Here is a 118,825-nt window from a genome sequence, read left to right on the forward strand (position 1 = left end):
CCCGCCCCGCAGGGCCAATCGGCCGGCCGGAGCTCCGGGCCGCGGCCCCGCCCCGTCGCCCGGACTCCTCCCGGATTGGGGCCGGGGCGGCGGGGGGCGGGGCGGGACTCACGCGCGCCGGCTGGCTCGCGGCGCGTGACGTCAGCGCGGCGCCGTCTCTGCGACGCGGCGCCGCGCGGCTCCCCGCCCCCGGCGGAGCCACGGCGGCCGAGGCCGCTGCCCCGGGCCCGGGCGGCTGTCCGCCGGTGCCGCCGCCGCCGCCTGGGAGGGAGCCGGGGAGCGGCCGCGGGGGCCGCGGGAGACCCGGGCGGGACGGCCAGGCCCGGCCCCGCGGTGCAGGCTGCTTGGACGAGCGCACGGCCGCTCCTGCTTTTTGGCGCGGGCTGGCCCCGGGCGAGCGACGGCGGCAGGGGTGAGTGAGAAGGGGCGGCGCCGCGCGCCCGGGGCCGTTGGCAGGTGGGCGGCGCGGGGCCAGGGCCGGGGCCGCCGTTGGGAGGGTGGCCGTTAGTGTTGGGAAGCGGGGACGGAGCCGTTGGTGCCCGCTGCGCCCGCGCTCGCCGCTCTCTGGCGTTTTTCCCACCCTGCGTCCACTCGGGTGGCCGCTCCACTTGGCGTCCCCCGGGCTTTGCGTTTGTCTCTCTGAAAACCCCATTGTTAGCTGCCGCTTCCTGCATTATACTTGCAAAAGAGCCCGGGTGGTTCTGTTTGTTTTTGCTTCTGCGACAAGGCCCATCCTTGTGAATCGGTCTTGTGAATGGTCTGTGTTGCAGACAGTGGTCTTGCGCTCCCCAGGCCTTCGGCAGGTGGTCTAAAAGAATAACAAAATAAAGCGTTTTCTGGCAAGTTCTGTGTCCGTGTGCTTGTCTGGCGCGTCTGGCCCCCGCGCGGGTTTGCTGAGCTTGAGCACTCGGCGTTTCCTGGTGCTGAGGTTATGTTGGACGGCAAGGCAGGCCTTATACGGGGAAGGTGTGTTGGAAAGGGCGCTGGGGGGGATTATTGAGAATGTAAGTGGAAGGGATAAAAAGCTGCAGCATTTTCTCTTTGAGGTTCAGAACCAGAGGTAAATCCGCTTTCAGTGCTACACCCACGCAGTTAAGTCACTTCTTTCTGGCTTGCCACTTTACAAAACTGCCTAAATAGCTCAGCAATGAAAACCAGCTGCTTTTAATTCCACTTTCCCCAGTCTAGTAATTAATGGGGGGAGGGGAGGATGGCTTAGGGGAAGTATGCCCCGGGGGTGCACTTTGGGCAGCCCAGTTGCAAAGGGTAGGGATGCCCATGGGTTGAGGGGTCCCAGCCCTGAGCAGGTGGCCCCGTGGGGCTAGGCGTTAGGTTTCCTGGGGAGATTCCTGACAGTTTCTGGCGTTGGTGTGTGGCTCTGGTACCGTTGGCTCTGGTACCTGCAGGGCCACAGGTTTCACTCTGTTTGATGCAGAGCCACATGGTGTTTGTCTTGCTGTTTTGATCCATGCAGCAAAATGAAGTTTTGCACCCTGACAAGAGCTGTGTGGGATGGTGCCTGGCCGCGTCTTACTTTCTCGTGTGTGTTTGAAGAACTCAGCTTCCTCCCAGTTGTACCTAGCTTTCTTCTAGAAATCACAGTAGGGTGATGTCTGGGGAGGAGGGGTGCCAGACACCTAGATGGAGACCGCAGCTGGACAGAGGTGTGGGCCATCGCTGAAAACTCCCCGGGTATCCTTTCCCAGCCGCTTTGGACCATCTGTTAACTTAAAAGAGCAGGAGCGGGCCCCTGCTTGCTGTGGTGAGAGGGTGGGCTTCTCTGGAGCCTGCTCCTGCTGTTCAAGAGAAATTCACACGGAGTGGTTGCTTGGACTGCAATTGGCTTGGAGCAGGAAGCTGGGGTTCTGGTTGAGACCTGACACCTGCAGAGCATCCACCCCGTGGCCTCGTGTGGTACAGGTGCCGGATGCCATGTGGTGGTGGAGGCAGCGAGGGGGCGGAAGTGGGAGCCAGACCTCCCTGCCTTTGGTTTGGGGGCGGGGGAGTGGAACCTTGTTCCAGTTGAGCCCTTAGGAAAATCAAGGTGGGAATGACATATGTGTCCATGTAAATGAGTTACCCCTAGTTTAGATGCATACAAGTTGCATGGGCCACCGTAGCGTGTGCTTTCCCAGGTGCGAAGCTTTCAGTACTGCAGGAGCCAAGGAGGTTGATGAGCTTCTGCTGCCTCCCCAGACCCGTCAGCAGCACGCTGCATGGAGGCGGAGCGGCTGGGAGTCCAGCTGGCCGCAACGAGCAAACAGCAACTCAACTGTAGGTACTGGTTGCGGGTTCTTTTCGTCGTGGGCCGTTAAAGGGATACAAGGGATGAGTTTCGGTGCAGTGAAATGATGGGTGTATGATAGTAGTTTAGATCACAGAATACATCTAAAAGCTGACAGTGTCTGGAATGACATTCCGTATCCTGTGATAGGGCTGTCTGAGACTAGGTGATGTATCACAATGAACGAATCTGTTGCTCACACATACAGGAATCCTGAAATCTCAGAAACAAATTAGCCTTTGTTTTTCTCTACCCTGCCTGCGGAAGCTGCACGTGTCTCGGGAGGAGGGCGCGAAGCAACAGAGTGAAGAGCAGATCCCACTGCAGTGCGAGCCACGCTTCTCCACACCGGTGCAGCCGACTCAGGTGTGTGCATGTGAGGTGGGTTAGTGGACGTGAGTTAAGGCTTCCCCTCTGAGGGGAGGGGAGGGGGACAAGCAGCTCCACAGAGGGCCTGGGAGAGTCGCCCAGCACCTGCAGTGCGAGGCCCATGGGGAAGAGGGCACTGTGAACATGGTGAGGCCTGGCTTCACAAGCCTGCAGGCCATGGGGAGCTGGGTCGGGTGCAAATGGCTGGCAGGAATAGCCAAATTCTGGCTGTGGGGGTCCTAGGAGGAGGGGAGAGCTTGGAGGCAGAGGGTCTGTCCCAGTGGAGCCAGGAACATGAATGAGGAATAGGATGTGAGGTGCTCCACAACAGAGGACAGAACAAATCAACTACCCCAGCCATGTGTTGGCAGCGAAAAACTGGGCAAACGGAGACTGAGGTGGACTATGTCAGTCAGTGGATTCTGCAGCGACTTCATCGTGCTTGGGGTGGTGAGATTGGCAGCAATTCATAACTGTTGAACTATCAAAACCACCTGAGCAAGACCCTTGGAGCATGTCCCACATCGGGGACCTGGGGTGGGTGGAGGCTGGGTGGGGCTTCTCCTTTTATCTCCCCCTTTACCATAGATACAGAAAAAAAGAGAATGTGGAAATAATAGTCTTAAATATAAACAAGTAAATAGTGCGAGGTGCCCCGCTCAGGCCAGCTTTGTAAGGGCTGACTTCCACAGGAAAGCAGGTTAGGTGCTAGGTTTGTAAATACCTGAGCCAGCACTCAATAACGGGGCTGCTGTTAACCCTGGGAAAGGCTGCAGATGAACAGATTAGCCCACTGAATCCAGCCAAGCTTTCATCAGCGCCCAGTACTCACTGCAAGTTCCACTTTTTTTTTTTTTAGATTTATTATTTTTATTGGAAAGGCAGATAGATATAGAGGAGGAGAGACAGAGAGGAAGATCATCCATCCGATGATTCACTCCCCAAGTGAGCTGCAACGGCCGGTGCTGCGCCTATCCGAAGCCTGGAACCTCCTCCAGGTCTCCCGCAAGGGCGCAGGAACCCAAAGCTTTGGGCCATCCTCGACTGCCTTCCCAGGCCACAAGCAGGGAGCTGGATGAGAAGTGGAGCTGCCGGGATTAGAACTGGATTAAAACCTTATAAAACACTGGAAGCAGCTTCCGCCAGGACACCTGACACTCTGACCCTTGGGACTTTAAAGAAGAGCAGACGGGCAGCTTCGTGGCCACCTTCCTTGTAAGGCAGGAAGATGAGTTCAGCCGCTTCCCTTCCCGCAGGTTGCAGTCCTGGTGTCGGGAGAAGGCCAGAGGGAACTCTGGCCATGTGCACTTGGCCATGATCCCGCTAACCCTACTTCTGATAAACAGCTCAGCTTAGCGACCCAGAACTTAGCCTGACTGACGTCAAGTTGAGTTTTAGCTCGGTTTGTGCAGGAGATGAGTCTAAAAGTGAATTCCTGCAGTTAAAAAATTGTTTTGGGGGTACTGGTGTTGGGGTGCTGCAGCTGAGCTGCCTCTTGGGAGGCCCATGTGCCAAGCAACTTTGTGCAAACGCAGTGGGAGTGTCCACATTTCTGGCGCTCAGCCTAGCCCTGTTCAACCCCCACAGGCATCTAAGGAGTGAACCTGCAGAGGAAGATCGTCTCACTCTGCCTTTCAAATAAGTAAAAGTAAGCTTTTTAAAAAGAAAAAGTCCAGGAGGGAATGGAGAGGATCAGAGAGGTGAAGTCACACAGGACCCAGAGGTAGGTGGGCCTGGGCGCCCTCTGGAGATGTAACCACTCTGCAGCTACTCCGCCCCTCACCTGATTGGTGCTGCGGGTGGGAAGCCAGGAGGCTCCGCTGAGTCCAGCGCTTCGGAGAGCAAGGCCATGTCACCTGTCTCCTTGTAGCCCGGGGTTGGGGGAGCGGCTCAGGGCCAGCAGGTCAGCGGACTGCTCCCTAAGGGGGCTGCCTGCAGGATCCTCCCTCAGTCCCGCCTTGACAGCCCACGGGGTGGGGGTGCCTGGACAGAGGAAGAAGTATGCCGAGATGCATTAGAGGGGTGGGGGTAGGAAGTGGGACGGGGCCGGGGTTAGCAGGGCTTTGGTGTCGCAGCAGCCGGGGAGGGTTGTGGCTGTCACAGGCGCAGGCCCCTCGCCTTGCCCCGGCCATTTCACCCAGGAACTTGGATTGTCCAGGCTAGATGCTTCCTCCTAGGCCCCAGGAAAAAGGAGTGCCTGCCCCAGGGCTGGCCTGGTCAGCCAGGGCTCTGAGGGGCCAAGACCCCAAAGGATGGCAGTGAGGTCTGCGGTGTGCCGGGGCAGCAGGTGGCGCGGGGAGCGGAGGACCTGCCGGTAGGGAGAGCGGCTGCACACGGCCGCTCCGGGGTGCAGGCCTCGGCCCACTGCGCCGCCGACGCAGGACGCACGCACGAAGGCCCCGCCCGCCCGCCGCTGGGTCTCCGAGCCGGGGTCACGTGACGGCGAGGCGCTCTGGGGCACCGCGAGGGGGCGGCCGAGGACCGCTCTCCCGGAGGGAGGCGCCTGGAGTAGGTCCCCTGTGTCTACCGGCGGGGCAGCCTTCTGCGTGCTACGGGCCAGGGCCCCGACTTGCTGGGGGCTAGGAGGCAGGGTGTGGGAAAGACCACCTTTGGTCAGGTGCAGGTCCTGAGCGTGGACTCTGTCCCTGCATGGCACAGCTGCCTAGTAGGAGACGCACAGCGGGGAGGATCCTAGCAGGGCTGGTGGTCCCCAGGCACGGAAGGTGTGCCCCGGGCGGGGAGCGTCATTGTGTCCATTGCCCAAGGGCAGGACATGCGGCTTAGAACGGAGAAGGGGGAGCCATGTCTAGCGATGCCGCAGATCCCAGGGCAGGCCCTCATCCCTGTGGAAGCAAGGACTTTGTGAGACGTGGGCACGAACTGTCCCTCGCAGCCACCACTGTCCCTCTGGCGTGGCCGCTCAGAGGCACCAAGTTCCCTCTCTCCGTTTGAGTGCTTTTTATTCCTGTTTCCACGCATCCATCAACTACTGTTTTATCTGTTACTTTTACTTTAAATCAGTTACTTATACTCTTTGCCTCTTTTTCAAAGTCAAGATTGATTGATTTATTTTAAAGAGCTGGGTCCGGCAGGATAGCTCAGTGGCTGATGGCCTTTTAAGTGCTGAGGTCCTATGTTGGTGCCGGTTCTAATCCCTGCTGCTCCACTTCCCATCCAGTTCCCTGCCTGTGGCCTGGGAAAGCAGTTGAGGTCGGTTCAAAGCCGGAAGAAGCGCCTGACTCCTGACTTTGGATCGGCTCACTCTGGCATTACGGATGGAAGTGCTTTCTCTGTGTCTCTCCTCTCTGTAAATCTGATCTGCCTTTCCAATAAAAATGAACGAGTGAATAAATGAATGATAAGTTACAGAGGGATGGACAGCGAGGGAGAGAGGTCTTCATCCTCTGGTCCAAGTGTCCCCAAAGGCTAGGCTGGGCCAGGCTGAGCCAGGAGCCTGGACCTCCTTTCGGGTCACCCCATGCTGGGGGACTTGGGCCATCTTCTGCTTTCTGGTTAGGAAGTGGAACAGCCAGGCATTGGAGTGTGATGCTTTTAGGAAAGTGGTGCAGCAACAGGCACCAAATCTTGAGAAAGAGGCAGGGAACCAGAAGAAATGGAGAACAGACTCGCAGCTGAGTTGAGTTCATTAGAGATCAAATCCGAGGGGTGGCCGTCTGTCCAGACCACAGGTGGTATGGCCACATGGCAGAGGGCCACACCCTCAGTAGGCTGAAAAAAATAAATTTTTTTGAAGATGTATTTTTTTTTTTCAAGATTTATTTATTTTTATTGGAAAGTCAGATATACAGAGAGGAAGAGAGACAGAGAGGAAGATCTTCTGTCCGATGATTCACTCCCCAAGTGAGCCACAACGTCCGGTGCTGCGCCGATCCGAAGCCAGGAACCAGGAACCACTTCTGGTTCTCCCACATGGGTGCAGGGTCCCAAAGCATTGGGCCGTCCTCCACTGCTTTCCCAGGCCACAAATGGAGCTGGATGGGAAGTGGAGCTGCCGGGATTAGAACCGGCGTCCATATGGGATCCCAGGGTGTTCAAGGCGAGGACTTTAGCTGCTAGGCCACGCCGCCGGGCCCTGAAGATGTATTTTCATTGAAAAGACAGAGTTACAGAGAGAAAAGATAGAAAGATCGTCCATGGGCCCGGCAGCATGGAGGCCCAGGATTTGGTCCCCAGCTGAGGGGTTCTGTTTGCACTGTGGGGCACTGTCACTGTTGATATGAAGTGACCTCTGGCCTTTGATCTCTGACCTCTGCTTTCTCTGGGTTCCTTCCTGCTGACCCTCCCTCGTTTCCATTCCTTTCTGCTCAGGCTCTTTCCTGGTTGTGTCTGTTGCCTTGAGCTGAAGTGAACCAGCCAGCAGGCATTTCCCTTGAGGCGAGAGCAGCTGATTTGCATACATCTATGACATCTATGACAAATCTGTCTTCCTCTTTGTGACTTCACCCACTTTTATGCCTTCTAATTTTGTAGTTTATGAAAATATTTGCTTAATTTAGACGCATGGGTTCCTTCTGATATTTTGGAAATTTTGTAGTTTTGCATTCCTGGTTACCTTTATAATTTTATTTATCTCAAGAGTGTCCACTGAGTCCCAGCTATGAGCAATCGAGGCAACATTGTATTCTGTCTCCCACCTTCCCTCCCACCCTTCCTTAGTCTTATAATTTTAAATGCACTGATCGGGATATAGCATGCTAATTTTATATCCTATATTTAATATCTTTGCATATAAACCTCTGCATATGGCCTTGTCTCCAAGAGGCTAGTTCAAAATGCTCTGTTGATATAGTAACAACTCCTTTTTTCTTTCTTTTTTCCTAAGATTGATTTATTTGGAAATCACAGTTAGAGAGATCTTTCATTTGATGGTTCATTCCCCTGCTGAAGCCACAGGCCAGAACTCCATCTGTGTCTCCCAGTGGTTGGCAGGAGATGTCTGCGGCTTTCCCAGACACATTAACAGGGCACCGACTTGAAGTGGAGCAGCCAGACAGCACTCGCTCCTGTGGGATGCTGGCATCGCAGCTGAAGGCTTCACCCACGTGCCACCTTGCCGGCCGCCCAGCAGCAGTCATTCCTTCCTCCTCTTAGGAAGCTTGGAGGAAAGGCCCTGGGGTCCTCTTCCTCCCCCACCCCACTGTGTGAGTCCCAGCAAGGAGCCACCTGAGAGGCGAGGCCACAGCGGCATCGCCCTGGCTTCCAGGCAGCATGGGGCTTGGCTCGGTGGGGATGACATCAGCTGTGTCCTGCTGGATTCTTCCCGGTGTGAATCCAGGCATAGTTGATGCCAGGTCACAAGTAAGTCATGTCTGATAACATCTCAGTTGAAATGTTCTGGAAGTTTCCCAGAATCCCAGCAGAGCCCAGCATTGCCCAATGTCCACCTGTGGCTGCGCCTAGTCTCCTGGGAGTCCCAGCCCCTGCCTGCGCAACCAGAGGCATCCTTGCTGCACCCCACCTTGAACCTTGCCGCCTGTAAGCCTCTGCTCCAGCTGTGTGTATGCACAGCCCTCGAGGCTGCCAACCCCAGTCTCCCCTCCAGTCTAGGCAGCCCACTCCGTCCACCCTTGGGGACACAGCTACCTTCTGGGCAGCATCCCTCCCTGGATGGGGGACCCTGCTGGAGGCCCAGCAGCACCCCCAACCCCCCCCCCCCCGCCAACCCCCAACTTTAGCTCTGTTCCCTCTTCCAGAGTCTCACAGGTCTCTGGGAAGTTCTGCCGCCCCCTGACGTCTGCTTCCGGGGCTGCTGCGTGTTTCCCAGCTGTGAAGCCTTGCAGAGCCCTGGGAAGAAACTTGGTCGCCTGTGCAGCAAGGGGCTACAGCCTGGGCAACTATTTTTAGTACTGGTGATACATTATTATCATCCTCTTATCAGTTTATTGGTGTTTATTTACCGAAACGTGCAAAGGCTTAAGCTGGAGGTCACCTGATTGCCATGGAGACTTTGCCCTCCCAGGTTAGTCCCTCCTCTCTGGGGCAGCTGTATCAGTGGAGTCACCCGCCACACCTGCGCTTTGCGGCCCGCTGCCTACAGTCCACTGTATGGTACGTGACTGGTTTTTGTGTCCCTCTGCGGATCTGCACCACCCCTCACCTGCCCGGCCCTTGCACATTTTCTCAGACTGAGACCTGAATTTCACATGTTGGAAGGCACCCTGGGAAGCGGGAAGAGTGCCCAGTGCTCACTTGCCTGGCACTGGGCCCTGGCCGTGCCTGAGTGCCCCTTGAGTCCGGTCTTGTCCTGAGGCTGCCAGGAGGCACTGTCCAAGCTGAGAGCTGTGTCTTCACACGGGGGTTCCTGGGGGCCAGTGACTGGGCCGAATGGGATGCGCAGGCTCTGAGTCGGGGAAGAAAGCTCTGGGCTGGCACTACCCTTGTCCTGTGTTGGCCATGAGGACCCAGAGAGGAACAGGCTCGGCAGGCTTGGGCAGGTGCAGCTGTCCCACAGAGCTAGGTGAGGACTCATGGTAGGCGCTCTGATTCCCACCATGCAGGAGCCAGGCTCCCTGTGGTGCAGGGGAAGACACCCCCCCCCCCCCGCCCTTCCCCTGCCGGAGAAGGTCATCCTCCCTGGCCTTGGCCCTCCGGGAGGAGCCTGTGTGAATGGAGGCAAGCATGCAATGAGTCAGGGAACGGGGCTGCTGAAGTTTTATTGTCATTTGATGTGAGAGAGAGGCCAGAAGCTGTGCTGGAGGAGCTGTGTCCTAAATCCCCTGGGTGATGAAGTCACACGGAGGATTAACTACAGATGCCAATCACTGCTCAGACCCCACCCCACCGCCAGGGGTCCCACCTAGGAGGGGCCTGGAAAAAGCTTCACCACCTCCCTTGGCCCAACCGGTGACACACTTGTTAGAGTGCCCAGCTTGCCTCTGTTCTGCCAGAGGCCTGCCAGCCCTAGCTCTGGCCCTGCCCCTGGGCTGCTGCAGTCCCGCCTCTGCCGGGCTCAGCTGAGGTCAGGGCCGGGTCGGGGACTCTCTCTGGGATTTTTCTTCCCTCTCCCCCTGTCGCATCCCCCCTTTCTATCTGAATCCCCCAAGGCCCAGTGCCCTGCTAAGCAGGCCAGGGGGCAGGGACCTGCGCAGCATCCCAGCTTCTCCCAAGACCCCTAGCCCCACCCCCTCCCGGCAGGGGCGTGGCCTGCGCACGGAACGCAACCGGTGTCTCGTTCCGGCCCACTTTTGACTCTTCACCTCTTCTCACTCCCCTTTCTCACTCTCCAATCCCAAACCGCCAGGAAAGGGTTAAAGTAAGAATTTCTTCCCTGAATTTCCACCGCCCCGCCTTGGATCTGCAATTGCCTGGTTGTCTGGGGCCTTGTTATCTTGGGCGGGCGCTGTGGCACGAAGGCGGGGCTCTGCTGAGTTACGGTGATTCACCCTCCGGATTAAGCCCTCCCACTGTCCTGCCTCTGGACACTCAGTGGCAGGGGACCTCCCCGCACGCACAAGGTGGCACACAGCTGCCGGACACACCCAGGTGTGCGCGGGCGGGGAACCCTCAGCCTGGGTACACACCCTGCCAGGGGCTGGCCCTGGCCGACCTGGCTGTGCGGTGGCTGCTAAGGGCCCAGCAGCGGCTCAATCTTGCAGGCTGGTGACCTTGCCCGGGCTGTTGCGGGGTGGAGGTGGCCTGGGACAGTGAGGTCCAGGAACACATCCGAATGTGAGGGCGAAGCCAGAAAAGGAGGATTAAAAAAAAAAAAAAAAAAACGATTAGTAGAAAGGTAGATTTACAGAGAGGAAAGACAGAGGATCTTCCATTTGCTGGTTCCCTCCCCAGTCGGGAGCTGAGCTGCTCTGAAGACAAGAGCCAGGAGCCCTCTCCAGGTGTCCCATGCAGGTACAGGGTCCAAAGACTTTTGGTCCATCCTCTGCTGCTTTTCCAGGCCACAAGCTGGGAAAGAGACTTTTTACAAATGTGCTTAGGCCCAGAGCTGCGGCCTGAGCTAACCCTCTGTCACGATCTTCCCATGCAAGCGCAAGGTTCAGATCCCAGCTGTTCTACTTCCGGTCCTGCGGACTGGCCAGTGTAAGACCTCTGATTTCTGTCTGTCCTTCTCTGTACATTGAAGGGCAGATTTAGGGAGGAGAGGCAGAAAGAAGATCTTCAGTCTGCTGTTCATTCCCCAAGTAGCTACAATGGCTAGAGGTGAGCTGATCCGAAGCCCAGAGCTTCTTTGGGGTCTCTCACATGGGTACAGGGTCCCAAGGCTTTGGGCCATTCTCTATTGCTTTCCCAGGCCACAGGCACGGACCTGGAAGGGAAGTGGAACAGACGGGACATGAACGGGCACCCACATGGGATCTCAGCACGCACAAGGTGAGGATTTAACCTCTAGGCTATGGCGCTGGGTCCCTAATCCTCTACTTCTGATCCTATATGGGTGCTAGTTCATCTCCTAGCTGTACCTCTTCCCATCCAGCTCCCAACTTGTGGCCTGAGAAAGCAGCAGAGGATGGCACAGAGCCCTGGGAGCCTCCACCCATGTGGGAGACCCGGAAGAGCTCCTGGCTTCAGACTGGCTCAGCTCTGGCTATTGTTACTTTTGTTGGAAAGGCAGATTTGGGCCCAGCATGATAGCACAGCTGCTAAAGTCCTTGCCTTGAATGTTCCAGGATTCAATATGAGTGCCAGTTCTAATCCCGGCGGCTCTGCTTCCCATACAACTCCCTGCTTGTGGCCTGGGAAAGCAGTTGAGGACGGCCCAAAGTCTTGGGACCCTGCACCTGCATGGGAGAGCTGGAGGAGGTTCCTGGCTCCTGGCTTCAGATTGGCGCGGCATCGGCCCTTGCAGTCATTTGGGGAGTGAACCATCGGATGGAAGATCTTCCTCTCTGTCTCTCCTCCTCTTTGTATATCTGCCTTTCCAATAAAAATAAATAGATGTATCTTTAAAAAGAAAAAAGAGGCAAATTTACAGAGAGGAGAGGCAGAAAAATCTTCCATCCGAAATGGCTGCAATGGCCGGAGCTGAGCCAATCTGAAACCCGGAGTCAGGAACTGCCAGGTCTCCCACACAGGTGCAGGGTTCCAGGGTGCAGGGTCCAGACGCAGGGAGCTGACTGGGAAGTGGTGAAGCCAGGACAGGAATCAGCACCAAATGGGATCCCAGCACTTGCAAGGTGAGGATTGAGCCACTGAGCCGTTGCGCTGGGCCCTCGTATGTGAATTTTAAAGGGAAGGCTGTAGAGACTGAGAAGATGATGTGATCTTCCTCCCGCTGGTTCACTCTCCAATGTCCATAGCAGCCAGGGCTCCATCAGGGTCTCCTACGTGGGAAGCGGGGCGTCCCTGGCTGCCTCCTAAGATGTGAGTTAGCAGGGAGTTGTGGTCAGGCACGAATCAGGAAGCAGCTCTGGTGCGGGATGTGGGTGTCACAAGCCATGTCTTAGTCATGTCAAACACCTAGCCCTGTCACCCTCTGTCTTTGGGCAGATATAGACCCAGTGGGCACTAGAGACCTGTCCTGGGGAGGTGTCCCACTGTGGGGTGTCCTGGGCTCACCCCTCCGGGCACTGGCGCAGCCTGCAGCATGGTGAGCCTGGGTACTAGACAGACACCCACCTGGGCAGCACCTTGCCCTGCTCAGTGACGGGCTGGACACGTACAGCAGTCCCATCCCTCAGCAGGGCAGGCCAGTGACCTCCGTATCATCCATGCATCCTGCCCTCTGCTGGGACCATGCCATTCAAGCCGCCAGCGGCTTTCAATTAAGCGCAGGCACATTCCTGTGGCTTGGGGTTCAACAGGGCTGCCCTAATGGGCAGTTTGTCACTGACATTCCTGAGAGAAGGGGGCAGGTGACCCTGGGCCCACCAAGGGCCAGCACCCAGGTGGATGAAGGGACTGGGTGAGTGGGAGAAGGAGGTGTCTTCGCTGGGGCTCCGTGTGGAGAGGAGCAGGTAGCAGGGGGAGCCGGGCTGGATGAGCCCCCATGGGCCATTACACGGCTGTCTGGGTCTGACCTTGCCAGCTCAGGGCTCAGGATTAATGGCCTGAGTGGGGAAGGCCGAGGATGTGGACTCTGGGGTGGGGAGTTTGCATATGGCAAGGAGAGGCCAGGTTCTGTGCACTGCCCTGGCGTGCGGTGAGGAGGCCGCCTGCGCTGCTGGCCATCCGCGACCCTGTCCCATGCCAGACACTGGGGTTCCCTACAGGGCTTGGCTCTCCCCAGGAGGCTGTGAGGACTGCTCTTTTTCTTTGTTCTTGAAGATGTATTTATTTTTACTTGAAAGACAGGAGAGGCAAGACAGAGATCTTCCATTGGCTGGAACCAGGAGTACTGGGAGCCCCACTTGGGTGCAGGGTCCCAAGGACTTGAGACATTCTCCGTTACTTTCCAAGGCCATACACAGGGAGCTGGATCGCAGGTGGAGTACCAGGGCATGACCTGGTGACCATATAGGACGTGGGTGCCGCAGGCGGAGGATTAGTGTACTTCACCACCGTGCAGGCCTGAGGGCTGTGCTTGCACTCAGGTCTTGGTGACTGTGCTTGGTTATTTCTCTGTTTGACAGGCCCAGACGTGAACTTCCTGGGTCTAATTAAGACAGATATATGAATGTGTAGCTGTAGTGGATGTTGTGGAAGAGGTACCCAAAGCAAATGGACCAAAGTATATTTTAAAAGAAATTATTGATCCTGGTGTGGTGGCCCAGTGGCTAAATCCTTACCTTACATGCTCTGAGATCCTATATAGGGGTTAGCGGTTCATGTCTTGGCAGCTCCAGTTTCTATCCAACTCCCTGCTTGCAGCCTGGAAAAGCAATAAAGGACAGCCCAAAGCCGCGGGACCCTGCATTCCTATGGGAGACCTGAAAGAAGCTCCTGGCCCCTGGCATCTTATCAGCTCAGCTCCAGCTGTTGCAGTCACTTGGGGGAGTGAACCAGCCGATGAAAGATCTCTTTCTCTGTCTCTCCTTCTCTCTGTATATCTGTCTTTCCAAAAGAAAAATTTAGAAAAATATAAATTATGTACCTTGTTATTTACCCAAAGGCAGAGAGTGTTGGGGTGGGGCTAGTCCATCTGCTCGTTTCCTCCCCAAGTGTATAACAGGCTAGGGAATGGTGAGGCCAGGAGCAGAAGTGGAGTACCCGGGATTCAAACCCATGCTCCCTGACGGGTTGCTGTTATTACCAGCGGCGGCTTAGCCCCCTGTGCCACAACAGCAGCCCCTCTTCATTCCTTGTTAACCAGGAGTCATTCCTCCTTGTATTATCAGGAGCACCTCTCTTGTTGGGAACGGCCCTGGGCGTGCCAGGGGCACGGGTGGCAACAAGGACATCCCAGAGGAGGGACACACAGCAAGTTCAATAGCGATCCATGCAATGACAGGCTGAAACATTTCTTCTGCCTGTGGTGCCGTGGCCAGGGTGCCCCAGGGCTGGTGGCAGCGCTGGCATGGACATGCCCAGGTGCTGCGTCATAGGAAGGCACACACCATCACATCCCTGCACACATTTGGTCATGCCAGTAAAGGGCCACGTTACTGGCTTGTGTATTTACTTCTTGTCGTTATTTCAGAGCACACACCTTCTACTTATTAAAGAAAAAACAAATTGTAAACTGCTCTGTGATGACAGCAGCAGGGTCATCCAACATGGTGATGATACCAAGAGGCCACGGGGCAGGGAGAGGTGTGGCATTGCGGCCAGCAGGTGAAGGGGACACTTCCAACAGCAGATCATCCTGCAAATGGGTGCCAGACCAAGTCTCGGCTCTCCAGTTCTGATCCAGCCCCCTGCTAATGTGCCTGGGAAAGGCAGCAGAAGTGTTTGGTCCCCTGCCACCTAGATGGGAGACCTTGCTGGAGCATCTGGCCCCTGCTTTTGGCCTGCCCCAGACCTGGCTGTTGAAGTCCTTGGGGATTGCATGAAAGATGAAAGATCTCCCTCTCACTCTGCCTTGCAAATCCATAAACACAGAAACAAAATAAATAAAGCATAAAGCTATAGAGCAGCCTCTGGGAAGTGACCGACCTCCACGGTCCATGCTGGTGTGAGCATGGCTTCATTGTTTGTATGATGACAAAGTTGCCTAACAGCTGGTTTCTTAGATGGCATCCCCATAGTTAAGCTGCTTGTAACTGTAAACACGTACTGGCCATAGTAATTTGGTAAGCTATAACCACAATATATTCAAATTACAAGCTTGGTGAGAGGGCTTTGACAGAATCAACAGGGCAGGCTAGGACCCATGTCACCTTTCCTCCTTTCTTTCTCCCCTACATGGTCCTTCGGGATGGATGCTGTGGTTTTTGAACTGGCTGTTTATTTGACAACCCATCTGTGGAACTTGCTTCATGGCACAGTGAGTTGGGCCACTGCTTGCAATGCCAGCATCCTTAATGGATGCTTGTTCCAGTCCTGGCTGCTCCACTTCCCATCCAGCTCCCTGCTTGTGGCCTGGGGAAGCAGTTGAGGACAGCCCAAAGCCTTGGGACCCTGCACCCGTGTGGGAGACCCAGAAGAAGCTCCTGGTTTCAGATTGGCTCAGCTCCAGCCGTTGCGACCGCTTGTGGAGTGAACCATTGGAAGATCTTCCTCTCTGTCTCTCCTCTCCGTATATCCACCTTTCTAGTAAAAATAAATCTTTAAAAAATTTTTTTCTTATATATTTGAGAATCAGAGTTACAGAGAAAGGGAGAGAGACAGACAAAGGGAGAGAGAGGTTTCCCATGCACTGGTTGTCTCTCCAGCTGGTCACAAAGGCCAGAGCTGGCCAGAGGGAAGCCCGGAACTCCATCTGGATCTCCCACGTGGGTGCAGGAACGCAGGAACGCAGGGACGCGGACCATCTTGTGCTAGCAGGATCAGGACTGGAGCAGCCCTATGGGACGCTGCTAAGGGGGCAAGCGCACAACTCCTGTAACCATCCTGGAATGTTCTGGGAGCATTAGAACTCCCAGACACTAAACAGGACCAGTGCCTCCAGAAACTTGGATCCCACGTTTTGAAAGAAAAGCTACCCTTTCTCTGCACACCCACCCTCTACGTTACCCTCCAACTGCCAGGGAGCAAGGCCTAGCAAGAATGAAATGCCTGCCAAAAGCCACAGCAGACCCCGCGCAGCTCCCGCTTCCTCCACTCCCCACCCTCTGAAAGCTCAGAGACCCTCAAACAATAAAAGGCCTAACCTGCTGAGAGCCTGACCCCTGCTCAATGGTCACCCCCTTACACACGGGTACATGGGCACCCCCTCTGGATTAATTTCTAATAAATACAGTTGGCTATGCATCTGCTTCCCACTTGCCTTTCTGTGCCTCTTTCCCAATATTTGGTGCTCTACACCTGTTCCTAACAGCTGTCACTGCAGGAAATGGCTTAATCTGCTATGCCACAGTGCCAGCTCCCAATTTTTTAAAAAATGTGTTTGAAAGAGAGAGAGAGGAAGAGAGGGGGGTGCAATATCTCCTATCCGCTGATTCACTCCTTAAATGCTCACAAGCCAGGGCTGGGCCAGGTTGGAGTCAGGAGTCTGGAACTCACTCCAGGTCTACCCAGTACATGAGGCAGCCACCGCCACCTCCCAGAGGCCACATGAGCAGGAAGCTGAAATCGGGGCAGAGCTGGGGCTCGAACCCAGGCCCTCCGATAAGGAATGCTAACATCCTGAGCACAAGCTTAGTCGTCTCACCAAATCGATCTTTTCATTGTGCCTTTTCACAGACTTCTTCACATGGCCTTGTGCATGTGGTGTGGCCTACTGCTCCCAGGACTGGTGAGTAAGCCAGTCTGAGATGAAGCCCAAGAGAAGATGGCTCCACTGAGCAGGGTAACCGCGAGACTCAGAATAAGCCAGTGACGGTTGGACAGTGTGCTGCTGCTTTATATGTAGAAGGAGCCCTCCTAAAATAACTAAAAAGCAAGGAAACCAGGGCTCGGCAATGTGGCCTAGTGGCTAAGGTCCTCGCCTTGATCCCATATGGCCGCTGGTTCTAATCCTGACAGCTCCACTTCCTCTCTATCTCTCCTCCTCTCAGTATATCTGACTTTGTAATAAAAATAAAATAAATCTTTAAAAAAAAAAAAAAAGCAAGGAAACCTGTGCATCAACACAGTCACTTGTTATGACCAAGCCTGTGCCAGGGCTGGGCAGTGGTGTGTTTGTGGCAGATGGCTTCGTTGTACATGTGAGGACTCTATTGTTCTTTGGTGTTTTGTTTTTGCTTTTTTTAAAGATTTTTATTTTCATTACAAAGTCAGATATACAGAGAGGAGGAAAGACAGGAAGATCTTCTGTCTGCTGATTCACTCCCCAAGTAAGTGCAATGGCCGGTGCTATGCCAATCTGAAGCCAGGAGCCAGGTCTCATGTGGGTGCAAGGTCCCAAGGCTTTGGGCCATCCTCGACTGCCTTCCCAGGCCACAAGCAGGGAGCTGGATGGGAAGTGGAGCTGCCGGGATTAGAACTGGCGTTCACATGGGACTCCGGCTGCTAGGCCACGGTGCCTGGCCCAGGTGGTATTTTGTTTTTGTTTTTAAAGATTTGTTTTTTGGTCCGGTGCCATAGCATAGTGGTTAAAGTCCTCACCTTGCATGCGCCAGGATCCCATATGGGATTTGTTTTTATTGGAAGGCAGACATACAGAGAGGAGGAGAGACAGAGAGAAAGATCTTCCATCCAATGGTTCACTCCACAAGTGGTCGCAACAGCTGGAGCTGAGCCAATCCAAAGCCAGGAGCCAGGAGCTTCTTCTGGGTCTCCCACACGTGTGCAGGGTCCCAAAGCTTCGGGCTGTCCTCAACTGCTTTCCCAGGCTACAAGCAGGGAGCTGGATGGGAAGCAGGGCCACTGGGATTAGAACCAGCGCCCATATGGAATCCTGGTGCTCAAGGTGAGGACTTTAACCGTTATGCTATGGTGCTGGGCCCTGTCCTTTGATGTTCTAGCAGCCTCTGTGTTACCAAGGGAGAGGGATTTTCCAGCTGCAGTACTGCCTTCTAAGACAATCATACACGAGGTGTGTCATTGAAATGCCGATTCAGCATGTTTGTGTGTGTGTGTGTGTGTGTGTGTGTGTGTGTACATTTGAAACACTTATTTTTTTTAAGCTGGTGTCTGCATCTCATATGCATGCCAGTCCATTTCCTGGCTGCTCCACTTCCCATCCTTGCTCGTGGCCTGAGCAGGGAAGATGGCCCAAAGCCTTGGGGGCCTGCACCTGTGTGGGAGACCCGGAGGAGAGTCCTAGCCTGTAGCTTCCAGTTGGTTTAGCTCTGGCTATGGTGGCCTTTTGGGGGGTGAACCAGCGAGTGGCAGATCTGTTTCTTCTTCTCTCTGTAATTCGACCTCTCAAATTTAAAAAAAAAAAAAAAACTTAAAGAAAAAAATTAGAAGGAAAGGGTAGGGCCAGTGTGGTTGTTCCAGGCTAATCTTGTGCCTGCACACCAGCATTCTGTACTGGTTCCTGTCCCAGCTTCTCTCCTGATCCAGCTCCCTGCCTGTTACCTGGGAAAGTAGTGGAGGATGGAGGCCATGGGCCCCTGCATCCAGGGGGAGACCTGGAGGAAGCTTCTGGCTCCTGGCTCTGGACTGGCTCAGCTGCGACCATTGCAACCATTTGGAAAGTGAACAGTGGATGGAAGAGCTCTTTCCTTTACTTTGTAAATCTGCTTTTCCAACAAAAGCAAATACATCTCTTTATAAAGGGTTATCTTGCGCTTCGTACAGTAGCCTAGTGGCGAAAGTCCTTGCCTTGCATTTGCCAGAATCCCATATGGTGCCAATTCGTGTCCTGAAGCTCCACTTCCCTTCCAGTTCCATGCTTGTGGCCCGGGAAAGTAGTTGAGGAATTTATTTTCATTGTAAAGTCAGATCCACAGAGTGAAGGAGAGACAGAAAGATTTCCATCAGCTGGTTCACTCCCTAAGTAGCCATGGCCGGAGCTGAGCCGATCCAACGCAAGGAGCCAGGAGACTCCTGTGGGTTTCCCATGCAGGTGCAGGGTCCTGAGGCTTTGGACCATCCTTGACTTTTCCCAGGCCACAGGCAGGGAGCTGGGTGGGAAGAGGAGCAGCCGGGACTGGAACCGGTGCCCGTATGGGATCTGAACATACAAGGTGAGGACTTTGGGCACTAGGCTACTGCGCAGGGCCCAAAATAAATAAATCTTTTAAAAAAGAAAAATGTTATCTTTTCAATGAATTGTTTTTATGAACAATTTTAGATTTTTAAAAACCTTTTCATATCAGAATAGTTTTATGTTCACCAAATGACAAATATGAAGCAGTACAAAAAGTTCCTATACACCCACACCCCACTTCCTCATTGTTAAATAGCAACATTTATTAGTAAGCTATATTTGTCACAATCTATAAACCACACCTAACTTCCTCGATTAGTACATCTTGTATTAGTCGCGACTAATGAGCCACACCCCGTTTCCTCACTTGATTCACCCCCACTCTCCATCCTTCCTAACCGTCTCAGCCACCACTTGTCACCATTCAGCTTTCAGACTCAGCAGCTCTTCCACGTGTCAGGGAGAATGCGAGTATTTGTCTTTCTGTGTCCCATCCATTTTGTTGCAGACGACAGAGTTTCATTCTGTCTTATGACAGAGTAGTATTCCAACACGTGTCTCTACCCCTGGGTCTCAGGAGGACAGCTTGGCTGGCTCCATGTCGTGACCCCCGTACTCCAGCATCCGTGCAGGGCCTTAGCGCCCTGGTCTCAGCCGGCCTCGGCAGTCCCTGGATTAGGAGCTGTGTGTGAGCGCTTGTGTTCCCATGAAGCACTCCTGGGTGCTTCAGTTGTTCCGGGTCGGCCCCAGTGCCTCATAGGTAAAATGAGGGCATGGGGCAAGCTCTGCACGGCCGGCATCCTGGGGGCAAGCTGGGTAAGGCTTCAAATGCCATCAGGAAAGTCTCCCACGGCGGGGGGGGTGTCGCGAGGGTGGGTCCCCAAGCCGAAGGCCCTGGTCTCAGATGTGCCTCAACTCAGGGGCTGCAGTCCCATCCCAGTCTTCCCTCCACTCCCATCTGTGAGCCCCGTTTCCACCTCTGTGAAGATGTGGCTGGTGGAAAGACTTCCAAAGGCCCTTTCAGCTGGGCACAGAAATGGCAGTCTGTCTAGGGGGGTGCGAGCTTCCTGTCTTCAGGTCAGTGCCAACCAGGGTGGGTGCCCCTGCAGGGCTCTGCAGCAGGAACCAGCGACAATGCTGGGCTCTGAGTGTCTCATCCTGAGGTGGGCAGTCTCTGTGCCCTCCAACTCTCTCACTGCAAACACAGGGGCTGGCACCTGCCGCCATAAAATGCCTCTGTCCTCCTTCCCAGCTCATACCAGGATTGTCTTTGGCTGCAGGCTCAGGGAGGCCTGCCAAGTTTGCCACACCCTTGGGCTATGGCCTTGGCAGCAGCAGGAGCCAGCCTGGGTTTGCCCCAGGTCTGAGGCGGCTGCCAGCAGGAATCAGGTCTTCTGGAACCCCCAGGACTGAGTCGGAAAAATCCAGAGGAGCAGGAGGAGAAAGGGGGGGTGGCTCTGTGCTGGGCACAGCCGGCCCTCCCCTGCCTTGGCTTTGCTCTCTGCTACCACAGCTCCTCCTCTATTCGCTCAGTGGTCAAGGCCAAAGCACCAAAGTCCCCTGTGTGGCCCCCAACCGGCAGGGCCAGCTACGGCAGCTTCCACTCTGAATCACGCCCCTACCTGCCTCCCCGCCAGACCTCTAGTTCCTGGAGATAGGGGGCGGGTGTGACTCACCTGGCGAGGGGTGTAACAGAAAGTCTCAGCTCAGTGAGCCCGGGAGGGTGGAAAAAAGCAGCCGCAGCGGGAGCCTGGCGCCCCCATTTAACTCCTGGGCGCCCAGCTCCGTCCTGCCCGCCAGTCGCACGCGCGACCATCCCTGCTCCAAAGTGGGAAGGAGGGAAAAGGGTCTCTGGTCGGGCGCAGTGCCGGCCGCAGTGGATCACGTACGGGGAGCAAGTCCCAGTTTTGCGTCTAGGCAGCCAGAGCCACCGCGACTGGATCCGGGCCGGACGCGAGCCAGGCTCCCGCGGCCTCCACCGCAGGGCACTACGGCCCCGCCCCCGCTGGTAGCCTTACCCCGCCCCGGGCACCTGAACTGGTCCCGGGCTGCCAGGGCGCCGAGACAGGTGAAGTAGAGCGGGGCCGAGCACCGCGCCCCGTGCTGCGCTCCGAGCCGCGCTCCCCCGCGCCACCATGGGCAACAGCGTGAGCCGCACCGACTTCGAGTGGGTCTACACCGACCAGCCACACACGCAGCGGCGCAAGGAGATGTTGGGTGAGCACAGGAAACGGGTGCCCACCGGGGGTGGGGCACCCCAGGGCCGAGATACCAGCCGGCGCCAGCGTTCTCGCGCCGGGAGGGTGGAAACGCCGCCGTGCCGCCAGTCCACCCCAGGTCCCCAACTGGGCTCCGAGTTTCCCCGCTGACGCCTCTGCGTTGGTCTTGGAAACCCCAGGACCCCGAGGACCCTAGCCGGGGTGCCCCACCAGACCGAGGTCTCCGCGGCTCCGGACCGGAGGGGACACAATGGCCCAGGTTGGCCCTAGGGGATCCTGTTGTGGTTACCGCTGACCGGCTGCAAGCCATCTGCGGGTCACCTTCAGTGCGCCCTGGACCCCTCGGCCCGCCTCAGGTGTCGCCAAACCCGCCGCGAATGACTGCGCTCAGGGCAGACCAGCGCTGGAGGGGCGGCGGGTGAGGACCCATACTATCTTTGAAGAAAAGTAGAGATTGCACCCAAACTGCTGCACGCGGGACTGCTCCCAGGGAACCATGTTCTCTGGGTGACAGCCCACGCCTACACAGGGAGCCATCCTCCCTGAGCGACTTCTGTCAAGGGGCTGGTAGGACTGTTGTCTCCTGCCATCCTCCCCCAACAGGCTATTTATCCACAATTTTCCCTACACCGGGGCTGGGCACTTTTTAATCTTTCTTATGTTCTCCCAATCGGATGGGTACAATAGTAATTCGTGGTGGCATAAGGTGCATTTATCTGGGGCTTGGTTTCAAAAATGGACCATTTCAGTTTCTTTTCTCTCAGAATTGGGCTTTTGCTTGAAGTGTGAGGACACTGCACGGGTTATTAACCCTCCATGTGTCCTACTGGTGCCGACATTGTAAATGTTTGTAGGTTGTCTTGCTTTGGCAAAAGTGTTTGACATGGATTTCTTTTTGATTTATTAGAGAGAGAGAGAGAGAGGCCAGGGGCAGCCCAGCTGAAGCCAGGAGCAGGGAACTCCCTCAGGTCTCAGGGCCTGAGCCCGTCACCACCGCCTCCCAGGGTGTGGGTCAGCAAGCAGCTGCGGTCAGGAGCCAGGACCAGCATTGGGGTGCTAACAGCCACCAAACCAAATGCCTGTCCTCGTTAAAAAGATTGTTTTCTACACGGTGTGATTAATCTATGAGATGACATGATATTAATACTGGGTTGAATTGATTGGCCCTTCTCTACTCTGTCACCGTGCTGTCTTCCTGCCCCGCCACACTCTCCAGAAACCCCTGTGACCCGCTGAGGTGGGAGCTCTGAGCTGGGAGGCCCCAGGACGGGCTGAGGCTGCGTTTCGTTTGATTTGAAAACAAAAAGCTCAGACCTGGGTAGGCTTCTCCAGGAGATTGACAGTGAGCGGGGCACTCGTGGTGGTCTCCCAGTGTCCTCCTCACACCTGTGCACCTGCTGGCAGCAGCTGGAGGGGCTGGGCTTGGGCGTGAGCAGGCGCTGTCCCTGACAAGGGCGGGCATCTTAGCCACAGCCCTAGGCGGGGAGTAAGGGAGGAGCAGGAGGGGGACAGAGTACTGCCTCTGTGGGCGTCCTGCCGGGGTGTGCAGCACCTCCAAGGCCGGCTGGGGCTGCACAGGGTCCTGCACTGCCCCCAGCACGCATCAGGCCAGGAATGGCCAGGAGCAGCCACCGGAACTCACAGGCGACAGACCAAGAGCTGGGAGCAATCCAGGCACCCAGGACTGCAGCCTCAGTAGTCCAGTCTGCAGAATGGACACAGTCACACTGGCTGGCTGAGGGGGTGTGAAGGGCGATCTCTGAGGGGAAGGTGTCCAGTGGGGCCTTGGCCCCTCCCCAGGCTTGCAGGGGAGGGAGGTGGAGGGCTGAGGACCCCCTGCCCGGAGTTTTGCTTTACCCCCTTTTGCAGAAGGAGCTGTGGCTTTTCTTCTCCCACCCATGTTTGAGTTCATGAACTTGGAATGTGGTGTTTGCTCCCTCCCAGGCAGTTCTATAGCTTGAATGTCCTCCTCCCTGCCCTGCCGGCCTCTCTTGTTTAGCCTTGCCCAGTACTGTTCAGGTCTTCTTTCTGCGGGAGGCCCCCCTGACTGCTCTTGGGGTGGAGGCGGGGGGCCCTGGCCAGCTGGGAAGGACCTCTCCTCCAGGGCTCACCTCTGTGGCCTCAGACCATCAAGCTACAGTCACTCTGGGAGCAGAGGTCAGGAACTAAGCTGTCTCCCAGCAATGACTACATGTAGGGCCATGGGCCAGTTGGTGAACAGTAGGGTAAATGAGGCTGGGGCAAGGTGGGTGGGTGGACCCCAGCACCTGCAGTGCAGGGGGAAAATGAGGTGCTCACCCTCTCTCTCTGTAAGGATGGCTGACGGCGATGTGCCCCCAGCCAGGAGTGCCCCCGCAGCAGTATGCTGTTCCCGGCCTGGGGAAGCCTGTACATGATCCTGTCTGTGTCTCCTACTGGAGGAAGAAACAGAACAGGAAGAGAGAGGAGAGGCAGCTGGCCTGGGGACACAGGGAGGCAGGAGTGCCACTCAGGCTACTGCTGCCCTGGCCTGCCCGGCTGAGGCGGCAGGCACCGCAGATGCTCCATGATCTCAATCGCTGAGTCAGGGCCCAGGAAGTCCTTTCCAAGGTGCTCTGCAGATGGGGCCCAAGCCCACCTTCCCCCCTCTAGCCTGGGAAGGGGTTGGCTCCCCAGGGGCTTCCCTGACAGCTCCCCCAAGAACCACAGCTCCCAACTGGGGCCCGAGGCTGAGGGTGGCCTCCCGGTCGGTAAGCCACACCAGGTGTGGCTGTGGAAGCAGCCTTCGGATCTGTTTTGTTTGAAAACAAAGAGCTCGGCATTTTTTAAATTATTTTTATGAAAACAAGGCTCACATGGTTTTTAAAAAATCAAATCAAAGAGAAACAAAAAAACACAGGAAGTGGGACTTGGCAGTTGTGGGACTATTTGCTTTAGGACAGCCCTGGCTGGGACTCTGGGTGGCAAATAGTGACATCCAGAAGGGAATTGGCTGAGGCTGCAAGGGGGCTGCCCTAGGCTACAGGGCTCATGGGGCAAGGGGCAACGAAGGGCTCTGCAAGGTGGCTGCAGGGGCTCCTCCCAGCCCTGGAGCCTAGAGGCTGAGGCTGGCCAGGTGGAGTGCTTGGCCCTGGTTAGGGGACTGGGCTGGGCCAGGCTGTCACTAACCTGACTCTGCCTGCCCTGTTCATATCCTCCAGGGGCTCTGGCGCTAGTCTCTGCTCTGGTCTACCTGCCTCCCACAAGCTCTGAACCTGCCTTCTCTCCACATGGTCTTCAGCCAGATGGGTCATCATCTTCCCAGGGTCCCTCTGCACCATGTGGCGAGAACGCTCCTCCCTTCCAAATCTGCTGGCTTTCTGAGCTTTCTGTAGGTCTCAACCTAAGTGTTGTGTCCCCAGAAGCCCTCTGCAGCGCGCACAAGTATGCATAGCACACACAGGTGCAGACTTGCTGATACGTGTGCAACAAGTGCTTCCCTGGAAGTAACCAGCGATTTTATTCACAGCCTGTACCGTTCCTACCAATGTCTCCACCATGGTCAAGGGTGTGTAGCTGGGTGCAGAGTGCAGACACAGCCTCTGCCTATCCCCATCCCTCACCTTACTCTCGAGGGTAAGCCCTGTGCCTTTGTTCCCAGGTGTGATTCCGCCTTGGGTTGAGGGTGGTGCAGGAAGTGCCAACTCCCACTTCCCTTGAGTTTCCTTCTCCAGGGCAGCAACAGGCTCTCTACCCAGAGTGCCTGGCACAGTAGCGCTGGCACCTTCCCAACACCGTAGGCACCCTTCATCAAACGTCTGTCGGAGTCACAGCCCATGGCGCCTTCCTTCTGCTGCTACAGGGCTGGGTGGACAGCCGCCTGGACCAGAGTCCTTCCACGGCTGACCCACAGGGTTAGGGGACCAGGGCAGGTGTGAATCTGGAGGACACAGACCAGACCACCCGATTGCCCTTGCTCTTTTAGCTTGCAGTCATTTCTCCTCTTCTTCCCCCCTAGACACTTCCCATTTCCGGCCTGCATTTCAGCCCAGTGAGGTCCAGCTGGCTGCAGTAAGGCCAGGCTTCCCACTGGCAGCATTGACCAAAGCGGCAGTGTCCCCTAAGGTCCCCTCCCCGCCAAGGCCCTCGCTGCTGCCCTGGACCTGCTGGGCCTGATCCCACTGTCCCAGGTAACTACAACTTGTGTCGACTTTTGTTTTTGTAATAGCTTTATTGCAGGATAATTGGCATGCCATAAAGTCTATCTGTCTGAGGGCACTTTCCAGAGAAGTTTTCTGACACAACTGTAGACTATTTTCATGGCTCCAGAAACTGGAACCTCTCCCATCCACCTTTTCCAAGAGGTCCCCTTGTCCTTAGCCTGCAGGTGCCCTGCAGGCCCCAGCACCCCTCCCTGCTCTGCTCTGGGGCCTGCACCCTGCAGACCTTCGACACAGATTTGTCACAGGATGAAAAGCAGGTTTGGCAATGGTGGTGACTAGCAGGGAGGTAGGGTGAGGTGACTGGCTGTGAGAGGTACTTTGGGCCACTTTCACATTTTCCATGTCATACCAGCTCACCTGAGAGCCTCTTCCTGACTGGACTGGACTTGTCTGCGCACATGGAGGTGGGGAGGTAGAAGTTTTGAGCTGGAGGTGGAGCTGGCAGGAAGGCAGAGTAAGTAGGTTTGGTGCCTTTGGGAGGAACGACTGGTCAGGGGTCAAGGCCTGCAGCCAGGCGGGGCAAGGACAACAAGCAGCCACAGGCTGCTGTCTCAGCACTTCCCACCCTGACCGCCAGGGGTGCTATCAATGTGGAGCAGCTTTGTGGCAGGGGCTGGGATGTCAGGGCTTGGAAGGGCGTTTGGATGGATACTAAGACCATCCACTCTGGGCCAGGGACTCCTGCTTGAGATGACACTTGGCATTCTTGGGAAAGTGACAGGAGCATCCAGTCCTAATGCTGGTCAGGGCCAGGGTCTGGAAGCCAACAGGGGACAGGAGGGAGTCCTATGTTGTCAGCAGGCATAGAGGCAGGGGGCATGCCCTGCAGCTGGGCCCCTGTATGTTGGCTGTGGAGGATAAACGCCTGATAGCCTCCCTGCTCCATTGCCTGCCCCTGCCTTGGTCCCCACCCCGATGGCACAGCAGACCCATCAAGGACTGTGTTAGGCAAGGCCACACTCTGTCAGGGCTACAAGTATGAGAGGCCACCGCTGGAGTCGCTTGCACTGGCCCCGGCCCCAGCCTGCTCTGAGTCTGTCCCGTCTGAGCCTGGCACAGGCCTGGTACAGACCTCCCACCTCCTCCCTCTGCCTGGGACTCGCTGCAGCACAGATCTGCTACCTTCTCCCTCTCCCGAGGCCCAGTCTGAGTCCTCAGGAAGGGCGCTCCCTGCCAAGACATACACAGCCTGGGGGAGCTGTTGGGGTAGCTGAGGGGATAAGGTGGCAGGTTTGCAGAGGGTCAGGGGCTTGGAGTGGGCACATGGTAAATGGATGGGGCCTGATCTGGCATTTTGAGTGCTTGGTTACACAGAACCGTGCTCCAGGCAGCAGCCTGAAGAGGGGCCCCCTTCCTCCATTCTGGAAGGCCCTTGGAGCCAAGGCAAGCCTTCGCACGTTAGGATGGAGGCCGTGCTTCCTCATCTGACAGGCAGGTGGCTGAGCCTGACTGTCGCCCACTGGGGCTCAGTGGTGTGCAGCCCCGGGTCAGGGGCCCAAGACCAGTACCTGGCTCGGGCAGCCTGGCTGTGCCTTATTGGGCCTTTGCTCGAACTCCCTGGCCCTCCTTTCCATGTCGCACATGGACAGGGTGGCTGTTGTCCTTGGCCCGCTGTCCAACCTCCGTGGGCCTCACCTGGGACTGCTGCTGGAAAGCCGTCTGTGTGGGTCTTTAGCTTCAGTTCTAGGTGGCTCGCACCCTGAATTCCACGCTGCCCCATGGAGTGGAGAGAGCGGCAGGTTGGCATGGAGCCTGGTTGCTGCTGCCAGCTCTGGGGGCCAAAGTGGGCAGGGTCACAGCCCAGGTTGCTGATCTCCTACAGCAGCTCAGCTGAGCAGGTTCGCACGTCCAGCCCTCCTGGCTGGTATCTGACCCAGTCCTTCCCAACCTCCCACTTCTTGGTGTTCAGTGAAGGTGGCGCACAGGCCGAGCATTCTTCTGTCTAATTTTGTTCAAGTTCTTGAAGGAGGCTATCCCCTGGTGGGTCAGCACCTGAGCTTCTCTGATTCTTGCCCTGGGGCTTCCTTCTCTTTCTCATCAATCAAGAACCAATCCACCCACCCACCCACCAACACACCCACCCACCAATGCACCTATCCACCAACCCACAAACACACCCACTCACCCACCAGCCCACCCACCCACTCACCAACCCACTTATTCACCAACACGCCCACCAACTCAACCACTTACCAACCCGCCCATCTAGCCAACCCCTAACCCTCCAGCCAACTCCCCAGCCAACCCATGCTCTGTGCCCACGGCTTCTCTGTATGCCCTGCCCCAGCCCGTGCTCTACTCTGCCACCTTCCTCTCACTGTTATGCAGTGGCTTTTGCTAAGATGCCCTGTTCTTACCCAGGCCCGTGGGTCCCTGACAGCTAGATATGCCCAAACCAAACTCTCAAATTCAATGTGACCTCAGCCACACCTCTCACCTGCACTTACAGCCTGTGTGGCTGGTGGTCCCTGGCTCACTCTGGGATGCCAGCCAGGCCTCCTTCTCCCTCTGTGCCTGGCAATCAGGGTTGCAGGTGGTGGGTGTTGGCACATTTTCTGGATCAAAGGTCAAGTTTCCTCTGATGGCGGCCAGCCAGGTGGGCCATCTGCTAGCTGCTGCTCCTCCCAAGGGGTATCTGGGACGGTTCAGGGTGGCCCCAGCCCAAGGGGCCCTTTCTGGGCATCCCATTCGGGACCAGGGTACTCAGTAGGACCTCTACAGCCAGTCCAAGTCACTGCTAGACCCCGTGCTGCCCCAGGAGCTCTTCCTAAGCACATAGATCGGTGCTGTTCCGGGAGCATGTGGCCTCCCCACAGCCATGAGGGCTAGTGGAAGGCCTAGGATTCCTGGCACCTGCTGGTGGCTTGGAGGAGGGAGAGGAGGCACCCCAGGCCTTTGGCCACACAAGCCTACACTAGGGCTGGCTTGGAAGTAGTAAGGAGTACCTGTCCTGGAGATGCCAGGGGCTCTGTGGGCTCCCAGATGCCATGGCGGCTGTGGAGCAGGTGGCATGGGCCCCGGCTGGCCAGGGGACGACGGTGGACCCCGTTCCCTCTCTGCTGTGTCGTCCTCCTCTCTCAAGAAACCTTGGGTGAAGCCTCTGAGATGAGAGGACTGAGGGGACATTCGGGGTCTTCAAGGAGGGAGGGGCTCAATCCTGCTGAATGGGACTGGGGGAAGCCGAGCAGGGGGGTGCAAAGACCTCCCGTGCTCCCCTCCAGCTTCCCTGCCTCCCCCTCCCCACCCCCGCACCGTGCAGGTGGGATCTGGTCTTTATTGACAAAGGAAGAGACTGCCCCGCTCCCTGGCCAAGGTCACTGCTCTCTGTCTGGGGCTGCTGGGGTGGAGGGCCCCCAGGGCTGGATCCAAGGACCAGGAGCCTGGATCTGGGGCTCTCCTGCCTGTCGTTCAGCTGGTGCAGGTGTGGTCTGCCCCACCCTCTTACCCCAAGGCTTGGCCTCCTTCCAAGAGGAAGTAGGGGCCACTAAGTCCCAGGAAGCAGGTGTGTGCTGACTGCCACCCTGAGGCCCCCGCGGGGGTACAGGTATCCCTGGGTGGGAGGGAAGGCTGTGATCTCAGGTACATGGGTTGAGGGACTAAACCTTTGATTGCCTGGCACAGTGCCTGAGGAGTGGGTGACTGGCATGCCCTTCTCCTTCTCTGCCCCCTGGCCGAGAGACCCACATCCTGAGGTCCTGGTCCCTGCCGGAAGCACCTGTATTTCCTGGAATGATGAGGTCCCTTGGAAGTGTCCAGCCCCCACCCTGGTCATGGGTCCCCCCAGGGGCAGGAGGAACTAGATGCCCCACCCTGATCAGCAGCCCGGGGAGCCCTTCACACACATGCATGCATGCATAAATGTTTTCAGCTGCTCATGACTGGAAGCCCAGGGAGTGGCCCGCATGCCACGCCCAGCCAGGTCACCTGCATCCTTGGGTCTCTTACCTGGAGCTGTGCTCAGAGCACAGTGGAATGATGCTGGGCAAGTGTGTGTGCGCACAGGTATATGTGTGTATGTAAACGTGTGCATGGGTATATGTGTGTGTATGTAAGTGTGTGTGTGCACGGGTATATGTGTGTGTAAGCATGTGTGTGTGTGTGCACATGTGCAGGCTTGGGCACCAAGAGGGGCAGGACGGAATGCAGATGGGGTGTTGCTCCTTCCGGTCACAGTGGTCAGAATTTCCTGTCAGTTGCTGCTGGCGTGGTGGCCGGATGGACAGTTGTGAGTGGTCAAGGTCATTGGAACTGGGCCCTTCCGGAAGTCCTGGGGGAGAATGCTTCCCTACCAGCCTCTGCCAGGTCAGGCCCAGGAAGTGTTCTGCCCGCTTTGTGACCTCCTCCTGTGTCCCTCTCCCAGTTCTCTGATGCTGACACAGGGTGGCCCGCATCCCAGCCTCTGAGCCCGGGCATTCCTCTTCCTCCTGGGACTACAGGTGAGGGGAGAGGGCGTGGCCATCTCTGGGAGCTGGTTACTCTGTCTATGGCTAGTGCCTGAGTCCCCCTCCAGGGAACTGGCTCAGTACCCACCTGCCCGGGAGCTTCTCTGGAGGCTGGGAGTATTTCTAGGGTCCAACTGGGAGCCTGGCCAGGTCCCCTCCTCCTGCTCAGGCCCAGCCCAGTGCTTGGTGGCTGCTCAGTACTGACACTGTGGCGATGGCCACCACTTTCTGACAGCCTGGCTCCCAGCGCCGCCTCTGCTGCTTCCTTATGTCAACGCACCTGCCCTGCTGGCCTGGGCAACCTTGTACCTTATCACCAGCATTCTCTGGTGAGCTCAGCAATGTGGCCTTCAGAGCAATGTCAGCACCCCGAAGCTGTGATGTGTGTTTCTAATCTTTGTCCATCCTTGGGTGCTGGGATACACGTGGAGTGCAACTTACCACTTTTCTTTTTTTTTTTTTTTTTTAATATTTGCTTTATTTATTTCACAGTGTGACATAGAGACAGAGAAAGCTCTCCCACCTGCTCGTTCACTCCCCAAATGGCTCCAATGGCTGAGGATGGGCCAGACTGAAGCCCTGGACCCAGGTGTTCCATTTTGTTCTCCCCTTTGGGTGGCAGGGGCCCAAGGACTTGAGCCATTGGGTGCTTTCATCCAAGTGCATTGGCAGGAGCTGGAGCAGTGGTGGAGCAGCTGGGACTGGAATTAGTGCTCTCCTATGAGATGCTGGTGTTGTAAGAGGTGGCTTAACCTGTTGTGCCACCATGCTGGTCCCATGTTTACTGTCTTGCCGTGTGCAATTGGCTGGCATCCATTCAGGAGAATCACCACGTTCTGTCCCCAAACAGAGGCTCCTTGCCAGCCTGCTTAGCTCTGCCCTACCTCTGTACTTGGATTTGGCAATGCTTGATGTTCCATACACAGGCATTTGCTCTGTGCCAGGGAGGAGTGTGGTCTCTGTCATGGTTGCCCTCCTGCTTCCCGGCTGCCAGCTCAGCCACTTTTCCTGTATGCTGGCATTCACTTCTATGCTGTGTCTTTCTCCATGAGAGGCTTCCTTGATGAACTGGGACCAAAGGGTTCTAGAAGATTCTGTGGAGCTGGAGGCCCAGCCCCAAATGCAGTAGCCCAGGGTTGGGCTTGAAGTATCTGGAATGGGGCCTGTGGGCCAGGAAGGGCCCTGGAGCCCTGCCCTCCCTACAGACGAGTGAGGCTCACCAGGACATTGCCCATTTGGTTCAAGGCACAAGCATGGAGCTGCATGCAGGGAGGCCCCGGTGTGGAGGAGCTGCAGGGAGCAGAGAGCAGGGCTCTGCTCAGGGAGGCCGTGCTTTCCCATGTAGGCCGGGCTGTGGTTAAAGGCCCGGGAAATTAACTTCCCTCCCAGCCTCTCTCGGCACATATGGGACCCTTCTCAAGGGCTGACGCCCAGGGAGGCCCATCAAGCTACCTTATATCCAGGAGTATGAAGCTCAGAGAGGGGAAGGGGCGCACCTGGCCACAGAGAAGGTCAGGACCCAGCAGGGTTCTGGGTGACTTCCCTTCCCCCAAGGTGGGTGCTGGGCCTTGGCAGTGCTCAGTTGAGCTGGTCACCTGCCTACTGCATGCTGCTCTCAGATGGACACATTGTGTCATCTGGTCACTGGAGGCCCGCAGACACATGTGGTGGGTGGACCAGTGTGGCACCTTGGGTGTGGGTGGGGCTGGCTGAGCCTCCCTTCTTCCTGTGTGCAGGGGTATGGGGGGGACCCCCAGGCCACTGGGAGATTGCTGGGGTGGATCACTCTGGTGCTCCCAGGGCAGCAGCGGGGGGCAGGTGGGGGATGCACAGAGGAGCCTCTGGTGCCCTGCCCTGCCTCTGGTGGGGGGGGGGGGGGAACCGGCACCTGCCCCGTTCCACCCGGCTCTCTGGCTACTCCTCTGGGGGGCGGCCTCGGCTTGACCACCTCCTACTCACGTTGTTTTTTCCTTTTCTGTAAAACAAAATACAGAGAACAAAAGATACCCTGACAAGTGCATTCAGCGCGGTTTAGCCCATTTCCTGCAGGTTTTGTTTGTTTTAAGAACTAAAGCCCTATGGGGCATGCCTGAGGACCCCTCCTAAAACCTCCTGGGCTGTTCTTGCTGCCCCCAGCAGCCAGTCATCGGGGGCGTCCAGATGGTGGAGCCACTGTCTGAACCTCTGCCGAAGCACAGCGGGAGCCTGTGGCCTCCAAGCTGTGGCCAGGCAGGGATGGAGTTCAAGTCCACACTGCTGTCCAGGGGACTTCAAAGTCAAGGAAGCACGAGGGTCAGGTGGGGGTTGCCCTCCAGATGGGTCAGCCCGACTCAGGCATCTCCCCTTGTCCTTCCCACAGCCAAGTACCCGGCCATTAAGGCCCTGATGCGGCCAGATCCCCACCTCAAGTGGACAGTGCTGGGGATGGTCCTGGTGCAGCTGCTGGCCTGCTGGCTGGTGCGGGGACTGGCCTGGCGCTGGCTGCTCTTCTGGGCCTACACCTTTGGTGGCTGCGTGAACCACTCGCTAACACTGGCCATCCACGACATCTCGCACAACACAGCCTTCGGCACGGGTGCCGCGGCTCACAATCGCTGGTTCGCCGTCTTTGCCAACCTGCCCATCGGCGTGCCCTACTCAGCCTCCTTCAAGAAGTACCACGTGGACCATCACCGTTACCTGGGGGGTGACGGGCTGGACGTGGATGTGCCCACACGCCTGGAAGCCCGGCTCTTCTGCACGCCGGCCCGCAAGCTGCTCTGGCTGCTGCTGCAACCCCTGTTCTACTCGCTGCGGCCACTCTGCGTGCACCCCAAGGCCATGACACGCATGGAGGTGTTCAATGCGCTGGTGCAGTTGGCCGTGGACGCCACCATCCTTGTCCTCTGGGGAGTCAAGCCCATGGCCTACCTGCTAGCCAGCACCTTCCTGGGCCTGGGCCTGCACCCCATCTCGGGTCACTTCGTGGCAGAACACTACATGTTCCTCAAGGGCCATGAGACCTACTCCTACTATGGGCCCCTCAACTGCATCACCTTCAACGTGGGCTACCACATGGAGCATCACGACTTCCCTAGCATTCCTGGCTGCTACCTGCCCCTGGTACGTGGTTTCCTCTGTGTGTGTGTGTGTGTGTGGGGGGGTCCTCAGGCCACACTCAGGCTGCCTGTGGTCCTGGCAGGGAAGGCCTCAGGCAATGGCTCGGCTGGGGAGTGAGCAGACAGATCGGATCTCTTCCCAGCACATGCCATGAGGGTTAAAAAAAAGTCTGATGGGATTCGGGTGCACCATTGCTGGCTGTGTGTCCCTGGGCTGGCTGCTCACCCTCTCTGTGCCCGCTGTGACAGTATTGGTGCCAGTGTCGTGAAGGACTCTCTTGCCCCTCTGCCTCTTAGTGTTCTGGGGTCAGAGGCCTCTTCCTGGACCAGAGATGACCCAGGAAGGACTCAGGGGCCCTGCCATGGGGTCAGGTATGCAATGTGCATGCTGCTTCAGCTCCACGGTGCTGACAGCATGAGGCCCCACTTGGCCCTGGCCACCGCTACCCGGATCCTCCACCTGTGAAGCCAGTGCCGTGTTTCTTGTTTTACCCACCTCACAGCTGCAAGGGCTGAGGCTCACAGAGGCTGCAAGAGGCAGGGTCTGAGTCAGGGCCCTGCTGTTCTGAGCACACTGCTCTACCCAGCACCATCGCCCTCCGCTGCCGACCGCATCCCCAGGATGGGGCTGTGGTAGTGTTGCAGCAACAGAGGCCAGGAGTGCCTCCTGAAGGAGGCGGGCGGGTAGGCATTGTGTGTTAAGTGTGACGTGAGCTCTTCCACCTTCACGTGGACCAGGTTCCTTTGGGCCTATCCGTGCTGTCTGCAGGCAGTCTAGTGACTAGGTATCTGTGTGTGTGTCCACTGCAGGTGCCCACAGGCAGGTCCCCGTGAGCACCTGTCCCTGTGCACAGATGTGCCCGCAGGCAGGTCCCCGTGAGCACCTGTCCCTTGTGCATGTGCGTGTCCTGACCTGGCCCTCTCCACAGGTGCGGAAGATCGCGCCCGAGTACTACGACCACCTGCCGCAGCACTACTCGTGGGTGAAGGTGCTCTGGGACTTTGTGATGGAGGACTCCTTGGGGCCCTATGCCAGGGTGAAGCGGGTATGCAAGCTGGCAGAGGACCCTGCCTCCTCCCAGAGGCCTTTGTCCTGAGCAGACCCTGGGCTCCACCTGCCCCATGCACCGCTGGCTGCCACCTCGTGCCCCACAGCCCCAGCCCAGGGTGCACTGCATCAGAACCCCACTCTGGGGGGCTGCTTTGATCCCCCACGGAGCCCTGGAGGCAGCACCTGAAGATGACCCTCTGCACGGAAACTCTCGGCAGCTTTCTGGGCCTGGTGAGGTGAGGCTCACCCCACACTGTCCTGCCTGCTCCTTGCCCTTGGTCTCCATGGAGCTGACTTCTCAGCTGTTTCCATGCCCTAAATTAAACCCAGGGTTTATTTTCACTGCGCATAGATTTTGCCTCCAAGGGCGGGACTGGGTCTGAGCCTGGGCCCGCAGGGGCAGGCCCTAGGTGCCGGCAGGTGGAGGCCAAGGTCTCTACTCCGGTTCCTAAGGAGGGGGCAACTACAGCCTGGATGGTGTGTTCCCAGGGCCTGCCACTGTGGGGGATGGGAGTGGCCTCCGGGCTGTGGCAGTTGAGGCCTCTGCATGTCTTACAAGTCTGAGGGCCCCATCAGCAGCTGCTCCTTGTCCTGGTTGAGCCCTGCACCACACCTGATCCTGCCACCCTCACCTGTACTTGCCTAGCTCTCGCTTCCGCTTGTACCATCTGTGCAAGCCTTTTCCAGGCTGAGGAACAGGTCTGAAAGTGCAGGAACTGTCCCCTCAGCCAGTTTGGAGGGACAGGCACCAAGGAAAGCAGGCTGGTTGTATGCTGGGGGCACAGGCTAGACCTAGCCCAGGGCTGGCCAGAGCCCTGAAGCCAGGGGTTGGGATGGAGGAGAGCTGGCAGGCAGGAGCAGGTGGCAGCCAGGCACAGGGTAGGGCCAAGGACCACTCCCCACAGGCTGGGTGATGGAGGCCCATCTCTGCTGGCCATGGAGCCAGGCACCACAGTCCCTGGAGGATGACGGACACAATATCGTAAGCCCAGGGCTTGTTCTGCCCACAAGGACTTTGAGCTTGGGCATGCCCCTGCCTGTGCACAGGCCTGCCTCGGGGGCTGGAGAAGTTCAGGGCCACATCCAAGCCTCATCCAGCTGCCAACCAGGCCTCGGATTCTGACTGGGCCTTCCTGAGAGGTTCCCAGGGCCACCACACTCTCTGGTGGCACCTGATGGTCCAGCCTCCACACTGAGCCCTTAGGACTCTGGTACCAGGAAGGCAGTTGGCAAGCATGGAGAGATTTCAGTTAGGGGCATGTGGGCCTTGGGTTGCAGCTGCCCCCATCTCAGGCTGGATCACCTAGAGAGCCTAGTGGCATGGGCAGGACAACCGCTCAGGACATCCAGGGACACCAAAGACCAGGGCAGAGACCAGCGCCTCTGTAGAGGAGAGCCATACCTCAACCCCTCCCCAGTCCCAGAAGGTGGCTGTCATACCATGCTGTGACTCACATGGCACAGCGAAAGGCCAAGGCACCTGAGGTCTGGCTGGGGCCATGCAGATGGCTCTGGGGACCGCAGGCCCCAAGGCCAGGGTCAGACCCTGTCCGTTTGAGGCCCATGTGGCCACTGGGTAAGGATGTGGATCTGACCACCACAGGCCGGAGAGGGAGCAGCAGAGATGAAACAAGCAGCCCCAGCTCTCTGCTGCTCCACCAGAACAGGTGCAGGGAGGGAGCTGCTCCAGGGACCCAGAAGCCCAGCTCCAGGACACCGGCTGGAGGGGCTGCGTTGCCCGCCCCCCCAGAAGCTCATCCCATGCCCATTCCTCTTGGTCAGAGCAGAGCTGGCACTAGATGCAGGTGTGGGAGATGAAGCCGAGCCGGCAGTGTAGACAGTGAGTTTATTACCGTGGGCACAGACACTGGTGTATGGACAGACCGTTTCAACACCATGATGGTCGGGAACACAGAGGCGCTGAACTGGCACCCCCAATGAGAGGACTTGGAAACCGTCTAATGAAGCAGGTGATTGAGGGGTGTCTTGTCTATAAACCAAAAGGAACGTACACTTAAATAAGCAAATAGTACAAAAAGGACAAGTGGCCTGGGGCTCTGCTGACTGGAGCAGGCAGTCCAGTGGCTGCCCCGTGGCCTGGGGGTGGCAGAGTCGACCAGCCGGAGACTCCCACGGGGTTTCCCTGGCGTGCCCGCCGTCTCAGCGCCACGCCGCTGCCACCTCACGTGGTGCTGATCCCGCTCAGCTCCTGCCTGATGGCTGCAGACAGAACAGGGATTTGGGACTCAGAGGGTGTGGCCCAGGCCTGGTCTTGCCTGCAAGGGTCCCATGTCCCTGGGGTCTACCCCATCCTGGCTCCCCCCAAGGTCATAGGCATAGTTGGGGGAGGATGGTATGTATAGTAGCTTCGGTATGACCTTGGGGGTGGCGACACAGCAGCCTCATGGTGCCCTAGGGACGAGGAGCTGGTCGGTGAGTTGCTAGGCCTCAGAGCTGTCCACAGAGTGGAGCATGGGGACCCTGCTCCATGCTGCTGCTGAGCCCCCGGGTCTTGGTTTAGGTTTAGGCTGGTGGGGGTCCAGGTTTGCTGGGAGGAAGTGGGAGCTCTGCCCGCAGGGCTGCAACTTACCTCTCCCACCTCCCGGTCCCCACCAGGAAGGCAAGCCCATCTGGCTCCCACCCTTGGCTCTTGCCAGCTTGGGACTTCCTGCTTCCCTTTTAGTTCTACCTTCTCTTCCCAACCCGCTCCACGCCTGCAGGGTCTTCCCTCCAGGTGGCCCCGGTCCATGCCGCTACAGAGGGGGCCGCTCCTGAGTACTGAGAGTGACTCACTGGGCAGCACTGCCCCTGGCTCACACCAGACTCTCCTGGGAGGCATCCAGGGTAGGCGCAGGTAGATAGGCGGTGTCCAGGAGCCCAGTACACAGGCTGGCATGCAGCCTTGCTTCTGGTCGCCACCAGCTGTGGGCTGGGAGTTACTCTGGGGGGACTCCAGCTGCCCGGCTCTGCCCTAGCCCCTCCTCCCTCAGCCAAGGCTCCCTGCCCTCAGCCTCCACCCTTTGGAGCCCCTGGGTCCTCCATCTGCTCAGGTCACAGCTGACGTCTGGGGCCAGAGCCAGTCAGCCGGGAGACTTGACTGCCTGGGTAACAGGCCCAGGTTGTGTCCTTCTTCCCCTGCAGCCCTGGTGGGAGCCAGAATCACTTTCTGGAGTTCTTCCTGAGGCACCTTTGAGAGGGCACCATGTCTGGTCCCTGGGCCAAAGCCAGGCACGCCAGGCAGCAGCCCAGGGAAAGTGAAGTGGTGGTGGTGACTGTGCCCCTGGTGCCCTGTCCCCCTCCGGGCCCAGCCGGGACAGCAGATGGCCCCAAACTGATCCTTGGGCCTTGCCTTCCCTGCAGTGGGCCAAACCTGCACGATACCCAGGGAGTGGAGATGCAGCAGCAGAGGTGCCCACACCACTGGGGTTACTTGGGACACTCTCCGGCCTCCAGTGGCTCAGCCAGAACCTTGGGGGCTGGTGGACATGGAGCTCTCCCAGGTACAGCCCCAGGCCTGGCTCAAACTGTAGCTCCCTAGGACTAACACTCCCTTGCAGTGCTGGTATGTCAGTTCAAATCCCCACTGCTCCACTTCTGATTTAGCTCCCTGCTAACATGCCTGGGAAAGTAATGGGAAGAAGGCCAGCAGGATGGCTCAATTGGCTAGTCTGCCTGTGGGTGCTGGCGTTCCATATGGGCTCCGCTTGCATCCTGGCTGCTCCACTTCCTACCCGGCCCCCTGCTTGTGTCCTGGGAAAGCAGCAGAAGATAGCTCAAAGCTTTGGGACCCTGTACTCGTGTGGGAGACCTGGAGGAAGCTCCTGGCTTCTGGTTTCAGACCTGCTCAGCTCTGGTTGTTGTAGCCATCTGGGAGTGAGCCAGTGGATGGAATGTCTGTCTCTCTGCTTTTCCTTTCCAATAATAATAAGTAAAATCTTAAAAAAAAAAAAAAAAAAAAAAAAAAAAGAAAGAAAGAAAGATAGCCACAGGAGATAGCCCAAGTGCTTGGGCTCCTGTGTCCAAGTGGGAGACCTGGCTGAAGCGCCAGGCTCCAGGCTGGCCAAGCTCTGGCTGTTGTGGCCACTTGGGGAGGGAACCAGCAGATGGAAGAGTTCTCTCTCTGTGTAACTCTGCTTTTCAAATACATACATAAATAAAATAAATTTTATTCATAGGAAAACTGTGGGCCCTGATTCCGAGGGCCAGCCTGAGTCTCTGTGCTGAGCCCTGTCCTCCCATGGGGACCACATGCTGGCCCTGCCTGCCGGGCGCCCACTCACCATCAATGATCTCTTCCTTCACCTTGTGCAGCTCACGCACCACCTCCTCCAGGATCTCCTGTGGGCAGACGAAGGTGGGGGTGGCGATGCAGGTGGGCGGAGATACACGGGTGGGGAGAGGGGGCAGCAGGGAGAGAAGCAGATGAGGGAAGAGACTCAGGCAGGGGCAGAGGTGAAGGGGCGCAGCCTGGCTCCAGGATGCTGTGCCGTGCAGACCCGCACGCTAGGGAAGTGAGTGCTGCTCCTCCCCTTCGGGTCCACAGTGGTCCTACCAGGGCTGCTCAAAAGGGGAATGCACCAAAGCAGACTACAGAGAGTGCCAGCTAGGTGGGAAGACGGCAGGATGGACCCCCCGTGTCTCCTCGGACAGCTCACCGGCCACCTGTGGGCCCGCTGGCCATGCTAAACAAGTGGACCCGCTCACCTGCTTCATCCGGTCCAGATCTAAGGCATCCAGGGCCACGTCATTCACGCTGCCTGCAGGCTTCATCCTGGGGAGGAAGGCAGGGTATGGAAGAGTGGGAGGCAGGGCCCAGGGTGTCCCCCAGACCCCCTGCCCTGGCCCTATAGATGTGCCCTGCTTTTACCTCCAGTCACCTCTCCCAGCTGAGCCCCAGAGTGCCTCCCGGAGCCCATGCTCCTGCTCCCAGCCTGAGACAGGACTGGGGCCTGCGGAGGAGCTGTGATGAGTTGGGGGGGTCAGGCAGAGGTGTCACTGCCTCCAGCTTGCCAGGGAGGGACACGGGCTTGGTCATGTGCTCTGCTCCTGGCCACCCTGGGAAAGCCTGTGGCAGTGGCGCAGGCAGCACGCCTGCCACCCAAGCAGGAGGACCCTCTTCCCTGTGCCGAGGCTGGCTAGGGTGTGCGGCACCCTTGGATGCCCTCTGCTCTGCCAAGATGCTTTCTGGGGACTGCGCTCCTGTGGGATAGTGCGGAATGGACACTGAGTGACTTGTTTCAGTAGTGTCGTGAGGGCAAAGTCCTGGTGGTGCTCATTTCCCAGGTGGGTGTGACTGTGGCACTGAGGCACACATGGGAACGGGTCATGTCCTGCCTGGGTCCAACCAGGTGAAGGGGTGGTGGGTGGCAGCTGGCAAGTGCACTGGCGTGGCAGGGCCAGCCCTGGCCAGCAGATAAGATGGAGGACTGACGCTGTCCACAGCTACAGGAGCCAGGACGGAAAAGGAGTGTGGCCACGCCCTATCTGCATGGACTCCAGGCAGAGGCCAGCAAACAGGCCTGGCAGGAGGCTACTACTAGACTCCCTAGACCTCCCCTGCCAGCTCCCAGCCCCACTGTGGCAGTGGCTGTTGGGCACCTGGGCCACCCACTCCTGCTGCCCAGGACTCAGTGCTGTCCCCTGCACAGCAGACCTTGTGTGACCAGCAGAGCCCGACATGCGGGAGACCCCACTCCAAGTGGGACTGGCCTCCACAGCATCCTCTGGCTGGCGGACACCTGGCCACAGATCCTTAATCCATCTGCCCTGGCTGCCTGACCTGTGCCTGTCCTGCTGGGAATTTGCCCACTGGCTTGCCTGGAGCCTTTCATGTCCCTTCCGCTTCCATGCTTCTAGCAGCACTTCCTGCTTGCTGGTCGTCCACCTTGCAGGGTGGAGGCAGGGCTTGGGTTTAGCCTTCTTCCTGTTGGAAGCGGCCCGTGATCTGGGCAGCAGGCCTCCCCCTGCCTCCCCGAAGCACCTTGTCCCTGTCACTGTGTGAACACAGGACCGTCACCAGCACAGAACCTGCCTGGCTGCCCAGACCTCCTCTGCCTGTCAACCTATCTCACTGTGCATGGGGCTTCCGCTGTCACCTGCTCTGTGACAAGGGCAGTCCCCTCTGAACTGTGTTGGTGGTGGTAGCGGTCAGTCGCAGGGCCGACTGGCTTTCCCATGGGCCTTTGGTTTGAGAGATGTGGCTGGTGTGCTTGTTGGGGTTGGGCCTTGTGCTGGACACATGCCGGGACCTGGGCAGCCCTGGGCCCAGGAAGCCACTGCAGGGTAGCCAGGGCTTGCGGCACTTGCTGTGTCCACTGCTGTCCTTCACCCTGCCGTCGCCACCCCTGCCTGGTGCAGCTGGGACTCAAACCTCACTGTGTGGGTGACAGTGGAGCTTGGTCAGGCTGTCTCATCTGCCCTGCCTCCTGCTGGGGCAGGTCACGTCCTCCAACCGCAGCACCCCCTAGGAGCTGCCCGCACCCCACTCCCCACGCCCACCCACTCTGCAAGAACAGGCCACCCTTCCCAAGCAAGCTGTTAGACGCCAGGACGGAGACGGAGCTCAGGGGTGTTAGTCACGGGATGTGTGGGTGGGAGGGTTGTCCGGTACCTAGAGTGAGGCTGCGCCTGAAGGGGACTCTTAGCTTCAGGGCTCTTGGCCACAGACGGGGTTCTACGGCAACGGAATGAGAGACGGGTGAATCGGCGTGCGCCCACAGGGCCCAGGGCTGCGCGCCGACCTCCCCTGGCAGCTCACCTGGACAGGAGGGAGGACACGGGCTTCTCCACCGAGTTACTCCGCTCCCAGGGCTTCCTGCTGGCTTCTGTCAACCAGGAGGATGGGGATGCTCAGAGCTGGGAGGATACAGCTCCACTTCGTCCCGCCTGCCTCATTCAGCCCAGGGCGGCCCCGTCGTCACCCTGTCTCTCTTACTCCAGCGCCTTGGTTTCAAGCTTGGTCACTAGGGCTGGGCTCTGCACTGAACCAGCAGCAGTCTGTCCAGTCACCAGGAGAGCCTGACGCGTCTGGCTGTGGGGGGCAGCTGACCCCATTTGCATGGCCATCACCTGCCACTCCTCTGGCTGTCCCCCACACTATGCCTCCTCTGCCCCTTGCCAGGCTGCCCCCCGCCCCGGCAATATTTGGGAATTGACTTGAAAGGTGCAGAGAGAGAGGGAGACACATACACACAATCTTGTATCTACTGGTTCATGCCCCAAATGCCTTCAAAATGTGGGGTAGGGGGCAAGTGTGGTGGTATAGCACGTTAAGCCTCTGTCTGTGGCTCTGGGCAACCCATATGGGTACCTATTCAAGTCCTGGTTGCCAGATTTCCCATCCAGTTCCATGCTTCTGGCCTGAGAAAGCAGTGGAAGATGGCCTAAATCCTTGGTCCCCAGCGCCCATGTGGGAGACCTGGAGGAAGCTCCTGGCCTTGGAGAGGCTTAGCCATCATAACCATTTGGGCCAGGTCAAGGCCAGAAACCCACACCTCCAACCAAGTCTTGTGTGGGCATCAGAGGCCCAAGCACGTCTGCCTCCCAGAATTCATGAACAGGAAGCTGGGTTGGAATGGGAGGAGCCAGAGGTTGACCCAGCATCCTGCTATGTATGCCAGCCCACTGTGCCACCACGCTAGCTGCTGCTTCCAGAAGTGTGCGGAACTGGACTCTCCAACTTTGTAGGATGAATACAGTGGGAACAGAGTCCTGAGCCAGGTGGGGAGTGCCGGCACCCTGCAGCTGGGAGCAGGTCCTGGGTACACAACTCCAACCACTCAACCACATGGAACCTTGACTGCCCATACCAGAAAGCCATTTAACCCACTCATGGGGCTGTTCTAACATGCCAGTAAAAGTGTGGATGCTGTTTCCGGTTGTTGGCCATGAACCTGTGGCTCTCAGCTAATCACCTCCTCTGGGAAGGTCTGCCAAGAGGCAGATGTGCCACCACGGGGTGGGCAGGTGGAATGAGAAGGGGGCAGGCTTCCCTCAGCCTGGCACAGACCAGATGCTGGACCTGGGTCTGTCAGACGACTCAACCACCAGCCCACAGGAAGCTGTCTCCCGCTCTCGTCATCACTCATCCTCAGGCCCAGCTCAGCCTGGGAGCGACTCAGCAGCGGGGAGACTGGCATTCTCTGTAGCGTCCACTGTCCAGCCGGCCAGCAGCTGGGAGCTAAGGCTCCTCTGAGGAACACAGGCTGCAGCCTGGGTCTGAGCTGTCAGGGACAGCAGCCTCCCTCAGCTGGGACTCAGGTCAAGGGCACACGAGCGCCAGCCTGCCCAGCTCTCCACACCTAGGGATGGTGCTGAGCCAGCTGGCCCGCTTCCCAGAGTCCCTCCCACACACGCTTTGGCCGGGGGCAAGGCTGGGGTCAGTGGGGGGGTGCCCGTTTACCTGAGGAGTTGGACGGCTGGCTGGATGCTCGGGTCCCCAGAGACGGGGAGCTGCTTGGATCTCCCTATGGAGGAAGACAAGAAAGGCCCTTCCATTAGTCTGCTGGTGAGCTATGGGGGTTGGGTGGGTGCTGGACCGTCTGACCTCCTTGGAGGGCTTGTGCTTTTATAGCTGGTCAAAGAGCAAGAGCAAGAGCAAGAAGGATCCTGAGCTGGAGCAGAGCTGCTCCGTCCAGGGCAGGGCAGGCCCTCACCAGCCAGCACTGGCTGGCCACCTCACATGTACCTGCTGCTGACTTCTGGCCAGCGCTGTGTGCAGTGACCCACTCCTGCGCATGCGCTGCTCACAGCAGCTTCTGTCCTCTGCCCCTCCTGACCCCTCTGGCCCTGGAGCCTGTGCGGGCGACTTCGTTTCTGGGACCTGGGTCACACCGGGAGGCAAGGCAGGATCACTGCTCCACAGGCTGCGGTGGTGACCAGAGGCCTGGCTGGCCCTGTGCTGTGTGTCACAGGGCCAGCGAGGGCTGCAGAGACCCGCTGTGACACAGCTGACCTCTAGGGCCCTGCTCATGGGAGATGACTGGTTCTCTCGCCAGAAGAAGACACGGTCAGGGTCTCTTCTCATCTGCCTCTCCCCAGGCCACCTCCAGGCTCAACAGTGTGGTAGTGACCACGCTCTGAAGGGGCCTGGACCCTGTGGAGGAGGCTTGCAAGGGACAGGTGCAGCCCTGGTGGTATGCTCTGGCCACCCCTACTTGGTCTGCTTCCCCCCCCAACCTCTTGCTCTTTCTGCTTCTTCATTGCTGCAGGCCCAGTAGGTTCTGCACTTGCTCCTGCCCTAGCCCCGCCCACACCAGCTCCTCCTCCAAGGCTCCTGGCCGCCCACACCAGCCTCCTCCTCCTGGTGTCGGGGCTGCTCCCCTGGATGCCACAGCCAGTCTCCCCGGCAGGCTGCAAATTCTCTCCAGGACAGAGGCCCTATGTCCTGTGGACTCTGGCCGCCCTGGGAGTCCTGCAGTGAGGCCCAAGTGATGGCTGGGGACTGCCCAATGGGATGGAAGGCATGTGTCCTGGGCAGATGTCATATGAATGTTCTCAGCCGGGCAGCCTCTGGGGACCACACGGGAATCCCAGTCTAGCACTGACACTCATGGCTGCGCTGTCACTGGCTGGCCAACTAAGTGTGGGGCAGGGAATTCTGGGAGACTGTGGTCCGGCACACAAGAACAGGCTGGGCTGTCTCAGGAGCAGTCTCGCCAGGCGGACAGGAAGGAACAGGTATGCTGGAAGTCAGTGTGCTGACAAGCAGGCAAGGTCAAGAGCTGCTCTGGCTGGAATCCATCACCGGCAACTCTGAGCTGCCACAGTGCTGAGATAGGCAGAGACATGCAGCTCTTCCCTGCCCGAAAGGGAGGCAGCCTGAGTGACAGCTGCTGTGGGCCCGTTGTGCAGCATGATGATGCAACCGGCCCCTGGCCAGCAGGTGGCTCTCGGGGCACCTGGCTCTTAACACTTGTTCCCCATTCACCATAATCCCAGCAGTGCTCACTGAAGAGTTGGAAAAGATCAAAAGGCCCCAAAAGGAAAGTAAAGTGCCTGCCAATGTTTCTCCCAGATGTTGCTCTGGGTGTAGACTGTCTCAGGTACCAAATAAGAGCTCCCGGGGACTGGGGCCCTGTGAACAACACATTTACTCCTGGAGTGCAAAGAGCCAGGCAGATGCTGGGAAGCTCTGGAAGCCACCTACAAAGCTTGCTGTGAAGTCCAGGGCACGAAAGCTGCACTGAAGGCAGCCGGGCCCTGCCAGCTCCATGACCCGGGGACAGAGAACGCACGTGCAGGCACACACACTGTATGAAGCCCAGGCCTGCGACGCTGCTGTGTCGGGAGCAGGGCTCATGCAGACGTATGCTGGGTGAGGAGGGACACACCACACACCCAGGCTGGCAGATGCAGCTGTGTGGAACAGGGCAGTGGGGTGGCCTGGAATCCACAGGAAGCCCCAGCCGCCTCCTGCGTTGATGGGGAAGCTGAGGTAGGAAGTGTGCCCTGGTCCCCAGCAGCTGGGTTCCTTGTCCCTTAGTCTCCAAGGTGTAGCCTCTTATAAAGCCTGTGTGTGACAGTGGGAGGGGCTCTGCTACTACAGGAAAAGCTTCACCCGCAGGAATCGGCTCTGGGAAGCTGCCGAGGCCAGGGGCTGGGCTCTGGGCTGCCCTGCAGGAGCCCAACAACCTGCTCCTCCTGTCAGTTACTCGGGGAAGGAGTGCCTCACAGTGTGTGCAGACGGGGCACACCCTGTGCCCTTGAGGACCGGTCTGGGCCCTGGAGCCTTCGGTGTGACGTGCGGTGGCAGTGGTGTCTGCCTACCGTCTGGCTCTCGTCCTCCTTCCTGTCCATGGGCTTGTCTGTCTGCGAGGCTGCTTTCCTCCTGCACACAGAGAAGAAGACACATCAGCCTGTGCAGGTGCCCGCACTGCCTAGGGCACCTCTGCTGCCAGTGTGCCGGCCCCGCCCAGTCCTCAGGTGAACCCACGTCACCTATCTGGGTGAAGCAGGCAACCTAGGCAGGCACCCCTGTGGCCAGGAGCCACACCGCGGTGTCCTGGCTGTGGCCTGGAGCAGGCAGGAAGCGGGTCTGACGTGTGTGTGTTGTGGGGAAGGTAGTGTCCTGGCCGTGTCCTGGCCTGTGACCTGGCACAGGCAGGAAGAGGGGTCTGCCTTAACGTGGCAGTGGGGAAGGCAGTGTTTGGAGATCTGGGTTTGGCTGGGGACAGCTCCACTTGGGGATGGTCTGGGAGAGCTGACCTCTGAAGTGCAGGCAGAGAGCCAGGGCCAGGGCCATGGCCATGGCCAGCAACTGTGGGAGCCACACTCCAACCCCAGCGCTGTCTTCTGTCCTGGACTCGGGTGTCCTGGCTACTTCTCACCTCCAAAGTGAACCTCCGCCGACAGCCTGGGAAGGTGCAGGAAACCCCAGGCCCCTACAGTCCATCACACACTCTGCCCTCGCCTCCTCTCTAGCTTGGCCCCTGGGGCGCTTGGATTGAGCAGAGAAACGCCTGGGTACTGCAACTCCTGGAGCCACTACAGCATCTGGCTCCCAGAGGTCTGAGTGGTCCCCCAAGATGCAGGCTGGCCTCACATCCGGGGAGGGGGCCATGCCTGGACGGGACTGGGCCTGCGGGCATCCCCCGCAGCCATCTCAGGAGGACTGGGCCTGCTCCGTGGCTGTGGAGCCCGGAAGGCTGGGCACTACCCACGATGCTGACTTGTGACAGCCTGGTTCCCCCTTTTGGAAGTGTTTCACATCTGCCTTTGTCTCCCACTCACCGCCAGCCACCACCTCCCTGGCGGAACCGACCGTCTCCGCTCTCGTGCCTATCACTGGTCTGTTATATCTTTCCAGTGGTCACTGTTCTTTCTCTGAGCGCGAGAAAGTGGAGCAAGCTGCTTCGCGCCCAGGAAGGTGGCTGGACTCACACTCTACTTCTGCGTCCCGGCGTCCCCCGTCGCGGAGGCAGGAGCAGAGGCTGCGAGAAGCTGCACCTGGCGTCGCCCGGCTGTGGTCACACTGGCCTCTTCCTGCTCTCCTGTAGCAGCTGCCTCTTGGTCTAGCCTCCACCATCCAGGCCTAGCTCTCTCTGGCTTTAGACTTTGGGATCATAATCTTTCCCCAGGAACCCGTTTTCCTGTGAGTTCAGCTTGCCTCTCAGCGCTGCCATGAACCTACGTCTGTGTGCAGCGAGGCTGTTTGTTTCCCAGTCCCTTTGCTCCAAGCCGGCTCTCCCGGCACAGGGGGTTCTCAGGCTTCTCAGCTTCTTAAACCCCACTGGCTGCACCCCTGCAGCTCCTCCTCACCCTTCAAGACCCACTGCAGGGAGAACCTCCTTTGGGAAGCCCTCCTGGCTCTCTGTGAGCTGGCTGTCCCCACCTTTGTCCTCAGGCTGGCTTGGCATGCCTCACTGGTGTCTGCTACTGCACCCAGGCCTTGGGGACCCGGCACATCTGTCTCATCACCTGCAGAAGTCACGCTAAGCTGTCCCTGCCACTTGGGGAGTGGCCTTTAGCAGCAGGCCGGGTCTGTCTCCACCAGGTCAGCTGCCTGCCCTGGGTGTGCCTTCGTTCCTCACCGCGTCCGCACAGCGCTGTGCAGGGTGACATGGGAGGGCACAGTGAGGGAAGGCATGAGTGAGCAGGGCCTGTCACGCTCATCTGTGTGGGGTCCTGGAAAGGAACAGCTGGAGCAGTGTGCTCCGGTCCCTCTTGGGATTAGTCGGCTGCAGTAGCGGGCACCTTGTCTCGGCACATCTGAAAACTGAAAGCCAAGCTCTGTATTCCCTCCGCCATGGCTGCTCAGCTTCCTGTGGGCAGGTGACGGCCTGGGCAGGCGGGAGCCCCCTGCTGGCACGGCTGGAGAAGGGCCTCGGGTAGGAGGGAGCCGCCACCCTCTGGGCTCCTGTCTGCCTCCTAATCCCTGCCCTGTCACCCACGGGGGACCCTCTGCAGGACTCCCACCTGCAGGCCCTGTCCACCTTTCCCTCGAACACATCTCCAAGAGCCTCCTTCAGCATGGGGTGCTGCCTGTGGGAGCCCTCATCAATATTTGCTGAGCCAAACCCGGGAAGGGTTAGGGTGCAGACCACTGCTTTAGGCATCATTCGTTAGGCTGATGCCCGAGGACACGCTCGCTGAAGTTCAGCTGCCTGAGCCGGGGTGTCAAAGACTTCTGGGAGCACGCGGTCCTGCCAGGGGCCCTGGGAGCAGCGGGCCCGGGCAGGCACAGGACCCACCTCTTGGCCAGCAGTTTGTTCATCTCCTCCATGAGACCTCCGCCCCCACCCCCGCTGCTCGCCCGGTTGGCATCCGACTTGGAGGTTCCGCTGGGACTGGAGGCTCCAGGCACATCTTCCGGCTGAGGGCAGAGGTGCCAGGTGTTAGTGGGGTTGCCCGGGACAGGGGAGGCAGTCGAGGGGAGTCAGGGGACCATATGTGTGCCCAGGAATCCCATGATGGCAGAGCCACAAAAGGCCTCAGGGGCCCTCTTGTCTAGCCCCGACCCCAAGGGGGACAAGACCGGGACCATGGTCATGACCAGCCGTGAGCAGATCTGTGGGGGTGGGGGAGAGCTGCAGCACAGCCATGAGTGGCTATGTTCAGAACACACTGGAAGGGCCGGGAAGAAGTGCCTGGCTGCCCAGCCCCAGGTCCACACTGCCACCCAGTCCTGGCCCACCAGGCCCTCTTACCCGCTGCACTCGCCTCAGCTTGGCCCCAGCCAGCGCGGCGGCCAGTCCTGACACAGAGCTCTCGTCGTGGCTGGCCCCCTGGGCTCCTCCGGCTGGCAGTGGGGGCGGGGGCGGTGGAGTGGCTCCAGTCGGGGGAGGTGGCACGGGTGGTGGGGGCGGGGGTGGAGGCCCGCTGCACGTGAGTGGGGCGCTGGCTGTGGATGATGGGTGTCCTGGTGGCAGGAGGGGCCCTGGAATAGAACAGGGGCACTTCGTGGGTCTGCAGCTCCTGGCTGGGGCCCAGGCCTCGGGGTGGGGTGAGCTCTCCCTGCTGCAGTGTGTCCTCACTTGGGCCTCCTTGGCTGGTGGATCCTGGAGGGACCCCCATGTCACACCCCTGCGGGGCACACACTCAGAACAGCAGCAGCAGGCCCTGCCCTTGGGGGCTCATCGCCTGGAGGGCAAACAGCCGAGCAGGGCTGTGGCAAGTGACTGGCTGCAGGAGCTTCCAACTGCTGTGCTGGTCGGAAGCTCAGCAAAACTTCCCGAGGGCAGTGACAATGCAGGAGTCGGGCACGCGGATGCAAGGGTGAGGAAGTGGATGCCAGAGGACTGGCGAGGTGATTCCGCTGCAGCAAGAAGGAGCTGGTGGCTAGGAAGGTAGGAGAGAGGCTGCCCCGACAGCGGGATCTGGCCTGCGCTGGAACACAGGGTGGACCTGAGGGGCAGGCCACTGGGGTCGGGATGACAGCCACCTGCTTACCTCCTAGGGCGGTGGAGAGAATGAAACCAGAGGGTAGGACAGCACTGGGGGAGCCACGACGCCCCGCGCCTGCCCGTGACCACTGCATCTTCCCCAGAAGCTTTGCCCTCTGTGCTGTGGGCTAGCCCACGACCCCTGGGATGTCACCTCTGACCCTGGGGTGCAAGGGACCTCCCGTGGACACTGGCAGCATCCTGGCCTGGACTTGAACTCAGGGACATTACTGGACAACGGCAGAGCACCTGGGCCTGCCCTGCCCCTAGTCCTTGGCTCTGTGGCGGAGACCCACTGGATGGCCACTGAGGATATGAGCGCTGGGTGGTGGGCAGGACCTGTGGGGGCCTGTGCCTTCCCTTGGGGGTGGATGCAGAGGGCAGTGGACACAGCAGGTGGGCAGGCGGGTGCAGGGGGCAGTGGGTAAGGGACGTGGGCGCTCACCTGTGGCCGATGCTCTCCTCTCCAGAGACTCCTGGCGGTGCTGGTGCTGCTCCATCACTTGTCTGCAAGGCAATGGGGCAGCAGCATGCTCAGCGTCCCAGTGGCCACAGTGCGCTGTGTCTCCCACCCTCCCTGAGAGCCGCCGTGCACCAGCTGTCTCCACTTAACTGGAGGGGACACGGAAGGGTCAGGTCCCTGAACGGGGGTGGGGACTGGCAATCTCCTGCCCGGGTAGGCTGTCTGCCACCTGGATCCACTCCCCCAGAGTGCCCGGGCTTTCCCTGGACTGCGTGGGCTCACCTCACCCAGCCTGGTCTCAGGGCACCTGGCCTTACAGTGCAGGTGAAACACACTTTAGGGACCTGATCACATTCTCCCTGGAAGAGCCTAGCACAGCCACACCCGAAGCGGCCGTTTGGTGGGCTATGTGGCGGAGATACCCTGGCTCCGGGTGGCAGGATGCCCAAGGTTGCTCCGAAAGGCAGGCAGAGTGAGAACGCTGACCCACAAATGCGTCTACAGAGTCCTGGCACGTGCGGGAGCGGATCCCCGGGCCGCCCGCGTTGGGGGAAGCTGTCTGGGAGAGGACAGCAGGGCCTGTAGGTTCTGCCATGTTGCCTGTGATGATCCCATGATGACCTCATGGGTCTCCAGGGCTGGACCCCGAGCCGGCTACACGGTGGGTGCTAGGCAGGTGCTGTGGAAGGACAGGTGTGCACCTCACAAAGGCTCAGCCCGTCCGGCACCCGTTGTAGGAATCATGCTGTGGGATCACAGGTGAGCCACCCCTTTGCTGGGCCTCGGGACCCTGTCCGTGAGTCGCCAGGGGTCCCTGCGAGGAACAGCACGAATGAAAAGCTCCCGGTGGCTTTGGCATTGGCCTTTATCCTTCCCAAGCCCCAGCCTTTCCTATAAGGTATGTCTGCTTAGGAAGCCCCAGGGGGCGGCCTGGTGGGGGGCTCGCTCCCCTGTCCTCTGCCCCGCTCTGAGCTAAGGTCTCCTGTAGACTGGGTCGTGTTGGCCAGCCCTGTCCTGCCATCCCAGCTCCTTCCTCTGTGGGTGAGCCACTCCACCACCTGAGCTTCCGTAGCTCATGTGGGAGGCAGCAGCAGCCATGGCAGCTCTGAAGGGCCAGCATGAGGACCAGAACATGACAGGGTACGCCGGCTGCACGTGGCAACGGGCAAGTGCATTTCCACCCCTGGTGGTGTGTTCCCAATGCAGAGCAAGGCCACGGGGGCAGTGGGGGACAAGGGTGGTAGGTATGCTGCCTGCGTGACCAAGTGGAGGTCAGACATGGAGGACTGGGGACACTCAGCCCGCCCACGTTCACGGCTCAGTGCTGGACACAAAACGCCTGCTCAGGCTCTGGCTGGCCTGGGTCTGCTTAGATCCTGGCATTGCTGCTTCCTGGTGATGCGGCCATGGGGAGGCCTTGGTGACCTCTAACATCTCAGGCTCTCCCTTCCTCCCAGTGCCAACACTTTAGAACTTCCTGTGGCCCTTGACCCACACCCCAAGGGAGCTGCCTGCTGCCCAGGCTTCACCCCTCCTGTGGTGGCTTCCTCCTAGCGACTAGGGACACAGAAAGGTTCCTCTTCATTGCTGACCTCGGCCTCTGGGGACAGCACCACTGTGCATTCCCCTCCCTTCTGACCTACAGTGTGGGGCGGGGGAGGGTACCTTCGCTGGATGTCCATCTCATCAGGAGAGGGGCCATTCTGCACCTGCCGCTGGGTGGAGGGGCCTGCAGGGCAGAGAAACACAGGAGCCGGGAGGTTAGTGGCGAGGAAAGGGGGGCTGTGACAGACAGCGCCGAGGAAAGGGGGGCTGTGACAGACAGCGCTGAAGCCCTCTCAATCCAGGGCAGCAGCACCGGCACACTGGGGCTCCCACCAAGTCTCTCTCCTCTCTTTCGGCTCTTCCCTGAGCCAGTAAGCAGTCGACGTGGTCACATGGTGACAGGGCTGCCTGAAGGTTTCCTTCTGTGTCCCACGCCAGCTCCTCTCACACCACCTGCTAAGTGCCACTTCCTTCCTTCAGTTTCATCGCTGTGGTGTCCAACCAAGACTGGCCTGAAGTGGGAGGCCCTGAGCCCCACACCCGTCTTGCCAGCCCCGTGGGGGTGTCTGATGCCTCAGTCCTATCCAGCTGCTGGCTGCCAGCTTGGCCCAGGCTTGGGCTGTAGCTCAGACAACCAGACTACTGCTTTGCTCTAGCAGTTGCTGCCAGTCGTTGAGCCCATCTTCCCCCAGGGCCGTACCCCATCCCTGCCTAGATCCTCCTCTAAAGACCGCCCCCACAGAGGGCAGTCCTGCAATGCTGGGGCCCCGCTGGTGGCTGCAGAGCGCTTCTGGCCCACCAATCTGGCCATGCCGCCTGCCCTCTGTCCAGGACAGCCAGGTGCCGACATAGTGGACTGCTGTGCACCTGCCTGTCCCTCCGTGCTTAAGATGTATAAGGAGGGGCTGGCATTGTGGCATAGAGGGTAAAGCCACCACCTGAGACACTGGCATACAAAATGAATGCAAGTTCATGTCCCGACTACTCCACTTCCTATCCAGCTCCGTGCTTACGGTCCGGAAAGCAGTGGAGGATGGCTCAAGTCCTTGGGCTCCTGCACCCATGGGGGAGATTTGAAAGAAGTCCCTGGCTTCCAGCTGCAGCCCAGCTCTGGCCATTTCAGGCGTTTGGGGAATGACCCAATGGATGAGAGATGCGTCTGTCTCTTTCTCTCTCTGTAACTGTGACCTTCAAACAAGCAAATTAATAATAACAAAAAAAGTGACATATAAAGACCTCAAAATTAGTTGGAGTTTTAACTATTACAGAGAAGGAAAAGATCACACTTGATTGCAAAAACCCTTTTCTTCCTCTTATTTTTAAACAATTTAATTTCTTTGAAAGGCAGCGAACGGAAGCCCCCCTCACTGGCCCCCTCCCCAGAAGCCTGCTGTAGCGGAGCCCAGGCCAGCTGAAGGCAGGGACCCGAGCACCTGAGCCATTTGTCACCTACTGCTTCCGAGGGTGAGCCAGAACAAGGAGCTGGAACTGGGGGTGGCACTGTGACCCCACTATGGATGTAGGCATTCCAGCAAAGTCTCAACCACGGCACCAAATACCCACCCTTCTGTTCTAGAAGGGACAAAACATTAGGTCGCCGGAGCTACAGTCTTCCAGGTTACAAAGCACAATCTCTTCATGCTAGGCATGGGGGCTGAGGGTAGCAAGGGGTCTGTGCGGCACCACCTTGGGCGTCTGTGTGGACACGAGAATCCCTTGCTCCCCAATTCCCCCCACCAGCCAGGCTGGTGACCTGTGGCAACCCCCCCGTGACAGTGATCGCAGGTGCCCCTGTAGTGACAGGGGCTGTCTCCCATGGTGGGTCAACTCCCACTTGCCCTGAGTCACGACCAGCAGCTGGGGTGGACAGGTGTAGCCTGTTCCCTTCTCCCGAGCTGTGCCCGGATCCCACAGGCTCTAGGCAGAGGGGCAAGACAGGGCCCCACCACTCATCCTCTGCCCCAGCACCCCAGATGGCACTGCCTGCCTCTCTGTCCACACCCAGCTGCCTCCTGGACCCGCACTCTCCTTCCCTGTCTTCCCTGTCCATGCTGTAGCCCAAGTGATCTCTGGGAAACACAGAACTGGTTCCTAAAGGGTCAGGCCCAAGCCCACGTGACTATAATGCAAGTCTCTCCAGTCCGGCCCCAGGGTGCCTCTCCTCAATAGAGCCTTCTGCAATGCCAGCTGACCCTGGCCTCACCCCGCACTTCCCACCTCCACGGATCTCCGTGGTCACTGACTGCATCTGACTGTCACCTCCTGCCACGGATTCCTGACCCCACTACTTGGTTGCCTCTTCCCTAAGACTCTTGCCCCAGCTCCTGCCACAGCCTCTCAGGTGAAGTTCACAGCCACTCACAGCTGTACCAGACCTCAAGCTTCGTGGAGCGGCGAAGCAGGTCGTTGCGGGCAAAGCCTGGCCACTGTAGGTGTGCTGCACCTGATGGAGCTAAGCTGGGAATGGTGGAGCCTCCTAAGCACTGGGGGAAAAGCCCAGGAGACGGAGGTGGGCTGAGCTGGCCCAGGGGGCCATCAAGACAACTTGAAGGGCGTGCCCAGAAACACCAGGCCCTGCAGGTGCTGTGGACGGCAGCAGGGCTAAGGGCTGGGACCCGGAGCAGGCGACCTGAGGCTCCATCTTCCTGGGAGGACAGGGTAAGTGCAGCCCGCTCCTGCCCGTCCACCTTGCACTGCCTTCCAGCGCCGTGAGCTGATCCATTCACCATCTCTGTTCAGAACAAACTGTCTGGGCTCAGGGATACCGGGACAACAGCGACCACTCCAACTCCTGCCCACTCAGATGGAGGCTGATCAAGGGCAAGTGGTCGGCCAGCAAGCCCCTGGCAGTACCAGCTCCACGCTGCTGACACTGGGCTCTCGGCCCGCATCCAAGTCACTCTCTGGAGGGCAGCAGATGCTAGGTGGACACCTGTCAAGCATCTCATGGTAACTGCTTTGTCCCCAGAGGTGAGCTTAGGTGGGCAGCGGAAGCCAGCCTGGCTGGCATCCCACCCCGCACCTGCAAGTCTGTTCTCTTGGGTCATCCACCTGGGTCCCTGGCGACAGCATAGGACATGGCACACAGGGAAGGCCACCAGAGGCCCTCAGGAGGCTCCTATGGGGGAAACTGAACACAGGAATAAAAGCCATCAGAAAGCCACAGGCCCTGAGTGACACTGGCTGTCACTGCCACCAAAGTCCACTGTGGGACTACCCAGGGATCCGCCAGCGAAGGAGGCCCCTCCGGCCTGCCAGGCTGGCTGGGGGCATGAGAGTGGCACCAGCTCCCTCTCAGGCAGCCTCTCTTCCTACTGTCCCCCGTGTCCCGCCAGGCCCACCACGGCCCCACGCAGGCCAAAGGACGGCCAGTGATGGCTTGGAGGCGAGAGGACTTGCCTAAAACCACAGGGCCCGTGATGCTGGCCTGGATGTCCCAAGCTTGTTAGTGAGGAATCTCAGTGTCTTCTGCTTTTGTGATTTCTGCCTTGCTTGCTTGGCTGGGGGGCTGGGTGAACTCCAGGCCTGTGGACCCCCTGGCAGGTCCCGTCGGCAGAGCACTCCCAGGAAGGAGGCCCTGTGTGCTTGCTTGGCTAGGGGGCTGGGTGAACTCCAGGCCTGTGGACCCCCTGGCAGGTCCCGTCGGCAGAGCACTCCCAGGAAGGAGGCCCTGTGTGCTTGCTTGGCTAGGGGGCTGGGTGAACTCCAGGCCTGTGGGCCCCCTGGCAGGTCCCGTCGGCAGAGCACTCCCAGGAAGGAGGCCCTGGTGTGCTTGCTTGGCTAGGGGGCTGGGTGAACTCCAGGCCTGTGGGCCCCCTGGCAGGTCCCGTCGGCAGAGCACTCCCAGGAAGAAGGCCCTGGTGTGCTTTTTTAGATAAGACTTGCTCACTACCCTATAGCCCACCAGTTTGTACTTTTTGAAAGCTGCTTGCTTCAAACCCACCAACAGAAGCCTGCCAATTTGCTCTTTTTAAAAGTTAACAGTAGGGGCTCGGCAGCGTGGCCTGGTGGCTAAAATCCTCGCCTTGATCCCATATGGCCGCTGGTTCTAATCCCAGCAGCTCCACTTCTTCTCTATCTCTCCTCCTCTCAGTATATCTGACTTTGTAATACAAATAAAAAAAAATAAATCTTAAAAAAAATTAAAAAAAAAAAAAAAAGTTAACAGTAAAACTGACCAATCCTGACTGTGAAATTGTGTGGAATTGGCTTAAAGTGTATAAAAACCCTGTGCTGTCCAACCTTGGGGCCCTCCCACCCCCCCAAATTCCGCTAGGCTGGGTGGTGGCTGGAAGTCTAGGCTAGTCAGAATAAACCACCCTTATGCATTTGCATCAACTTCAGACTCCTGATGATTTGTGGGGATCTCAAAATCTGGGTACAACATTAGGTGTGGCAGCTGAGCTTACCCAGAGAAAGGGGTCTAGCTGACCCACGATGGGGGCCACAGAGACCACCCTCTCCAACTGCACTCAGACCAAGTTTCCCAGGCTCCAAGCAAAGCACCAACAGGGACAGCACCCTTAAAGGCAGGACAGCAAATGAGCGCTGAGTTGTTGGTGTCCTGGGGCTCAGCAGTAGGGCAAGCCCTGGGGGCAAGGCGGGATAGTGGCTGGGCCCCAGACTGGACGTGAGACCCAACCCTTCTGTTCTGTCCCCCAGGATCTGATGCCTCTTGGGGGCATGGAGGAGAGTCCCACTTCCTGCAGTCTGGGGGTGTGAGGTAGGGCACTTCCCAGCCTCACGTCTGCCCATGTCTTCCAAGTACTGTGGAGGTCTCTGAGTCCTGGTCATTACGAAAGAAGGGGGGACCTAGGAGGGTGTGGAGGAGCCTGCTGGAGGGGGCAGGGGCCTGTGGGGCTGCAGGAGTGAGAGGAGCCAGGCACAAGGCAGGGCGTGTGCCATGGTACCCTGTCGGTAGGGTTAATGAGCTCACACCTTGCCCCTGTACACCTGCCTGCTTCTGACTCAGGGCTGACAAAGGGACAGGTGCAGCCCTCAGCACGCTCCCTGTGAAGTGGGAGGGGCTAGCAGGGCAGATGAGGGGAAATGAGGTCTCACAGTGATGACTCCAAGGAGCGGCACATAGACCACACGGCACTCCTGTGCCACCAAGCCTGGCGGACTCACAGGATGTACATGCACGGCTGGCTGGCTGTGCAGAGCACATATCCTCGCGAGGCTTGGGTGATGTCAGGCCCTGTGCTGGTGAGCCCATGTACGTGTTGTGTGTGCCGGGAAGGTGGCACAGAACATCTGCACTGCAGCTTTGCTCACTTCCACGTTTCCAGCACTTAAACGCAACATTTGGCTTTCATGCTGCCAGTCTCCTGCCGGAGCAGGACACACATTCTTAGAAAGAGGTCAGAGGCTAACAGCCCAGGGGCTCTCACGGCTCATGCAATCAGGGGCTGGGCTGGGCACTGTGCCCACAGGCAGGGGAGCCGTGGGAGGCGGCCAACAGCGGTGGCTCTAAGAACACACGGCCAGCTGGCAGGCAGAGGGAGGGGGAGGAGGAGGAAGGTGGGCATTTACCTAAACACACTGTGGGCCAGGTGCCAATCTCTACGCTTCAAGGACAAAGCAGGAACTCGCCCCTATCGTTGGGGTCCGGAATATTTTCCTCTTGTTGAGTTGCCAATGGTGCATGAGCAACATGAAAGCAGCAGTTGGCTGGAGTGGCAGTAGAGGAAGGCTCTGCCCTGGGGCCGCATCCCTGCCCCCGATAAGGTCTGGCTCTCGTCCCAGAAGCTGCATTTTAATTCCTGCGGCTCAGGTGGGCGGTCAGGTGAGGCCCTGCCCACACCTCCCCTGCACAGGAAAGGCATCCCTTGGGCCTCCTGGAGAGGTGGAACCTGAGATCCGAGCAGTGCCAGGGACAAAGGATCCAGCGCCTGCTCAGTAATGCTTGATGGAATTTCTGGCCAGCCTGTGACGGCCACCTGCTTGGAGCTGGGCAGAGCCCCAAGTCTTGCCAACCTCTTCCCTCCTCCCCCCTCCCCACCCTGACAGTTCCCTTCCCCCTCAGATTCTGCCCCAGCCCCAATGTTGGGTGGGCATGGAATAGCCCTCCCAGGGGTTCCCTGGTATGTCAATTTCTTCCTGGCTCTAACTGACCATTAGGCAAGTCAGCGCATATGTGGGAGTGGAGCTTGTGGCGGGGGCAAAGTCCTCCTGGCCTGGTCACCGTGTTGAGTTACCTGGCCAAAACCAACAAATGGGTTGGTGGCAAGGTTGGGACTCATGCCCAGGGCTGTGCCCAGCACAGCTCATAGATGCCCAGCCCTCATCACTTTCCCCATGCTCAGAGGACCAAGGCAGCCGGTCCCAGCCCCTTTCCCAGACCGGCTCAGCAGTGGACAGACACCTGGCTGCCGGCCTCCCATTTCAACACCTTTTACAGGGTGAAGATTCCAGGTTCCTTTGCCCAGTCCTGCTCTGCCAGCTCTGCTTGTAGGGGTTGACCGGCCCGACTCAGGGCCCTGGCCCAGTTGGCATTCCTGCCTCAGGCCCACAAGCTGCTGAGCAGTAGGGTATCATCTACACCTGGTGGAGCGGGTGCCCCTCAGGATGGGGGCACAATTCAACAGCCCTGGCTACGGGGCTTCGCCAGCCACATGCCCAGGGCATAGGCCTCATTGAACTTTGACAATATGGTGGCAGGCCTGGGGCACCCCTGGTACCAATGAGCAACATCTTTCCCCCCCACCCCACATTCTCCCTCCCTGTAGAGGGTATTGGGGCCCAGGGGCTAGGCAGGCTGCCCAAGGCCACGACCATAGCAGAGGCAAAGTGGGGGCAGCTAGGTACCCCCAGGCTTGCTTCCCAAGCTGGCTACTTTACTTTCCTACAGATGTTTTCACCCCTTTGCTAGTAAGTGTATGTCAGGACACAAACTAGCCTTGAAGTGAGCCTTAAACCGAACAAGCTATTCACAAACCAACTCTGCGTCCCTACTTTTTTTGCAAGTGATTAGTCTGCCTAGCCATGCAGGGCTGGGCTTATGAACCTGTATTTTATAGGAGAGGGAGAACAAGGTTTGGAAAGGGGGCATGGCTTGTCCTAGGTCGCCTGTGATTGCCACCACTTCCCCAGACCCCTCCCCGCACTTCTGTAGCGAGATCTCAACAGCAACCCTCCGGTGGGTCACACAGGTTCTTGCCCCCCACGCGCAGTCCCCGCTCCTCCATCCCCACCCCGGTCCCTTCCCCCAGGAGCAGTGGGAGTGTCAGGAGAGCCCCGGAGCAGCAGGAAGGAGGGGAAGGCTCCCCTGTCACCTACAGTTCACTCTGCAAAGCACGGTGCAGTCGCAGTGGCAGAAGCAGAAACAGTGGAAGGTCCACTCCCTGCTCACCATTGCGGCCAGGGCTCCTTGGCACGGTCGGGAGGCGCCTGTCGCACCCAAGCCACTTACCTCTTCTCTCTCGGGCTCCTGGCTGGTGCAGTGGGTAATGGATACACCGTCCAGCCGTCAAACGGGCTTCGCCATGTCAATCTTTAATGAGACATCCCAGCTCACCTATCAGAACCCTCCTATGCACCTTATTCCAGCAATTCCCGGGAGTCCTGCGAGACGGCCCAGGCCCTGTGTGGGCTCAGCCTGCAGGCCTCGGGGACGCCTGGTGTGTGTCAGAGGGGGGCCGCCCACACTGCTCTGAGCCTAGGACATGGGACAGGACAGGCAGGTGCAGGCTTAGAGCTCCAAGCTCAGGCTCCCCAGCTGCCCTCCAGGCTGCCCCATGCCATGCAGTCACACCTGCCCATTCCACAGACCTCTTCCTCACACTCCTTCTCTCCTTCCCAGCCTGGGATCTCCCTGGACTCAAGAGTGACTGCCCTGCCAATGCCAGGCTGCCCTGGCTGACCTCAGTGACTACAGCCTGTGCAGGCCAAGGCCTAGAATCCAGAAAGCCGGTAATCGGGCATGCCTCCCCTCTGCGCAGCGGGTAGCATACATTGCTTCCCATTGCAGGCCTCAACACATGACCTGTTCCCGGCACTATGCACTTCTGTTAGCCCCACCAGCTGCCTCTCTCTGCACCCAGCACCTGGCATAGGCAAAGAGGGCCGAGGGCACCCGTGGGATGTGCCCAAACTTGGCATCACCTCAAGTTCCCTGGAAGGAGAGCCTGAACTGGCACCTCTCTCATTGTCCCCAGGAATCGCTCTGTCCAGCTCTTCTCAGGCCTCTCTAGGGCCAGGACGTGGGCTGGGGGGCTTCTACCCATGTCCCAGGGCCTCACTGGCCCAGGCTCAGCCCCCTGAGCCCCGCTCCTGTACTTGTGGCTCCTCTGGGCTGCTCCTCTGCCGGGAAGGCACTGCTGGGAGCTGGAGGCCTCTCCAGCCCCTACTGGCCGGGCCTGGTACCCCCACTCCTGCAGCCCTCCTCTTGCCCACTGTGGCCCTGCTGGGACCAGGCAGTGGCAGCCGGCATCTCAACCCCTGGAATGCATTCAGCCCACTGCTACCCTTCTGCCCTCTCCCCTCCCTCGAAAAACATGCAGACCTCACACCACCCTGAGACATAAAGGAATCCCTCAGCCCGAAGGCTCGCTGCCCCCGAGGGCATCGGCCTGGCCCCTTGGCTCCTCTGTGTCCTCCCTTCCTGCTCAACCCCAGAACTAACTCATCGCTTCTGGAGGCCCGTGGCCTTGGACTAGCCACTTATGTTCTCCCTTCGGGACTCGGTCTGCCCACTACAGGGGCTAAAGAAAAGGTGGAGGAGGAGGAGGAAGGAGGTAGCACCCACCCCTCACAAGAGTTCACTGAGCAGTGTGTTCTGAGCGCGTGGACCGGAAGCTGATCTGAGAGGACACTGAGCCCCGGCTGTTGCCTTGACCTGCTGAAGTCTCTCTACTGAGGTCAAATGTCAGCGACTTCATGAGTAATGACTTCGAAAACTATGGGGCCACTGGCTGGGGAGGCAGGCACATATCAGACTTGGAACAAGGGGACCTGTCACTTGCAAGGGTGGCCTGGGTCAAGTTCAGAGCTTAAACAGGGGTCAGCGCAGCAGTTCAAATGCCTAATCATCCGCCTGCAAGTGTCAGCACCCCATATGGGTGCCAGTTTGTGCTGCAGCTGCTCCACTTCCCATCCAGCTTCCTGCTTGTGGCCTGGGGAAGCAGTGGAGGATGGCTCAAGGCTTTGGGACCCTGTACCCACATGAGAGACCAAGAAGAAGCTCCTGGCTTCAGATCAGCTCAGCTTTGCCCTTTGTGGATGGGAAGATCTTTCTGTCTCTCCTCTGTAAATCTGCCTGTCCAATAAAAATAAATCTTAATTTAAAAAAAGTGTTTAAAGGGCTTTCATTTCTTGGTCCTGCAAGGAGACACGATGAAGGAGGACCAGGGTGGGGGAGAAGAGGAGGGAGTGCCAGCACCTGGCGCTCAGAGGGGCGCAGCACCAACGTCTGTTTCCACTGGGCTCTGCAGCTCATGAATCCCATTCCCATTCACTCCAGCACCCGAGCCTTGTGGAGGAAGCAAGGGCTTCCAAACAGGAAGTGGCTCTGCTCCAGGCTCCATGGGGGTGGGGTGGCTGGCCTTGGCACGGTCCCCACCTCCATGCCCGGCCCTTCCTGCAAGTGCCAGGCTAACAGTGTCTCCTGTCCTGGCAGGCTGAGTCCAGGCACGGGGTATTGTTCAGGGCTGCTAGAGGCGGCCGCTCAGCTTCCCTGGCCTGTCGGCTGCGAACCTGCTGCAGCTCCATCAAGGAGGGCAGGGCGGCAGCAGGGGCATGCAGGGCACCTCCGCAGCTAAGCCCCAGCCTGCCTGCAGACCTCCACCTGCCAGGTCTTCTGCTGCCCCTATGCTGACCCCAGAGCCTGCAATGCCCATCCAGGCCCCCTTCACCCCAGTGCCACACCTCGAGATGCCCAGCCTCTCCGCCACCCCAGGTGCAGGTGATGCATTGCCATGGGTGCTGACACTGCTGGCTGCCTTTGCAAATAGCTGCTTCTAACAAGAGCGGCTGCAAGCTGCTAGGTGACCTGCGTGAAGCTACTTCTGGTTACCCCCACGACAACCCCGTGAGGTAGGTACACTGCTAAGCCCATTTCACAGATGGGAGGTAGAGGCTCAGAAGGGAAGTCCACATGCTGCAAGGGTTGAAGTGCTGGCGGCTGCGGGCTGGCGGGGCGTGCCTTGGGGCCGTGGTGCTGAGCAGGCAGAGGGGAGGGTGCGATGTCTGTGTGAGACAGTTCCATTGCCATGTCCCTCAGGCACAGAGAGCACCCCTCCCCTCAAGCCCAAGTCCTCAGGCCGGAGAGCGAGGGTGCTTCAGGGCGTTGTCATCTTGGTCTGCCTTGCAGGAAGGGCAGCAGCTATGTTGGCAGGCAGGGTGACGAGGGAGAGCACTCCACCCACCCACCATGGGCTCCAAGACGCAGCATGGGAAGCAGGCACCTACCCTGACGACCGCACAGTTCAGGATGGCAGCCGTGTACTCAGGCTGTGAGGGGCATCTGGGGCGACGCACATGGCAAGGCTGGCATTGAGTGAGGGGGATAAGAGGCAGCTGCCAGGCCACCCACAGAGTGTGGGCATGAGGGCAGGAATGGAGGGGGCCAGTGGGCAGTGCCATTCCCTCCCTTCACAGGGACAGAGTGGACACTAAGACTGAGGGGGCAGTGGGAGATGGCCCACCCTCAGCAGCAGACACACCCAGCACCACCTCCACATGCCCTGTGCCTGGGCCAGCTTAAGAGGATGTTCGAGTGGGGCCTGGACCTGTGGCATGGTACAGAGCGACCTGGAGGGCACCACCTAGGCAGATGCTGGCCTTGAAGTCCAGAGGGGAACGGGGCATTTCTGAATCCAGTAGGACATGCACCCAGTGGTGCTGTGGCCACAGAATGGGGGTTCAAGGGCCTGTAAGGCCTGGGGTGGCAGGGACTGATGGGGGAGAATGGTGCAGGGCATGTCAGACACGGACCAACGGGCATGGGCACAAACTGCAGTACCGGCAACGTCCTCTGGGTGTCTCCTGTGAGAACAGAAGGCTGGAGCCGGCCCACTCGGCCCCCATGGCGACTTTGGCCAGTGGAGGGCAGTGGGGAGGCAGCCAGAGCCAGGGTCAGCCGCCCTTCCTTCAGGTGGGCACGCTGGGCCTGTGCTCTGTTCACACCAGCCCAGAAGGCACCTGAGGGGTGGAAGGACCAATGGCCTCCCGGCCAGGCCTTTCTTTAAAGGAGTAAGAGGCAACAATTATGAGAAGCCAACTTCAGCCCCAGCCCAAAGGGCTCAAAGGCTCCACTCCATTATGGGCGAGATGTCCTTTTCCAGGCCAGGTGGCTGGTGGGTCTGTCCGGACATCTCTTCCCAGCTCGCCCACAGCTCTGGGGATGTGGTAGGTGGTGGACACCGGTTAGAAACACAGGAGGTTGTCAATCACTAGAAGGGTCAGCCCGAGAAACACAGCGACGTGGGACAAGCTCATGCAGTGTCCTTTCTACTTCCCTCTTCCTAAGGCCCCACCCCGCCCTGGAGCTCTGGGGGAACCGGGAAGGACTGGACGTGTCAGATCTCAGCCACCCAGGATGGTGGGAGTCGCTTGTCCTCCTTCGCTGGGACTTTTGTTTCTTGCAAAATACGGACTTTTCCCTGGTTCCCACTCACCAGCCCCACCTAGGCCCAGCTATGTGCCTTCTAGAAAATTCCCTTCTGTCCCCTTGATGTGGGACACTGCTCTCTGGAGCAGTGGCAGGTGGTAAGGAGGACGGTGTCTGGCACAGGGGGCGGACAGCATGTCCTCAGGGCACCAGCCTCTTGGGAGGGCACTGACGGACTGCACTGCTTAGCCCTGGCGGAGCAGAACCCTGGCCCCATGACCTGCACGGCTGTTCCGCCTCTCCCCACCAGCTGTGGGGAAACACAGCAGTGCTGGTCTCGCCTCAGCCTCTTCTCCCTGAGGTCTCCAGGCCTGGCACCGCTGGGTGCCTGTCACCCGAGACAACAGGGACGGGTGAGAGGGGACATGTCTGCTCTTCCAGCTCCTCCCCTCCCCTCACGGCCCGCTACCCTCTCAGCCTGGTGGCCCTGTTCCCCTAACAGGCACTGTGATGGTCCTGTGTGAGCCCACAGGAGATGCAGACAGCGGAACTCACGGCCATAGAAGGAAAGGCAGATCAGAATGAGGCTCCAGGCGTCTGGTGAGGGCTGGAACAGGGCAGGGTCCTGGGTGCTGGGAGGGGCAACGGAGGGCACCTGCCACAGACAGCCTGGGAGATGCTGCCACGTGTGGACGTGCTATAGGTCACCTTATGGACAGTGAGGATGTCGCTGGTGGGGTGGGGGAACATGCAGATCGTACTTTCCCAGGCAGAAAACAGCAAAACGGCACCTGTCCTAAGACGGCCACGGTCTGGCTCAGGGCGTGAAAGCCGAGCTCGGTACCCAGAGGCGTCTGAGGGACACAGGGCGTGCACTCAGCCAGGGCTGACCTGTGCCTCCCAAATGTCCAGCACACCTCTCAGCTCCACAGTGCCTTGCCCCTCTGGGTCTGGCGGGGGCATGGCGGGGGCTGAGCATGGCTGCTGGCTGCTGTGGGCCGCTGGGGCCTGTGCCAGGTGTGTGCTGCAGGCCCTCCCTGAGCTTTCGTGCATAGCTGACCCCTGACTTGAGAGGAGCCCAAGACCCAGGTGCCACACCATGAGGGCTCAGCTGGGCCTGGCACCAGATCTCCTGTCATCCCTCACTGGCCTTGGGCTCTGAATGCCCTGAGCAGCTGGCAGCTCAGCTGGGCACAGAGGACGGGCCCATACCAGAGAGGAGGACGACCAGGGCCTGCCTTCTGGGTGTGGAGACAGCTGCAGGAGGCCGGGGGCTGCCTCAGACCTGCGGGCTGTAGTGGTGAGGCAGAGTTGGGCCTGCGAGGGCCCGGTGCAGTTCCCAGGGAGTGTGTGACCTAGTACATGAAAAGCAGGTGCGGCTTGTCCTGCATCCTGCGAAGCTGTCACCATGCACTGGGACCACGCTGAGCCTGTGCAGTGACCACCACAGCCAAGCCGGGAGTGACTGGCTGGCGCTGCTCCCGGCAGTCAGCAGGCTGCAAGGCAGAGGATCTAGGGTGAGTCCACCAGGACACCCCCACATCCATCCCCCGCCTCCCACACAACGGGCAGGGCCCCGCTGCCAGGACTTGAAGACCACTGGGATGGGTGACTCCCTGACACCCGACTCATCCTCAGGAGTGCATGGTGGCTGGGCATGTGGCCAACAGGGGACTGGGGCATGTTTCTGTCCCTCCCAGCGGAGGGCGTGACGAGCTGTCACAGCAGCCTGTAGGCCAGCATGTAGAGTATGGGCACCGCCACACATTCATGCAGGGACACGGAGAGGTTTGCAAGTGCCAACAGAGGCCCCTCTGGTGTGGGATTACAGTCACCTTCCTGGTTGGGACGTAGTCTGTGGCTACTGGTCCCCAACCCCTGCACAGGTCAGGCCCTTGGGAGAGCAGAGGATGTGGGGAAGGACTGGACCTGCTCCCAGCCAGAGGCTGCAGCGACAGCGCCTCCAAGTGGCGGCCGAGGGTTCACCCCTGCTTGGAGACTGCCAGAAGCCCCGAGAGCTAGGATGTGCAGAGATGGGAGGCTGAGCCCGCACTCCAATCTCACAGATGAGGGACTGAGGCCGAGACCAGTGCTGGGACCAAAGCAGCGGCGGTTAGAGGACTCCTTGGCTGGGAACCCGATAGGGGAATGCAGCCAGCCATGGTGTCCGAGGGTGGCCCTGTACTGTGAGCTCCCTCCACACACACGGGTGCTTGCAGGAGTTGCTCTCAGTCAATCAGCGCCCAGACATGACCTATCCCCACAGTCACGGGGGCGGGAGAGACCTGGCTCCCTTCACTGCCAAGCTCGAGGCTCTTGGGTGCGGAAAAGCTCCAGGGACGTTTCTGTCCGGCATGTGCAGGCCCCAGGTGGCCACTATTCCACACTACTGTGGCTGGGAAGCGTCCTTACCACGCAAGTTCTGGGCAGCCAGCCCACCTACCCACACGGTGGCCATGTGTCATGGGAAAGCAGTGCGCTCTGCAGGCACCTGCTGTGTCTGTTGGTTCTGGGGCCATCTGTTCACTCAAACTTTTCCAGGGTACTGACCAGGTCCAAAGCACCAACACGCCAGCCCTGGCTCTCAAGGAGGAGTCACCCCTGCTCTGAGCACCCCGTCTCCCCACCCAGCCCCCCAAGATTCTGAGCACTAGGTCTCTCCACTTCCTTCCTGGGTTTTGGTGGTAGTGGTGGTGCGACAGTGACGGTGTGTGCAGGTGCTGAGCAACTCCACAGCCCGCCCATCAGTTCCACCCCAGCTCAACTACATGAAACGAACACCCCACCTGCACCATCTGATAAACTAGGAACTCGAGACTCTGAAAGACACAGTCTCTTGCCCAAGGACTCAGCTGCAACGTGGCAGATAGAGAGCTGGAACAGAGCAGTACAACCCCCAAGGCGGGTCTCCAGTGCCCTGCTCTGCCAAGGGTCATCAGGGCACGGCCACCAGGGCAAGGCCCGGTCCTCCCCTCCCCCACCGGAAGCTCACACCTCGGCCGGGGTGGTGGCTTTGCTGGCAATGCTGCTTGTCCCTCCCCTCCTCGCTGCTGTGTATGCCACCACCTGTCATGGCATTCAGGTCCCTTCAGCTGGGAAAGCAGCTGCCCCCAGCCCCTTGCTGATCTTCCTGTTTGGATGCCAAGCCTCAGATGTCGCACTGTGCTTTTCCCAGCCCATGTGAGTGCTCCCATGCCCAGCTCTGGGGAGGCCACCCCACCCCGGTCCCTACACTGTGGGTGCCTTACCCATGGGTCTCCAGCCCTGTGCCTCCCCCCTCCCCCCTGCCTTGTACAATCTGCCTTGGGGACAGAGATACCAAAGGGCAGAGCTCCTACTTGCTGTGCTGTGCCCCCTGAGGGCTTGGTGTGCACTGTGTTTGGAGCCATCTGCCCCCACCCACAGGACTCTCACCGATCTCCACAGCCAGCCTCTCGCACTCAGCAGCTGTTTATAGAACACACACACACACACACACACACACACACACACACACACGACTGGACGCGGAGCTCCTGCCACACACCGGGCCCTGGGCGCTCTAACCCTCCTGGACATCGGAGCAGACGGCAGGGCTCTCAGGGGCCCACATGCAGCCAGCCCCACAGCGTGGTGGAGCTGGCCCCTGAAGCAGGATGGGCGGGAGCAGCACAGAGCGGCCCGGGCACCAGCTCACCTCCTTCCTGGGCATTCATGATGTTGAGGGCGAACAGCATGGCGTTGGAGAAGGTGGCCGCCTCTTCTTTACTGGCGAAGTTCAAGCCGTAGACCTGGCGGGCATCGCGCCACTGGTGGAAGGTTGGTGTTGCCTGATTGTACTTCAGCCCTTTCACGATTGAATAATTGATCACAACCTGGAAGCCAAAGGGGAGAAACGCGCGTTAGTAAGTAAAAGTGAGAGTGAGCCGGCCGGAGGCGTGGCGGGCAGGCTGTGCACTGGCATCTCCAGTGGTGGCATGGCCCCTGGCACGGGGTTCTTCTTCTGCCTGGCTCTGCCTGGGAGAGGTGCTCCGTGAAGGTGACAGACGTCCCTCGAGGAGACGTAGAAGGCTGCAGCCTCACTCTGTACCCCCTGATTTTTGCTCTTGGTACTGGGAATCCAGGCTCACACCCGAAGAACTGACTGGGAGAGTTAGGCTTGCTTCTGGGTCAGCACAGAAAGTGTGGGAGACGTTAGTGCACCACACGCACCAACCAACGCAGTGGCCAAGGCAGCTGCTGGGACTGGAGCCACCATGCTAAGGCGGTGGAGCGCCTCAGGGGGTGGTCACGCTCAGTGGGGCTGGACAGAATGTTCTATCAAGATGGCTAAGCATGATCAAAGCAAGACCAGGACTGTGGCCATCCCAACTGCTGTGTTCCGCAGTGTCAGGGAATGTTCTGGAAATCTCCGGTTGGCTATTTCCTTTTAGGAGGACATAGAGGGCGTAAGAACCGTGTGTGTGGGAGATGATGTCCTCTCCCAGGACACAGGCCACTCGGGTGCCTGCCCGCCTGTCCCTGGGCCGACCCTGGCTGTGCCACCAACCCCTAGGGCAGAAGGCTGCTCATCATGTGGCACTGGCCGCGGCCATGCCTGGCTGCCCCGAAGGCGAGGGTACAGGATCCTGGGAGCTGCAGATTCCCCCCCACTCCATTGCTTGGCAGCTGAAGGACCCTGCATGGCCGCTCATGCCCGTTTCCTCACCCAGGAAACGGCGACGAAGGGTCGGCACCTGTGCTGAGCACCCTCGAGAACGTTCCTCACGCTCGAGTTTAGTTATGAGAGGCAGAGATGAGGGCGCCTGTTTCTGAACCCACCTAGCGGGTCTCCCTCCACCAGGAAACTCCCGACTTGCAAGCTTCTCCCCCACGGCAGACACTTCCTCGTGTGCTGCTCAACAAACTCACTGCCCTCCGCAGTGTCCGGAAGACATTTTCCTCTAGAAACTTCTCTGGCTGACTCCACACATTGAGGCTGAAGACCCAGGAGAACGGAGTAAGCTGGAAGCAGACCTTTCTTCATAACGAGGTCTTGTCATCCCAGCCTCATTTATGGAAAAGACCACCCTTCCCCCCCTGAACAAGGGCTGTCTAAGTCATGTGGCCACGCGCGGCCGGGTCCAGTTAGCGCTCCTGCAGCCTCCTGGGTCTGCCTGCAGGCTAACCCCCGCCCCCAACCGCCGACTGGCTTCGTGGGAAATCTTCCAATCTTTATTTTTCTAGATTGCTGTAGCTGTTGTAGATTGATTTCCTTATCAATTTTGTAAGCACCTGGAAAATTTTAACAAAATACCTTCTGAGATTTAAATTGGGATTACTTTGAATCTCTTAACGGGTTGTGGGCACTCAGGTTTTCCACATGCACTGTCAAGTTCTCTGGCATGACTGTCCGTCTTCTCCAACTCTGGGCTCAAAGAGGCGGCAGGGAAGTCCTGGTCTGCGGGGTTGAGTTTGCAGGAAGGCAGCGGGGATGTGATGCGGGGCGCCGTGTTGGCTTGGCTGTTTGGAACCAGTTATCTTTCACTGTCATTTTCTCATTTTGCATTCTGGAATTTCAGCAAATGCTTTTGACTGTATTTCTTTCTTTCTTTTTAAACATTTATTTATTGGAAAGTCAGATTTACAGAGAGGAGGAGAGACAGAGAGGAAAGATCTTCCGTCCACTGATTCACTCCCCAAGTGGCTGCAATGGCAGAACTGAGCTGATCTGAAGCCAGGAGCCAGGAGCTCTTCCAGGTCTCCCACACGGGTGCAGGGTCCCAAGGCTTTTGAGCCATCCTCTACTGCTTTCCCAGGCCACAAAGTTGAGCAGCTGGCATACGAACCAGTGCCCATATAGGATCTCAGCGCATGCAAGGCGAGGACTTCAGCCACTAGGCTGCCACACCAGGCACTTTGGTCTGTTTCTAAGAAGACCATACAGTGTTTGTTTTTATGTTATTACATGGGTCTTGCATTCCTGGAATTCAGGATGTTATTTTTAATATGTTAGATTCAAGTCATGAATCTTGTTTTGCTTACGGAATGCATCATTGATCATCAGAAATTCTCCTCTCGCCGTGTTCTGTGCAGCTTCCGTATCGCGGTCAGGCTGTCTCAGTAGGGCGCTGCAGGGACTGGCCCTTGCGTCTGTGCTCTCTGGCAGAGTTCAGGGCCGCCAGGCCTGTCCTTCCCTGGCGTCAGGAAGAACTTGCTTGTGACGTCACCGGGCCTGCGTGCTTCTCCGGGAGACTGTCAGGTGTGTTGTTACACACCGAGCCTCTTCAGCAGATGTAGGACTATTGCCCTGTTTCCTCCTGTGTCCGTTGTCAATATATATATATATATATATATATATATATATATATAAAAATATAAATATTCATCTGCTTCTTTGTTTATTTGGAAGGTAGACTGAGAGGGAAGAAAGGGGATTAGCGGAAGAGAGTGAGTGTGAGGGCGAGACCTTGCACCTGCTGGCTCCGTCCCCCAATGGCTGAGGGGCAGGGCTGGGGCGGCTGACGCCAGCAGCCGGGGACTCCATCTGCTCTCTCGTGCAACAGCAAGAACAGGCACGTGGGCTGTCACGTGCTGTCTTACAGGAAGCTGGGCGCAGCAGCGTAGTAGCTGGGACTCAAACCGCAATCTGCTATGGGATGCTGGCACACCCAGTCGCGGCTTCACCCAGCACCCCGCCACGCTGGGCCAGGGAAATTGTTTTTCAAGTAATCTGTACGTGTCAGCAAAGCTGTCTAATTGATTGGTGTAAGTCCCTTGTAAGATTCCCTCGTAATGGCTGTAGTGCTTACACAGGAGGGTTCTCTGCTGACAGCTGCCCCTGCTGCGTTTCTGACAAACTGTGCTTTTCCTTACCTTTCCCTACATCAGTCTTACCAGAAGCTTTACATTATCATTATTTTTTAATCAACCAACATTTTGCTTCAAAGAATCGTGCTTCTCTTTTTGCTGAGGACAGCAGGGTGGCTAGCAGGGATGGTGGAGGGGTTGGTCACCAGCCCCTGCCTGCAGCCCTGAGGGCTGGCGCTGGCCAGGGTAACCAGTGTGGCCGACTCTCCAGGGGGAGCTGTCCGTGCATGACAAGGTCGTTACAATAAAGTGACCATGTCCATCACGCACTTGACGCCATCACACTTCGTCACATCCCACGAGAGGACAAGGAGATGGGGCCGCTCAAGCCCTGACCCACACCTTGTCCAAGACCATGCCTGGGCCTGCGGAGCACGTAACTGGTGGGCCTGGCCTCACGAAGCCTACCTGGCGTGCAGACAACCTCGCTCCTCTGCTGGCCTCGCCCCAACCGTGGCCCCAAATTCTTGCTTGCGTCAGAGACAAGTCTGACCCAGCCATTCCAGAGCAATTTCTGTTTTGAACCTTTTCCCTCCTACTTTGTTGGGAATAATTGGCTTTTTCCCTCTAGCTTCTTGAAGCAGTACAGATGACTGATTTTTGGTCTTCTTTTCTCAAAATAACCTTCCTTCCATGTGCTGTTTTTGCACTGTGTCAATGTCCAGAACTGTTCAGTCCAAAATGTTCTCCAATTTACACTGCGATCCCCCATCTGACCTACAGTTCACTAAGTAATACACCACTCAATGTTTGAACATTTGGGAACTTTTTAGTTACTGTGTTACTGACTCGTGGCTCAACTGGTGCTTGTAGAACAGGTGCTGATTTTGGGGGAAGGAATTATTTATTGGAAAGGCAGAGTGATAGAGAGAGATCTTCTACTTGTCACATAACTGCGATGGCCTGTACAGGCTGACTCCAGGAGCCTGGCACTCCCTCCAGATCTCCCACATGTGAGGGAACCAAGAACCTGGGTTGCTTTCTGCTACCTTCCCAGGTGCGTTAGCTGAAACTGAATCAGGCAGCCGGACTTGAACCCCAGATGGGATGTGGGTGCTGCAGGTGGCGGCTTAGGCCACAGCCTCACAACAGTAGGTTCCTCTGTTTGAGTTTAATCCACCTTCACCTGAGGCTTGCTTTATAGCCTGGCACGTGGGCTTCCCTGGCATGTGGGCTTCCCCGGCACGTGGGCTTCCTCGGCAGCTGCTTCCTGCGCCCTAGAGTGGGCGCTGTGCCGTGAAGTCATTGGCTGCAGCCTCCACAGGTATGAGTTAGGCCAAGTGGGTTAATCATCAGGCCCCGATTCTCTGTCTCCCCTGCTCTGTCTGCACGCTGGCTCTGCCACCTGCAGGTATGACTGGCATCTCCACCCATGCTTCTGGATGGTTTCATGCAACCCTTCAGATACGCCCATCTTTGCTGCACATACGTTGAACATATGCTCTCAGGTGTCGCCCCCTCAGGATTACCGTGACTTCACTCATCCGGCTCCCTCGCCAGGAGGAAGGCCACAGCTGGGCGGCACTTGCTGCCTCCCCGGCGACTCTACCTACCATGAGTGCGGCCACATCAGTGTCTCTGTTTGCTCTCATTCCGATTTGAATTCTTACTTATTTATTTATTTTTATCGCAAAGTCAGATACACAGAGAGGAGGAGAGACAGAGAGGAAGACCTTCCATCTGCTGGTTCACTCCCCAAATGATTGCAACAGCTGGAGCTGAGCTGATCCGAACCAAGGAGCCAGGAGTCTCCTCTGGGTCTCCCAAGTGGGTGCTTTGGACCCCAAGCTTTGGATCATCCTCCACTGCTTTCCCAGGCCACCAGCAGGGAGCTGGATGGGAAGTGGAGCTGCTGGGATTAGAACCGGCGCCCATATGGGATCCTGGCGTGTTCAAGGCGAGGACTTTAGCTGCTAGGCTACTGCGGCTGGTCCCCAATCTTGAATTCTTAACCTGGTTCTGATCGGCTTGCTTTCCAAATTGTAACTCACCAAGCGTTGGCACGACTGATCCGGACATGGCTGAAGGACAGACTATTTTAACATGAGGCATTCATTGTGGGTCCATAATGACAGCGTTTGTAATGTTTTATTCTAGGGAGAGTGGGAGTGGAAAGTGCCATTCCTGTTCCTTTACAGGGAGGTCTTGCAACTCCAAATACCCATGGAGTAAAAACAGCAGTCTTTTCCCAAAAGGCAGCTTGGCAGTGGAAAATGGTGCTCCTGCCCTGTGTGCTGGTGTGCACCTGAAACCACGGAATCCACAGGTGGCCAAGGCCTCCTGTCATCAACTTCTGACATGACATCCCTGCTACAGCCTCAGTGCTGGCCAGCAGGCCCCACGCGCTTGCCACCCACATGAAAGGCCCACAAGAGGTACCCAGCTCCTGGCTGCAGCCTGGCCTCACCCTGACGGCTGTGGACATCCGAGCCACGCACGAAGCAGTGGACAGGAAACGCCCCCACCCCAACTTCTAAATAAATTAGAGACTGAGAACTGCCTCCAGGCAACAGTCCTTCAGAGGTCTGCAAGTGGGGTGGGGCCCCTTCCCCTGCCACCTGGCTCCAGCTGCTGCTCTGCTCTGCTCTCACACCTACCAACAGTGCACAGATCTGCTGGGAGACTGCAGCTTGGGGAACGTGGGGGTAGCCGAACGCTCTGGACACATGGGGGTAGCCGAACGCTCTGGGCACGTGGGGGTAGCCCAACGCTCTGGGCACGTGGGGGTAGCCCAGTGTTCTGGGCACGTGGGGGTAGCCCAGTGCTCTGGACACATGGGAGTAGCCGAATGCTCTGGGCCCGTGTGGGTAGCCGAACGTTCTGGGCACGTGGGGGTAGCCCAGTGCTCTGGACACATGGGGGTAGCCGAACGCTCTGGGCACGTGGGGGTAGCCCAGTGCTCTGGACACATGGGGGTAGCCCAGTGCTCTGGGTGAACAGTGAGCAGTGTCGGGGGCAGAAGGACAAGAATGTCCCTTCTTCTGCACCTGCTACTTCTGTGGATGCGCTCTGTGTCCATTGGTTTGTTTTGCTTCTTTGAGTTCATTTTCACTCGCCCTGTGCTGTTGACTCAGCCTGTGATGTCACACACAATTTTGGTGGCCATAGCTCACAATCAACTCTGACTCTCGTAGGGAACAGGTTAGACCTCAGCTGATGGTAATGACACAGGGCGAGTACTGTTTCCCACAATCAACCAAGACTTTGAATGCTGACAGAGGTGGTCCCTGATGCTGCTGCCACCCCTTCCCCTCCCCCACCCCCGCACTGGCGGAAGCCTCTTCCTCACTGTGCAGTTTCCTTTGAAGGACGCCCTGAGGGGCATGGCTCTGCCAACAGGTGTCTCTGTGTTCTGCGAACCCTGCTTTCCACTGGCCCAGGCTGTCATCCCAACTGCCCTGGGCTGAGGCTGGATCACAATGGAAGCAGCTGTGTGGGGGATCGCGCGTGGCGATTCAGGAACCACGCCGAGGGAAGCGACCCTTCCACTAGAGGTTCTTGGCCAGATTGGATTATTCTGGAATCTTGGGAGCTGCTTTGGGATGCTGGTGTAATTGGAGCCAGGGTGCTAGCCAGGCTGTGCCGTGTGTCTCGGACAAATCTAGAACAGGGGAGCGGCTTCCAGTCGTTCTCCAGGGACGTCTCCATGGCATGGTGGCCCATCCATGGGAAGGGGTTGCCTCCAGGTACCAAGAGCTTGTGGTTACACAGACGCCCTGAGTAGGGGACCCTGGGGCAGGAGACCCTTGTTAGTCACAAGGCTCTGAAAGTCGGTAAAGGTGCTTTCAGCCAAAGAAGAAACTCAAACAGGTAACAGGCTGAAAAAAACCAAAAAACAAAAAAACCCCAAGCTCTGTTCTCGTGTCTCACCGTCAACACGCTGATTCTTCCGGAAAGAGCAGCCAGCCTGCTTTGGGCCTCGCTGAGATCTGGCCAGTGAAGGCTGCTGGGAGACACTGTGGCTACAGACCTCTTAAGGTCATTGCTAAAAATGTCCTTGTTGCTCTCCAAGAAGAGGGCTAGAGGGAAAGTGACCGAGGTGGTGACCCAAGACACCGTGGCCTGGCCAGATGAGCGTTCCTGTGGCAAATGCCGCCGTTGTGCCTAGCTCCCTATGCCCTGAGAAGGTGGATGCCCAGGGGCTTACTGGGAGAGGACCGATCCCACACTCTCTCCAAACCACGTTGGTGCTCTTCCCAAATGAGGCCTTGGGAGGCTGTGAGCCTGAAGTGCTACCTTGCATGGATGGGCAGGTGCCGTGTCTGGCTAACGCACCTGCACAATGCATCTGCCCTGGCTTTGCTAACCTCTACCTGATAATAATCCAGCGAGGTAGGCCGGGTGTAAGACCCCTGACTCCAGGTGACATGGGCACTACTGGAGCTCAGAAAAAAATAGTTGGTTGAAGGTCTTGCTCAGTGTGGATTCAGATCCCCACCTCCCTTTATTATTATTATTTTTTTTACAGAGAGGAGAGACAGAGAAGAAGATCTTCCATCTGCTGATTCACTCCCCAAGCAGCTACAACAGCCAGAGCTGCGCCGATCCAAAACCAGGAGCCTGGAGCCTCCTCCTCCAGGTTTCCCACATGGGTGCAAGTTCTCAATGCCTTAGGCCGTCCTTGACTGCCACCCCCTACCCCCCAGGCCACAAGAAGAGAGCTGGACGGGAAACAGGACCGCTGGGACCAGAACCAGCGCCCATATAGAATCCTGGTGCGTTCAAGGCGAGGACCCCCCCAGTCGTGAGGCTATTGTGCCAGCCCCCCCTTGACATATGTGTGCGAGTGTGCATGTTTGTCTGTGTATGCACGTGTAGCGTGCACAGGGTCGCAGCACCTGTGCCTCGAGTGCTCACCTGCTGATCCTGCAGCTTGACCCCCACCACACGGAAAGTGTTGCTGGCAGTGTTATGGTACATGCTGATCCGGCTGAAGCCCTGCTGGCCCGGCTTGAGGGGCACCCACTTCTTGCTGCTGTCATCATACACCATCACGGAGGCCCGGGCTTGGCAGATGCTCTGTTCACTGCAGGGCGAGAGAAAACTCAGGGGTCAGCCTCTGCTACGGGGCACGAGGAAGTGAGGCCAGCTGCAGCTGGCCCGCAAGCCACTCCTTGCTGCCAGGCCTTCCGCCTGCCTGGTGATTGGCCAAGGAGGCTCTGTGCCCAAACTTCCATGGCTTGGCAAAGGCAATGCTTTGTTCTTGGGGGAGTGGGGGAAGGCGCTCTGGTGAGCGAGGGATTCTGTCTGCCGCCGGCTCACAGCTGCAGGTGCCGCATCCTAACAGTCAAACCAGATCATGCAGGGAGGAAGCTGAGCCTTGGCACTTAGGAAGGAGCTGTCCATGAGCTCATCACAGAGGAAGAGAGCAACTCAGAGATGGGAAAATGCTGGTGCCACGTTACGTACGTAGTCAGGGACGAAACCCGGGTCCCCTGTCCTACACGAGAACACAGCACAGAGGCTATCATTGCAACATCCAACAAATTGCCCAAGTGATGCATCGCGACAAGACGGCATGACAAACCCTGGGGACGGTGAAGTGGCCAGCTGACCTGACGCACACAGCAGCACAGGTCACAGAACACACACGGCTGCATCTGCATGCCCTGGCCCCGCAGGGCACCTCACCTGCTCAGAATGCGACAGAAAACCAGGGAAGACGCAGAGGCGGCCCTGGAGAGAGAAAACGTCATCGCTCAAGTTAATATGGCAAAACCCAGAGGAGTCCATGAGCCGCTGGCACCTCGTTTACATACAAGCCCAACCTCGGGGACTGGCAACAGGGCCGAGTATGGCTGACTCAGGCAAGGGAGGCCATACGGGGACGCGAGGAGTTGGCGACAGCCTCGGGGGTCATGGTGACCCCATGACAAAGTCAGAGTTCACTCACTTTACCAGAACGAAGCATCTGAAAAGGACCCTCTCCTTAGCTCTGGGACCCACGGGGGGCCAACAGCAGTGGTTTTCCAAAGTCAGCTCTGGGGGGCTCCAGACACCTCAACTTGACCAACATGATCAAGCTACAAAGCGTTCCAGAGGGTGGGACGGCCCCAGGATCTCCCCCTGCCGTTGAGGGACTCTGTGATGTAGTGGGTAAAGCTGCTACTTGAAACATGGAGTTCTAGCTGCTCCACTTTCAGTCCAGCTCCTTGCTAGTGTGCCTGGGAAAGCGGCAGATGATCCAAGGGTTTGGGAACCCACGTGGAAGAGCCAGACGAAGGTTCTGTTTCCAGCCTGGCCCAGCCTTGGCCACTGCAGCCATCTGGGGAGCTAACCAGCAGATGGAAAAGCTCTCTGCCTCTACCCCTCTCTGTAATTTTGCCTTTCAAATTAAAAAAGAAATGTTTAAGTGTTATTTTTTAATTAATTAATTTAATTATTTTTTGGAAAGCCAGATTTACAGAGAGAAGGAGATACAGAGAAAAACATCTTCCATCTGCTGGTTCATTCTTCAAGTGGTTGCAATGGCCAGAGCTGAGCTGATTTGAAGCCAGGAGGTTCTGGATCCCCCTGTGCAGGTACAGGGTCCCAAAGCTTTGGGCCGTCCTCAACTGTTTTCCCAGGACACAAGCAGGGAGCTGGATGGGAAGTGAAGCAGCCGGGATATGAACTTGCGCCTATATGGGATCCTGGCATGTACAAGACAAGGATTTACCCACCAGGCTATTGCACCAGGCCCTAAGCATTATTATTTTTTTATTTGAAAGGTAGAGGGCAGAGGGAGAGAGGGCTTATCTTGCTGACTCACTCCTGATACCCCTAACAGTCTGAGTCGGAAGGCAGGAGTTGGAAACACCGTCCGGGTCTCCCGTGTGGATGGCAAGGATTTAATCACCTGGGCCATCTTCACTGCCTCCCAGGTCCCAGCTGGAATGGAAATGGAGCAGTCAGAGGTTAAAAAAAAATGCAACCATAGGGCCTGGAGCCATAGCGCAGTGGTTAAGGTTCTCGCCTTGAACACACCGGGATCCCATATGGGCGCTGGTTCTAATCCCAGCGGCCCTGCTCCACATCCAGCTCCCTGCTTGTGGCCTGGGAAAGCAGTCGAGGACAGTCCAAAGCCTGGGGACTTGCACCTGCGTGGGAGACCCGGAAGAGCTCCTGGCTCCTGGCTCCTGGCTTCGGATTGGCTCAGCTCCAGCCATTGCGCTCACTTGGGGAGTGAACATCAGACGGAAGATCTTCCTCTCTGCCTCTCCTCCTCTCTGTATATCCGCCTTTCCGATAAAAATAAATAAATCTTTTTTTTTTTTTAAAGCAACCATAAAAAGCATTAAGTATGGATTTAAAAAAAGATTCCATACCAAAATAAACACTTCCATTTCCCTGCAAACTTTCTGAAGTGTCTTGCCGTCTGGCTTTGCCCTCATGTGTTACATGATGCCCCGTGCTTGCTCACACGGCCCCAAGCACCACAGCCACTGCATCGCCACCTGGTCACCGGCTGCTCGCTGCAGTTCTAACTGTGATAGTGGTGGGCGTGTGCTGTGTGCTCCAGACCCCACCGGGAGGGGAAGACTCCAGGGCAGGGGGAAGTGGGGTAGCACTCCAACCTCAGAGGACGGGGTAGGAGCGCAGCCTGCTGCTGGCTGGCATGTTACAGAGGTCTCGGCGGGCATCAGCAGCCGCTGTGTGAGAGGCCCTTGCTTTCTCGGGTCCTGGGCAGTGGCCACGCATGGATATAACCTTATCTTTCTTAAAATTTCCTCTTTTTTAAATGATTTATTTATTTTTATTGGAAAGTCAGGCTTACACAGAGAAGGAGAGACAGGAACATCTTCTGTCCACTGGTTTACTCCCCAAGTGACTGCAATGGCTGGAACTGAGCTGATTTGAACCCAGGAGCCACGAGCTTCTTCTGGGTTTCCCATACGGGTGGCAGGGTCCCAAGGCTTTGGACTGTTGACTGTTTCCCAGGTCACAAGCACGGAGCTGGTTGGGAAGTGGAGAAGCTAGGATACGAACCATAGTTCATATGGGATCCTGGAGCATGCAAGGCGACAACTTTAACCACTAGGATACTGCGCCTGGCCCCTGGACACAACTTTTGACCCTGTCTGATCCTCGCCTGGATGCGGGAGTGGGCACTGGCTTAGGGTCGCACAGCTAGGGTACAGAGCCTACTAAATTTTCCGACTGGCCATGAACAAGAGTCCCCAAGCCTGGCCAGCCTGGAGGGGCAGGGGTGCTGGGCACTGTTCTCAGGAGAAGGCCGTGTGCAGTCTTCTTGCCGCAGACCAAGCCAGGGAGGGGACATGGGATTTCAGGTGAGGGACGCAGGTTTGAGAGGTATGCACAGAGCAGCCTGCGGGAGGGGTTGTGGTTTGAGTCAGTAGAGGGAGCAGGTGACAGAGTGAGCCCTGGGCCCACACTGACACACAGTCACTATTCTGATCATAATGACAGCCATGGCCGCTCCCACATCTCTGTAGTTGTTTTTAACATTTCAGGTTTGAATTAAGCTCATGGTTAACCAAAGCCCCTGCCTTCCCCCATGTGCACAGGACATGCCGCTCTCTGCTTATTTTGCTATCACTTACAAGATCAACATGCAGGACCCCACACATGGGATCCCTGATGAGCGTCCTACAGGCCAGCTGGCTGGGCTGAGCATCTGCTATTTAAGTTAGCATTTTCTTAAAAAAAAAAAAAGTATCAATTGGTGCTGGCAAATGTGCAAGCAGCGCCGGCATCCCCGAGGACCCTGTTGTGGCTGCTCCACTTCTGCTCCAGCTCCCGGGGAAGCTCCGAAGCTCCTGGCTCTGTCCTGGCTCAGGTCTGGCCGCTGTGGCTAGTTGGGCAGTGAGCCTGTAAATGCAAGGTTCTCTCTTCCTCTTCTTTCTCTTCTTTTTTTTAAAGAATTCTTTATTTTCATTTTTAAAGATTTTATTTTCATTGGAAAGGCAGATCAGATTGATGGAAAGAGACAGAGAAAGATCTTCTGTCTGTTGGTTCGCTCCCCACGTGGTCTTAATGGCTGGAGCTGAGCCAATCCTAAGCCAGGAGCCAGGAGCCTCTTCTGGGTCTCCCATGTGGCTATAGGTTTCCAAGCTTTGGGCCACCCTCCACTGCTTTCCCAGGCCACAAGAAGGGAGTTGGATGGAAGTGGAGCAGCCGGGACATGAAATGGCACCCATATGGGATCCTGGTGCTTGCAAGGGGAGGATTCACTATTTGAGCCACTGCACCAGGCCCTCTTTCTATTACCTCTGTAACTCTTCCAAATAATATTTTTAAAGTGTCATTTACTGAGTAAGCGAGTGTTTTTTAAAAAGCGGTGGGCTGTGCACCTTCTAGCATAGGTGGAGGTGGGAGGCCCGGGGCTGCCCCACTGCACACTGGGCAGGGGACTTTGGACTTTGAGCACAGCACCCCTCCTCGGCCCCCAGTTTCCTGCTTACAACCCTCAGACTCATCAAGGGGCTTCCTGGGTGCCAGGTAAGAAAATACAGATGCAGCGGAAGACAAAGCTGACTGCAAGAGAAGCTCACGGCCCCGCCCCTGTGGCCTGAAATCAGTCCCTCTCTCACGCTCACCCACCCTCGGGGACCTGCTGGGCCCGCGGCTGCCAGCTGTCGGTCCAGAGCCTCTGCGCCCCCCTGCTCCTCCTAGCTCTGATCTTAAGGTAAGGGGAAGTCATCTTGGATTCTGCCCAACGTTCAAATTTCCTTCAGGCTGCTCCTGGCATCCACGACAAAACCAGAAAGGAGAGAACACACTTTCACCAAAGGCGAGAAAAGCAGTGTACCCAGCATGGGGCAGGGCTAACCGTGGGCCCAGGCCCGAGGAGAAAGGGGCCTCAGACCTGCCAGGCCATGGCCTGGCCTGCAGGCAGCACCATGCTCACTTCTGTCTCTGGCACAGCACTTCATGCCCTGCCTGCGGGCTCCTTGATGTCCCCGTCATAAATGCCATCGCTGTAGACCCCCACCCCTTGCCTGGTGAACACACACCCCTGTGACTGTGAAGCCGGGCATGTGGGGACTGGGTGTCACGGACACGTCTCATCCACCACCTGCTATGCCTCGCCTCCGAGGATGTACTACCACCAGCCAGGGCAGCCGACACAGGCGACCCGTGTGTTCCCTGCCTCCCCGTGGCCTGGGACTGCACGCAGGGAGACAGCAGCACTGAGGGTGGCCACCTGCTGCCCCTGGCGCCACCTGTGCAGGTTCAGGCCCAGGGAGAGGCCGGACCCATGGTCCCTGCGCTGGTCATCCCAGAACTGGCACCGTGGGTCTCGGCCCCAGTGCCCAGAGCTGGCCATGCCCTTCAGACACACTCACTCGCCTCTGTCTTGGCCCATGACCAAGGGGCTTCCCACAGGGGCCACAGCCTGGGGACTGCCCTGCAAGAGCCCCTTTTCCCACTCTCACTACAGAGCTGGTGTCTAGGGGAGCACCAGGGGCCCGCTGCCCTCTGGCCTCGTCTGCCTCCCACCACTGGATCACTGTCCGAGCTTGCCCTGGAGCCTGCCTTCGGTCTCTGGGAATCCATCTGGACAACGTCCAGGGTGCTTCCCAGCTCTGTCCCTGGCTCCCTCCTCCCCAGTGTGGCCCCCACCCCACCTCCTCCAGCATCTTGCTGCTCCCCTCTGCCCGGGGCTCCTGGAGCTGGGGTCCAAGGGAAGGCTGCCAGCCTGCTGGAAGTGCCAGACAGCAGTCAGTATGCCCGGCTTGCCTGATGTTCCCCAGGGTGAATCACCCAGAATTTCCTCTTCTCTCATTCTATGTCCATGGCTCTCTGATGGAGCTCTGTGTATTTTAAGAATCAGGCACGGTGGTCATCAAGCCTCAGGGGGTCCTTCCAGAGTTACTGTGGGAATCCACGTCTCTGAAGTGGGCCCGGTGGAGCGCTCACACCGCCTGGGCTGGGCCTGGTGCATCACTGGTGCCCTGATGCTCCTACACTGGCACACCTCACACTGAGCCTCTTTCAGCTCCGGGACCCTATTTCCCGCCCTGGGACATGACTGAGACGTGGGGTTCCACGAGGTCCAAACCAAGAGGGCCCCAACTTGGGTCTGGAGCCAGAGGCCTGGGCATCTCTGGCACACCTCCCTGTGTTCATGGGTGTCTGTTTCGCCTCCTTCCCACTGCCCAGGTCGGCGCCTCTTACTCCCCGCCAGTGCTCCAGCCAACAGTAGTCCTGGCTCTTCCGTCATTACAGCTGTGACCCCAAGGGCCCTGCCTTCCCATACCCTTCCCAGGAATTACAACGGGGTGACGGTGTGAGCCTCAAGGAGCAGGGCCAGGCTGGGTGCGAGCCAGCTCCGGTTCCAGCCACCACCTGGGCAGGCCCTTGAGGCCCTGTTCCCTCCTGTCTTCAGTGGAAGCCATTCTGGTCCTGACAGACCCACCGCCTCTCCATGGCCGACCTCAAGTGGACCTCGCCATGGAGAACCTCCACGCCTTGCTTGTACCTGCTCACCCATCACTGACTCCCTGACCATCTGTGAAGGACACGCTGGGCCTGGCCATGCTCTCCAACAGCCGCCCACTGCCATGTGTGCGGTGCACTGGAGGGCCCATCCTCTGTCCTCAGGGGAAGGGACAGATGCCTGCACAGCCCTGTCGCAGGCACTGCATCCCAAGTGTGCAGCGAAGAGTGCCTGCCCACTGTTACCACGGATCACGGGGCGTGGCCACGGGGAGGCAGAGCTTCAGCAGCTTTGTCATTGCCCAGGCCTGGCCACTTGTCGCCAATGCTTGCCCCACCAAGTCCCCACTCAGCGCTGAGACACATAGACCTGGAGCCACAGGCTTGCCCAAGCTGATCAGGCTAGTGACCTGCCCAGTGTCCCGCACAGAGTGGGAGACAGCCTGGGCTTGCCCCCAGTCCTGGCGTCTCGCCCTGCAGTGGGCGTCCTGCTCTCAGCAAGGCAGAACAGTCCACATCCACTTTCTCAGGCTGTTGTGACATGATTCTCCTCTCCAGCTTCCCACTCTGGAAAGCTTCCAACGCACAAACCTGCTCCATGTACACCCTTGCCACCCAGTTACCCACTTCTCCTCCTGAGCTCTAATCCCAGGTGGACGAGCACACGTTCCTGTGAAGTAAGGGCTCTAAACAGGCCACTGACGTAGTACTGTTACAGCCCAGATCGTCAGTGATTACCAATCACTCCAACGAGGACTCCACACACTCCGAAACAGCGTCTCTGCCGTGTCGGATCCGAGGACCCCGTCGGCACTCCTGGCTCGGTTCCTCTTTTCGAAAGTAGGACTTGTTGTTGTTACTTATTGATGGTGTTTCTTGCTGAAGAATCCAGGCCTATTCTGGACTGTTCCGTGTGACTGAATTCAGGAGGGATGGCACACAGGGCATGCAACAGCAGGCTGCCAGACCAGGCAAGGGTGGTCAAGGGTGCTGCACTGGGGGCTCTGGGGAGAAGGTCCCTTTTCCCCTGGGGATTAGGAAAGCCATTCCAGGATGATCACCTACTTTACTTCGTAAGGGTTACAGGCGTGCAAGGGCTCTGCTCTTCACAGCTGACTTAAATTCTTGCTGAGCTCCTTCTCAGGCCCGGGGGAAGGTTCCCACGCCTCAGACCAGGAAGCGGCTCCACCCCACGGAACTGCTGGTTGAGCGGGGGCCCTGAGGCAGCTCTTCTGTACCCACGCACTCCCCAGTGCCAGCCTGAGCCTAGCAGTGACTTGTTCCACATGTGCTGTGGGCACAATCCCCATGAGCTATGTGGAGGAGGCCAGGAGCCCTGTGTGTGTGCACGCCAGGGCCATTCCCGCTTAGCAAGATGAAAACACAAGCAGAAAGCAGCATGCGCACGTTAGCTTGCTCGGTGACATGCTGCCCTGGGGAGTTGCCCTGTGCCCTCAGGAGACAAGGGGCAAAGAGGCAAGCATGTCGGTACTGTTAGCAGCAGGCTTTGTCACACAGAGCCCTGAGCGGGTCAGCATCCTGACCACGTTCTGGAAGCTGCTGGGTTAAGGGACTGCAAACAGTGGCCTGGGCCGAGGATCTCCACAGCTGACTAGACATGGCAGTGTTCAAGCCAGTTCGGGCCGGCAAGGCCTAGCTTCAGGGTTGGGCCCACAGCCCTCCTGTCTGTCCTGGCCCTCTCTCCACTCCAGCTGGCGGATCGCGTGCAAAGTGTCCCTCCTCTGCGTCCCATGTGTGTGGCAGCTGGCTCCACCTCCCCATGCAGTCCAGAGGGACAGGGTCAGCCCTCCAGCCAGCTGCTACTAGTCCAAACCTGGCCCCCAGCACTTCCCACACTCTGCCAGGGCCACCATAGAGTGCCACCCTTGGGAAACTGTCTGCTAGAACATGGACATATGGTCTACTCAACCCTTACACAACCTATACATTCTAACACGAGCCGCTGTCGCAAACTCTGGGTCCCTGGGGCTTGTGATTTTTTTAAAGATAAAATTATTTATTCAAAAGGCAGAGTTACAGAGAAGGGGCTCCTGACTGACAGGTGGTCAGAATTGGAGCGAGATGTAAAGACATTAAGGCCGTTGGAGGGCCTCACCCTGGCACCACAGCGGCCCAGGGATCCAGAAGTTACGTCCCTGCCTGTCAGTGGGAGAAAAAGGGCAGTGCAGCCCACCTCACAGCAGGGGTGGCCACTGACCCACCCACCATCGACCCGGCCCACCTCATCCGTGCACTTGGGGGTGGGAACCAGAGCTGTGGGCTGCAGAGCTCAAGGTCACCAGCACCCCGTCTTTGTCCTCAGTAACATGTAAGACAAGAGTCAGGCAGAAAGAGGCAGGGGACGGGATACCCACGCACCACCAGTGGGCCTTGCATGACGAAAAACTTGAACAACGTCCACACTCTCAACAGCCTTTCAGACACCCTGCCCGCGCTCCGTCCCGTCACTCCTGACTGGTTTTTGCCACCGGGAATGGCTGGGGTAGCATGAGCTGTGCGAATGTTGCGTAAGAGAATGGGCAACTGAGGCAGACTTGGAAATAGAAAGTGTTCGGTGTGCCTCTGCTCCACCAGCGGAGCCTTTCAAGCAAAAGGAAAATTGCTACAGTGATGGAAAACTGGCTGCCAGGGGCAGAAAGCAGGCCCACAACCAACCGAACTGGCCCAGAGGCTGTGCACCGAGTTGGACCTGCGTCCAGAATGGGCTGACTCTCCATTTTGGCTTGAGAGACAGGGACAGTAGGAGAGTGACCGAGCACGAGCGAGGAGGCAGCACTCAATCCCTGCCTCCCGTGTGCCCAGCTCGGCCCACCACCTGCTGCCTCCTGGACAGCATGTCACAGGAGGCTGAGGTGAGGAGCCACAGCCGACCTCGAGCGCAGACATGAGTGTCCTGACGGTGTCACTGCCTGCACCTCTCACGCCATGTTCCCAACTCACAACCTTGGAGGGCCGACTGGGTTGAGTTCTGGTTCCAGGCGTCCGGTAACCAGTCTTGCAGCCCTGGGCAAGCCCTCAAGTTTCCCAGGTACCCAGCAGCAGCGGGCACCCCTTTCTCATTAACTCCAGGATGGGGGTGGGAGGGGATGGGAGTTTGAAAGAATCAAATAAAGCGGCGAAACAGTACCTGGGGAACTGTGAAGTGAGGTTTAAGGTGAGGGACTGATTATTGCTGTGTGCCAAGTCGCAAAGCAAGCTGTAAGGAATCCAGCTAAGAAATGCCCATACCCTGGAGGACAAACAGCATCCCGTACCCTGCAGGCTCCTTGGGGCCACAGGATCCTGAGCAGGCGGCACAGGCCATACACAGGATGGCTTGTCTTGGGGCCAAGTGGCGATGGCCCACGGCATGACCCCAGGCTCCTGAGCCTCCTCAAGTTGCAGCTAGTCAGCAATCCACCAAGCACGCCTGGGCTGTCCAGCCGCCCTCATGGGGTCCCCGCCCCCCTGCAGACTGAGCAGCCTGCTACCTTCTGAGGCCTGTTGACCCAGAAGCCAGACACTGGCCCGGGGCGTGGAAGTCCCTGAGGCCAGTGCTGGGGGACTCGGTCCCCAACTGGCAGGTGTGTAGGCTTAGGCAGCCCCTGGCCCTCTGGTCCCGCAGCTCTCAGCTGGTGCACCAGCAGGTTTCACCATGCGGGTCCCCTGCCCCATCGGGTCCCCTACTCACACTGTGGCCATGGCGGGAAGGCTGTACGTGGGGGGTCCCACGGGGCCAGGCAGGGTTGACCGAGGAGGATGGACTCACTGAACACAGCGACTGCCTTTGAGACTCTGCTCAAAACCAGACAGGAAAAGGAAGTTGAACCAGAGACAAAGGGGAAACAAGCCCAAGTTAAAAACTGAAACCCAGGTAAAAAATAGAGAAGCAAGAGGCTGGCGGCGCAGAGCTGGGCCGTGTGGGCGGCTGGGAGGCCAGAGCAGGGCCTGCGACCTCAGCCTGGAGCACTCCCTGTGAGGGCAGTGGAACCTGGGCGACATGAGCAGGGACGGGGCAGGCTGGGGAGCTGGCTGCAGCTCTGAGCCAGCTGCAGAGGGCTCGGGGAGCAGGTGGTCCCAGTGCCATGGCACGTGCAGGGTGGGAGCAGGGCGCTTCGTGAGCAGAGGGGGAAGGCTAAGTGGTCACGTCCCTGGGGCCACATCTGCACTTCCACGGAGCTGACAGCAAAGCCGCAGCTGGAAGCTGGTGCTGCTATTCACACATCCACTGCCCAATGGGGCTAGTAAGGCCTGGGCTGCCTGTACCCACAGGGCCCTCCCATTCCCAAGCTTTCGCCTCAAAAGGCCCCGAAATCCCAACAAGGAGGCACCCCTGCTGCTGGAGTCCAGGCTATGAAGTGAGGGGTAGCAGCTCCAAAGGAAGAGGCAAGCTCAGCACACACGGGTTTCAGGCTGTCACGGACGGTGAGAGCTCGTCGGGGGCCAACACGCTCTCAATGTTGCAAACACCTTTTGGCGATTCCTAAACACATGCGCATGTCCCTGTAAAGAGGGTCCTGGCTGCAAGTCTCACACCTTTGTGTTCAAAATGTTTTTCATGTACTTCTGGTGGTGGCTTCTTTTCTTGTGGATTATCCAGAAGTGTTCTGTGTGATTCTGGAATGTCTGGCACGCTCCTCCATCTGCTGTTTATTTCTGACTTTATTCTTCCGTGGTCAGAGAGCACGTTCCACTGCCAACTTCTGCGCTGGCCCTGGTTCCGAGTTGCTGTCCAGGTTGAGGTGGGGAACAGCTCCGGCTCAGAACTTCCAGGCGCTACTCCGCCATGTTTGCTTTTGTCTAACTTGTCTCCCAGTTGCCAAGAGACAGGCCTTAAGTAACCAGCCATGGCTGTGGACTGATTTCATGGCTTTCCAAGCTGTTGGGGACATTCTCTCCAACCTCCTTGCTTGTGTGCTATTGTAACAAGTTACCACAAGCTTAGCTGCTGGGAAGAATACATCTGTTACTGTATTTAGGCACAAGATGACAGGTGATCGGAAGGCCAGCATGGACCTCCTGGGTCTCACCTGGTGAGATGTTGCCAGCAGAGGGAGGACGCTCCCTCAACCTTTCCCAGCTGCCACGCTCCGCCCGTATTCTCTGGCTTCTGGCTGCTTCCTCCATCTTTAAAATAAGCGACCAGCGGAGCCTCACACTGGCCCTCCTGGCCACAGCCAGGACAGGTTCTTGTTTTCAAGGATGCGTGTGGTATGCCAGGTCACCTGGCCACGGGTTCTGAGGACCTGGGGAGGGAGTGGCCCTACGCTGTCTGTAACCCTTCCTTTTGCTGTCAAGCCAACCACACCTGTACTGAAGAGCATCTTGTAGACAGCCGTGATTGCCACTTGCATCTCCATCCGGTCTGACGATCCTGCTTTGTCTGGGTAACAGTTCACGTCCCTGACGCAACAGGACTCGGTGCCGCGGCCTTTCTCCCTGCTTCCTGTTTCTTTCCTGTCTTGGGGGCCATGAACCCGTTTTCCAAATTTCACGTGAGTTCGTCCTCTGAGCTTCTGTCCCTCTTCAGCATGTAGGGGTCTCTCTACGGATCACGACAGATGGACCTCGTTGTGTACCGAAGGTGCTGACTGCACCAAGTCGGAAGGGCAGAGCATTGCAGCTGCAAGACCATGTTCTCATGGTCATTCCTGTGACACGGCGCACATGAATCAACCATGGCTCTCTTACACGGAGATGCACATATACATACACATATATGTATAAGATTTATTTATTTGAAAGGTGGAGTTATAGAGAGATCTTCCATCTGCAGGTTCACTCCCCAAATGGCCACAACAGCCAGGAGCCAGGAGCTTCATCAGGTCTCCCACACAGGTGCAAGGGCCTAAGCACTTGGGTCATTCTTTGTTGGTTTTCCAGGCCACAAGCAGGGACCAGGATTGGAAGTGGAGCAGCCAGGACTCAAACTGGTGCACATATGGACTATTGGCACTGCAGGCAGTAACCTTACCAGCCATGCCACAGTGCCGGCCTCGATGTGTGCATAAGGACCTGAAGATCCAGGCCTTTCGCACGTCTTCTACGTTTCTCTTCTGTTCTCCTTGATCCGCTTGATCCCCTAGGTTTTCTGGTATCCCCTCAGGCTGAGGAAGCTGCTTTGGCATGCCTTGTCCAGCAGATCTATCAGCAACATATCCCAGGTTCCACTGAAGAACAGCTTGCTTGTCCTCAGGCCCGAGGAACGTGAAGAGCCGGCTTTACGGGCTTTCTGGGTCTCCTGGATTGGCACAGCTCAGCCAGCTTGCCCGCCCAGCGGCCGCACTCCTCGGACTGCCGTCGCGCTGACCTCCTTGTTCAGTTGCTTTCCTGGGGCTCTGCAGCCCATCCTGTGTTCATCTTGCTGCCTCACTGAAAATCTTGATTTCGCACTGAACCAGGGAGAGAGAGAGAGGAGAGAGGAGTGAAAGAGAGTGAGCTCCCACTGCTGGTTTACTCTGCAAATGCGGGCAGTGGCTAAAGCTGTGCGTGGCTGGAGCTGAGTGCTGGGAAGAGCTGAGCCAAGTCTCCTTCACAGGTGGTGGAAACCCAGTGACGGGCCACGGCTGCTTCCTGCAAGGGGCACACGACCAGGAAGCTGGCGTCGGAAGCAGGACAGGTACGGAAGCCAGGTGCCCCGATAGCGAACAGGGGCATCTTGATCTTGACTGTGGGGCCAAACGCCTCCTCCTCTGATCACTTTCAATCTCATAGAGTAAATTGTAAAAATTAGCATTCTCACTCGATGAATTTCTCATTTTGTTTCACGTGATAAGTGTTTCAGATGCTCATTTCTCCACAGTGATCTCCCATCTGTCTACTCTTCATCTGTCTTCTGGAAGCCCCAGATGACATGCCTGCTCTTTCCAAGCCAGGGTCACCTTGGGGCCTACGTCCCTGCAGAGTCGGCTCACGTTTTTGGATATGGCCTCTGAGTGATGGCCATGTGCTGGGCACTGTTAGCACAGTATGGAGATGTTGGGTTATACTGGCTTCCTGGTAGGCAGGTAGATTAACTGGCAGGTGCTCAGGCTCTATCAAGTTTGGTTTAGCTTTCATGTTCTGTTGTGATTTTGAACTTGGCCCTAGGACATGGCCTCCTTCCCCCGGGCGCAGTCTTGGGGCTGTGGTGAGACTGCTCCACCGAAGGCTGCGGTGGCTCGGTGAGGCGTCTTCGCCTGTGGTCACCCTGGGTCTCCAGCAGCTCCCAGCATGGCCTTGCCTCTGGGCCACATTCTTCTAAGGCCCGCTGTTGGCCAATTCTGCTGGGCCTTCTGTCCCCACACACCTGCACTACGAGTGCTCACTCGCGGCCTGGTGTGCCTTCACACGCCCATCTTAGAGCCGCATCTTCTTCAGGTCCCTGCCCTGCTGAGTCCAGCGGTTTTGGTGGTCTCGAGTTCTGGCACCTGCTTCTGAGCTCTCTGAGCCTCTCAGCTGCGGCCTGACCGTGTGCTCCAAGACTGGACAGTCAGGGGAGGCACAGACCATGGTGGACCATGGTGGGCCACGCTGGGTACTCCTCCTCTCTCCCCAGTTGGAGACCCATGCCGTGTGCTCAATGCCGAGGGAGGTGAGGAGCCAGCATCCTGTGTGCCCGTCAACATCCCTCGAGGACTTCATCAGTTTCACTGTGACCTCATTTATCATGAGAGATCATTCCTGTGACTTTGTCGGGGGGAGAAGCGGAAGCTGACGATGGCAACAGGAAGAGACCCTTTGCATTTCCTAATGTCTGCCTACGCACAGACACCTTCACCGTGAGAAAGTGCCTTTCAGTTTCACTCTTCTGTCCTCACACGTCATAGCTGTCTGCTACTGGTTTCGCTAAGTGGGCAACATGAATAAACCCCAGGAGGTGCTCCTGTAGCCCTACCAGCCGGTTCCAACAAGGCGAGGGCAGACCAGGGGCAGCTCAAAGACGCAGACAGATGTCCAAGCAGGCTGGGCTGAGACATGACCCCCGTCTCTCCTTGGTCCTGGCCCGCTGTGCGTTCATGACAGGTACCCCGTCACCATCCCCCTTCCTCTGCTGCGAGGTGGGGAAGGGATGGCCCTACAGGGACAGTGCTCCTAGGTCAGTTATGACCTACCATGGAGAACGTTGGAGAGACAGGAGAAGTGGACCCTTGAGAGGCAATTTAGTGAGGCGGGGAACCCCTGCTTCCTGTTTAAGGCAGCCCTGCCTAATATCACTTGCGCTTGGCACATAGCACGCTGATAAGCATCTAACAGGTGCAGGGCGCATAGTGACAGCAGGAATGAATGCAGGTGAGGTCAGCGAGCGAGTCCAGAGCCAGGGCACCGACACACACAGTGGGCATCGGACCCTCAGGCACCCAGTAAATCCTCAACAGACAGCAGTACTGGCTTCAACTCAAAGAGGTGCTTCCCACGGACCTAGCCCCCTCCAAAACAACAACAACAAAGCAGAGTGGGCTGGAAGTGAGCCTGGGGGCACCCCCTGGCCATTCTGCCCACAGCTCGAGTGGGTAGACGTGCGGTGTGGCCTGGGAAAGTCATCCCGCTTCTGTGATCTTGGTTTCCTGCGAACAGACGAAGCTGCTCTTCCCCACCTGCTGAGGATGTTGGCCATGAAAGGGGCTGTGACCAGGAAATACGGAAACAAGTTGTGCCTGTCCGCTGCCGGCGTCTCAGCACTTGCATGAGGCAGGCAGGTGTCCCGGGTAGGAGGCCCACTGACTCAGAGCACAGAATGGAGGTAGTGGGGTCAGCGTGGAATCCTACCAGCGGGCTTGCACTAGAACTTTTAGTGTGATCCCCGGGTCGCCGTGAGCCGAGTCTGAGCCTCAACTGCAGGCAGCTCCGAAGAAGGAAAGAAAAACCCGATTGGCTAGGGCACGGCTCTGGCCTCGGGGAGCTTCCTGAAAGGCGTCCACTGACACAGCTCAGCCATCTCTTCCTTGTAGAAGGCACACGGCATGGTTCCTGCTGTCCCCACCTGCCCTGTGGGGTCCCCACAGAGGACAGCCCTGCCACATGCCCTGCTGTGTGTGAGGACCCAAGGATCTGTCTGCAGTTGGGGATTTGAATCTCTTCCCAGAAGCTCGGGGCCAGGAAATGAAGGGTGGCCGGCCAGATGCAGGCATGTGCTGCGGTCGGAGCTGCCACCACCTGCGACCTTTCTGTAGACACAGACAGTTGGGAGATGGTGAAGTAGCAGGAAAGGTGAAAGTCCAGGAGGTGCCTAGGGGGCACACATCCTGGTGGCTCAGGCAGTTCCCACCCCTGAATCAGCCCTTTCCCTCCTCCCCCAAATCTGCAGTCACACTGGGCCTGCCCTTCAATTCGTGAGGCCTCTCCAGCAGCCACTACAGAGCTGCCGCAACCTCTTTGTCTCGCAATGTTCTCATTTTGGCTGCACACCACACCCCATCACAGCGTGGGGAGGTCCCACTGCTTGCCACTTATCTTTCACCACTGCCTGAGTCCCACACAGCTCAGGGTGGTGCATGGAGGGGGAGTGTAGCCCAGCCTCACCTGCAGTACGAGGCACCCTACCTACAGGTGCATTGCTCCCAGCCACGCTCCTCCACAGCACACGTCCACAATGTCCACAGCACGTGCCCACGCTCCACCACGGCACGTGCCCATGATGTCCATGGCACACGCCCACGCTCTACCATGGCACACGCCCATGATGTCCATGGCACATGCCCACGCTCTACCATGGCACACGCCCATGATGTCCACAGCACACGCCCACGCTCCTCCACAGCACACATCCACAATGTCCACAGCACACGCCCACGCTCCTCCATGGCACACGTCCACAATGTCCACAGCACGTGCCCACGCTCCTCCATGGCACACGTCCACAATGTCCACAGCACGTGCCCACGCTCCTCCATGGCACATGCCCATGATGGCCATGGCACACGCCCAAGATGTCCATGGCACATGCCCACGCTCTACCATGGCACACGCCCAAGATGTCCATGGCACATGCCCACGCTCTACCATGGCACACGCCCATGATGTCCATGGCACATGCCCACGCTCTACCACGGCACAAGCCCATGATGTCCACGGCACACGCCCACGCTCTACCACGGCACACGCCCACGCTCCTCCATGGCACATGCCCATGATGTCCACGGCACATGCCCATGACGAAGGCCAGGGCAACGGAATGCTGCCAGGAAACCACATGCTCATGGCGGGGCTATTTCTGAGAACTGCAATCACCAGAAAAGAACCCAGACAGCAAACGTTTTTAATCATGAGATTTTACTAACAAGTGGAGAAGCAAGATGGACACATGACGTAGGGATAAGCACGGTGGAAGGAGAATCAGTTATTAAAAATTTTTCCAGTGTTTGCTGTTGGGAACACAGGCTGGTACAGCCACTGTGGAAGTCAGTGTGGAGGATACCCAGGAAACTGAACATTCACCTACCATATGAGCCAGCAATTGTACTCCTGGGAACCTGGGACTTGATACATGAGAAGCAACTTGCACCCCGTATTCATTGCAGCACAATCAACAATTGCAAAAACTTGGAAACAACCTAGATGCCCACTGACAGAGGACTGGATGAAGAAACTGTGGCTCATCTGTTCTATGGAGTACTACTGAGTTATTAAAAAGAATGAAATACAATCATTTGCAGCCAAATGGGCCCAACTGGAGATGATACTGCTAACGGAAACGAACCAATCCCAAAAGGACAGATGCCACATGTTTGCGCTAATACAAGATAACTTCCATCAAAAGTCCCAGTGCTGGCAGGGCTGGGGCTGCTTTCTTATGGAATGGCTCTTGCTCGTTCCAACTTGCAGGTCTGTAGAGTCAAATTTAATTGTTTTTGTGGTGAATCTTATCTTTTCGCAATTCCTAGTTATTTGTATCTCTCCCAGTAAGTTCTTGTGATTCATTAATTGATCATCCACAAGGAGGAATTGCTTGTAAACACCTGAGATTGTAAATGTCCATTTCAACAGTTTCGCTACATACCATGAATAATGAAGCTGCGGTTATTAATGGTAAAGCCTCCAGTGCCACAAGGGTCACACACAGGCATCTATTCCTACAAAAAGGTTTTTGATTCCTGTTTTTGCCACTGGTGTGATGCATTTTTATTTCTGTAACATGTGTGTTATCTTCACCCTGATGTGGACTGCTCACTGGTTCTGCATTTCAGGGGATACACAGTGGAAGTGTAGCGGGGACGGATGCTCGGCTATGGAGACAAAGTGCATACAGACCAGAGATGGACTCCCGGTGAAAGAACTGAATACATCCTAACAGTAGGATGCTGGGCCCTGACAATGCGCCTGCCCACACTGTCGGGAAGCACTTCAATAGCAGCACGATGGACTCGTGGCTGTTCGTGAAGGACATCCACTGTAAAACCAGAGGGAAATCAATGGTGGGGGCGGGACCTTGGGCAAGGGCATGGGCAACCCCAGAGCTTATGGAACTAGACCATAAAACAAAATAAAATATGTTAAAAAAGAATATCTTTGTTGAAAAAAAAAATTCAGTGTGAAAACTGTTGAAATAAAGATCTCCAAAGACCGGCCACACAGATAAACTGCCCAAGGAGCTGCCCCAGGTCCATCAGAAGGGGGATGTCATCAGGAAATGGTGGTATGGGGGGCACACTGGTTGGCACAGGTTGTTGCTAAAAGCAGCTGCAGGGAGAGAAAAGGCGTCAGTGATGCATGCCTGTGAACTTGACGCTTGTGGGTTCCAGGTAAGCTGAAGCGCATGAGCAGAGAGCTACTTATCGCCCAGGCTGCCTCATGAATCTCCGTCTCCGTTCTGGGACTGCCCATGTTTCAGAGAGCAGGTCCTGTGTGCCAGGCCTGGAGACAGAGTGAAAACATCGTTTTCTCCGTCAGTTTTACGTCTATCAAAGCACAGCCTCTGTCCAAGCTTGGCATGGCCACCGAGGGGGCCCAGTCACGCTGCTCCTGACCTTGGGTTTAGCATTCATGTCACAGGAGAACAGAGGTCTGCCTGAGGACCTGGAACAGTGGCAGCCACCCGAGTGGGCAGCAAGGCCCAGGGGCTGAACTCAGGGCTCCTTCTCCTGCCCTCCAAGTCCTTCATCAGCATTCGGTCTGCTTGAGTCAATGACCCAATACTGCTTCTTCCAGGCTCAACTGCCACACTGCCACGCTCACAGGACTTCCGGTGGAAAGCAACCCTTCAATTGGAAACTTCAGCACTTTCATTCAATGTCAAAAATGGGGCTTCCACCAGGCCTTCTGCAGTGTGTCCCCGCCAGGGGTGGGCCCGGGTGACCTACTGTCCTCATTAGGCTGGACGTAAGCCTGGCATTCATGAGATCCAGGCTGCGGCTGCAGGAAACAGCTGTCAAGCTCATTTAAGATCATTAGTGCCCATACAACGAGTTCCAAGAATTCATTGATTCATTCTGCCAATGCCCCACTAACAGACACCCCAGACACAGACGCCCCAGTGGGTTTGGTTTTACTCATCTACCCAGTGCGGGATGCAAAGAGATCAGAAAAATACCGGCATCGTGGCTGACTGGGGCCCCTCCACCAGGCAGCATGGGACAGTGCAAGCCAGCAGGCCCAGGCCACAGCCCTGCACTGCCTCTCTGAATGTGGCCCCCTACAAGGTCGAACAGCTATCCCTATGCCAGCCTTCCTACCTGGAAGCCTTCAGACCCCAATGATGAGGGAGGTGAACTGCGGTTTGCCCACATGAGAGCACTGTGGCCTCCGTGAGCAGTCTCTTCATCTAACATACGTGTTGGTGTCTACTAAATGACATCTCTGTGCTCCGTGTCATATATGTAACACAGCCAGATACCTAATACGGTGTGGCGAGGCGATGTGTAAGCTCAGGGAGGTGCAGATGGTGAGGAGGGGGGACTGTTACAGACTGAAAGAGCAGAGGATCGAGGCTGGCCAGCCCAGGGGTTATGCATTAGCTTCTAGAAAATTCTGCTCACTTTCTACCACTCAGCAGACTCTCACAAGTGGGCACTATTCTTGTGCCTTGTCCTGGGCTGTGCTGCCAGACAGTGCTTCCACCTGACCGTGTGTGAGAGACTTGGTCTTCCAGGGGACACTGGGTAGCATCTGGAGGCACTCCTGGCTGTCACAGCATGGAAGGCACAGGGATGCTGTTAAACATGCTGAAGGCACAGGATGGCTGCTTCACAGGGAGCGTCAGGCTCCCAAAGCTGCTGGAGCAGAGCCTGGAAGCAGGGCCTGTGCGAGGGCAGCCTGCTCAGAGCGGGGTGGAGGTGGCACGGGACCTGAGTGGGGTTCTAGCAGCTGCTGAGCAGCCTTGAGAGAAGATCAGCAGGCAGCTCCGACACCTGCAGGATTCTGCACTTGAGCAGCCTGGGTCACCCTTCATCACTGCCCTCAGGCTGGCAGGTGGGGGCTTGGGCGTGATGGTGGACAAGCCTCTAGGACAGACCCTGCCACAGGTGAGCAGGGTGGACCCCTGTGAACAAGGGCAAGGGCAGGTGTCCTGTGGTGTCTGCTGACCTGACCAGATGCTGGGCCGAGGGGTGTAGCCTGGGGCTGGCCATCTGGCCATGGATGCCTACCCTCCTGGTGCCCTCCACAGGGCACCAGTGCTGTAAGAATGGAGCCCAGTCCATGTTAAACCACTCTGTCCCTCATGAGCTGCTGCCGGGAAGGCAGTCGGTACAGCTCAGGTCCTCTGCTGTTCCAAGCTGGTGGCTGACCCAGATCCAGTCATGTCAAGGCTTCCCCGGGCACTGTAGGCACTGGGAATCCTAGTGGAGGGGGTGGCAGCTCCAAGGCTGGCCACAAGCTCTGCTTGTTCCAGGAGCCTGAGCTGAGCCCGCACCTTCTCGCGCCTTCACCTGGTCACCTACAGAATGAGGGCTTTGGGGTGGAGGGGTGGCTAAGCTGCTGCCTGGCATGATGCCCCCATTCTGCACCAGAGGGTCTCGGTTACAGTCTTAGCTCTGTCTGATTCCAGAGCACATGGCATCCCCTGCTCACGCGGCAACGCCTCGAGAAGCTGAGGCCACAGGTGCCGCAGGGTCTGTGGCCCTCGTGGCTCTGGCTGCTAGCACCAGGGTTTATTTCTGGGTCTGTGTTCCCACTGTGCACGCTGGGGGCGGCGGCGCAGGCGGGCGGACAGCAAGCCTGACTCAGCTGTCTTCCCTGGCACCCTGCAAGCTGCAAGCTTGTCTCCCCGCAGCCTTGGGCTGGGAGCTTCCTGGCCAAGTCATCCTGGAGGAAGGGCTTGCCGCATCACTGCTGTTCAGTGTTTAAACCAAAATTTGCTTAAAAATTGCTGCAAGCAATGAAAGGTTTAAATATTGGAAAACAGGAGTGTGAACTCACTCCCTCTTGTCCTAGCGCCCCCTGGAGGCAGCTGTGGCTGCGAGCTCACTTCTGTTCCTTACAGCTGCTGCACACGCGGTGGGTGTGTGGGAGCCAGCTTGGCTCATGAGCTTCATGTACCCAGACTGCGGGTGTGCGGGCTCGTCTAGGTGTCGGCCCCACCAAGGACTGGGGAGGAGAGGAGCCCTGCAGGTGTGTCTAAGGGGCTCTGGCAGATGAGTTCTGATGGCTTTACTTGGCTTGGAATAAAGGGACACATGGAAGCGGGACAGTCATGTTAACAGTCATGTTGGACCAACACTAACTAAACACATATGCCTGCATATGACGTGACAGTGAAAGACTGCTTTGTTTTATTTGAAAAGCAGAGTCCCAGAGAGGGGGGTGAGGGGAGGAAGAGGACAATGAATCTTCCTCTCCTGGCTCACTTCCTAAATGCATTCAAGAGCCAGGGCTGGGCTGGGCTGAAGGCAGCATTAGGCACTCCTGCTGGGTCTCCCCTGGCAGGGACAGGGACCCAACACTTGACCAGCACCCCTGACTCCCAGGACTGAAACTGGCCCTCTGCGGGGGAGCAGGTGTTGGGAGCAGTGACACCACCTGAGGGGCCACGAGGCCTGCCCCCCAGTGTTGGCACAGCCCACGTATTCCTGCGTTATTACGTCACCTACTCTGCTACATCTACAGGAAGAGGTGGATACACAGGGCAGGTGACCTTTACGAAAGCACTCGTCACTACTATGTGTCCAACAGATTCAAGACACGAGGACAGGTGCTGAAGCGGTTTGAACTGCCGCCCGGGACACCTGTACTTGGCGCCTATCTCTGCTTCTGACCCAGCTTCCCGCCAATGTAGCTAGGAAGAAGCAGGGGCGGGGCCCGAGTGCTTGTGCACCTGCCATCTGCATGGGAGACCTGCAGCAAGTTCCTGGCTTCCGGCTTCGGCCTGTGCTAGCCCTGACGGTCTCATCTGGGGAGTGAAGCAGCTGATGGGAGACGGACATCTGCCTCCATTCCCAACTCATCCTGCCTTCCAAAGGAAGAAGTGAAACTTGAGGGCCCGGCGGCGTGGCCTGGCGGCTGAAGTCCTCACCCTGAAGGCACCGGGATCCCATATGGGCACCGGTTCTGGTCCCGGCAGCCCCACTTCCCATCCAACTCCCTGCTTGTGGCCTGGGAAAGCAGCTGAGGACAGTCCAAGGCCTTGGGACCCTGCACCCTCGTGGGAGACCTAGAGGAGGTTCCTGGCTCCTGGCTTTGCATCAGCACAGCGCTGGCTGTTGCAGTCACTTGGGGAGTGAACCATCGGACGGAAAATCTTCCTCTCTGTCTCCTCCTCTCTGTGTATCTGACTTTCCAATAAAAATAAATAAATCTTAAAAAAAAAAAAGAAGTGAAACTTCAAAAGTGAAAACGCAGGCGGCAAATGCAGTGAAGTGTGCAGTGAAGCAGCACTGTGGGAAACCCGGTCCTCCGGGCCTGCAGCCCAGGGGCAGTGCTCGCCTGCGTGGTGGACAGATCTTTGCTGTAGCCTTGGAACATCTAGAAGCCAGCAGACAGAGAGAGGCCGCAGAGGGCCTTGGCCTGGGCTGGCTCACCGTCCATGCGTCAGGTTCCCCGAGGAACGTGTGACCAGCTACGATCCCTCTCTCGGCCCTGATGCTGAAGAGAGAAGCAACGGAAGACAGTGACGGAAAAGGAACCTCAATCCAGGAAGGCACGGCCGGCATGGAGACCAGCCAGGAGGCAGATCGAAAAGGAGAGGGGGAAGATGGGGAGCCACACAGTCGGCCCCACCCAAGGCAGGCAGAGCTTGTAGAGACAGAAGCGCAACCCCGTGAGCACCAGGGACATCGGTCCCCTGGCGATGGACCACAGGCTCCTAAGAAACCCGCCACCACCCAGGCTGCCTCCCACCCGCCGCTGCGGCCTTGGCCGAGTTACAGAACACGGTGAAGTGCCAGCTTCATTCTCTTGGCAGTTACTGTCACGAGCAGCTTTCAACTCATTCACGCAGTTTACAAAACAGGAAGGCAAAGGTGGACACAGCCAAGCCACACCCAGCACGTTAAGATGAGACCCTGCCTGGGGACTGATGGCTCTTTGGGGCCAGATGGGGTGGCACAGGGCGGGCTGCTAGTCAGCGCACCTGCCAGGAAGGTCATGACTCCCGCTGTCCGACATGGGACAGCCACACAGGGCCGGGCAGCCTGTCTGGAGAGAGACACCACCTGGCCTTGCCTGTGCCTGGCCATCGCCGCCGTCTGCACAGGTTTAAGCTCCCTCCTAACCCCACAGGGCCCGTCTGGCTGGCACGGTGCTGAGCGAGCTGCCGGCTGGGGCTCCTCCCACAGCGCAGCCTGCCTGTGCCACCGGGCCAGGTGAGAGAAGTGACAAGATAGCCCGAGCTGCCACCAACCAGCTGGGCTTGGGAATGGTGACCACGTTCTTTCTAGATTGGCATCCTGAGGTAATTCATCTCTGCCTGCGGTGTTAATTAAATCACAGATCAGATACCAGGGCGACGCTCCACAAGCCACAGCTGGAAAACAGGTGTCTACCACAAGTGGAAGAACTCCTCCAGCACCCCAAGTCCACTTCTGGGGTGGAAAGAAGACCACGCTGTGTCCCCAACATGGACACCCACTCTCCGGCTCGGCGTGGGGAGTCCTCGGCGCTCTGCCAGCTCTGACACTCGATGCATTGTCTGCACCTTGACTTAGAAGACACTCTTTATTTATTTATTTATTTTTATTGAAAAGGCGGATTTACAGAGAGGAGAGACAGAGAGAGAAAGATCTTCCGTCCACTGATTCACTCCCCAAGTGGCCACAACAGCCGGAGCTGAGCCAATCTGAAGCCAGGAGCCAGGAGTTTCTTCTGGGACTCCCACACGGATACAGGGCCCTAAGGCTTTGGGCCATCCTTCACTGCTTTCCCAGGCCACAGCAGGGAGCTCCCCTGTCCCCAGGCCCCCTTCCCTCTTATCTGGGGCAATCCAGTGTCGTCTGAGAACACAGGGAAGCTGTCAGAGATGAATCGTGAGCTTAAGATCGCTATTCTTGGGCTTGGCGGCGTGGCCTAGTGGCTAAGGTCCTCGCCTTGATCCCATATGGTCGCTGGTTCTAATCCCGGCAGCTCCACTTCCTCTCTGTCTCTTCTCCTCTCAGTGTATCTGACTTTGTAATAAAAATAAAAAAAAAAAAAAAATAAATAAATAAAAAAAAAAAAAGATCGCTATTCTTGGGCCTGGCAGCATGGCCTAGTGGCTAAAGTCCTCGCCTTGAATGTGCCGGGATCCCATGTGGGGCGCCGGTTCTAATCCCAGCGACTCCACTTCCCATCCAGCTCCCTGCTTGTGGCCTGGGAAAACAAGCAGTCGAGGATGGCCCCATGGTTTGGGACCCCACAACCGTGTGGGAGACCCAGAAGAGGTTCCTGGTTCCCAGCTTCGGATCGGCACAGCACCGGCCGTTGCGGTCGCTTGGGGAGTGAATCATTGGATGGAAGATCTTCCTCTCTGTCTCTCCTCCTCTCTGTATATCTGACTTTGTAATAAAAATAAAAATATTAAAAAAAGATCGCTATTCTTGAACTGTCATGGTTGTTCCTATCGCTGTGACCTCTCACTGCGTGTAAGGGGAGTTGGGGGCTCACCCACAGCTTCAGGCACTGCAAAGGGTCATGCAGTAGTGTCCGTGTGGATAAGGTGGGGTGGAGTGCCTACTCTGATCTTTCTGGCATTGACAATGCAACTCTGAAACTTGACGTGAACTCTTAGTTTAAACATTTCTTGACATTTGTGCAATGTCTTACCTTCCGAAAGGATCTCAAGCCATCTGTCCCCTTGGCCAGGCATGAACAACAATGGCTTTTTTCGGCTAGTGGTGCAGGTGCATAGCTCCTGCCTGCGGAGTTGGCCCCAACCAGAACGTGAGGCAGTGGCCGGCAGCCCTGCCCACAGAAACCTCACTGGGGTGACATGTCAGGAACTCCTTCAAGAAGCAGGTGGGAGGAGGGTGGAGAACAGACGTCTGCCCTCCCAGGGAGCGAACGGTGGAGGAGAAGACAGGGAGAGAACCCAACACGCACGGCGCCGCTGAATGAACTCCACGATCCGGTGCACCCACTGCGGCAGCAGGGTCACAGTGTTAGAACGACACAAATTCCTGCTGCCAAGGACGTGTCGGAAGTCCCAAGTGGGGCGCACGCAACGACTTCATCACACCCCAAAAACCAATTCAGGGAAAACACGCAAAGAACAAAGTTACAATTTGAAATTAGAGATGGCAAAAGCAATCATTCCTCCAACAGCAGTTGGCCAATGTTGGTCTAGTAATGAACCTGGTGAGCGATGATAATGCAAAAATGACAGCTTTGAATGTTGCTGTTTGCAAGGTGTTTTTGCTCGCTCCTAACAGCCCCATCTCCCAATCAGGCAAGGGGCAGCAAGACAGGAGAGAGGACCTGTGCCAAACCCCACGGCCAGTCAAGGCCCGGGCTCTGCTCTGCCGTCCTCTCAACCTCCCCTCATCACCCGGGCCAGTCAAGGCCTGGGCTCTGCTCTGCCATCCTCTCAGCCTCCCCTCATCACCCGGGCCAGTCAAGGCCTGGGCTCTGCTCTGCCATCCTCTCAGCCTCCCCTCATCACCTGGGAGGCGCCTTCCTCCAACTTCAGCCCCTCCCACCACACTGGCTCTTTCATCAAACAGAGGAAGGAAGTTCCCGAACAAAGCGTCCCCCACCCTCAACCTGTCCAGGGTTCAAATGTCAGCTCTGTGTGTCGCTGGGCCAGTGATTAAACCAGCACCTGCCTCAGGGTGTGCTTCTGTGAAACGGGCACGTTAGCAGCAGCGAAATCTGCAGATTCGTACGAGGACACAAGGATACCACGCGTTATGCACACAGGTGCTCAGCAGGTTCTATTGATCACGGTCAAGTACAGTAAGCGAGACACTCATTTACCCAGCCAAACCCAGCAGAGTATCACGCTTGCACGCTTCAGGGGAAAGGTAGCGATGTTAAATACTGTTCTGATGGTGTATGGTCCTCGGCCTCACAAGGGCCATGAGTGTGACCAGGTGCCACACACCTCGGGTGCGGTACCAGGGTTTGGCTCTTCTGGATTAAGTGCCCACAGCGCAGGCCTGGAGCATTTTATGGGGAGAGATTATGCGGGCAGACTAGCAAACAAGGGAGGCCATGCAATGGGGACAGGCGCATTGCCACCTGGTGGCTCCTTTGCAGCCAGTGCGAGGCTGCACGGGCAGTGGACAGAATCCAAGCCACAACCTGCTGCAGGGTCCCCAAGAAGCCAGGCTCTGTGCCTCTCCCCGTCCTTTCTCTGTGGCAGGGACACCATGGATGTGACAGATGGTGATCGCTCGAGACACAGAGCAATGGTGCCATCAGTGGGAGCCAAATGTACCTGCTCAGCTGGCTGTCCCACCTCTCCATGCCATCCTCCAAACAGAGGCAGCTCCTGCCCCAGGGTGCGCCTGACCCTGAAGGCATCCTCTCTGCAGGAATGGGAGCTTGCCTCCAAGCATGGACATGTCCTTCAACGACAGAGCTGCTGTCCTGCTGGACAAAACACACCCAACCACACACGTGGTCGGTGCCATCGTCCTGCACCAGGTCCCTCCAAATGGCTCCAGACTGACTACCAACTGCAGTGATTCATAACACACGACGAACAAGGCAGGCAGTCTGCAAGGGGGTGCCCGCCACCTGCCTCTGGATGCTGTATCCTGGTGTACATCTTGGGCACCTGTGGCAGCAGCATCCTCAGAGCTGAGAGAATGGGTGGAACTGCAGGTTTTCACCAACAGGTGAAAGCAGGTGTGGCTCATGAAGATGGAGGGTGGGCTCGTGTCCAAAGAACACAGTGTGAGATCTGCCCTGGCAGGTGGCAGCCGGGGCGCCGGCGACTCCTCGTGCTTACAGCAAGCACAGCCAGCAACCGGCCAGGGAGGAGGCACGGCCAGCAGGAGTCCTGGCTACTCCACGCCTGAGTTCAATCCGCCCTCCGAGGTGCCGGCGGCAGAAGTTTGATGCACATATAAAGGCACCGCTCATTTTCTAAGGGTCCTGACTTCCCAAGCTTGCGGGTGGCCATTTTCTCTGCAAATCAGACAGTTCTATGCCTTCAAGTGGTTCACCTGGAGTACCCCTGCTAGTACCTGTAGGATCCTGGGGTTCTGGTTCCCAGGCCCAGGCTCTCCCCAGGGTCTCACTTGCTGACCTGGAAACACTCTGCCTGCCTGACTCAGGAGAGGCCGGGTACCCATGCACTGTGTGGACTCCTCACTGAGAACCTCTCACAGGGGATCTCGAACTTGAGTCACCCCAAAAAGCTTTCCAATGGCCTCTCCTGTGTCCCGGGGCCAGCCACACCCTAGCCCAGCAGATCCAGCTCCCAAGAGGATGAGCGAAAACACTATTGAAACACTCGGATGCAACAGAACAGCCAAACTGGTCCAAACTGGTCCAAACTGGTCCCCGTCCCTGTCGGTCTCGGGGCTGGGGGGTGGGTCAGGATGAGGACCAGGAATCAGAGATGGGGTATGTTCTCCTTTGAGGGGTGCCGAAAATCCACCAGGAAATGCTCCAGCCCCCGTGCTGCTGCCAGAATTGCTTCCTCCCGCTCCGTTTCTCCCCCACTCGTGCCCGCGCTCTGCCCTCCCTGCCACTTGGCACCGCCGATGCAGCTCGTCCGACGGCGTCTCAGCCGACGGCTCTCTCAGCACTGCAGTCACCTGCAGCTCGTGAAAGGCGACCATCCCGCACCCCACCCTGTGGGCCCTCCGAGGCAGCCACTCCTGGAGCGGGGCAGGGGTGAGCTCTGTGACACCCTCCAGGAGGCAAGCACAAACCTAAGCTCCTCTGGGCCCCCCAGACAAGACCCCCCTCAAGCTGGCAGAAGCAGGCCTTTGGCGGCCAAACGCAGCCAACGTCTCCAGGGCTAAGGAGGCGGGCTCCCCACTCTGGACACCTTCCACAATGGCAACCCACATTCCTGGTTACTCAGCGCAGTCAGGGGCCAGAACACCATGTAGGTCTCCCATGGGGGTGGCAGAGGCCCAGGTATTTGGGCCCTCCTCTGCTGCTTTGCCAGGCACATTAGCAGGGAGCTGGGTTGAAAGTGGGAACCACCAGCACTCAAATCAGTGCAGATAGGGATACAGGCACCCCAGGCAGTAGCTTACCCCACTGTGCCAACACTGGCGCCAGTGTGCAGGGACCTTCCACTCAGCCCCTCCCTCTCCCGGCAGACCCAGCCCTTGGCTCAGGAGCTCATAGCAGACTGGGTCTGACGCAAACTCAGGGGCAGAGTTAAGGGTGACCCACACTTTATATAGGCCAACCAAGACATATACACCTCCCCAGGTGGACCACTGCCGACGAGCCACAGTGCTCTGTCCGACGCACCCTCTGAGGGTGCCTGGGCTGTGACAGACCAGGCATCAGGCGCGTTCTGGCTGGGGATTTGCAGGCGACATCCTCAGCGTTAAGCGTGGCCCCAGATACCCGGCACAGAGCCGTGCGGGAAGAAATTCTCTGTCTCCTGTCCCATGGGAACACAGCGGAGTCACGCTGCCGAGTAGGACAACTTCCTGGAGCCCGGGCAGCGAGTGGGAAGACTGCCTAGACAGGTAGATTTCCTGTGTGGAATCTAGCTAGCCTCTTGATCTACCTCCTAGCCCCTCCCCACGAGGGGCCAAGAATGCTCTGGGTTCTCCTGCAAACAGTAAGGCGGGGATGCTCACGGCCGGCATTTCCTATAAACCTGCTGCCAACAACTGGAGGGCACAATGTAAAAACATGGCTGGGAGGTAGAGCTGAGGGTCCTGCACAGGGGCTCTCTGCCCACGCGGTTTCTACGCTTGCTCTAAAACACGCAGACATTCGACTGGAGAAACGAGAAGCTGTTGGAGCGCGTGCGCGCGCTCTCTCTCTCTCTCTCTCTCTCTCTCTCTCTCTCTCTCTCACACACACACACACACACACACACACAGAGGCAGATCCCATTTGTCCCACAGTGGCAGCAAAATGCACCAGCCTCTTACCCCGCCTTTCTTGTCATTTCTTGGAACAGCCTTTCCCACAGTCCTACCCAGGGGACACATTCCGCAAGAAGAGACAGAAGAAAGAAAATGTGGCGGGTGCACACGAGCATCCATCGTCACAGTGCCTAGAAGGCTGGCGACAGGAAAGACAGCGTCCACGTAACACATCATCAGAACACTGCCCGCAGGCAGCCTGGCCGCAGGACTGCCATCCACAGCAGGGAGGAGGAGGAGCAGATCTGGAGCCAAAAACCCCCTTGACAATGCAGCCGGGCTGGCGCGGCTCTCCACCTCCAGTGCTAACAGTGGGTGCTTTATCATTATTTTTTAAGAGCAGCAGACCGCGTGAGTTTGACAAAGGAAGAAAAACAAAAGAGAGAGAGGCACCCATTCTGGCTGCTGTGCTGCAGCCCTGTGCCGGTGGCCGCTGCGGGGAGGCGCAAGGTGGGCTCAGAGCCATTATCTGCACTGCCCGCCCGCTGCAGCCAGCCAACACCCCTGGCCCGCAGCGTGGCCGCGGCACCGCCCACACCCCACGGCCGGCGTGAACCCCACACAGGCATGGCTGAGCTCTCCATGCATGAGAACCAGCCAGAGCCTGAGCTGCTGTTACACAGAAAAAAAAAAAAAAAATCAGCGAGAACAAAACCCCAGTGGCACGGCCATGCAGCAAACCCAGCACGTACCTGAATTCTTCCAGAGCAAACATGACCTAGTCAGTCTCCTTGGATGCTACGAGAGCTTGCTTGGGGCTGAAGGTAACCATCTAGTCAGCCAGACAGTGCAAAGTGCTGCAAAAAAAAAAAAAAAAAAAAGGCGGGGCTTGCACACCCCCAATATTCTGAAGGAAAAGGCTCTGCAGGCAGGGGCCAGCAGCCTCCGGCTCCCTCCGCCAGCTGCTGCCGAGCGGCAGCTACCAGGGCAGACAGCTAGCAAACCATGTGATCACCCCACCAGGGCTGGCGCCGAGGAAGAAGTCGAACCCTGGGCTCGCCCGGGATCCTGGGTAAATCATGCAATGCGTGCCCCCTCCCTGCGCCACCAGCCACCACGGCGCAGGCTGGGGTCGGGGAAAGGCACGCACGCAACCTGGCCCTCCGCGACCCGCCTGGCGAGCCTAGCTGCCCACGCGGCTGTAACGCTAGGCGTGACCCATGCCGTCAGCACAGCCGACCATCACATGTGAGCTGCACCTTGCAGATGCCAGGATGCTAGAAGATTCCTCCAGACTGTTCATTTAGCATTCAGCTGCCAGACGCTCTTCCAGTGTGAAGGTATGCACTTCACGCCCGCCATGGCACCACCACCAGTGACCTTGTATGTCAATCACAAGCAATCACCTCCCTCAGCTCATGATTCAGTTCTTTACCTGACGGTTAGCACATCTCAGGTGCTTATCGATGGTTTGGAGTGTGAAAATCACTGTGATAATTCAGAATAGAAGCAAAAAAAAAAAAAATCAAGATATTTACTGGTTTGCATAGCCTGAGCTGGCAGGATGTGGCAATCATAGCCTGCAAGAACTCTCCAGAAATGTGCCAAGGCAACTTCGGCATTCGCACTGAAGCTCTGGGGAAAAGAAGGGAGACCGCGCTCACGCCTGGAGCTTTATCAGACACGACCCCGATGGGGACGCCACCGGACAGGCTGCCTGGGCCAAGCGCCCATGGCCTCGTCCCCAGTCCAGCGCCTGCTCAGTCTGCCCTTCCTTCTCCCAGCCATCCCGTCTCTGAAACTCTGTCGCAGCTCATTTTGTGCGTCTTGACTTGGATGTCCCTATTTTAACCTTGTGCTAGCCCCTCGGTGCCTGTAAGAACCATGCAGAAAGCAGGGCTCAGGCAGGGACGTGTTCCGGACCAACCAGACCACTTGCTGCCAGCCTCGCTGCCTCAGTGGCTCTCTCTCCAGGCTCCTACAGCAGCCCAGGACAGCTGTGGCCCCGCGCCCTGCTGCCACCTCCGCTGCCCACAGCAGATTCTGCCTACTTGCTCCAGGCTTCCAGGAGCTGCTTGAGGGCGGGGCTGTGAGATTCACTTCTGCCAACCTGGTGCCCGGCCCAGTGCTCGCTGAAAAGGGGCCACCTGGAGAAGCACCTCTGTGGGGGAGAAGCGGCTCTGCGCCCGGAGGCAGGTGCTCAGCGACAAGGGCTCTGTGCTGCCTGCATGGCCTCTACCTCTACAGATGGGTGTGGACCAGGTGGGCGGCCCTGTGTGCCTTCATACCACATGACCATTGGCTGGCCAAGCCCATATGAAATGCCTCCTATGCCTTCCTGGACGAGTGTCTGCACAGGATGAACCCTATGGGGGTGCGTGCAGGATCACGGTGCGGTCACAGCCATGGGCCAGCCAATGTCCAGTCTCATCCTATGATGCCCGCACATCACTCCATGGCTGAGCCTGGGGTTCGCATGTGTAACGCTGCCCCCCCACGTGCAGGGATGCTGCAGGAGCAGGCTAGGTAGGAGCATGTCCTCATGGAGCACGCAGAGCTCTAGAACGTTCCCCTCACTGTCTCACTGGGCAGCCCACTGAATTAGGGGGGAGAGGAAGGAGTTTCTGTTCCGTGACACCCAGATCAAGAGATATGTCCACATGTCGGCATGTATGCATAAGCCTGCGGAAGAGTGGTTCTCCAGACCAAACTATTAATTAGTTAGCTGTTTCATTTTTGAAAATAACATTTCTAGGAACCCTAACACCAAGTAGGGCAGTGTGGCCAGAGGAGGTAGGGGCGCCGAAAGCCTGGGGCGAGGTCTCCCCCTTTCCACCAGGGACGGCTGCAGACAACATTCGCTCAATAGACGCTGGCAGTGCCCAGGGCGAGGTCCAGACCACAGACTGTCACGCACACACATACACGCACACACACATACACACATGCACACACATACACGCACACACGCATACACATGCACACGCATACACACACGCACACATACACACACACGCACACATACACGCACGCACACACACGCATACACACACGCACACGCACATACACACGCACACGCATACACGCACACACACACATGCTCCCCAGCTCCTCTATGTCTGCGTTCCAGGAAGGGTAGCGCGCATTCCTGCAGCAGCTGGACTGGAAGGGGCCCACAGGCACAAATGTGAGGATGCTGTGCCCCCCCCCCCCCCCACACCAGCACCAGCAGGATGTGCCCGAGGCCCTGACTGTCTGGGGAAGTAAGGAGGACAGGATCTGCCACATTTGTCCTTCGCCTAACTAACACGTGAACGTACCTTCTTGCAGGGAGTGGCCCTAGGACTTGCTGCCCCAGGCCGCCCTGGGAGAACAAGAAGCAAGAGTCAGTGCCCCCCACTGCCCTGGGCTGCAGCACACAGCCACAAGGGGACATGCAGCCAGGGCAGTGCCGAGCGCTTAAGCAGATTTCACGTGCCAATCAAGCCCACCAGGGGCACAGTGCTGACCCCAGTGGACGCACACACCCACGGCTGCTCCGAGCACACACATGGGGACGAGAGGTGGTTGGAACCTGTGAGCAGTGTGACTAGATACCACTGCCTCCTTGTGGCCTGACGAGGGATTGGTGTAGCGGCACAGTGGGTGGAATCACTTCTTGTGACGACAGCTGGTTCAAGTCCTGGCTATTCCAGTTCCAATCCAGCTCCTTGCTGAGGCACCCGACAAGCAGGGGGAGATGGCTTAAAGTACTCTGAGTACACGTGGGATATAGCTCTGGGCCCCCGGCGTTATCCTAGCTCAACCCCAGCTACCACTGGGAGACTGAACCAGCAGATGAAAGACTCCTCCCCCCAGCCCCCTGTTGTTTTGTTTTTCAAAAAAAAAAACAAAACCATAAATGTCTAAAAAAAGCAACACAACCGTCAAGTCCCTCTCCTGACCCGAGCCAGCCAATGTTGCTGTCTGAGATGCCCCTGCAGTGCCCAGCAGCTGCTTCCTAACAACTCGCAGTGTCCTGCTTGGTGACTCAGTCTGGTAGGGGTCACAGGTCTCTCGCTAGGTGACAGTCCCTAGGGAAGGAGCCTGAGACGTGAGCCTGCCTCCCAAGCGGCAGGCACGCCATGCAGACCCAACTTTACACAAAGCCAATGCCAGGGGGTCACCGCCCCAGTCTCCCATGTCAGGACCCCAGGGTACCCACGAGCTGTGATCTTTCTTTCTGGACTTTCTGAACCTTTCACAAGGCACCCCACACATTCCTGGGCACATACAGGTATTTGTTAAATGTTTCTCAACTTTCTAATTTAGACTAAAAACATTGATCTGACTCCACTTGTCAGGGAAGGAACCAGGAACGAACGGAGGTTGGTTCAAGGGTGACGCAAGGAACACCAACACAGTCTGAAAAAAGGTTGGCGCAACGTAGCAGAGCTACAGACACAAGACTGGCCCACGGGGATGGTGCGGCCCAGGGGTGGAGCCAATGCGTCCCACGGGCATGGTGCATGGCCCAGGGGGAGCTGCTGGGTCCCGTGGGGATGGGCACATGGCCTAGGGGTGGAGCCGCTGCATCCCTATGGCACGGTGCCTGGGTTCATCTCAGATCCTGCTAAGGAGCACTCTGGCAGGTAGCAGCAGGCGGTTCAAGTCCAGGGACCCCTGCCACCCACGTGAGACCAGGATGGAACTCCCAGCTCCCGGTTTCTGGCTGGTCCAGCACTGGCTGTTGTGGACATGTGGGGAGTGAACCAGCAGATGGGAGATCCGTTTCTCAGCCTTTCAAAATCATAGAAAAATTCAAAAGCAAAGCTGGCTAACGTCCTCCAGAGCCATGACTGTACCTCTGCAGTTCGACTAGACAGAGACTGGCTATCAGCCAACGGGACCAAGGTCACTGTAGCCTAGCAATGTCCCGCCTCTCAGTGCCCCGTGAGACTGGGTCCTTCTCCAGGGAGTCCGAGGGCCAGTCAGCTGGACAAACGCTCCCGGGGGTACTGAGAGCACACAACTTTTCTCCAACTTTCAGACAACTTCTCTGAAATACCCTCAGACAGCATCCAAGCATGAGCCACTCCGGCCCGGTGAACTGGGTAAGGAGTCGTTGGCTGGCTGCTCCATTTTTGCTTCTGCCTCATTCATATCCTGTTTGTAAAAGTCCCTCAAGTGATTCAAGCTGACTATAAACACCTGGGAGCCTCCTCACTCCGCCCATCTGGACATGGGGGTGGAGCCTCCTCACTCCGCCCATCTGGACATGGGGGCTGGAGAGGGGACTGTGCGCTGGGCCTTCCCTCCGCCATGCTTCTCCCCCGCATGTCACCCGGGGGCTGCCACGGCGCCCCCACAGGCTTGCCGGACCCTCGTGGGCTCCAGCACATATGTGCCCACAGCTGCCCACGCCTCAGGGTACTCTAGTGCTTTCCACAGATCCTGGGGCACTGGACCGTGAATGAGCCAAGACCCCCAGGAAGCCCTGGTGCAGTCCCTGCGAGGCTGACACCCTGGAGAAGGCCCCTCCGGGAGCCGGCTTTGCTCGCGCACACTCCACCCCTGCAGACCAGGCCTGCTCGCCTTCCGACTTCCTGCCGGAATGCATGTGCTTTTCCTCTTCTAAAATAGCACACTTCTTCACTTCCTCCACGGAGCTCTGCTCGTCCCAGCTCATGCTGCCATCCCTTCTCGCAAACACCCACACCCAGCCCCCGGCCGCAGCGTGGAAGCTCCCAGGCTTGAGGGCGCGTGGCCACCTGCACCGGGCTGGGGCTCTGGGAGCCGCGATGCTTCTTCAGAGGATAGATTCTCACGGATACAGGGGAAGGTGCAGCACCTGCCTACTTTCGGAGTTTCCTTCTTCAAACCACTGAACTCGTCCTTGGGGCCCAAGGCAAGCGGTAATAGGAGAGCCAGGGCTGGCTCCTCAGCCGCAGGGCGTCTCAGGTGATACTGGCGGGGCGGCACCTGCTCGCCACTTGGGCCAAGGAGGGGTAAACGTGCAGCACTGTGCCCAGGGAACTGCCAGCTCGGATGGCATTAGGTGGGGTGGGTGCCTGGCTGCTGCAGCCTTTAGGGGATGGACCAGTGTGTAGGGCTTGTTCCACCTCTGTCAACTAAAACATTGGGGGGAAAAGTTTCTGCGTTCTATTTCACGTTTCCTTACTTGGAAGGCAGAGAGAAAGGGAAGCCTACACAACTGCCACCGAGCGGAGCTATAACGAGTGTCCACCCCCCGCCTGGGGACTGAGTGCCACCAGCTGTGGGGGGTCAGAGGCATCTTCCTTCGCATAGGACAGCGCCCCGGGAGGCAGAGAAGCAGGGAAGCTGTTGCGGTCACTTACACTGGGATCAACACATCCTGCAAAGCCAGGACCCTCGTGGGTGGCCACCTGGTGGCACCTGCCAGGGAGGGCACGGCCCTGGGCTCTGGAGGCCACTCACTCCCTCCGGTTCCCCAGCATGTCAGCCAAGCAGCACAGCCCTTACAGTCAGGGTGGCTCTCCACCTCCAGCAATGGTTGGCTAGGCTTTTCACATCCACGCTCCCAGCAACATCAGCCTGCAGCAGCCAGAAATGATGATTAACAATGCGTCCGCAGGTGTCCTGTGCTGCCATGTGGCCTGGGACCACCAGGCTGGAATGGAACAGAAAACCAGGGTCTCTTAGAGTCCACAGCCTCTGTGGGGCCCAGGGCCACTTTCACAGTCAGGCCCAAGTCCAAGACCATCTCCACGCCCACATCACCTTTATCACCCCCTTGCCCACTGAGGCCACACTCACTGAGCACGGATCACGTTCCACGTGTGGCTCGAAAGGTCTCACCCACGCCAACGGACCACATCCATCCGCTGCAGCATGACATTCAGGGACCTTCTGGGGAAAGGACTTGACGAGGTGTTGGGCCTGGCGCCGACTCTCTGAGGGAAGGGACATGGTGCACAGGCCGATCTGGCGGCTGTGTAACCCCCAGATGTTAGCTTTGAACCCTTCCGTCCGGTCGGCACTGAGCAGCTAACGTTATAAGAACTGGGTCCCTTGGCAGACCTGTGCCCTGTCCCCATTTGGTGTGTGGTGGGTAGCTGCGAGGGTGACCCCGACGGGCTCAGACTGGGGATGCCTACAAGAACCCCAGTGCCACAGCCTCCCCTTGGAAGCCAGCCAGCTCAGCCCACGGTGCCAGGGACAGAGCACGCTGGCTGGCACACACAGGACGGCGCCCCGCAGCCGCTGGGAGGAAGCTGGGAGATGCGCTTGCCCTTTCAACTCCCCTTCACTCCCAACCTTCTTGAGTGACGTGTCACCAGCTAAAAATCTGATGATCTGGGAACGGCAAGGTGCCTCACACAGCTCCTCCCTGCCACAGGACGTCCACAGCACACAGGGAAAGGACCCCTGGGTGCTGTCTCCCGGGACCTGGGAGGACCCACGAGGCGGGACAGGCACTGACGCCCCAGTTTCAAACATGGACGCCACAGATCCATGAGGCCTGGTGACAGTCAGGCCTCACCTGTCCCTGCCATGCTTGGCCACGGGAAGGGAGAGGATGCGGAGGCGGTGCTCCCTTCAGGAGGCGGTGCTCCCTTCAGGAGGTGGTGCTCCCTTCAGGAAGTGGCCGAAACGGTCCCTCCAGCCCAGGCAAGGCCAGGTGGGCCAGTCACCCAAGTCACTTCTTCTGACGGTGGCAAGCGACCATGGCCAGGAGCAACTGCACCCCAGCCCCCATTTCATGCTGACCAGTGCCTGGACAGCCGCACCGACCTGATGCACCCCGAGGTGTCTGGCCCTGGGGCTCACGGGAGGTTGGAAATCACCACCATCACCAAGGTGCTGAGCAGAGCCAGGCACAGGCACCTGCCTGAGCCCAAGGCCGGCGCTCTCCTGCCTTCCCGCCCACCTCCACAGACAGCCTCTGCCATTCCTCTCCGTCCTGATGCTGCCCTAACCCAGGTCAGGGCACACACGGCGCACGCCATGCGCTCTTGGCAAGGGACTGTACAGGAGGATGTGGTGATGAAGTGAGTGACAGCCAGGACACGGTGAGGTTATGTCACAGGGGAGGAAACGCCTGCAGCTCCTGGCTAGGACGTGTGGGGGGCAGCGCCAGACCCCCAGCTTGGCACTGCTGGAGACCACACTTCCAGACTGAATGGGCAGGTCAGTAAATGAGCTCACACATAGCAGGTGGCCAGAACAAGGTTGACAACCCTTGACACTCCAGAGACTTTTGTCATTGCCCTGAGAAACAGGGCTGAGGTCTACAGCTGGAGCTCAAACTGCAGAGAGGGATTCAACGGTTCTCCAGAAACCCCAGCCGGTTGCACCGCAGACAGCGCTGGGAGGCTGGCGGCCAGTGACAAGGAGAGCCCAGGAACTCCGTCCCTACACAGACCCACGGACAGCCAGACCAGCGGCTTCAGGAGGAACACACAAGCCAAAGGCTTATGCGGTCCAGGCTCTGTTTATTGTCCATGGCACAGCAGGTGCTCCTGGCAGAGCAGCCTCAAGTCCCAGCTTCTCATCGTAGAGAACAGAAAGCAGAGCGGAAGCTGCATTCGATGTTCCTACTTTTGGCGGTCAGGGAAAATTTCTGTCTTATTTGAATCTAAGTGGACAGGCACGTGCACCAGGTGGGGCCAGGGGAACAAACAAGCCAGAGGCAGAGCCGGCTCCCGCTCCTGGGAAGACTTGCGGTTCCAGAGATGGACACCAGGAGGAGCTCGTGTACCACGGCTTGGGCAGCTGCGGCGAGGCTGCAGTTCCAAAGCTGTCCTGGGGAGGGCGGAGCTGAGTAGAAACAGGCAAACCAAGTTGGGGATCCCACTGAGGACCTCAACCCAGCGAAGGACCCAGAGGTCTCCCCTCTTTGCAGCAGACCCAGGAAGCTCACCACCTTCACGCGCCCAGTCCAACAAACGGGAACGAAGGACACAGAAATGAGTGCAGGCCCTGAGGAGTAAATCATCGGACAGAAGATCTTCCTCTCTGTCTCTCCTCCTCTCTGTATATCTGACTATGCAATAAAAATAAATAAATCTTTAAAAAAGTTAGCATAAAATGGAAATAACAGATTGGACCAGAAATAAGTGAAATGGCCAACAGAAATATTTCAAAATCAGTGAAATCAAGCATTCATTATCTTAAAAAGTTGAGTAACTGGGCCCGGCGGCGTGGCCTAGCGGCTAAAGTCCTCGCCTTGAAAGCCCCGGGACCCCATATGGGCGCCGATTCTAATCCCGGCAGCTCCACTTCCCATCCAGCTCCCTGCTTGTGGCCTGGGAAAGCAGTGGAGGACGGCCCAATGCATTGGGACCCTGCACCCGCGTGGGAGACCCGGAAGAGGTTCCAGGTTCCCGGCTTCGGAGCGGCGCGTATCGGCCCATTGCGGCTCACTTGGGGAGTGAATCATCGGACGGAAGATCTTCCTCTCTGTCTCTCCTCCTCTGTGTATATCTGGCTGTAATAAAATGAATAAATCTTTAAAAAAAAAAGTTGAGTAACTGTGTGCTGAGAGAATTCTAACAGCTAAAACTAGAGATGAAAGGGCCCCCTTACATTGCGCCACAGGAGGCCGAAGAAGGCCGCAGCCCACACCGCCGGGCAGCCTACAAGAGATGGGTGGGTTCGCTGAAGTGCCCACTGAGCCAACCTCGAATCACAAAGAACCAAGGCCTGAGCAAGGAGACTGACTCGCTCACCAAAACCACCCACAGGAGGAGGCCGGTCAGCGGCCTCACGGGAGGACACAGTCCAGCATTTACAGAAGAAGCACCAACCCCCACTCTCCTCAGAGGACTAGGACGAGACGACACACCAACCCCAGGCTGCAGGAGCAAAGAACTGCAACAGGATGAGAAGGTGGGGCATTGCACGCCCCGGCGAACACCGATGGGGAGCTGCTCAATGCCGCGTCTGCAGGACGGCAGCACAGCATGGCCACGGGGCTGCACCTGCAGGCAGGACGGCGCAGCACCCCAGCAGAGGGCAGCACAGCGTGGCCACGGGGCTGCAGCTGCGGGCAGGACAGCACAGCACCCTGGCGGAGGGCAGCACAGCGTGGCCACGGGGCTGCACCTACAGGCAGGACGGCACAACACACAAACCTCAGCAAAGGACCAAGATGGATGCACGAATAAACCTATGACAAAATCCAATGCTTTTTTCAGGACTGAAAACATCCAGCAATTCAGAAGTTGGGGAAATGACTTCAACACAGTACAATCTGCGTGGAGCTTCTGGCTCTGACCTGCTGGGACCCGGGTGGGGATCTGAACCATGAACCAGCAGATGGAAGAGCCCTCCCTGTCTCTTCATCTTTTCCTCTCCTACAGTCACACGTGTGGGTCTAGTGGAGTGGCACGGCGTGTTCAGCAGCTGCCTGCGGTGTTGGCATCTTACGCTGCGGTGCCAGGGGGGGTCGCGGCTGCTCTGCTTCCAATCCAGCTTCCGCTCCTCGGTCCCTGCGATCGGCCTGGGAGATCCAGCTGGAGTTCCAGGCTCCTGGTCTCTGCGCCAGCTCTGTTCACACAGAGAGGGAACCAGCAAGTAGATAATTCTGTGTGCGTTTGTCTCTACCTCCCAAATGAATAAATCTTCGACAAGCCATGCATGAAAAACCCACGGCTGGCATCCCACTCAGCGTGGAAAGGCGGACTGTCTTCTCTAGTGGGCAGCAGTGGGGGACACCCCCGCTCACGGGCACAACTTCACAGCAGGAAAGCCCTGGCAAGGGATAAACTGTTCACTGCAGGGAAAAACCCCCGTGGCATGGAATTGCATGAACACGGAGCACTGGGACAAACCGTGTCTTTTTCCCCTTAGGAACGGGCTTGGGGTTTACCTCTCGGGAACACGCAGCCCTCTCCCGTGGGGGAGTCTGTGAAGCACCTGGAAGGCTGAGGAGTCAATTTTCACAAAGAAAGAGCAGGCGGGCCTGCTGCGACAGTTCAGTGGAAAAATCCTCACCTTGCACGTGCCAGGATCCCATACGGGCGCCAGTTCTAATCCCGGCTGCTCAACCTCCCTTCCAGCTCCCTGCTCATAGCCTGGGGAAGCAGTACAGGACGGCCTAGGGCCATGGGACCCTGCACCTGTTGGGAGACCTAGAAGAAGCTCCTGGCTCCTGGCTTTGGATCAGTGCAGCTCCGGCCATCGCGGCCACCTGGGGAGTGAATCAGAGGATAGAAGATCTTTCTGTCTCTCTTGCTCTCAGTAAATCTAATCCTCCTTTCCATAATAATAATAATAATAATAATAATAATAATGATATTAATAATACAGAGCAGGAAACACCTCCTCTCCCCTCCCCCAGGCCTCATCCTCATTATACCAACCCCTATTCCCCAAGTGCCAGACCCTGGCCAGCCACCTGAGAGCAGAACAGGTGTAACCCTGCCTGCTAGCGGCTCGCAGCACAGCAGGCAACACTGATGTCATTGTAAACAGGCAAACTCCCAACACCACAGGGACAAATGGACAGCTGCTTAAAGACGGGCATTTCTATCCAGATCCCAGGGCCCAGAAGTTGTAAGGCCAAAGAAGAAAGCGGCTCCACTTGGATCAAACTGTGACTTGACCAGCAGTACCACAGCGCAGGGGAGTGGCTGGCAGTGCCGTGGGGTCCCAGGTGCTGGCACCCTGGGGAGGCATGGGGGCTGCCTGGGCTCCCCCAGTTCTGGCTCCAGCCTCCGGCCTCCAGCAGGTGCAGGCTCTGGGAAGCAGTGGTGAGGGCTCCCTGGACGGGGAGCCTGCCACCCTTTAAGGGACCCACACTGTGCTCCTGGACCCCAGCTCTGGGCTTGTCAACTGGAGGCGTCTGGGGAGTGAGGCAGCTCTCACATCACTGGCTCTCTCTTCATTCTCTCTCTTTCTGCGTCTCAGAACATAAAGATACAGTAAGAAGGTGGCCTGGGGGAACCCAGCAGCAGGCGGGCGGGGTAGGGAAGGTGTGTGACTGCTGGCTCACACAAGGCTGTCTGCCACGCTCTCGGTCCTCCCGTGAGCATCAGGTTCGCATCCCCAGATGCCTGGCCGACGTGGGAGCACTGCCCTCTGCAGCCCGGGAGGACAGGCCTCCTCGTCTTGGCCTTGCCTCCCTGGGTCCAGGCTGTGACTCTCACAGTTCTGGACGTTGTTTGGGAGCTGACACAATGACGGCAACTGTGGGTCCTAAACCCCTAACCGTGCAGCTGCAGGTCACTGAGAGAGTGGGCCAGCAAAGGGCAGACTGCGCAAGACCAGACTTGCCCAGGGTTTCCCAGGCTCTGTCCTCCTCAGACGCAGGTTGAGCCGACTCACTTTTTTAAACCTTAAAAAAAGAGAGAAAAGAAGGAAAAGCGAGTTCATTCACACATGGAGAACGCCAGGCCTTTAGACAAAGCACGTGCAGGCAGCAGACGGGGAGAGAGCAGGGCTCCCTCCAGCGGTGAGCCGTGGAACTACGCGCCTCTTCCCAGTCCTCCTTTGGAGGTTCAAGTTACACTTCGGCGTTCCACTTCCTTTCATTCAGCTTCTTCCTCTGGTCGCAGCTTACAACTAACACTCGGTGAGCACCTCCTTGGAGCGCGGGAGCGCGGTGGCCTGGGGTCGCAGGAATCCCCCTTGTGAACTCACCCCGAGGGAACAGAGGTGCACCCCGATTTTCCACAGCAAGGTAAGATGAGAATGAAAGATGTCTTCCGGTGGGCGTGTTATCTCCCTGCGCTGCAGCCCACCACCCCACAGACTCTCCGTCCGCCCCAGACGCTCACAGAGGCACCTGCCGGGGGAGTGAGGGGGCCACCAAGGACCGCTGCCCGGTAACCGGGGCACCACGCCCATCTTTGCAAGCTGGAGAGGGGACAGCCGCCTCGCCACCCCCTTTCCTCCAGGTCACGCCCACTCCTTCCTAGTCCCTGGGGACACAGATTCCCTCCAAAGGGACAACCCTAATGTGGAAACATATCTGTCCATTTTCACGCAGCTTGTATGTACACAATTACAGAGCCAGGTGTAAAAGCCTGGTGTGTACAGGGCCCAGTGCCTAATTCTGCCCCTTCAAGTGCTGGGATCCCGCATGGACGCGATTCGTATTTTAGCTGCCTTTCCAATACAAATAAACACACAAGCCAGCAAGCCTGATGTGTACTGGGACTAGATAAAGCCATGACCACTACACCGGCATAGCTCAAAATATTACTGTAAGAAAAGCCGCTCAAACTAAAATGATCATCCATAAATAAATACACAAACAAATATAGTGCTGCCCTAAAAACAGGCAGACGGAGGAACAGAAGATTCTAGAAAGGCATGCACACACGGTCGTATAGCCCTGAGAGCTGGCTGTCTTCATGTGACATCCGCGGCTGTCCAGAGAGCGTTCCTCCCAGCGCCCGTCTCCTGCGCTACAGCCTGTGATCCCAGAGGGTGTGGACCCACGGCCTGAGGCCTGGCCACTGCTCAGCGGCGAGCTTACAGCACACAGATGGTCCCCCTTGTCCAGACACCGCTGTGGGAGCCCCCACCCCGGGCCTGGGGTCCAGACGCCCGCGCAGCCATGTGCCCTGGAACACACAGCTGCCTTTTCCCCGCATGAACTACTGCCACAACCAAGGGTCTGAGCGGAACCCTTAAAGAGGAAATGGATCGCTGGCCTTCACCTCCTGAGACAAGTGGAAGAATGTTATATGCACACAGAACAAAAAATCTGACGTCTAGATTAGAATCTTAAATATGGAAAACAGTGGAGAACATGCCTTTCCCTGCTCCAACACAATGGGATCAGAGGATGCTACGACGCTGTTCACACAAGCCTCCTCCAGCGGGGCGCTTACGCAGTTCCCACTGCCAGTCAGATCCACAGGAAATAAGGACGGGAGACAGCAACGGCCAGCCGAGAGAACACCGCCCCCCCCCAGTCCTCGGCGTCACGCTCAGACCTCGCCATTCAAGACGTCCACTCCAATAGGAGCTGGCGCTGCGGCGCTTGCAGGGCTGGCCTCCCTCACGGATGCCGGGGCAGTACCAGCTGCTCCACTTCCAATCCAGCTTCCTGCTAATGTGCAGGAAAGCAGTGGAAAATGGCTCAAGTGCATGGGACCCTGTGCCCACACGGCACACCTGGATGACCCTGGGGAGGGAACCCACGGATCGAATGTCTCTGTGTCATTACCTTTCTTTCTGTAACTCTGCCTTTTAAATAAATAAATAAATCTTAAATGTATTAATTCTCATTTTCTTTGAGAGAGAGGTGCCTTTCATCTGTCGCTTCACTCCTCCAGCACCAGCAATAGAAAGCTTGGGCCAGGCTGTCCTGAAGCCACGAACGTGACCCGGGTCTCCCCCGCGGGTGGCAAGCACACAGGGACCTCGGCCGCCAGCGCCGCCTCCCAGGTCACGCAGGAGCAGGCCACTGGAGCCAGAAGCAGCCAGGACATGAAGCCGGCACTCAGCGGGGGGTGCAGGTGCCCCGAGTGGTAGACACACTTATTGCCACATCAGTAGGGCTGCGGTTCCAGAAGGAAAAGAGAATACGGGGACTAGCAAAAGGTACAAAGCCACAGACTTAAGGCCCCCTAAGATCCCCAATCCTAAACGAGAATTCCATCCCAGGGAGCGCCTGAAGGGACAGCAGGCTGACAAACAACTTCACAACACAAAAACATCAGTCTGAGAAACAGATAGCTTGAAAATGCTGCCAGAAAAACAAGGGTCCAGAAGAGCCATCAGGGATGGAGCAGCAGTCATAACGCTGGGCTGAGGTGATGCTGTGTGACCAGGCCCGACAGGCAGAGGGGGCAAGGTGTCACCTCGAGGCTGGGCGTGGTGCTGGGCGTGGAGCTTACTTGAATACGCGAAGGCACAGAGGTTGGGCCAGGGCTTGTGCACCGCATTTCTTAACCTCTTTAGGACACCGTCGAAGTGTCATTCATTTGCAAACAGCTGCACAGCCACGGTCATCTTACTGTAAGAACCTTACATTCAGCAGGCATCGGCCCGCATCCAGGCTGTTTCCTGCTGTGAGCCCGCGGACAGGGAAAGAGGGGCTGGGCAGTTTGAGAGGTGCCGGTGGGGCTGCAGGCAGGGCTGGCAACTTGGGGTCCTCTTTGCCCTCCTCCTCGCTGCCTACCTTAGTTGCACAAACCAGACTCCAGCTAAAGGACGCCAGTTGTCTGCCCTCAGTGGTCAACAGAAAGTGGCACCTGGAAGCCACAGCGGGACACGCGGCTTCAGGCTTCACTAGAACGGCTCAAATTTGAGACCCACGGAACCAAACGTTGACAGAGCAGCCCACACAGCAACCAGAACCCTCACACACTTGCTGACCACAGCATAAACCACACAACTGTGAAAACTTGGCATGTTTATCTTCAGCCTCTGAAAATTCTACTGGGAGATAGAGACCCGGGGGGGGGGGGGGGAGAGAGAGAGAGAGAGAGAGAGAGAAAGAAGAGAGAAAGAAGAGAGGAGAGAAAGAGGGGAGGGGAGGGGAGGGGAGGGGAGGGGAGGGGAGGGGAGGGGAGGGGAGGGGAGGAGAGGAGAGGAGAGGAGAGGAGATACACAACCAGGATCCTAGCAACAGCCAAAAGCTACCGCCGACGCCAGTGTCTTCCGTCACGCATGGATAACTGTGATAAACCCGGACCGAAGCACCAGACGGGGAGAACAGGCGCTGCAGCTGCACCGGGAGACGAGATCAGAGGGCAGTCCGCGCACACCTGGCTGGCCACGAGCGCCCAGGCCTCGCAGCCCGAGCACACCTGGTCGGCCACGAGTGCGGCCCCCGTCCACGCCTGGGCCTCGCGCCCAGGCCCCGCAGCCCGCGCACACTTGGCCGCCGCGCCCAGGCCCCGCAGCCCGCGCACACCTGGACCTCGCGCCCGGGTCCCGCAGGCCCCGCACACCTGGCCGCCGCGCCCGGGCCCCGCAGCCCGCGCACACCTGGTCGGCCACGAGTGCGGCCCCCGTCCACGCCTGGGCCTCGCGCCCAGGCCCCGACTCACCTCATGGTCGCTGCCGGGGCGCGCGCTAGCGGGGGAGCCGGCCCGGATCGCGGCGGCTCCGCGTCTGGCTGGGCTGCGGGCAGCGGCAGCGCGGGCTCATCTTCTCGGGGCGGGCGTCGGGGGGCCGCTAGCTGCGGGGAAGCGCTGCGGCGGCGGCGGCGGCACGCCGGGCCCCGAACCCTGCCATCTTGGCGGGCGCGCGTGCCCGGGCCGGCGGGAGCGCGCGCCCGGTCGTCCGCCGGCGGGGGCGGGGAACAGCCCGCCGGGGGTCCGCGGGGGCGCGTGCGCGCGTGGGGCACCCGGGTAGTCGGGGTGCGGCTCGGACCGAGGTCTGGGGTGCACGTGCGGCCGGGCGCCCCTCGGTCCGCGTCTCTCGCCCGCGGCCGCCGGGGCCCAGGGGCGCGCGCGGCGACCGGTGCCCGACACAAAAGGCGCGGGGTCCCCGTGGCCCGCGCGGCGAGGAGGGTGGGGCCGGCGGCGAGGGGCGGGGCCGGGGCGGGGCCACAGGCGGGACCCCTGCGGTCTGGGCGGCGTGGACGGCGGCGAGGGGCGGGGACTGGGCGGGGCCACAGGCGGGACTCCTGCGGTCCGGGCGGCGAGGGGCGGGGACGGGGCGGGCACCAGCAGGCACGAAGGCCGCTGAGCCCCCTCCCAGCGCGTGGGACCCTG

The 118,825-nt window shown here is 57.9% G+C and overlaps 2 protein-coding genes across 6 annotated transcripts; one reads left to right on the forward strand and one right to left on the reverse strand.

Annotated features, from left to right (window-relative positions):
* Nucleotides 1-8,603: 8,603 nt before the first annotated feature.
* Nucleotides 8,604-34,042, forward strand: DEGS2 (delta 4-desaturase, sphingolipid 2). Of its 2 annotated transcripts, none has more exons than XM_058655413.1 (3): nt 8,604-8,722; nt 31,906-32,648; nt 33,574-34,042. In XM_058655413.1, exons 2-3 carry the CDS (start codon nt 31,932-31,934, stop codon nt 33,739-33,741), a joined length of 885 nt encoding a protein of 294 aa, XP_058511396.1. In that variant the 5' UTR covers nt 8,604-8,722; nt 31,906-31,931; the 3' UTR covers nt 33,742-34,042. The 2 variants fall into 2 exon arrangements, with proteins under 2 accessions (XP_058511396.1, XP_004584588.1); XM_004584531.3 differs by lacking the exon at nt 8,604-8,722 and adding an exon at nt 20,602-20,921.
* Nucleotides 34,043-35,527: 1,485 nt separating this feature from the next.
* EVL (Enah/Vasp-like) lies at nt 35,528-118,589 on the reverse strand. 4 transcript variants are annotated; one of them, XM_058655242.1, is made up of 14 exons: nt 118,157-118,589; nt 73,321-73,489; nt 65,312-65,489; nt 50,205-50,268; nt 48,522-48,583; nt 47,342-47,571; nt 46,886-47,007; nt 44,463-44,523; nt 42,097-42,160; nt 40,453-40,519; nt 40,306-40,368; nt 38,400-38,466; nt 37,976-38,033; nt 35,528-35,915 (listed from the first exon to the last, which is right to left on the reverse strand). In XM_058655242.1, exons 1-14 carry the CDS (start codon nt 118,159-118,161, stop codon nt 35,878-35,880), a joined length of 1,248 nt encoding a protein of 415 aa, XP_058511225.1. In that variant the 5' UTR covers nt 118,162-118,589; the 3' UTR covers nt 35,528-35,877. The 4 variants fall into 4 exon arrangements, with proteins under 4 accessions (XP_058511225.1, XP_058511223.1, XP_058511224.1 ...); XM_058655240.1 differs by lacking the exon at nt 118,157-118,589 and adding an exon at nt 102,935-103,050; XM_058655241.1 differs by lacking the exon at nt 118,157-118,589 and adding an exon at nt 83,537-83,691.
* Between the last annotated feature and the right edge of the window lie 236 nt (nt 118,590-118,825).

Source organism: Ochotona princeps, chromosome 26 (genome assembly GCF_030435755.1).
Source record: "Ochotona princeps isolate mOchPri1 chromosome 26, mOchPri1.hap1, whole genome shotgun sequence".
NCBI lineage: Eukaryota > Metazoa > Chordata > Mammalia > Lagomorpha > Ochotonidae > Ochotona > Ochotona princeps.

Bases quoted from the DNA above. Each gene is read 5' to 3' on its own strand.
- DEGS2 (XM_004584531.3), top strand. From the start codon at position 20,840: ATGGGCAACAGCGTGAGCCGCACCGACTTCGAGTGGGTCTACACCGAC. The intron at 20,922-31,905 runs GTGAGCACAGGA...TCCTTCCCACAG, and splicing joins GCGGCGCAAGGAGATGTTGG to CCAAGTACCCGGCCATTAAG. The intron at 32,649-33,573 runs GTACGTGGTTTC...CCCTCTCCACAG, and splicing joins CTGGCTGCTACCTGCCCCTG to GTGCGGAAGATCGCGCCCGA.
- EVL (XM_058655240.1), bottom strand. From the start codon at position 102,957: ATGTTTGCTCTGGAAGAATTCAG. The intron at 48,584-50,204 runs GTACCCTCCCCC...ATTGCCTTGCAG, and splicing joins GAGATGGACATCCAGCGAAG to ACAAGTGATGGAGCAGCACC. The intron at 40,369-40,452 runs GTGAGCTGCCAG...CCGTTGCCGTAG, and splicing joins GTGTCCTCCCTCCTGTCCAG to AACCCCGTCTGTGGCCAAGA.